Below are 144,179 nucleotides of genomic sequence, written 5' to 3' on the forward strand. Positions count from 1 at the left end.
ACTGATGCATGAAAAATAATTGCTTTAAAAAATGGTAGAGATGTGAGGAAAAAAACAACAAAAGAAAAGAGGAAAAAAAAAAGGATCTGAATGAAAAGTTAAACAATTGTTTCCACTGGTGTTCAATAGTTTTTCAGCTTCCCTTCTCAGTAGTTAGGTGGGGTTAGCAGCTGTTCTGACAATAAATCAATGTACCTGTGAGGGGGGCCACAAGCTGTGTGCTGGACCAGGCAAGTCAGTCTGCTAAGCAGGTGTGGTGCAAGTTGGGGGCCCTGGCCATGTGGGGGGTCCAGCTGCTCTATGAAGGGCAGATCAAGGCCTAGTGACAGACCTTGTGGTTGGATGCCAGGACCTGCAGAGGTCCTGGGACCTGCGATCCCTGGCAAAGCTGTGCACTCCACTTGGTGGAGTGCAGCTAAGCAGCCATGGGGCAATTTGGGGCCCAGCCACCCCCAGAACCCATCTGTTTCACATGACAGATCAAGGCCAGGCCCTGTGACCTGTGGGCTGGCCCAGAAGCTGTGAGTCATGGGCCAGGTCAGGGGCCAGGAAGGAATTGTGAGACTGAGGACTGGGGAGCCAGAGGGCCGTACTGGATGCCAGACTGATACTGGACCTGGTGGGACCAGTAAAAGCCCTAATTGGGCTCGGGGAGGCAGTCAGGGCCCAGGCTGGTGCAGGGACCCAGTGAGTGCTGCCTGGATGCCCTGGGATGGGGGACAGTGGACCCACTGGCTGGGCGAGGACAAAATTCCTTCATACCCTCTTCTAAACTTCTGCCCACTGTAACCAGTCCTGTCAGTCCCTACCAAGCCTCTGGACTTATGGAGCTGGGGAGAGCCTGTCTCTCTCCTACCTCTCTACCTGTGTTCCCCTTGCAAAATGTGATCTCAGGAATCTGGATTTCAAATTTCCTTAGGCTCCATCATGCTGCAGTCCCAAGATGGCTCCTCTCCTGTGATATTTTAATAAATGTATGTATTATGTAATGCTCTAATCAAGTTAAACATACTTATTTCCTCAAATATTTATCATTTCTTTATGAGGAAAACGTTCAGAATCTTTTGTTCTGGTTTTTGAAATATGCAGTATATAATTGTTTCTGTAATCCTTGTATTGTACAATAGCACTCCTGAACTTCTTATTCCTAATTGTATGTTAGTACCCATTGATGTTTTTGCTACTGAGATTGAACCTAAGTGTGCTTGACCACTAAGTACATCCCCAGGACTTTTCATATTTTTATTTTGAGACAGTGTCTCCCTAAGTTGCTTGGGCTGGTCTCTAATTTGTGATCCTCTTGCCTAGGCCTCCTGAGTGATAATAGCCACTTTTAATGAGTGAGGTGACATTTTATTGTTTTGCATTTCCCTGAGTATTAGTGCTGCTGAGTGTTTTTTCATATACGTGTTGGCCATTTGTATATCTTTTGAAAAGTGTATATTTAGGTTCATTGCCCATTTTTTAAAACAATTTTTTAAGTTGTAGGTGGACACAATCCCTTTGTTTATTTTTATGTGCTGCTGGGATCAAACCCAGTGTCTCACTCATGCTTGGCAAGTGCTCTACCACTGAGCCACAACTCCAGCCCTCATTGCCCATTTTTAAATTAAATTAAATTAATTTTTTTGCTATGGAGTTTTTGATCTTTCTAATACATTCTGTATATTAACCCCTTGTTAGATATGTAGTTTGAAAATATATCTCATTCTGCAGGCTGTCTTCACTCTAATCATTATTTTCTTTGCTGTGCAGAACTTGTTAGTTTGATGTACTTCCATTTCTCTATTTTTGCTCTTGTTATCTGCTTTTGGGGTCTTCTCCAAAAAATTCTTGCCCAAGTTTAATGTCCTCAAATCTTTCTCCTGTGTTTTGTTTTCTCTTCCCTTCTTTCTTTCTTTCTTTCTTTTTTTTTTTTTTTTTTGTGGTACTGGGGATTGAACCCAGGGCTTTGTGCACGTGAGGCAAGCACTCTACCAACTGAGCTATATCCCCAGCCCTCTCCTTATTTCTTTTAAAACAACTTTATTTGGTTTTTAACTAGAATTTTTATTTATTTATTTTTGGTACTGGGGATTGAACCCAGAGACACTTTATCACTGAACAACATCTTCAGTCCGTTTTAGAGTTGCCATTTCTGGCCTTCAGCTTGTGATCCTCCTGCCTCAGTCTCCCAAATTGCTGGAATTATAGGTGTGTGTAATTGGGCCTGGCTCCCCTGTTTTTCTCTAATAGTTTTATATATTCATGTCTTACATTTAAACCTTCATTCATTTTTAATTGATTTTTGTAACTGTTGAGAGACATCTAGTTTTATTCCTCTGCATGTGGATCCCAATTTTTCCAGCACTATTTATTGAAAAGACTATTCTTTCTCTAATGTGTTCTTAGCATTTTGGTTGAAAATCAGTTGACTGTATATAGGTGTGTGGTTTATTTCTTTGCTTTTTATTCTGTTCCACTGGTCTCTGTGTATTTTTTTTTTAAATATTTTTTAGTTGCAGGTGAACCTAATATCATTATTTTTGTTTATTTATTTATTTTTATGTGGTGCTCAGGATCGAATCCATGGCCTCACATGTGTGAGGCAGGCACTCTACAACCCCAGCCCTCTGTGTATCTTTTAATGCCAATACCATGGAAGCTGGGCATGGTGGTACATGCTTGTAATCCCAGTGGCTCAGGAGGCTGAGGCAGGCGATTATAAATTTGAGGCCAGCCTCAGCAACTTTGTGAGGCCCTAAGCAACTCAGTGAGACCTGTCTCAAAATAAAAAATAAGAAGAGCTGGGTGGGGATGTGGCTCAATGGTTAACAAACCCTGGTTCAATTCCCAGTTATAAAAACAAAAAACAAAACAAAAATGAAAACATACACACCCAAAACAAACAAAAACAAAACAAAACAAGAAAAAGAATTGGTGCCAGGTTTCTCTGAGAGTTGTAAATTTGGAAAGAGATACTGCTTGAATAAACCCTTTTAGTGTTTGATCAAATCGTAAGATTGGTGTGAACTCATGATTTGCATGTGGCTGTGTGCATGTAGGTTTATATATACTATTTTGCATTTGTGTGTATAAAACTGCGTATATTCCTGTATATATTATAGTTCTATGAAGAGGGCCTGTGAATACTGATACCCAGTAGCGATGAGCTAGCACTCAGATCTTCTGTGACCACTGAGTCATATCCCTAGCCCTTTTTATTTTTTGAGACATGGCTTTGCTAAGTTGCTAAGGCTGGCTTTGAACTTGTGATTGATCCTCCTTTCTCAGCCTCACAAGCCACTGGGATTACAGGTGTGTGCCACATACTGAGGCTCCTTCCTTCTTTTGAGGTAATTGTTTTAAAACTAATACATAAAAGATAAAATTGTACATATTATTGGAGTGCCATGTAATGTTCTATGTATGTATACATTATGTAGATTTGGGTTTTCAAGCATCATTTTCCATCAAAGGAATCGAGTTTTTTGGACAAAATGGCTGATCCAAGAACCAAAGCAGATGACACATAAGATGGCACTGAAAGTAATGGAGGTGTCCAAAGAATAATGGTGACTTGCCAAGGACAGAGCAGCTAGCTCTCAGAAGCTCCTGCTAGTCAAATCTGTTACAAATTGAGTAAATTCATGACATGCAATGAATAAATAGAAGAGAAAGTTCTTCTTAATGGCAAAATGGCAACTAATACCATATAAGGAACAGAGAAAATAATGCCATTTGGCAACCATCTGAGTAATAAGAGCCAGGAGCTAGCAATGGATCAGAAATAGGCTATTTATGTAATACATAATATTTAGGTGAGTATTAATTATAAAGAGAAACAGTAACTCCACAGTGGCAGTATCTATCATCGGTGAACCCTGAACCTTGTATGCCTCCTGCTGTGGTGAGCTGAGAAGAGCACAGCGTCTCCTCTGATGGTAGAGCCAAGCCTGCATGCTCTGAGTCTCATTATGAGGTAGCACCAAAGTCAAATTGAGGGGCTTCTAAAACCAATAACCTATAATTACTAAAAAATACTAGGTCCATGAAGGTCAGGGAAGAACAAATGACCAGTTCTATGTTTCTAAAACCGAAGAAATATGACAGTAAGAGCAACAGGTAATCCTGGTTTGGATCCTCTGGCTATAAAGGACATAATTGGGCAGCTAGAGTGCCGCAGTCTGGCTGGGCACAAAATCACGAGCCACTCACAGCCTTGTAGATTCAAACAGCAATTCTTTATTCCCAAACTCTCACGGGCACTCTACAAACACGTTCTGGGCAAAATCCACCGGCACTTTACACGCACCTTCTGGGGAAATTCACCAGCACTCTACACGCACATTCTGGGAAAATCCACCAGCACTCTACACGCACGTTCTGGGGAAATCCACGCTCTCCACCGGGCTCTGAATCCCAAAATCTCTCTGAATCCCACGAGAACACTACCGGGAACTCAAGGCGCCTGAGGCAGCAGGATACGCCCTATTCCCAGCAGGAATCACCTTAAACCTGGAACCGCCCTAAATCCAGAAGCCCTAAACCCCGATCCACCCTAAACCCTGATCCATCCTAAACCCGAATCCGCCCTGGTCCTTGAGCAAGGTCACCTTTCATGCAAAGTCACTGCAAATGACCTGGGTCCACCATGGAGAGTCTTTCCTCTAAGCAACATGGGGTAGGCTGACAAAGAAATTGCCATGTGTCATTCCTACTTGGCAATGGCTCTCAGCACTAGAGAAATATGACTAGGGTCTTTGGGTGAAGGGTATATAGCAACTGTTTGTGTTGTTCTTGCAGTTTTTATGAGTATGAAATTATTTTTAAAAAAACTCAAAAGTAACAAATTAACTTTTGTTCAAAAATTTTTATTTACTATAAAGACAAAACACCAAAATAGGTACAAATACTATAAAATTGGTTCAATGGGGTAAAAATTTTAATTAAAATATCTTGATATATTTAAAATAACAAAGGATACATTTAAGCCAAATTTTCTTAACCCAGAGATTTTTTTTTTTTTTTTTTTGTAACATTTGTTTACATAGTAAGGTGCTAATAGAAGTTAGCCCTTAAGCCCTGGAAGTCTTAGGAATCATAGTCACACAGCAAATATAATTTCGTTGTGAAAGTGAACTTTGGTAGAAGAAAAATCTATAGGACACCTGAGGTAGTAGAAACTGGAATAAACAGCAGTAGACGTTATTTACAATTTGTGTACCAAATAACATTAAGAACACAAAAATAATTACACAATACAATTTTCAGTCCAGCTTTGATCCAAAGAAAATAGAATATTACATCACATTTGCATTGAAAACAAAACAAAAAACAAAACACCACAATTACCAGCAAGCTGAGGGAACTGCAAACAAACTCAAACACAGTGGATTGACATCTAGAAACAGTTTGAGTTTGAAATGTGGTGGGCATGGTGATCTACAAAGTAATACTGATTAGCTGAGGTTCCTCAGTTTATACAGTTTACATTTCTGTCAGACACAGTATTAATCTGACCGATGATCTTCCAGTACATAAAATGGCAAGAGTGCGTCCTTTAAAGCTTGCACATGAGAGACTTGGAAACAATCTTATTAGAATTGTGAAAATTCTAAGTAGTCAAAAAAACCAAAAACAAAAACAAAATAAAAAAGAAAGTACAACACATTTAGAGCTACCAAACTTCACATTTCTGTACTATTTTTAACTCTTCAAATATTGCCAATCTTCCAAAACAAAGGAATGTAAAATTTCACTAAGAAACACAATCACATTTAAAAAAAAAAAAAAAAAACTGCCTTTTAAAAATTATAGCAATATATCCCTGTAAACTTATCTTGTAACTTCTTTTACTTCCAATTTGTGTTGTACATTCTAAATGTACTCTATATAGCTTATTTAGTTTATCCTGAGTCTTTGAGATTAACCAATTCTATTTCACACTGGCTTCTGAAGAGTTAAAACTTAACATCTCAAAGTTGTGTTTAATAGTTAATCAGTACATGATTTAAAAGACTCACATACATTTAAGGATAAGAGAGCTACCATTTTCCTTCAGAATTCCATGCATCTGAATTCAACTCCAGATTAAAACCATTAAATAACTGCACAAAATTCAAGGAATTATTATGTAAATGAAATTCAATTTCACTTTTCTGAACACTTTTTCTAAGTTCAAAGCAAATTTATTTTTTAAAAAATTACTGATTAATAGTTGAGTAATTAGGTTACTTTTTCTTTATCAGCTATGCCTAGTTTAAAGAGACGATGCATGGTGGAAGGAATATAGCAGTTACATTTTATAATCAATGGTAATGATGAACGATGGATTGTTATATAAAGAGTAAGTCTTAAATGGTGTGAAGTTTCCTACCATTTAGCAAAAGAAACCGAAACACTAAAAAAATTCAAATAAATTTCAAGGTAATCCTGTTCTTGATTGTAAGCTGAACAGCTGATTTTGTTAATTTATATTTAACCTGCACAGTAAAAGTAGTGACTGACTCAATATAGGCAGTACTTTATTATATTCCAATTAAAAAATTTTCAATCTGTAGTTAAAAACTCTTGCAATAGCAAGATATTTAATAAATTCTAATTCACACCTAGTTCTATTTTTTTCCTGTTTTTTTTTTTTTTCTGGTTTGAAAAGATCACCTTTCCCTGAATATTAAAGAAAAATGAAGGTGAAATGAAAATACAGAACCATAATTTCCAAAAACGAAATGAATGGGCCAACAGTAAAATGCACATGAACCACAATTGCCCAGGCATTAAAAAAAAAAAAAAAAAAAAGTCAATTGTGGGTCAAGAAGATATCAACTTTAAAAAATTATGTATTTACGGCTACTCATACCATACTCTGACCTAAAAGAGGCAGATACTGATTTTTATAGCCAGTGACCAAAAAAAAAGAAAAAAAAGGAACGGAATTGTAGAACCCCCTGCTTGTGATCACTATATGAAATGGAAGAATAACTGAAACATTAAAATAGATCCTGAGCCCCTCAGCTGCTAATATTGCTGAAAAAGTGCTCCAAAAAAAATAAAATTATGCTTCTGTTTAGTCATGCAAACGTCATTGCTTTCCTGTTCACCTAGGGCCAGTTCGTTGAAAGGCACGGTTTACAGTTTCTGCACAATTTGTGGACTTTTGCATATTGAGCTTAGGTACAGATCATGATTTGTCAATCACATACTTAGGTAAGGGTTCCCCACTGGCTTCATTCATAGCTGTACAGTGGCATGAAGGCCAGTAGAATATCGACGTGGTTCCCCACGAAAGTTTTTTTTCTTGTTGAGCATCCTGTCTCATTTACAGTTTTTATTTGTATAAATTGGCTACCATGTTGTACGGAAGACTGGATGCTTCAGTAGCTCTCTTGATGGAGGTCTGTCCTGAGGTTGAAGTTCTAAACAACGAAGAGCCACATCACGTAAGCCAGGAGACAGATGTGAAGGGATTGATGGGGCAGTAGTTGCACTAGCAATCTGTAAGAAAAAAATAGTGTTGAAATTTTCCACAAGTGCACTTTGGATATAGAAAACATGTGCATGAATTTCAAAACCTCTATCTATACATGATTGTCCACTGCATTAATTTTTATCTTCGATTTGGACACACCTTAATTCTTAGTATCAAACACCATGAAGAAATAACTTTTTGATAAATAAGTTAAGAATGAATCTAAATAATTTAAACCTACCTACTTCTAGTCATAAGAAAACTTTCCCTTTTCCCACCCTAGTAAGTGAATGCTTTGGATTAAAAAATAGAGATATAAAAAAAAAATTCTAAAAAGTCTATGATCTTATACCAAGATATACTTGACTGATATGTATACACCTTAAACACAAGAAAACAAAAAATATAAAACAAAAAATGACATCCATTCTCCCTATTTCCAAATGTAACCATTCACCTATTTCTCGTATTTCCTTCATGAAGTAAAAAAGTCAATATTTTCATACCTTAGATTTTCTTTATAAAATTCCTACAAAAGGGAACACTTTATACCTTCTGCTCTTTTCACTTATTACTATATCTCATAGCACTTTGTAAATCAACACCACCAACTTGATCTTACTCTCAAAATTTGTACAGTTTTACATTGTGTGTATAATTTCTTAGTGTCGGGCACTTCCATTAGTTCAGGTTTTAGATTCTACAATTAATTGTGCAATGGATAATCCTGAACTTGGCAATTTCCTATGGATAAATTTAAGAATGGATTCCTAACAATGGGCAGAGCTGAATCAAAGAATAAGGGCATCTAAAATTTAGGCAGCTATTGCCAAATCACTCTCTAAAAAAAAAAAGGTGCTATAGCAACTTAAACTAGCACAAAGAGGGTATAAAAGTATTTGAAAAAAGCTGTTTTTCTACCTATTTGTGGCTTTCATAGATCTCAAAGTATTTACTGGGAGTTATGGAAACTGAAAATGTCACAGTAAAATTCTCTTTAAACTCTACCTGTGAGGAAGAATGCAATGAAATCTGTTATAATACTGAACTGTACCAATCTGAAACTCATTTCCATTTGTTTCTGGGATTTTAACAAAGCTCTAAAAAAAATAACAGCAAACTTCACACTGATCCTAGCCATGAGTATTTTATTGAGTAACTTCTGTATAAGACTCTGGAAGGGAAAAACTGAATCAGACATGAACGGACTCAAGGAGCGTCAGTTTGAAAAAGATAAGATGGGAACATAAATAACCACAATAATCAACAAAGGAAGGATCAGAAACAGACATATACAAAAATGCTCTGGGAGTCTGGAGAAGGAGCAGATGTGAGCAGAGGTGTAAAGAAACACCCAGGCAGGGGGTGCAGCACTGGCTGTGGGCCTTAATGAGATTCAGCATCTGAACCACAACAGAGAGGGGACAAGGGAAGCATAAAAGAACAGAGGGAAAGGGAGAGAGAACTCCAGAAAAAGACTGTTAGAGAGGTGACTGGGGTGGGGAGAACTGAAGGAAATTATGGCAGATGAGGGGGTGACTATGGGCCAAGTAGTTGACTAAGTCCCAGAGGTACTTCTGCTTATCTTCATAGTAGTCCCATAAAATAAGTCCTATTATTGTATCCATTTGACAAAGAAGAAAACAAATGGTAGACACAAAAAGTTATTTTCCTATGGTCACATTGGCAATGAAAGTCAGAGTTTGAAACCAGGTCTGTATGATTTCAAGGCCTATGACTTGTCTACTCAAAAGGTAAAAACCTCAACCAGTACACTAGTCTATGTTGGGAACTGAAAAAAAGGTAGATAGGATTTGATAATTGATGTAAAGTTTTTAAATAAAACAGTAAATTAGATTTTTTAAAAAAATTCTAATTGTGCAAAATACATGAAGAGCTTCAAGTTTTTAAAGTGACAGGTATATGTGCATATTTTGCCTGGGGACAGTGATTCAGTGTTTGTAGAGACTTTACAGACCGTAACAACCTGGAACACTGAAAATGGCTGTAAATGCCATATAAAAGTAGTTTAAAGTGACAACACTATCTAAATTTCTGGAGATATATACATATACATTTATTTCACGGAAGATATGTCTTTATATTAGGTTGACAGGGAGAACCCATGAGAATTTAAGTCACAAAGAAGTAATTTTTATCTCACAATTACCTTAAATATCAAAGCAAGGTGATTGGAGTGTTTTTCGGCATTCCAAGGTGGTTTTGCACAAGCCATTTCTATAATAGCACAGCCAACACTCCATACATCACAGCTTCTACCATACTGCTGACCTCTCAGGACCTAAAATAAAGCAGAGTTAATTTGGTAACATGATTCATTTAAAAAAGAGAAAATAATTTTGTAGTTCTGGATTCTAAATTCTAAGTTTACTTCAGAGCAAAAAATAAATAAATAACAATTTCCTGGCCTGCCTGATATGTCATTAATAAGCTTAATATCCTATGTAGCACAAAAATAAACATCACAGAATTCCAAAGCAGCCCCCCATGATCTTAGTAAATGATGGGGCAAATAGGCAACAAATAATCACTGCCTATGAACATGAAGAAACGAGCACACAGTTCTTGAGAGGCTGAGTTCAGTGGAGCAATGCTCTGTAGTAAACGTCTACTACTGACAAGGCCTGCCTCTGGGCTCATGTCCCTTGGGAATAGATACTTTTAAAATATTTCTATTATGGATACTTTGGGTTTACTACAAAACAACTACTATAAACTAACCCACAGTACTTTGCCTTTAAACAAATCTATTAAAAATGCTTTGTCATTTTTTTCAAGACGTAGAAGGAAAGGATTGAAATAAGGGTCTGAAATGTAGATATTGTTAAAATCTTTTTTTAAGGGTCCTGGAGTTCTAAGCATATACTGGATACCACTGTGAAGTAATGTGGTATAATGCTGTCACATAGACTTCCAAAATATTTTCTTTCATCACAAAGCTACTTCTCACCTCAGGTGCCATAAATGCAATTGTCCCCAATAACTGTCCCTGAAACTCTCCTGCACCAGTTCCTTTTGAAGCCAACCTGGCTGCAGCTCCAAAATCTGCAATTCTGAGCCTTTGACCTGTGCTGTCGATTAGCAAATTGGCACCTGTCAAGAGAAACAGGAAATGACTTGTATGTTAAAAACAAAAGTAAGGACTGATTTAAAAAACCCAGTACTAAGAAAAAAGAAAGGAATGGACTACATGTCAGAGGTTAAGAGAAAGATCCTCTCTTCTCCCTTCACTTTATTTACACACAGATCTCTTCAGTGTAAATAAAATCTAAAACCTCAGAAAGAAAATCTGGAAAAAAAACCAATTAAGGCATACAAAGATAAAGGGCAGAGACGTGGTGAACCTTTCAAAAACCTTCAGTATAATGATTTCCAACAAAATCTTTCTCCAAAATTCAAATTTTAGTATAATTTACATTGTAAGACAAAGTTTTGTGGAAACATACTGGTCTAGACCAATTTAAATTTATGCTCATTTCATAATTCTAGCTTAATAAAAAATTAATCTTTTTTTTTTTTTTAACTTTTTTTCCTTTAGTTTCAGCATATGAGAGAAAACACATGACACTTGTCTTTCCACGTTTGGTTTATTTCGCTTAACATAATGCTCCCCAGTTCCACCCATTTTCTTGCAAATGACCTAATTTCATTCTTCTTTCTGGCTGAGCAAAACTTCCTAGTGTACATATACACACACCACATTTTCTTTATCCATTCATCTGTTGATGACATGTAGGCTGATTCCACAACTTGGTTATTGTGAACTGTGTTGCCATAAACATGGGTATGCATATATCTCTGTACACTTTAATTCTTTTGGATAAATACTGATGAGTGGAATACCTGGGTCATATGGTGGTTCCACTTGTACTCTCTTGAGGAATCTCCATACTGATTTCCATAGTGGCTATATATTCCCACCAAGGTGTATGAATTCCTTTTTCATTGCATCCCCACCAGCATTTGTTATCTGTATTTTAATAGCTACCATTCTAACTGGAGTGAGATGAAATCTCAGTGTAGTTTTGATTTATATTTCCCTGATGGCTAAAAATGGCAAATATTTTTTTCAGGTAACTGTAAGCCATTTTTATTTCTTCTTTTGAGGAATTTTTGTTTGTTTGTTTGTTTTAATTCACTTTCCCATATAGTGAATGAGTTATTTGGAGGTTTTGGTGTTTTCTGAGGTCTTACTAGATATTAATCTATTGGAAGAGTAGCTGACAAGGATTTTTCCCCATGCTGTAGGTTCTCTCTTCAGAGTGTTGTTTCCTTTGCTGTACAAAAAGCTTTTAAATCTGATGCTATCCCATGTTCTAAGTCTCGTTATTATTTCCTGAGCTACATGAGTCTTACTGAGGAAGTACTATCTATGCCTACACATTAGAGTATTTCCCCTAGGTATTTTTTTAATCAGTTGCAAAGTTTCTGATCTTATTCCTAAAAATTAACCTTATAACACTCCTTCAGTAGATAGGCTATGTGAAGTACTAAAGAGCCTCATTATGAAATACCAAAGTTGTCCTTTATAAAAATGAACTAAACCACAAAAGATCTGAGTTTTTCTTAACAGAAGTTTATGATATACCAATTACTTTAAATAAAACAAATAAAACCAAGAAAAGAAACTTCCTGGGAGGCAGCACAATATGAAGCCAACAAGCCAAGTGATCAGGAGACAGCCTTTCTAGTACTGACATTTCTATAAAATGAGCGCTGCAGATTAAATGACCTTAAAGTTCCTTTAAGTTCTAGTATTCTAGAAATTTGAGTTATTCAGAGAAACAATTCCATAGTTAGAAACTTAGGTTAGAAACCATCAACAAATGTCCAAATCTTAAAATGACATTTATTTTCTTAGTGGAAAATAAAAGAATTCTTACCTTTGACATCTCTGTGAATGATCTGGTTTTCATGGAGGTAAGAAAGGCCACGAAGTAACTGTTCAGTGTAGTTAATGACTACTGATTCCTTGAAGGCTCCATATTTACTCAGCAGATGAGCCACAGATCCTCCTGTAACACAAACACAAAACAGTAATGATTATCAAAAACTTAGGCCAGAATTAAAATTGTCTATTACACTTTGGTTTCTTAAGTTTGCAAGGCAAGAACTGATATTCTCAACTGAAATGTTCAATTCATATCTTACTATCAGAAATGAAACTGACAAAACAAAAACAAACAACAAAACAAACCAAAACAAAAAACCAAGGTGAAACTGACTTCCTAGATCATCTTAAAAATCTCTTAGTTCAATTTTTATAGAATCCTCATGAAGCTAGTTTACTGGAAGCCCAAGATTTCAGAAAGCTTTAGAAGTTAATTTTGAATGGTACCACTTCTGAAACATACAGTTCACTCCTCTATCTTCTCAATCAAAACATACAAATGCCTTTATTACTAACTTAAGTAAGCAATGCTAACATGTTATTTAGCAGAAGGTAAAGAGACCAGAAGGAGAAGCCAAAGGCCCAGTCATATCCTACCATTTACTAACTCTGACCTGGGGCAAGTCACAAACTCAATGACTTCATTTGGAAGTATTTACAATACTATTGTTCTTCAAAATTAAAAAAAAATTCTAAGAATTCTTGTCTAAAATATTATAAATCTATCAAATATTATGTATTTCAATATGTTCAAAAATATTTATGTTGCCATAAACGCTGTGCACATATAAGTAGCCACTTAAGTACATAACTTGCAATGTAGAAACATTAGAATAAATTAAAATACATAACATAAAAATAATTAATTAAAATGAAAATGTAATGTCTTTATTCTGAGATAATAGTCTAAAATATCTACATATTATTTTTAATTCTGTTTACTCCGTATAAGAGAAAATAAAATTCAGTCTTTGTTCAAGATGACAAGGTTGAACGAGTTTACCTGTTATAATTTTTAAAAAATATAACTTGATTTCTATATTATGTGAAAATACTTCTTAAATCTGTTTAATGAATGATGGCCACCCAGAAAAATATGGATCATATACAAACCAAATTTAAAAAAAAAAGATGATTCTTATAAACCAATACTATATAATCACTTAAAAACACTGGTAAAAACTTAGAGGTAGAGGTAGTATTTTATTATATTTAAAAAAAAAAGGATAAAACAAAGTAGTTATAATTTATGTTAGTATGTTAGAATTGGTTTGGTTTTAGAAACTCAATCTATTTAAAAAAATAAGTGTTCATTACACTGTTTTCCCTAAAGAGCATAAATGTAAGTCTATGCATTATTACTCATAGTTTAATACATGAACACACCTGCCATCCATTCGATAAAGAGATTGTAATTGCTCTTCTCACATGTGGCTCCTAACATCCTAATGATGTTCGGATGATTCAGATGGCTCATCATTCTTATCTCTTCTCTTAATGCTTCAACAACTTCTTCTTGCTCAGAAGATGTGTTTCTGACATATGTCACCTGTTTCAAACATGTTCACAAAGATATGAATTCTGGTGTTTCTCTTTTATAGTTCCAACAACCTGATCTAAAATGAACAAATCCAAATTAGCTTTTACATTAATAGCAGATGGCATTTGTACTCATGAGTGCGCTATACTTTATTTAAAAAAAAAAAAAAACTAGCCAAGTCAAACTGTTTTAGAAAATAAGAATGTAGCATAAGCAGCAATGAAATATCAGAAAAATGAAACCAAAACCAAAAACAAAAACAAAAAAAAATACTCTTAAAACCAAACCAGGATACAGTCAAGATACTGATTGTTTGAAGACAACGTTAAGATGAGAAAAGCTTGATCAGGGAGAACAATCGATATGATTTTAAAATGAAAGCTTTATTATTTTCACATCTTGATAAGTATGCTCATTTGAAAAGCAACCCACAGAAAGCAAGGCAGTATTACACTAGTATACTGCTGAAGAATATTGAAACCATACTTCTAATAATCATAACAGGCAAAAACAAATTAAAAACCAAAACAAAACATCCATAAGGCCCATCTTACTATTATATTTTACAATAACCAGTTCAACTTCTAATAAAGAATTCATGAGTCTGTATTGCTTTGGTAACATCTATTTTAAAACTTAAGATTTCTCAAAGCTTAAATTGCTTAAGTATATAAATGCATGATTACATATGTCCTTTATTCTATTCACTTGTCCAGGGTTCATTTTATAATTTGAATAATTTCACTTATGTGCTCACTAGATATTTACCTGTTTAACAGCCATTAAAGTTCCAGTACCCACATCTTGTGCCTGATAACAAGAAGAAAATGCTCCAAGGCCTATCTGCTGACCTTTCAGCCATTCAGTGTCTTCTCTGTAAGGTTGTTTTGCTTTGGTATGTCCTGGTAGAGTCTCTGGTGTCTACATATTAAATGAAAGTAATCTTTTTACTGTTAAGTTAAAAGAGCAAGATTGTATAAAATTAACCTGGCAAAATATCATTCTTGTTTAGTCTGGTTTCCCAAATCACCTATAAAATTCATTTCTGAACAGACAATGCTAGCAACCAATGTTTATTGCAGAAGTGATTACCATTACAGAATCAACCAGAAATCTCTCTGAAATAGGCCAGAACTATTGCTCTTTAAATGATACGGACATTATTAATGTATACTTAATAACTGTATGTGAACAACCTGTTTGCAATGATAAAAACAGCATTTCTGAATTGTATTTTAGCATGCCCCAAGGAAACTCTAACCTCTTAAAGATGATACTTACATCCTGTTGAATAATGATAATATCTTCTCCATTTTCAACCTGTAGTTGAGGAACTATGGGGAGGGCATCCTGAGACGCTGACATTGCCATGGCAATTGCTAAAGCTTCTTCTTCTTCAGCTTCCATTTTTTCTTTGCACTTTTGATTATGATTCACATCATCTTTGTAGGTATCATCACTTTCAGACTTTTCAGGAGAGAGGACAGCAACTTCTGACTTAAAAGTGACTGTTGTGTCACTTGAAGGCATAGATGCCTCAAGAAGGTCTTCAATACTGGAATTGAGTTCTGTATTGACATCTAATCTGCATTTCTCCTCTACTGGTGTGAACACTGTCTCGTCACTGGGTATAACAGCATTACTACTATTGCTGCTACTGCCAAAGCTGTCATCACATTTGGAAGTACTGTTTAGATCAAGTGTCATGCTATTTTTTGAAACATCTCCCTGTTTACTTGTATTACCAGGGGTGGGTCGAGATGGCTTTGGCCTGTGTATGTTACTGGAGGGTAAGGGTCTTGACTGAGTAAAGATTGGAGAAAGTTTATCTGAGTCTTTGTTTTCAGAACAGTTTCTCTGGAATTGTAGAGAAAACTTGCGTTGTGTTTGAGGAGATGCAGAAGGTATTTTGCAGGGAATAAAACCCTGAGGTCTATGCTTAGAGGCATCTGTTACAGAGCCAGCTGGTACAGATGGGGCAGATGAAGAAGGGGTCGATGAGCCTGGGAACATTAATTGGGAATGATGAGACAAAGGAGAGGAGTTCAAACATTGACTGTGGGGTCTGCCTTTTGTTTGAACCATTGGCTTTGGTTGCTCCATTGTTGTAGTGGAACTGTGAAGTCCTACTGAAATGCTGGCCAGTCTGTCAGAAATGTCCTCTGAACTGGCACTCAATTTTGTAGCACATAATCCTTTTCCAGTTTTCTCTAAATGTACTGTGCGCTCAAGGGAACTGTTCTCTGTGGTTTCTGGATAGCTATTAGAGGCAGATGCTTGCAAAAAGCTGTCCTGTCGACCATCCAAGGTGTCTTCTATGCCCAGCTGGATGGCCTCAGCAATTTCCACCTCATCAGCAATAGCCATCAAACGACGACGCATCCTGGTGAAGTGAGTGGAACTGGAAACATTCAGCATTTCTAACAGTTTTGAAAACACATGGGGTACTGCAGTAACCATTCTTGCAGAACTCAAATATATCCTTCGAGAGAGTTTACCAACCATTGAGTGGGAATTATCAATGGACTGCAAGGCAAAGGTTAAGAGGGACAGCAGCTTCTTATACCTGAAAGGAAACAAAACAAAACACATTCAATTACTAGACAAGTTCAATGACTATAAAGGTATGGAACGTTAAAAAAGGTAATTTATAGATTGTAAACTTCAAAAATAATTTTGTATGAGAGATCTTTAACTTTTTAATTAAATAGCTTAGACTTTAGGATTCTATGCCAGGCAAATATTAGGGTACAAGTAACTTATCTATGCTTTTAAATTTCTGAGCTTTTCATAAATCTAAACTATACCATTCTTGGAGAGAATGTGGGGTAAGTATGAAGAAGAAAGTCATATATTTGCAGAGGAAAAAAAATCACCTGATTTCAACAGGCTCAACTTGTGAAACATCAGTACTGACAATATGAGGATAAAATTCAGCAGGAAATTCCAATAACAGTCTATCAATAAGACAAAGGCGGCCCAGGAGTTCCTGCCAGTTGTTGGATTCAGTTTGGTTTCCAAGAATACAATTTAAGACATAATCAACACCACCAATACCAATGGATCCTACAAAAGGAAAGTAAAAATAAAATGACTTAAAAAGAGTGATATGAAAGTCTACAACAAAATATGATTGAATGGTGTAAGACCAATGAGAATACCCTGGATTATATTAGTTTTAAGAATTTCTCCTTGATAAACTCATATTTCTAACCTTAGCTGGGTGAATCAATTTACATAATTACTTCAAAATCCTGTAATGGACCCAGCAGAGACTAACTAGGTTAAGGAAAATGATAAAACATGCTGCATTAATTTTAAGTAATAAAATTAAGTAATAAAGTTATTACCCGCTTTAAGTATTTCTCTACCAACTGCCAGCTCTCCTGCTTGGCCTTTACACAATTCCAACAGTGTTGATATGGACAGCTGACTTGTACGGCTAAAAATGAAAGGAAAACAATATAAATTCAAAATATATATCAATATCAGAGTAGTAATATAAAGCCTTGTGATAAAGCAGAAAAACAATGTTTTCTGGAGTGTTTACTTTTCCACCACTAAAATCACATTAACAATACTACTCTAAGTAATAATAATTATTAGTAGGTCTAATTCATAAATTTATCACATACATTAAGCATGGAATCTTCAGTACTGGCTCTCAGAAAGCAAGTACTTATTTAAAAATCAGATAAAAGGTTTACTTTCATATACTATCTTTTTAAAATAAAAATGAATGCAAATTATGACTTTTTTAAATCTTTGAACTTTCATTAAGAATTTTTAAAATTAAAAACAAAACCTTGCTATCCAAAACCCTTATGTTCTCCAGATTGAGAATATCATAAACCCCAAATATCATAAGATCCCTTTATAGTATTTCTTATGTTTTCAATTATTCCAATCCACCAAGTGAACAACCTGACTTTAGAATTTCAGAAAGTGAACAACAAATGCCAAAAAAATACACACATTCTCAGAAAATTAACTATTCTAATATTGAAGACTCACATGATTTTTCCTATGCATTTTCAAGTTATTTGTTAATGTGCCAATGTTTTCCAGGTATTTCCCCAAGCAAGTAGAAAACCTCTAATACTTTTAATCTGGTGGCTTATGTGAGAAAACAATAGAGACAAAACACAGACTTCGTGGGATAAGAATCTAGGCACAGCTAGGTACTTCTTTTGTGTGTGTGTGTGCGTGTGTAATGCTGGGGATTGAACCCAGGGCCTTGTGTATGAGAGACAAACACTCTACCACTGAATTATATCCCTAGCCCTAGGTACCTAGTTTTTGAGACCCTCTGTAAACTAACTCAGATAATTTGGGCAGGAAGACAAATATTGAATTGACAGAGATCTGGGTGCAACAAGAAAAGCAAAATAAGGGAGATTGAACACTTCTTGCAATTCAAGATCTGCGGGGATGTAAAGATGAGCAGTCCCAAACAGTCATGTACTATAGCTATATTTATTAAATGACAGTGATTTTTCCTACCATTTTATAAAAGGGGAAAACAAAGAAAACCATTGGTCTGAAAAAAGCATGGCTTATACCCATTTTTACTGTACCAAACTTCACAATTTTCTACTTCATATTTTTCTCTCCAGTTAGTATTATTCTCATTTCTTGTCAATTTTTAAAGATATTACAGGAGAACATAAAATCACAAAAACTAAACCATCATAAATAAAGTAAAATTCCATTACAATTAAAATAATGGAAGAGGTTCTTTTTTGATTTTGAAAAGAGGGCATTAGTAGGTATAATGATGTTACTGGTGCCTATCCTGTGTAACTCTTTCTCTAAAATGAGATTACACTTATATATATATGTGTCTGCTCTTGTTCTTATCACCGGACTTCAGATTATGAAGTTCTTTAAGAGAAGCAATCACAATACAATTTGTGCAGGTCATGCAGTTTTTTATGCTAGCTTTTACTTGTTATTAGATCCTTTTCCTAGACCTTAAGAGTCTTCTAAGTTTCTAAATTTTAATTTCAAATCTTACATTAGAAAACAATATTCAAAGACTCACTTAACAAATATGCACCAAATATTCTTTGAGGTGTGAGGCTTGTGCTAAATACTTTTTTGGTTTGCTTTTTGGTACCAGGGATTGAACCCAGGGATGCTTGATCTCTGAGCCACATCCCCGACCCTTTTTATTTTAGTTTCTTATTTCAGGTTCTCACTAAATTGCTTAGGGCCTTTCTAAGTTGCTGAGGTTAATCTTGAATTTGCTATCCTCCTGTCTCAGCTCACAAGCCACTGGGATTACAGGCATGTGCCACCCCGCCCAGTTTGAAGCTTTTAATACACAATGGTTTGAAGTGGTGTGAGAAACTTTTCATACAGTGGTTTGAAGTGGTTCATCAATAAGGTCTTACCTATTGGCATCTGCACACTTGACTAGGATGGTGTCTACAACTGGCCGGAGAAGTCTCTGAAGTTTGATTCTCTCTGCCAAACTGTGGCAAGGAGTATATACCAGCATGGCTCTCAAAGTTTTCTAGGGAAAAAAAACCTGAAGGTCAGTTTAACTACATTTAAAAAGCATCAGAGACAATGGCCTAATCTGAGACAATGTGAACTACCAAATAAATCATGATAGAAATGAATCATAACTCAAAGTGGTGTTAATTAAAATGGTGTTTAAGAAACAATGATAGGTATCATATATTCAACATTCTCACAGTGTGCTAGGCATCATGGTTAGGTTTCTTCTACATAACATCACTCCAAATCTAACAGTTAAGATTTTTTCATTATTTTATAGGTGAGCAAATTAAAGTTTAAGAGAGGTTAAGTTTAAAAGAAGTTAAATAATTTTACTAAAGTCATACTGCTAGCAAATGGGAAAATAGATTGTGAATCAGGCCTCTATATCTTACACTAGACCCAATTTAATCAATACGTTAGTATTCCAGTTAGTATGATAAATGATGAAGTCACTCAATTCTGACCCCAAACATCATACTGTATTACTTCTCAAGAAGATTTATTAGGCACAAATGGTAATGCAAGGAAGAAAAAAAGACTATGAGAGGTAGCTTAGAGGCTGAGTTTTAAAAACATACTAGTTAAGAACTATTCTACAACAATGATTCTGAACTGGAGGCAATTTTGAGCCCCACTGCACATTTGCCAATGCCCAGAGACAGTCTTGCTTGTCATCACTAGGGGTCTGAGGGGGTAGAGGGGTGAGGTGGGTTTGCTACTATATCTAGTGGGAACAGGCTATGGATGCTGCTGGACATCATAATAGTGCACAGGAAAGCAACCCTAGTGCTCTCCCATTCCTCACAAACAATCATGTGGCTAATGGCAATAGTGCTGAGGTTGAGAAACAATGGTCTAAGAAATATACACTTAAAGTTTTTGTCTGTAAAATTACCTCTTTATTGCTCTCATGAAAGACAACTGTTTAACAGGTTAAACCAGAAAAACAGCTTGGTGTCTATGTCATGGAACCCTCTTCTGTGAAAAGCTTCCTGAATTTCCATATAATATTTATAAAAAGTCAAGCAAAATGTTTATCATAAATAAATTCTCCTTGAAGAATTAATCTCCAAAAGATCAATTATAAAAATATATAATTTTTCTATAATGTTTTTTCTTTAGTGATAGCTATAAGTTTGATAACTTAAACCTTAACCATTCAAATATTATTTATTTGTGTTGAAAATATAAAACAATTATAACAACATAAGATTAAAAAAATGAATGAATTTGCTCATTATATTTGCAGTGTTGGGGCTCAAATCCAAGGGCTTGCTCATTAAACGCATTTGCAAAATACTTGAAATATATTATTGTACAATAATATAAATAGAATTTTCAGTGCCTTAATGGAAGAAATGCCACTTGACAAACATATTACTTGACAAAGATTAATATGCAAAATTAAGTAAAACATGAAGAATCCCTAGTAAATGCAAAGGAAAGATATTTTTCTTAATGTGTATTGATTGACAACATAAAAAAAATCAAAGTAACTTTGATCACTTTTCAATCCCACAAAACATTTTTAATTGGTCATGGGTGAGGCAACCACTGAGGAAAACACGAGCAGCAAAACATCGTTATTTGGGGAGAGTAAGCAGCATATAAAGGAAACTTTAACAGATTAAAACCAATAAAATTCAAATGACAGTTAAATGAAAAATTATAAATTCCTGGGATTATGAAGTAAGAGTAGAATTTGGATTTTCCAAAATTAAATCAGGTAAAATACTTTTACTGTACCTGCCTCCCAATCCCCCTGCCTTTTCCTTCCAGAGACACAGACAGATTGACTTAGAAAAGCAGATACACAATCAAAAATGAGGACCAGCTATAGACAAAAAGACAGTCATTTTATTATATCTTTAAAAGAGTATCTATGAAAGAAAGAAAAACCATAATGATATGTTGTGGAATAAAACTACTTACTAAAGCAGCAACATACACTTTGTAGACAGGGTCAGCACAGACCATTGATAAGACGCTGCAGCAGGCCTCCACCACATCTCCTGAGATGCTGGCCTGGGAAGACCCGCTAGTGGCTCCAGCATTTGGGCTGCTTCCACCACTGCCCCCAGAATTTCCAGTGCTCTCCCCATTGGCCAACAGCAGGGCCCCACTAACATCATGGGAAAGACGCCTGAGGGCCATCTCTCTTACATTCCAGTTTCTAGAAAATAAGCAGCCAACGAGTTCCATTCCAAACACCTATATCAAACAAACACAATGTGAAGAAAAACTAATAAATCCAATGTGTTGAGTTAAACATAATTTTTTGATTATTAAAGAAAAAATATTCATTTTTTTATTCTTCATTATACTACTCAATTTCAATATGCCTAGTCACTTAGAAATCCTAAGGAGGAATTTTACACTTGAGTCAAGGTAATTATTAAGTCATTAACACCTATTAGTTCAAGGAAAATGATGAGTAAACTCCATGAATTAGATGGATATACTTGTATTTTTAGGCCTGTACCCTTCATGCTTAACAAAAACAAAAATCCCACACTAAAAAAATTGTGAAGAATTCCAACTTTATATTCATATTAAGGTAGTTTACAAAGAAACAACTGGAGCAAGATTTTTAAAAAAGCCAAGTCAAGAAAGGCACTAGAGTGGAGGTTTCAAAACAGAGTACTTCTTTTATAGATGACTGTAGTAAGTCAAAATAATTTATTTGAATTTGTCTTATACAAAATGGTTGAAAAAATATGTGGGTCTAGGCAAAACAGGAACTATGATGAATGGAGAGGAAAAACCAAACAACTAAAGAAAGAATGCTTGTGTTTAAATCAGTAATGATGCACTCAGAATTATGAATGTTGCTACAGTCCTCACTACCATGCCTCCAAAGCTGCAGAATAAAGAATCCCTAAAAAAGGAAAAAGGTAAATGACATTGACATTATTAACCAATTGGCTAAAAATAAGCTTAACAACTAAGATAATTTATTGTGTGAAAAATTTCTACATATTAGAGATGAAAACACAATTTTGGGAAAAGCAGACCATGACATACTTATTTGTATGTGTCCTTTTAAAAAGGGACCTAAATGAAAATAAATCAAAAAGAATATAAACTTCTGGCACTCTTAAGTAGAATACCACTGTCTAAGTTTTAACTCAGCCTATAACATTCTTAAAACAAAACAACTAGAATATATAACCTAGACCAAACCAAATCTTAAGCAAAATAAACTAGACTATGGCCTTGAAAGAACAGCATCTAAAAGCTTAGAATCAACATGAGATTTCTTTATGGGATCCTGAAGGAGCAGGTCAAGATCTGTATTAAATATCATTAGTGAACTAGATAAAAGAATTGAGATGTCTTATTAATTTTGTGGATTTTATTAGATAATAGGTTGCTAACATGCTTAGAAAAGAGAATTGCAAAGCTGCAGAACTATAATGGTCATAAAAAGAAAAGGGAAACAAGTCCTAATGATGTAAAAGCTTAATGAGTTAATACATCTGTTCACAAACTTAACAGTATTCAACAGAATTTAACAAATTATAATAATTATATATTTACTTCATTATTGTTTACTGAAAACACTGGTTTTGGGCCCCACATTTTTTTCCAAAATAGCAGACTAAGCACTCAACAATCAAGAAAATCATGAAAGACCAAGCAACCAAAAACCTTATTTACTGAGGATGAAGAAGAAATCATAAGAGAAGGTAAAAGAATGAAAACTGTCCTTATAAATAAAATGCTTATTACAAAGTAATTACCACAAATTTTTCTTATTCATCCACTAAGCAAGCACCCATTTTTATATGCTGGTAGGATCTAAGGAGAAATTGAGTTTCAATGGTAGCAAACAAGAAAACTTTGGCAGGAATAAGGATTAAACACTGAAAAAAGCTAGCACTGAAGAGTCTCAGTTTCTACTCTTGGGTAGACTTTTTATCTGTTAGTTCAGGATGAGAGGTTTCCAGATACAAAATCTGAACCTAGAAAGAAAATTTTAAGTCGAGCTGTATTAATACCAAAGTAAAATTAAAATTCTCAATGGACTGAGTCATAATGAAGGCAAGCAAAATATTTGATAAGTTATAAAAGGGTAAAGAAAGGGGACAAACATATTAATTGATCTGCAAATCTTCTTTGGGAAATGAAGAATGAAGAACTATTTACCTGAATCCATGGCTCAGCTAAATCCTTATAAGCAGGAGGGATCTGCTGAGTTCCATAATGAGTAAGATTAAAATTGCTCTCTTGATTCCTTCTTTGTGATCCAGCTAAAGGTTGCTGCTGTGTGGTCTGCTGTTGTGCAGCACGCAGGGAAGAAGGGGAATCCACGGGACTTGACAACTCATGGCTAAAATGAAAAATACAAAGTTTGCTAAAAAATATTAACAGATTAATAGATCATTTTGATAATATTTTTACTTTTATTTATCATATGCAAATCATTAATTCAAAATTACTACCTGTAGAAATCGTGGGATCTCCACTTAGACCTACAAAGGGGACATATTAAAGGTTCTCTATTTCTTCTACATTCTTCTGCCCCTAAAAAAATAAATAAATACAGAATACTTACAAAAATGTAAATGTATTGAGTATTTATATGTATTTATATGTCATAACTGTTCATAACAGTACAGGATTTCTATGGAAGGAATCACCGACAATTATTGGAGTATCTGAAAGCAGGCAAGCATAGCAGTTTAATTATTCTGATGCCTTTGCAAATGCTATTTTATTAGTCAAGACAACATGTACTTTTCTCACTATTGTTCAAAATGTTCTGCCCCACTTGATTACAAGGTTGGGTAATTCCAGGCCTTGCTTTGATGTTCCCCCTTTCTGTAAAGCTTCCCCAGACCTTCTTTCATGTACACCTTCCAGGTGGGAACTCTGCACTCCTTCTACTTCCACATGTATCACACCATATTGGATGTCATTGCTCAGACAGATCAATTCTAACAGATTCTAAACTCTAATTTGTTGAAAACTTTACGTATGGCCTAGAAACACTTTTTCCCCCCATTCCCACTAATTTCCCCACAACTCATCATACAATTCCAAATAAAATGGTTAGCTGGAGAGCAACTGTGTTGAGTAAGCACAGGGATAAAGGAGTCACCTACAGATGGACATGCAGTGGTGGTGCAGCTTGTTCCGGCAGCCATCTTCACACACTGTAAGACTTTCTTCGTCAAGCATGCCCAACAAGCAAATAGGACACATTTGCTCTTCTTCATCCTTTATGCTATAAGGAAGGAGGAGCAAAAGTACTAAGTACAAAAGAATATAAGACACAATTAATGCAATATGCTAATTAGAATTATGCTTCTTTAAAATACAAACACATTATTAGAAATAATTAAGAGCATCTTCTATTAACTATTTCAGGGATAATTATTTCTCCTATTAGCTTAGACAAATTTCAAATCAGATTCCATATATGTGTATTTACAGATTGTAAGTGTGAGTTAATTTGTCCTTGCCACAAATACAACTCAACACATGAACTGCGATCTGAAAAACAGCACTTGTGGGCTGGGGTTGTGGTTCAGCAGTAGAGTGCTTGCCTAGCAGGTGTGAGGCCCTGGGTTTGATTCTCAGCACCACAAAAATAAATAAATAAAATAAAATAAACTACAACTAAAAAATAAATATTAAAAAAATAGCAATGTATCCCTAAAATGTGGCTACTGTGCCTTTTGAATAAACAAACTGCTATAAGGTTTGACAAAATAATATTTAAAATAAAATAAAAGTAAAAGCAATTTGCAGAGCAAAATATATGGCATGACTTTGTATTTGTTAAAAAAAAGAGAGGGAAATAGTGTGTGTGCACACATGCACCTGTTCTCTCACACTGAATAAAAGGAAGAATTTATTTCTTTGTGTTATATAATTTTAAAAAGTTGTACAAAGCTTAACAATAGTTACGTTGTGTGCAGTTGGTCTGGAGAGAAAGATTTTGTTTAATATTACAAATAAAACTTCATGGTATCAGCTTCCTTAGAACTAGACCTAGAGACATGTTGCATTTTAAATGTACATAACCTTTCATCTAGACTTCTAAGAAACGATGAAACAAAAATAGAGATATGTGTGAGAATATTCACTGTAATATTATTTAACATAATGAAAAAATGAAAACAATCAAATGGACATCAAAAAGAAGTTAAAAAAAATTACGTTCAACCAGACACTAAATCTTTCAAAAGGATAGGAAAGATGTAGAATGAGATGGACATCATTACCCTAAGTACACAAATGAAGACACGAATGATGTGACTCTATGAATAACCAGAGACAGGAAAAATTGTGCTCTACATGTGTACTGTGAATTGAATTGCATTCTGCTGTCATGTATACAAATTATAATAAATAAATTTTTAAAAATAATGCACAATATATTATAGGGTGAAGAAAAAGGTAACATGACAAAATTCTAGCATGTACAAAATGTTTATGGCCAAATATGTCAAAACTGCAACATAAAATGGGCAATTATATTGTATTTATTTGAATATTCCTAATATATGAAGTGCTTTTAGGAAATCAGTAAGAAAGCATGAAAAGAGAAGTACAAAATGCACGTTAACGAAACCATACATTATTTTATTATTATTTTTTGGATTGGTAAAAATTAAATAGATTGGTAACATTTGGCCCCTGACAATGGCATAGGTAAACAGGTTGTCATATACACTGGTAGTAGGAATAAAAAATAAAATTTCTGAAAGGTAATTTTGTTATTAATCCTTAATATATTCAAATGTATACATTCATGACTTAATATATTCAAATGTGTATTTACAGATTGTAAGTGTGAGTTGATTTGTCCTTGCCACAAATACAACTCAACACATGAACTGCAATCTGAAAAACAGCACTTGTGGGCTGGGGTTGTGGTTCAGCAGTAGAGTGGTTCAGCAGTATTCATGATCTAAAAGTACTATTTTCTAGGATGCTGTCTTACAGAAATATTTTAAGCATATGAGCAGAAAAATAGAAAAATTTGTTGCACTTAATAACAAATAATTACTGGTATACTTAATATCAATCAATTAAGGTAATGATAAATTAAATTATGGTGTATCAACAACATAAAAAAAGGAGTGTGTACTATTTTTTTTTTGGAGGGGGGTGGGGCTAGGAAAAACCTGGGACCTTATACATGCTAGACAAGTGCTCTGCTACTGAGGAACATCCCAGGAGTTACCTGGGAAAATGATATTTAAAATAAAATGAAAATACAAGCAAGATGCAGAGCAAAATATATGGCATGACTTTGCATTTGTTTAAAAAAAAAAAAAGAGAGGGAAATAGTGTGTGTGCACATGCACCTGTTTCTCTCACACTGAATAAAAGGAAGAATTTATTTCCTTGTACAAAGCTTAACAATAGTTACGTTGTGTGCAGTTGGTCTGGAGAGAAAGATTTTGTTTTCTTATTTTTATAAAGGTTTCACTGCCGCAGTCTGGCTGGGCACAAAATAACGGAGCCGCCAGGAGGCACTTGTAGGTTCAAAACAGGAACTCCTATTATCTGCACTTCCGCCAACGCCACCCACGCGGGCCTTCCAGGAATACTACCCACTGGAAATCCCTCCTCCAGCGCTTCCCCAACCAACACGAGCTTTCCAGGAATCCCTGCGAGAACTCCAAAGTAGAGGGCGCCAGTGGCAGAAGAGCCACCCTATTGCCCGACAGTAAAGGTCAAATATACAATACAACCAATCCAGCATTACAGCAGTTATATATAGCTTAACTCAAATCATCATGTCAATGGTTCGCTGGCGTCACCTTTCAAACATTCCCTCTGGCAAATGCCAGGCTCATTCGGACTGGGCCATGGCTCTCAACATTTCACTATGAACCTTTGTGAAGTGATAAACAGCTTTTAAAATCAACAATACTTCATTATTACATAAATATAAGAATCTGGGATGTTAAATTAGTTATAAAACCAATCTGTGGCAGACCTATCATTAAATTTTTACTTTAGAAGAATGTGTCATAATCTACCTACCTCTAAAAACTAGGTTCTGTGCTAAGCTCAGGTTTTCATTTTCCCCTGGGCCCAATAGTGTACTTCTAATGTCTAAGGCTAGGAGGCTACGATTCCTAAAAAGTAGGTCTTAGTGACCAACAGCAAAATAATCAGTTACAAAAAATTTCCCAATAAGCTGAACAAACAGGCCAGAAAAGTCACAATGCGAAATTCCTGAGGTGAAGTCACAATGACTAGCCTTTCTCCCTCCTGATTTATCTGAAGGTGGAAAAGCTATCAAAATATGCAATGTATTAAAGATAAACAATAAGTAGCATTGTTTTAAGAATAATTTATGTAACAATGTATAATAAAATATTAGGGGCAAAAATGATGCAAGGTCAACCAACTTTTCAAATAATTACACCAAAATGGGCTTATTCAAGAGCAAAAATAAAGTTGCATAATTTAAATCAAATTGCAAGTGCAATTTGTAATTTAAATGCTTTTTTGACCACATATGTATCATTTCAGAGTATTTTCTACCCATCATTTTTCAAAGTTTCCAATGTACATATCTGTATACATATACTATTTCATATTTACAAAAATTTTATTATAACATTTTACTTGTTATTAAATATTAAGTTCTTTATAACATTCTTCTTTGCTTTATTGTTGTGGTAAAAACATATATTATCTAAAATTTGCCATATTAAACATTTTATTTTCATCTAAACCATTTTTAAGAGTACAATTCAGGGGGCTGGGGATGTGGCTCAAGCGGTAATGTGCTCGCCTGCCATGCGTGGGGCACTGGGTTCAATCCTCAGCACCAGGTAAAAATAAAATAAAAGATGTTGTGTCCACTGAAAACTAAAAAAAATAAATAAATATTAAAAAAAATTCTCTCTCTCTTAAAAAAAGAGTACGATTCAGGCCAGGGATTGTAGCTCAGTGGAAAAGTGTTTGCCTTAGCATCACATTAAAATAAGTAAAATACGACTATTGTGTCCATCTACAACTAAAAATATTTTTAAAAAGTACATTCAGTGTACATTCATGCTGGGCATTCATCACCACTATCCAGGACTCTTTTCATCTTGTAAAACTGAAACTACATCCCATTAAACAATAACTCCCAAGTCCCACCTCTGCCCAGCCTCTAGCAACCCCTATTCTACTTTTTATTTTTATTATTTTAACTAAGCACCTCATATAACTGGAATAATATGGTATTTGTTTTTTTGTGTGTCTGGCTTATGTCACTTAGCATAATGTCCTCAAGGTTCATTCATATTGTAGCATATATCAGAATTTACTTCCTTTTTAAGGTTGGATAATATTTCATTGTATAAATGTTTTGAATTTCATTTTTCATGGATCACTCAATGAATATTTGGGTTGCTTCCACTGTATGTGTGTTATAATTTTTAAGGTGTTATAATTTTCCACTGACTAGATAACTGTTTATCCATTTGTTGTTGACATCTGGGTTGTTATAAGAAATCCTTAGGAACATCTTTGTGCCCACTGTTTTGACATTTCAGATTATTTTCATTTTGGTAGTTTTTTCAGAAGATCACATGAGTATAGAGCAGTGAGCAGCCAACTGCAAGACAACAAATCAGGTGGTGGTCTGCTCTGGTAAATGAAGTTTACTTGAATGTATCACACTCATTCATTTACAGATTATCTATGGCTATTTCCAGGCTACAAGGGCAGAGCTGAGTAGCTACAACAACAAACCCAATGGCCCACAAAGTAAACATTTAAAGTAAAAAAAAAAAAAAAAAAAAAAAAGTTAACACCTCCTGTAATAACCATTACAATTTTTATGTACTTGTAATACTTTGATATATTAAAAACTGGGTTTGTGCATAATATAGTGTTATAACCTGAACGTGATTTCAGTTATAAACATGTTTCCATGCCATTCAATATTCTTTAAAAGTACAATTTTAATGGTTGCATGACATATTCATTTTTTTAAAAAAAATATTTTTTAGTTATCAATGGACCTTTATTTATTTATATGTGGTGCTGAGAATAGAATCCAGTGCCTCACAGATGCTAGGCAAACACTCTACTACTAAGCCACAACCCCACTCCCTTAACATATTCATAATGTGGACATACTTTAATTTAACCATTAAACCATTTATCTGAATTAATGAATCAAAACGTTTTAAAAAGACACATTACCTTTTCCCAGAAAGGGTACAAAACCATTTTACATACATGAAGCACATCCTTCTAAGAACAGACTTGTTTCATTATAAAAGTCTTCACTAATTCTGTAAATAAAAACTATTACCTTTTTTTTTTAAATGATGTTTTGTTTGTTTAATTATTAGGTTGACCAAATATGTTTGTTATCCCCTTCAAATTATTTTGTGAACATCCTTTTCATTCCCTTTGTCCATTTATGTATGCACTGAGATTCTAGATTCCTCTTTGCAGTTTTATTTATTTATTTATTTATGGATAAGATTTTGTTAGATTTTGCAAATATTTTCAATTTGTTCTAATTCTGATTTTTATTATTTCTGAAATATAATTAAAATTTTTAATGTAATTAGATCTGCAGATAAATTTCCTTTTATTTGTTTAGTTTTTATATATAAAAACATGATTGTGTGGGGGAAAAAACTAAGTATATCATGACTATATGTTTGTAGTTTCTCCTCACAAATAAACAAATTTAAAATAAATCAACAGAATCCCCAAATTATGGTCAATCCATATTTTCAAGGCATATTTTTTTCCATGTTACAGAGAAACTTTCTCTTTTAATTTTGGCTCGCTTGTTTTAAGTATTTGTTACTTTTCTTCAAAGTTAAAAGTTATGGAAATGCCAATTCAAAGGAGAAAGAAAAATTAGAATAAGTTTGGGTCAGAAAGCTACAGAAATAAAGCTCTCTCTCTCTCTTTCCATTCTATTTAGAAGAGATAAGATGTGAGAGAAAGAGCTCTGAACTAAGAGCCAAGAAACCCTGGTTATGCTCTTAATCAAGTGAGCTTCATGACCTCTTCAGGATTTAGTCATTATTAGGCCTAGAAAATTTTAATGCCCTAAACAACTTGGAAAAATCTAGGATTCTACAATCAATTCATTTAAAATTAAGCAAATTCAAATATTTATATTTTCCACAGATAAAAAATATTTCTTGCATCTTCACTGAGCCCTTGTCATGTTGTCATCACTTTCCCCTTCTTCATAAATTCTGAGATAGTTACAATACTTAAAAGGATGACGGGATGAATATGGGACTTGATCACTTAGACCAGTGCCTTGGGAACAAAGAGGAGGTTTCTGCAATAATTTAAATATCTCATTTTCCCCATTAACACCGGTAAAGAAATATTACAGAATAGAAAAAAATTCACTTGAATTATGATGATACTAGAGACTTAAAAAAAGAAGTTTACATTTGTCATTTTGGGCTACCTCTCTGGTCCTTCAAGGCTTATAAATTCATCTTATCAGCAACTAGGTCATGGAAAGTTGGAAAAGCACTGTAGATGTCAAGTAAAAACTCTGATTAACAGCTGAACTTCTTTATTACAACTGATAAGTCTATTTAACTGGAATATGTTTACATTCTCAAAGGTAAAAGAGTTTGAGAGAATTATCTGGAAATAGCTATGAATTAATTAAATAACTATTAATTAAATAACAATGTTATATAATTTAAAATCCTAAAGCTGGGTGCAGTGGCACCTTCCTGTAATCTCAGCAACCTGGGGCACTGAGGCAGGAGAATCTCAAGTTTGAGATCAGTCTCACCAACTACTGAGTTCCTGTCTCAAAAAATAACAAGGATAGTAGGTGTATCTCAGAGTTAAAGCACCCCTGGATTCAATACCTAGTACCATACCAAAAAAAGTAAAATAAATAAATAAACTTAAAAAAACACTAAAAAATCCTCTAGTTGAAAGTGATTTTGGAAATGTAAATAAACTATTTATCAAAAAACTACAGACATTTCCTTCTAATTACACAGTACTCAGCTTCATTATCTATAAAACAGTGGTAACACGTGGCTACCTAATGACGTGGTTGTTAGAATGAGACAATATATCAGGTGCTCTGGCACAGAGTATGATTGACAGACAGTAGCCACTTAGTATTTTACATCTGCCACATAATTTTTCTCATGAAATGAACATTTCTTATATGAATGTACCATTTCCAGCACTCTAGATTTTAGAATAAAATATCCTCAAATGACTTAATATTTGTTTACCCTTGATTTTAACATGGAAACCAAGATTTAAAAATTAAATCATTTTTGAGCAATTTAACAAATAGATATAAAAAATTACCTCTAATTAAAAAATTAAATTAATGCTTTATTCCTTAAAATATACTAACCTGTTTTCTGAACTAGATGTAGAAGTACTAGATGATGACAATGTATGAGAATTTGACATGCGTGAAACAAACTTCTGGATGGTGTTACGAGATGGAGCTTTGATTCTTGAGCTACGCCTACTGTGATATTTCTGGAACAAACTCTCAACCTAACATTGGAAAGAGACAGTAATAAAGATATTTGTGCCATAATTATACATATGAAGAGTTCTAGTGGTTGAAATATTATTCATCTTTTATTTACATGTTTTTCATAAAGCCGGTTTAAGAGCTTCAAAATCAAGAACACAGTTTACTTAGAAAAATATTCAGTGTTCACTGTTTTATTCATTTTAGAAGAAAAAATTTATCACTCAAGAGATCTCAAGAAAACTATCGGTACTAAATACTTCTTACATACCTTTGCACCTTCAAAATGATCACTGTTTATTTAAATTTGGAGCTCATAGAAAACTTTCAGAAATATACAAATTTGTTCACAATTTTAAAAATTCCAAAGCATTTATAAAAAAAATTACCTCAAAATTTTTTAAAGTTTTTCTCCATAACATTGGATCTGAGGGTTCTAGTTGAAACACCCGGAGCATAACAAATAATAGATGAATACAAAATGTTCCACGCCCACAGCTGCAGTTCTGAAGAATTAAAAGAATTAAAACTGATGGGTTAATAAATCTGTGGTTTATTACTTTCTTAATATTTTTGAAATGTTTATAGTAAAATATATATTAATGTTTTTCATTATCTTTACATGTAAGATAAGTCTACAAATATTTCTACAAATTAATCTCTTATTTCAGTGAACTTATTAATAGCCCCCAAATACATTTTAAACTCACTTTACTCAAGAGGATTAACTGATCTCAATTTAAGGTAGTATGTAAATGTGAATTAGTACCAGATGCTAATACAATATAAGATGGTGACAAATACTACCTGTGGCCCAATAAACACTCGGTACTTGTTGTCAGGGCTGTCTCCTCCGATCAGGAAAGAGTTGGGTCCTATTTGCTGCAGTAAGTACAGCCTGGCCCGCATCACTTTGTTCACACGGCGGTTTGTTTCCTCAGGGCTGTACGGTGAGAAGCCATCCGGGGAAGGGGCTCTTCGAGGTGGTGTGATTCTGCCGCTCTGAAACTTTATGACAGTGTTTTTGTTTTCTAGGTTTCTTACTTCTCAACAAGAAGTTAATAGTCAAAAAAAGTCTACTAGACACCCATATGGTAGATTATATTCTAAAAAAAAGAGAAAAAATGCCTCAATGTGTCATGAAGCAAAGTCAGGCAAAATGCTGTCCTGACATACTCATCTCAGGTGAACTTTGGTAATCTCAGTCATCTTTACAACTGGTGATAATTCTGGCTGAGTGAGAACCACAGGTCAACTTCACAAATTACTCTGTAAACATTTGAAAAGTATGCTTGAAAGTATTATATAAACCAAAATAAAAGCATAAAAAATAAAACTCCAGAAGCAGGCAAAATGACTATGTCTAGGAGTAAAAATTAAACATCCAACTTCCTGCCTTCTACTTAAGGCTTTATTAAATGCTCTTCGGTGATTTGGAATTTACAAACACTGTCCTGGAACTCCTCCTACTATACATTCTATAGATACTCTTCCTTGATTAAAACATCTCACTGGAATCCCAGCGACTGGAGAGGCTGAGGCAGGGGCATCACAAGTTTGAGGCTAGTCACAGCAACTTGGCAAGACTTTGTCTCAGTGCTTCTAGGTTCAATCCCCAATACCAAGAAAAATTAAAATAAGTAAATAAGTAAGTAAATAAACCTCGGTGGAGGCTGACAAAAACTTTCCTGTGGAGTAACATACTGCTCTTATTATACTTCACTGATTTTCCTACAACTTGTTCTTTTCATCACTACCCAGTAAAAATACTGGTTGTTTTGGATGCACAGCTGAACAGTTAAAAATAATAAATGTTGGCAAGAGCACAAAGCAACCGGAATACTGTGTGTAGTTGCTTTGGGAAACTATAAGCAGTTCCTCAAAATGTTAAACATGTTACTCAGCAATTTCACTGCTAGGAATAACCCAAGAGAAATGAAAACATATGCCCCCACAAAAACTTGTTAATGAATGTTCACAGCAGCATTTTTCATAATAGCCAAAAGGTGAAAATAGCTCAATTGATGAATGGGTCACCAAAACATACTATATATGCATAAAAAAGAATATTATTCTGCAATTGAAAATTAATGTAATATTGATACACGTAATAGAACATGGATAAACTTGACTGTGACTAACTTCTTTCATAGAAGACCACATATTGTATGGTTCCATTATATGAAGTGTTCAGAAGAGGGAAATATATAGACAGAAAACAGATTAGCAACTGCCTAAGGCTGGGCAGAGTCTGCTGTTCAAAGGAAAACTTTAGACTAAATAAATCTAACAGTTTATTTGGGCAAAGAATGATTCATGAATCAGGCAGTACTCAAAACTAGAAGAGAGTCAGAGAGCTTTACCTTAGCAGCATGAAGTAAAAAATCAGCTTCTATAGGCTGAGCACAAAGTAATTGCTGGATGGCCACAGGGAGGCTTTTGCCTTATCTGGTGGTCCCTAGTTATATAACCAGTTGGCTGGCTGGCTGTTTGTGATTGGCCAATGGTCAGTTTGGTTTCCAGGTACAAAAACAGCTCCAGACCAACAGCCTCCTGCTTAATTTGCTTTAAGAGTGGGATTGTTTTGAGGGTTGGGGGACATGTGGGATGCAATTCTGTTTATATTTCTATATAGTTTTACCACCATGACCCCCACGAACCACATCTCCCACTATTTACAGCCTGTGTAAACCCTAACACATGGATACTGGGTTTGGGCAGGTAGCTAGCTTTGGGCAATCAGGCAGTCCAACATGATAGAGTGGAGGCTAAGAAGAGCTTGCATGTTACAGTTTGCCCTCCTAAAACACTGTTGCAATCCAGCCACCCTGCTATGACAAAGGGATGCCAATAGTCCCCAACTACTCTAGCATTCCAGCAGAAGCCATGCATGTGAATGGAGAAGCACCCTTAGCTAGTCCAGCTTCAGCAGATGCCATGGGGAGCAGAAAGTCACCTCTGCTGAGCTGTGCCCAATATGCAAAATTTGGGAATTACTAAAAGACAGTTATTGTGTTAATAATGAAAATGTACTTTTTTAGAAGGATCTATGTTCTTTCACAACTTGAGATCTGAGGAAAACCAAAGCTCCTCCTTTTGGACACTCTCTAACCATTTTTCCATTCACTCATTGGCTTCAAAGTTTTAGAAAGTTTAACATCCATCCATCCCATCACTGGAAGTCTCTGTCATGAAGGGCCCACCTGCATTTTTTTTTTTATGCAAATCTCTTTGATGACTGGCTTAACATAAAAAACAGCTGGATTCTCAGTTACTTCTGCATTCAATCTGCTGACATATAACGCGTTGGCCAGGGTAAGTGTAGGAAAGAAAACCAACCTCACACAGTTATGTAGACATAAAAGAAAGGAATATTTTTCTGATAGACTTTTCAAATAATTATGCATAGTACACCAAGGCTCAAAAGTGGTTTCTTAAAAGTAGCTGTAATGTGAAATATGAAACCACACCAACAATGTTTCCCTACTGGTTAAAATCCAGATGACCTATTTTATACTTTATATGGATCCTATGAAATCATCGTTTTATACCATATAATACTCATCTGGAGTTCACTGAGTCATGCAGATCTTCCAAACACTCACATTTCATTACAATATTTTTAAAAAAAATCACATCTGGTGTCACCTATCTCATTAGAGAAATCTTAAGTACTGGGAAACTGTTAAGTTCACAGTGGTGAATATGACTTTTCTAAAATTCTAATTTTTGCTTTAAAATCTCAAATTTTGTCATTGGTGAAGAGTTTGTCTCAATTTGTTTGGCAGAAAAATATCTGCCAAATACCCAAGTCTGAATAATCATAGTTTGTTGGCCAGTCATTTTTTCAAATAATAATATTTCATAAAAATACAACTTCTAGTTCACTTTGTGACTCTAACAATCACATGAATGTTTTTCCTTGAGACAACCACTATATTTTGGCATGGAGGAGAAGTGCTTTATGAAAGCTTCTCATTTCATCACAGAATATTTAAAAGGTGTGTATTTAATAAGAGTTGGGACCTAATAAAATTAATTTCTATTTCTCTGTCAAAGGCATTCCTAAGTAAAAAGTGGCTTTTGTTTCTTTTAATGGTCAACATATAGCAATAAAGAAGAAAAATTCTGTTGTCATAGCCTTAATTCAGGTGAAGTAACCAGAAGTTTTACCCACCACAATTACCAGTGCAGTGAAAGATGCAAAAAACATATTTTATTAAAAAATTAGTTTGACCTAATGGATCAGAAGAGGTCTCAGGATACCACCCCCACTCCCAACATGAGTATCTAGATCATACTTTAAAATTCTAACAGAATGCTGGGCAATATTTTCTGTATTATAAATGAGTCTAGAAATGATAGAAACTAATATATTTGTCAAAACGTTAACTTACAGGCACTGGGGAAACTCTTTTTCTCCTTACTCCTGGAGATTCTGATTTCACTGTGCGACCAGATGGGGAGCTACCAGGAGATGGGCTCCGACGGCCTTTGGGAGCTGGTGAAGCAGCACTTGCCAGGACCTCTCCTTGAGATTCAGCTGCCACGTTATTTATTTCAGATCCGTCTCCTTTAATAGGGATTGGTTTTACCACCTAAATAAAAAGTATTCAATATTTTGGTTACTCAAAAACATAAATGATAAATGAACTTGAATATCACAGACTAGGAAGTTCATCAGATTATATAAATATACCAGAAAGTACACCAAACTTTATTTGGTATTACTTTATTTTTTAAAAATTTAAACCATAAATGTTAAAGACATTTTTACTTATATAAAAGTCAGTCATTTAGGTTTCTTATTAGTTAAAATGTTTTTGTACAACATTTTAGAAATGGTACTGTTATTATATGCCCAAACTCATTTAATATTTGAAATCAATAATCAAAAGTTAACCAACAAATGTGAAAAATAAGCACTTATAACTTCTATAGTTAATTTACTAAATAAATGAAGATATTTTCATTTATTTTGAAAAAATGTAGGGTCTGAAAAACTCAGCATGATTTTAAGTAATCAAATAATCTGACTGATGAATATAAACCACCTTGCCTTCCATTTTTTTAAAAAAATTTTTATTTGTTTTACTTAGCCATGCAGTAGAATGCATTTCTGCACTTTGATATACCATACATATATGGAGTAAAATTTCTCATTTTTCTGATTGTACATGTTATAGAATCACTCTGGTCATGCAGTCATATAGATATACATAAAGTAATAATGTCCGTTTCATTCTACCATCCCTCCTAACCCCATATCTCCCCCCACCCCCACCTTCACTTTCCTCTATCTAATCTAACTCTGTTTTTCTTTAGTGCCTTCCAACCCTGCCACTCTTATTGTGAATTAGCATCTGCATATTAGAGAAAACATTAGGCCTTTGGTTTTTTGGGATTGTCTCATTTTGCTTAGCATGATATTCTCCAACTCCATCCATTCACTGGCAAATGCCATAATTTCATTCTTCTTTAAAGCTGAAACTCATCCATTTTAAAGGCATGGTTAAAATTCTACCTTTTGTGGAATGTCCTTTAACTCTACAGCTTGACATTCTCTTTCCTAAGTCCTTACTGCTCTTTGCACACCCCACTCATTAGCACCTAGTCACAAAGTACTTTGTGATATTTCATGCATGTGATATTTTAGTTATTGTGTATAAGCCTTGGTTTCCCATTTGGAAATATTTATGCCTTACTTAGGTTTCAAGAAGAATATAAAGTAACTTACATAAAACAATAAAAATAAACAAAACCAAGTAGACAGTTAACTTTTTAAGGATAATTTGAAATCTATAAACCATAAAATGCAGGATGGGGTAATTAAGCTTAGGGACAATATGTTAGGTGTCTTATTCTAAACACCTCTGCCCTCTTTACTCCTGTTCTACATACGTAGACAAGGTAATTAAGTATTTGCTGGAAAGTGGACAGTGAGAAAAAAATTTTTGGTTTTGAAAAACTAGAAAATGTTAATTCATCCATAACAAAAGATAGATGGTTGGCTCCTCTTTAAAAAGTTGTAATTTCTGCTCTGTGGGTTTCTCAGAAGCGTTAGACTCTGAATATCTCTAGCTCAAAGAGCTCAGAAAACACATTCTAACTTCACATGGCTTTAATTATCCAAAAGTTCTTTATACTGAGTAGAAATCTCCCCCTCTAACTGCCACTTTCTATAAGATGTTTCAATAGAACATTCTACTAAGACAAGGCCTTGATTTTTTTTTATCCTCTGACAAGAATAATAAAATGGTGAGGGGTTTCCATCCATATCTCGAGTGAGGAAGAAATGCAAGAAATGTACTAGGTTTAGCTGGAAAGGAAAGAACTCATGAATACCAAGGTAGCCAAAAGTTTGCGGGTAAAGGACAAACAGATTTATTCTGTATAAGTCCATGAGACAGAATTAGAACCAGTGGGTAGAATACATGTTAACAGCTGACACTCAGTGATAAGGGGTGTCCAAAGCCTTCGGGGCTACTGAGATATCTAACTCTGATTAGCGCTAGACCTCCAGCAGCATTGAGATGATAGAAATGCTCTGTAACTACACTGCTCCAATGGCAGCTGCCAGGCACATGTCAGGCACATGCCAGGCACACTGAGCATTTGAAATGTGGCTAGTGAGACTGAAGGACTACATTTTTACTTTTATGTTTAATTTAAACAGGTATGTGGAATGAAAGTAAGGCTAGATATTTGATAGAGGTGTAGTTTAGATGAATCTTATGCTGCAGTCTTTGTTTATAAAGAAAAAACATAAAAACTTGTTGGTATAGATTGGTGCTAGGACACTGTATTTCATAATGCTGTCTTCATACTTTGAATAGAGTATCTCTAACTTTCCCAATCTATGAATCTAGGTTATCTTTTATCAAACCCCATAAAGTTTTCATTCATCTTTAATCTTAAACTCCTTGTATTTATTTAGTTTTTCTGCTTTCTTAGAAGACTTCTGGAATTAAGATCCTTGTATCCTATTTTAGAGATTAAGCATCCAAAATATATAGGAAAAACTGCTCCAATAAAAGATTTTTAGATACTGACATTAGAGGGCAGTGTTGCTTTAATCATTTAGCCCTCCACCAAACAGTTAAGTTCCTACAACAGTTTCTCAATTAGCATAGCTTTAATTATGGTTTGTTTCAAGTGGCCAGAATAGCAAGCAAACAAAATTACTGCATTTAAAATAAAGAAGATGAAAACTTACAAGGGGATCTGTTTAAGCTTAATTTTCCATTTCCTCCTATGCTTTAGAGCAGGTAATCCCCAGTCACTCACCACAGGACCTCTCCTGTTTCTCCTTTCCAACCATTCATGTTTCCAAGCTGGCATACAGGTGGCCTTCAGTTTCTCCCTGATCATTCGTTCCTCTGGGCGATCTTCCATCTTGTGCAAGCCTTTGAGAGTTTCCTTACTCTCCATCTCACGACTAAAATGGAGGGAGAAATGAAAAGGAGACTCTTTATACTGGAAAAATAATTTCTAAGACAGTACAGTTCTGTTTCAATGTTCCAATGAACATGTAACCAAAAGACAACTACTACAAGCCCCAAATGATTTAAGCAAGGAATGAAAATATTACAAATTATATTACAAATATTACTGTGTGGAGAGTGTTGAATGTTGTCTGATAACATGAATTTAATGATGCTCCAGGTAGTTACCCAAATGGATCCTAAGCATTAAACATTAACAAACACATTCATGAAGACTGCACTGCTTCTAATTCTACCACACTAACACAGTCATGTATAAGGCAGAAAAGCATTTAGAAGGGTATATTTTTTATTTTCTATTTTTATTATTTATTTATTGTTTCTTTTTAAGGAAGGGTATCTTAACTACCATTTTCTCATGGATTTAGTTCTGAAATGAACTAAATAAATATTTAACAAGGAACTTAACTAGATCTTCTATGATCCTAATATAATGTTTCAAAGGCTATATTATTAAATTTGTATTTTCCTAACCAAAAAACCAAACAAACAAACAAACAAAAAAAACACTTGGGTACTCCATACCCAAAGAGTAAAAATTACCTACTACAAATATTTTGATCTTTACTTCATAAAATAATATGGACGTACCAGAAAAACTTTTATGCTAAGAACTTTTGAGAACTGATTCCACAAAACATCAGAGGTAAAGTATCATTCTCAGCAAAAAAAAGATATTCATATCTACATGTGCATGCACATTCATACAGACACAAACACAACATGCAAAGATTTAACAACCTGGTTCATAAGGAAACAGTTAAAGTAACTGTATTCTGGGAGAAGTAACAATTTTTAAAATATGACGCTACCTTCAATAACTTTTGTAAAGTCTATAAAGCTAGAAAATACTGATTTTTTTTTTTTTTGCTACCAACAGGAAAAGGAAAATATGGAAATACCAAAGATGATAACCTTAAGCTTACTAAAAAGTCAAATTCAAACTCCTTTAGGAATTTTTCAGTTAATCACAACTTTGAAGTAATATCTTCAAAGAACCAGCAAAAACATCTAAAACAAAATAAATAGGCACTAAAAAGGAAATGCTTAACTGGTTTTAATGAAGCATTGACATTGTGGGGGAGTGGGAACCAACATGTTTTTAACTGTCAAGAGATGGTCTAGATATTTTTATGAAAACAAAGTGGATATAACATTTGAGTTGAATCTTGCAAAAAGACATTAAGACCATATAGTAAAATATTTCTGTCACACAGAAAAACTGTCATATAGCATAAATGAACGAGATGGGGAAAAAAGGTCATTTTTGTCTTTTGTAAAGAAAGATTATCTCATTTACTTAGAATTATCTGATTCTTTTCATATTATCTGGTTCTGGTTATGTCATATTAATGTTACAGGTATATGTAGGAGAAAGCTAAGAGGAAGGAATAAGGAAAGAGAGAAATGGGAGGGAAGGGAAGAAGATGGGAGAGGAAAGAGGAAGAATGAGGAAGGGAGAAAGGGGAGAAAGAACACAGGGGATACATGGGGAGATGGGGTAGAAACATTTTGCCCAAAATTCATCCCAATCAATACTTGCATTGAGGGAAGCTCAGGTTTTGTAATCTGACTGCCTACCCAAATTTACTTGCAAATCCCCAGTATAAAAAACAAAAATTTTCCCTTTTCAGTAACAATGTATTGAGGTACCCTTAGGTTCCCAGCCTAGTTCTCAAAAAAAACAAAAACAAAAAACTCAGTCCCAGGGTAGAACTGCTGTGCATTTTTATGCCAGAAATTCTTATGCTTCCAGACAAAGGTGCTTATCTTCTTCCTCTAAGACTACATGTTTCCCCTCTTCCAAATTTGTTTCAAGAGGGTCTCTTCTCATTAATTCTATTTTTCCCCTCAGCTGGGGAGAGGAAGGTTCTGCATTTTTAGTGCCTCTCTTCCTGGCACCCATCCAGATGCACAGAGGACTGGACAGTGTGGTCTCCTTAAGAGTCTGCAATGATTTATTTTTTCCCCCCACTTGTTTAAAAATACTAAACAATAGGGATGTGCATTCTAGCAGCTAATTTTTTGCACAAGAGATTTTTTTCTTTACAATAAATGCCTGGAAATGGAATTGCTGGGTCAAAATGTGTACAAATGACAACTTTTGATAATACTGGCAAATTATCTTCAAGAATATGTATCTTCCACTTTTACTCCCCCAGGTGGAGTTGCTATATCTGGTCTGAACTAGCAACCTATTTCTAAGGGGACTTCTCGTGAATTCTTACTCCTGTTCAATCCACAGAGACTCTAAGCTCACTTACCCATTAAAATCCTCTGGCAGATTTCCCCCTGCGGTTAGACTAAAATCCAAAAGGTATGGAATGCCCTCTGAGGCTCAGCACCATGGCCTTACCTCAACTCCTGTGTCCCAGGCATATACCCCACTCTCCTGCTTCTTTCACTGTCTCAAGAACCCTAGGATCCTTCCTGTTCAGGGCTTCTGCAGAGTTTTTTCTCACTCTACCTACTTCTCACCTAGTTAATTTTTACCCATTCCATTTAGATTTTTTTCCTCAACGTCTTCAGAGACCTTCCTAGTCTCAATTAGGAATTCCCAGTTCTATTCATTCACAGCCCATGTACTTTTCCTTTAAAGTGCTCAGTGCAATTTGCAAAGCATCCCCCGACCCCTCACCAAGTATAAGCTCCATGAGGGCAGGGTCCAGATGTTTTATTTATTTATATAGCCAATATCTAAGCATGTTGGCATTAACATATAGGCACTAACATAAACACTGATTATTTTTTAATATCTTTAGCAGTCCTAAGGAAACCTTTAAAACCTAATGACTATTCATGTTACTTCATCTTTTTATGGTTATTTATGACTAAATTTGCAAATTAGATTTTATTCAGATGAGGATTTTTTGTCGTTTATAAGTTACTCTGCAAATATACACCAACGTGTTCTTTCTAGTCTTTTCATAATGATTATATAGCATTAATTCTAAAATATGTATCTTTTCATATTTTAACATCTAAATTCGGAATGTCTCTTAACATTCAGAGCAAATGTTGCAATTAACAGATATTTTTTTTCCCCTTATAATTTACAACCATTGGGATTCTCAGAATCAAACATGCCAGAAAGGAATCATTCCTACTTAGTTTGTCTCTGAAAAAAATGAAAATCAAAATGTGGAAAGAAAAACCAAGTTTTTCTACATGCTTGTATTGTTTTCTCATAATCCTAACATAACCTTCACAGATCACACAGACTTGGTTTTATTTTTATCAGGTGTTAGTGTGTTTGTATATATGTACATGGCAATGAATTGCCATTCAATTATTATCACAACTACAGCAGAAAATAAACACGTTTTTAAACCAAACTAATAGATAACTGCAAAGTCACTGAGAGATGAGAGCCACCTCTAACTTGTGGTAGGGAAACATATGTTTTAGGGAGTTGTTTCTGCCATAGTTATTATCTAGAAACACATCTGTTATTTCAACTAAAACAGCTTATATATTTCTTACTTTTAAATAATAGATAGTATTTGCAAAGCAAGAATGTGTTTTGAGAAACTGCCTTTAAAGATTTAAAAGTATAGAAACAAAGTTTTAGCCAGATAAATACGAGAAACTTTCAAGATCAGGCTTGATCTTCAGAATTCTTGTTCACTTAGGAAACATGATGTTTCTTGCTTTTTGTTTGTTTCTGAACATTCCTCAGAATGAATTTATGACTGACCTAGATTTTCGAGGACCTTTCCATCTTGAGGTTGGGTGTGTAATCAATTCTAGACCCTTTCCAGACCTACAGAATTAACCTGCTAAAAATGGGGTGCTTCCATTGCCCCTTCTCAGTAGAGCCAGTTGGTCCTCCTTTTATCTGACCAGTGTGGTACCACCATTGTCGACTGTACTGTTTCACCTGTAGGTCTCCCCTCTCTTCTATAAAGATCGTTTTCTTCTAGGTCTGAGTCTAATCATCTTACTAATCTCATAGTACCATCAATGAGACCCTTTTCCTGGAGTGCCTTAAATAGCAACCACTGCCCTGTTCTTGTAGCACTACAATTCTTCTTAAGTTCACCAAGGCATTTCACACCTGTCTTCGCAGGTAAAAATTTCCCCCCTTGTCAGTAATACCCTTTGCTACCTCATATGCCTTCAGTAAAGAACTTCCTGTCACTGTTCTATGGTGACTAGCTACTCCTTCCCAGCATGCTAAAGATTAACTGTAATAGAGTATTAAAATAAAGTATATGTTTTAAGTATCTGTCTTCCTCATCACATTGGGAGATCTTACAAGACAGGCTGTATCTTATTCTTTTTTTATCATCAGTGCCAAATGTTCCTGTACAGACCAAAAAAGGTATTCCCTTTCTGGGAAGCCAGAGGTCCTACCCAGCACAGCCACCTCCCTTCTAATACTGAGGGCATCTTGCTTTGTACATACGAACCCATCCCACAGTCTGCAGTTGGCTGGTCCAAGACTGTGCGTCAGTGGAAAGACCCTCTATATTAAATCGTATTGTATATTTTAGATCTTCTCTCTTTGAGAATTTAAAAGTAAGATACATGGTAAGAGTTACTGCAGGAAGAATGACATTAAAGAGGAAAAGAGCCAGATAGTAAGTAAAAGAATGAGACAGAAATAGGGTGAAGAGAAATCTTTGTCGGAAGATGTAGTTAGCAATTGAAAGGCAATAAAAGTAAACCTAAGAGTTGTTCCTGGGTACCTTCGCATGCAAACAGACAACTAGTGCTACATGTAACCATCCTGGGCCATGAATGCCTAGGTTCCAGGGGCCATTCACACATGCTGCAAGGAGGAAATGCCTCTGTGGATTCTTTACTTTGGAAAGAAATACACCCTAATATATATCTGTTCTGTGCTACCCCAAAGAGCCTAAAATACTAGTTCTATACAATGCCTGGCACAAAGAAGACACTAACCCTTGAAAATGGAATCCTATCAAGTGCCCTATAATTTTTTTTAAGAAAGTTATTTCTTAAATGGTTCACCTTTAGCAAGGAAACACCTAGTGAAAGGGAGAAATAACTGCCAGATTGTATCATAGCAGAAAGGATTAAAAGTTACATGCCAGACAAGGTACGAGGTACTTTACATGTATGAACTTTCTTCATCTTCTCAACAATCCTATGAGGTCATTACCATCTGTGGCTTGGAAAAGCTAGGTCAGACAGCTGGTAAGTGGGTAGCAGGACCAGGATTCAAATCCCTATAGGTATGACCCTAAAGCATGTGCTCATCATTGCTATGACTGGTCACTGTCAAGTCTGATTTGTTATTAAAACATTAGCAGAAAATTAAGCCCCTATATCTCACCATGCACAAAACTCAATTCAAAGTGGATCAAGGACCTAGGATTAAATCAGAGATACTTGCATCTAATAGAAGAAAAAGTCAGCCCAAATCTCCATTATGTCAGATTAGGTCCCAACTTAATAAGACTCCTATAGCACAAGAATAAAGATCAAGAATCAATAAATGAGATGGATCCAAACTAAAAAGCTTCTTCTCAGCAAAAGAAACAATCAGTGAGGTGAACAGAGAGTCTACAAATTGGGAACAGATTCTTACCACACACACATCAGATACAGCACTAAGCTCCAGAATATATAAAGAACTCAAAAATCTTAACACCAAAAAACAAAAACAAAAAAAAAAAACAAATAACCCCATCAATAAATGGGCCAAGGAATTGAACAGACACTTCTCAGATGATGATATACAATCAATCAACAAATATATGAAAAAATGTTCAACATCTCTAGCAATACAAATCAAAACTACTCTAAGATTTCATCTCACTCCAGTTAGAATGGCAGCTATCAAGAATATAAACAACAATAAGTGTTGGTGAGGATGAGGGGGAAAAGGCACACTCATACTTTGCTGGTGGGACTGCCACCTCCCTTCTAATACTGAGGGCATCTTGCTTTGTACATGTGAACCAATCCCACAGTCTGCAGTTGGCTGGTCCAAGAATGTATGTCAATGGAAAATCCTTGGAGAATCCTTGGAAAACAGGGAATGGAACCACCTTTTGATCCAGCTATCCCACTCCTTGGTCTGTACCCAAAGGACTTAAAAACAGCATACTATAGGGACACAGCCACATCAATGTTTATTACAGCACAATTCACAATAGCTAAACTGTGGAACCAACCTATGTGTCCTTCAGTAGATGACTGGATAAAGAAAATGTGGTGTATATATACACACAATGGAATATTATTCAGCATTAAAAGAGAATAAAATCATGGGATTTGCAGGTAAATGGATGGAGTTGGAGAATATATGCTAAGTGAAATTAGCCAATCCCAAAAAACCAAATGCTAAAATATTTCTCTGATTTAAGGATGCTGATTCATATGCTGTGGTGGGGGAAAGGGGAAGGAGAAGATTAGATGAACTCTAGATAGGGCAAAGGGAAAGGAGGGGAAGGGAGGGGGTATAGGGGTAGGAAAGACGTGGAATTTGATGGTTATCATTATTCTAAGTACATGTATGAAGACACAAAGGATGTGACTCTACTTTGTGTACAACCAGAGATATGAAAAATTGTGCTCTATATGTGTAATATGAATTGTAATGTATTCTGTTGTTATATATAACAAATTAAAAAAATTTTAAAGGTTTTTAAAAATGGGAAAAAATTAGACATCTATGCTGATCTCTATTGATAATCAAACAAACAAGCTTTAAAAGGTTTTACAATGTGACAGTTTTACTACCCAAATTAAAGAAGCACATTAATTATGTTCATTATTAGAAAAATTCTCTGTTATAATAGGAGCAACTAAGACTATAGTGATCAAATAAAACCATTCTGGACATTAATAGAATTTAACCTCAGCATAAATAAAGATTTCCCTTACAGTCTTGAATCTGGGTAACTCTACACAGAGAAAATTTTTGATTCTTGGGATTGCCAAAGAATCTCAAGGATTTACTGGATTACTTGGGGCAGGCACAACTGAGAGCCACCTGGGAAGTCCTCCTACCAGCAGGAACTCATATACTATCAAACTTCCAAGCTTTGTTACCCAGGAGAGAGGACAGCAAGGGAGGAACTAAGTTCCAGATCAATACCAGCCCACCATAACACGCTTCATATAAGTTTCCAGGTAAAAAGTAAAAAAGGTAAAAAAGGAGGAACAACTCAGGTAAGGATGGGAACAGCATGACAAGGACAAAGGGCCGGCAACCAACTACCACACACAGGGTTAGCTCAGTCATTTCTCACTAGACAAGACTCTTACTATCCCATTGCACAGATGAGAAAAGACAAGGGAAATTAAGTTACATGCTCCAGGTGATAAAGCGTTTATGTAAAAAATACAGAATTTAAACTCAGATCTGAGTGCCTTTGCCGTCTCTTTCACCTACAGGACAAAAAGAAAATGAGTATTTACAAGTGTTTGAAATCTGTTGACCTAGGCAAACAGGAAAACAAAAGTAAAACTCTGTATTTCAATACACTGAGACAATTCTGTTTTCCGGTAAGACAGTTTCTGCAGAGATGAGCTATCATTGGTTGTTGGCTTTTTCCTCCTTCTGAGCAAGAAGGATAAAAGCACTGCCATCTTTAAAATATGCAACACTTACAACACTGATAAGTTTGCATAATAAATAACGGTATATAAAAACTGGCTCACATTATGACATTAGTTCCCAAAATATTTTATTCCAGGTTACTCAGTGATGCTTGACCTTAAGAGCTAAAGATGGCACAACTCCTATTTATTTATGAGAAACAGACCTACTTTCCCCTGTATAGAATAAACATTCTCTCAGCACAACAAAGAACTATTAATTTCTTAATGTGGATATAGCACAATATAATCAGTTTTATAACGTCTTTACACCAGAAATCTTTATGAGGGACACCATTTCTTAGCATTGCTTACAAACCTCTCTGTTTAGTCCTTTGAGGGGTACAGAGTACTCTCTCAAAATTCTCCTGTTCTAATTAACGATAAAATGTCAAAAATATGGAAGAGAAATAACAAAGAACATAATTATAAACAACAAACATAATCAGTTTCATATCATATATATATATATATATATGTATGTATGTCACTGAGGTGATATGAAAAGAAAAAAAGAAAAGGAAAAAAATACATACATATATATATATATATATATATATATATATATGTATGTGTGTATGTATGTATTTTTTTCCTTTTCTTTTTTCTTTTTTTTGATGGTGCTGGGGATTGAACCAAGGACCTTGTGTATGCAAGGCAAGCACTCTATCAACTGAGCTATATCCCCAGCCCCACATCTCAATGATTTTGATTGATTTACATTTATAAAACATTCTAAATTGCCATATATGTACTATAAATTCATTTATCTGAAGTCATAGATTAGTTTCTATTAAAATATCACCCCATTTGAGTTTTAAAGTAATCCACACCAAGAATTACAGGATTTCTGAAAGTAAAACATGGTATCGGAATGTAAAGACTATGTATGAAATTAACTAAAACCAAAATAATGGACAATCACACTGCAAAAACCCATTCACTAGGCAACCTAGATGAGGAAAGGATAGTGCTTTGAGAGCATGGCCTTTTCCTGTCCTGTCCTGCAGCTATCAACCCAGCACTCAGAGGAACAGGTGCCAGTAGCTGCTATCACTCCTAATCAACAAAGATCAAGGCACTAACATACATAATGGACACACATAGCCCTTAACAACCTGTAACTTCTACCACCAATAGTGCCTTTGGGATCATGTAAACAAATTCAAAGAGAATGAGGAGGATATTCAAAAGGTTTTCCAACTTCTAAATTAGTAATGCATGTAAGTCTGCCCAAGTCTCCCTTTAGAAGCAAGTAAATCTGTATTTTAACTTTACAGTTCTTCTATACCATGTGTTCTTGAGTTAGAAATGTATGAATATATTTAAAGCAACTAACATTCTACAGAGTACTGAATAAACTCCAAGGGATTGCTAAGTACATTATTACTGGTAAAAACTCTGATACAAACTTCACACACTATTAAAACTACAAAATAATATGCACATAAAATATTGCCAACTACAGACCAGGGAACTATTATGATGAGTAGAGGGCATGTTATTTAGAAAAAGACTTTAGTTTGTCTAAGGGATTGCATTTTGAAAGCTACTCAAGAATATTTTATGATTAAAACCTATCTTTCTTAGAGCTGAGGTTGTGGCTCAGTGATAGAGCAGTTGCTTAGCACACGTGAGGCACTGGGTTTTATCCTCAGCACTACATAAAAATAAATAAATAAAATAAAGGTATGTATCTATACCTTTTAAATATTAAAAAAGTATCTTTCTTGATCACAAATATTCATAGGAATATTTAAAAAGGATTTTGAAAATTCCCTTGCAGCAAAAGTAAATCTGTAAAATTACCAGACAAACATTTTGGTCTATTTCAATACCCTCCAAGGTTACAGATATATCTATTATAACACCAAGGCTAGACTTCAGTGTAGACATAGTTATATACAAGTAAATGTTATCACACTAAAAGGGCTGTACTCCCTGAGCTCAAAACCAGATGAATAAAAAATGATACAATTCAAAAATATTTTCTAAATCATCTCTTTACACCTGCCTAGTCCCAGAAAGAAAATAAGCAGGAATGCAAAAGTTTGGCTAAAGTGTTTCCTTGGTATACCCATGTCCCTCGGAAATGTAACTGAAGATTCTATAAAAACTATCATTCAAGTTATTAATATGTCACAACAAATCTAATGTGTACAACTGACAACATCACTGTACAAGGGAACTGGAATGTTTTATCCAAATCTAGAAAAAGAATAATTCTTCCCTCTAAATGTATTAATAGATGAATATAAAAACCAACAAATTCAGACAACTATGTATACTGTCAAGTCTTGAGAACAATCATATGTACTCACAGGTTGAACAAATGTCAAAATGAAACAGAAGTTAAGACTTGCCAGGAGGAAAAGATAACAGTGAAAAGCCAAATATATATCTGAATTTAGGGTGGGGTGTGTGTGGTATAGCTACCCAGACAGTTAAGAATAGAAGATGACTGGTAAAATTAGTAAGAATTTCAAGGAAAATTAAGAAAGAATAATCAAGTTTACTAACTTGAATAATTAAGTTAGTTTGGTAATGAAATGAAGATCCTGGAAGACTAGAAATTTGAGATCAGCTAAGATTATTATTATTATTTTTTAAATCAGCTGAGTAGAAAAAGCAAGAGGTGAGGGCAGATATCTTTTCAGGTTAACACCCCTTCTGTATGGGCATAAAAGAAAAAAAAACAGTTAAAGTGGAATTTTCTCAATTCTCTAGGAGCCTATGGATGCAAGTTCAATCAAAATTGATGACTTGTCAGAAACTATGAACTAATAAAATTTCTGTTGGTAATATTATATAGACAAGTAGGAACTATAAAAATGGTCAGAATTGTATAGAAATGAGTGGCAATTTTTTAAGATTTGTCATCTCATGAAATATATGAAAATCTTAGAGACAGAAAAACATGTTGTTCCACTATCTGTGATAGACAAAAGAAATGAACTGTAAAGTTACTGTCTGTCTCTGGAATATTTACTTCTTAAACTAAATAAATATTTTTTCAAAAATATTTTTCTCACTCATCAAAGTAATCACTTCTACACTACATCTTCTATTCACATCTTCTCACCCAGGAACTCAGAAAATCTGTTGGGTTTAATACAATCAACTGTCTGAGAGCCAATGTCTTCTGAGAGCATTTGAGACCAATATGGTCTAATTTCCCATTTGTTCTTTTTCAACAAAAGCCCATAGAAGCCTGTACTTTTTTGATACTCATTGCTAAAAATTTCACTGTTTACTTCTTCCTTTGCTGTGTACTTGATAGCTGACAAAGAATCTTTAGAAATCTTTGGGAGAAAAAAATGGATGTTGTGAGCATCCCCTTCCTTAATTGTTGAACAAACATCAGTAAGTAAGGAAAAGGATGCTCATTTTTTTTCCACAGTATTTGGCTAAATGTGTACTTCCTTTCAAGAATTCCCCTTTTGTGCTACTTGACAAATATAGGGCTTGGAATGTCTACATGACAATGATGAACACACCTAATGAGAGCTCACACTCCACTAGAGAAGTAGACTGGAACTCCCAACACTGCTACTACTACTGCAGGGCAGTTCTTAGCCAGGAGACCTGTCACGTTCCACGTTCTGCTCTTTATCCTGGAAACCCTGGCACAGGCACGTGGCACAGTGTAGGCAGCTGACAGAAAAGATGGCTGCTCTTTTAACATTTTGGTTTGCATCAAAAAAGATACCAAGTCAGTGCTCTGGTGTATGTTTTTTTCTTGGAATTTCCTCCAAATGTGTGTGAAAACCTTTTTACCGTATCAATTTTCTTTGAAGAAATGTGAAGTCTAGTTTGAGCATTCTTCTAAGAGGTCAAATAAAAAGGCTACTAACAGGGGAAAGCTGTTTATTACTGCACACACTTTTCTCCCAGCTATTAAGCAAAGTGGTTTAAATATGTAACAGTTGAGGGAGTATTTTCTGTTAATAAAATCCTTTACTTGGTTTAACTGGCCTCCAAATAATAATTAATGAGAAAGAGGGGATATCACTGAATTAGAAATCAAGTTCTCTTACAGCTTTTGCTAGCAGAATGACTTCTTTCAAAACTCTGTGGAACAGTCAGTACTATACTACTTCCTCCTGGCTGGTGGAAAGGTATGTTAGCTGGGCTGCTCGGAATGAGAAAAAATAACTTCCTGACAAATGCAGTTTTTCTTCTCTATGTTTTCAATGCTAGTAAACTACTCCATCCAATGAATGCTGGCACACCAAGCATGTATAAGCCTTGCACTGGGCAAGAAAATAAACAAAAAGATAAATAAGACAGGGCTCCTAACCCTCCAGATGGCTTATTCTAACAGAAGTAAGAAAAGATAAGCCATGGTTTCTATGACAGTATTTAAAATACCACAGATAACCACAATAGGAACACACCATTGCTAATTTTCTCTAGGGGAGGTATGGAAAGATCCACAAGGGAGGTAAGTCCTGAATATGTGTAAAAAACAGGGCTGGCAGGCATGGTACTGGTGATGGCTAAAAGAAGATATTCTAGGTGGAAGATAAGTTTGGCAAATATAATATTCTATACTATGAAATCTCTTAAAAATCTGCATATTAAAAAACACTAGCTAAAATGCAGCTGGGTTTATTTATTGTGGGACATCTCAGAGTCTCTAATAAAGATCTATATGCATCATAAGTCACACTTGTGTGGCATGGAAGTCCTTTTTCAGCAGGATACCTTTGCTATGTTAGAAACACACTGCAAACAAATCTGTAGTGGATCTTCTCTGCAGACTCTCTGACTCCAATAAGTTAATATTTCTAAAAAGAAAAGTCCAAAGAAACTAACACCAGCAGTCTTGATTTAAGACTTCTTAAGTATCACAAAATTCAGTATGCCATCGTTGCAATTAAGACTCAAAAAAGGAAATATTGGGAGAAAAGATTATCTGAGAGTCAGTCAGCAAGACAGGTAGTCTCCTGGTATGAATCTACCTAAATGAAGTAGGTGCCAGACACTGGAATTTGGTTGAGGCCAGAATTTGTCACAAAGATTTACCCCTGGCCCAGTCTACTTCCTCTCTGCCAAGACTCAGGTCTTGCACAAAGACAAAGAAGCTGTGAGCAAAAAAACTTGATGAGGGCTGGGGTTGTGGCTCAGTGGTCAGCATTTGCCTAGCATGTGTGAGGCACTGGGTTCAATTCTAAACACTGCATATAAATAGATAAATAAATAAATGGTCTACAGACAAATAAAAACCAAAACCAAAAAACAAAACAAAACAAAACAAAACAAAAAAAAAAAAAACAACAACCTTGATGAATGATTTTCTGCAAAAATCTCTAGATGGCTACAAGAAAGCCCCAGACCATAAAATTTTAAAAGGGAGTGGAGAATGACTCTCATTTCATTGCAAATGACCCTAAGACCCTAGGTCTCTGGTACAGCAGGACATTCACACATCTTCAGCACTGATAGAGTCACGGGCAGTGACTGAGCTGACAAAATCAGCATCAGTACCTGGCAGAGGCAGCAAGACCAGTGCAATCAGAAGGAGCGATGGCTATGGCTGAGGACACAGTGCTGCTCAAGAGAAGGCGACAGGCAACTGAACACAGCTGTTCACCAGCAGAGTAAGACCCGACACTGGGGACTTGAGGAAGCAGTTTGTGTGTGGACAGGGGTGGGGAGATTGGTGGGGGAATGGGGAGACTGCTTGCAACAGGTGCTGATGGGGCACAACCACCCAGACCAGGAAAATCTGGGTAGCTTCCATCAAAATGACCTCATTTTAAGGCTAGAGTCCATAAGGAAGTTTAGGTTGTACACACAACAAAACCAAAAGAGCTTCTTAGTCAACAGAGATCATATACCTTTTGAAAGACATGTTCCTAGGATGGGGCAGCAAAGGTAATAAGTCATACCACATATATAACCAAAAAATGTGGCCTAGTGATCAGGGACATGAGCTCTGGAGCTAGACTGCCTGAATTTAAATTCAAGGTCTAATATTTACTTGCTGTGTTGACTTAGGATAAGTTATTTAACTTCTCTGTGCCTCAACTTCCTGACTGTTAAATGGGGATAACAGTACCTATCATATAAAGTGGCTATTACACGTAAATGAGTTTATGTGCAAAGTACTTAGAAGAAAGTTAACTTTCATATTTGCTCCCATTAACTTATTCTGTAAAATGGGCTAATAATAGTTAATACCTTGTGACTCACTCACAAGGGGCTACGACCTGTTATAAGCCCTTTGGATGTAGTTCTCACCCAAGTTTTAAAATGAATGAACTTGGATGAACGTTACAGCGGTGTCAAGTAAATGGAAAGGACACCACAAATGTAATGACAACTCTTATTATGGTTAAAGATGCCCTTTGTGGAGTACCTCCTATGCTAGGTGCTGTCCTACAGTGGCTCTAGGTCTCACCAAGGACACAAAGTGACACTCTTCATCTTCACTGCAAGGATAAACTCTTACAGAAAGATTAAGTAGCTTAATTAAATAGCCACACTAAGTCCTGGGTTTCAAAACCAGGTGTCTCCAGCTTCAAGGTCCTGTCCTTGTACCATATACTGTGCTGTTTCATTTTTTCTAATGCTATTTGTTATTTGAAAAACAGATGAAAGCAATAAAACACAACAATTTTTTTCTGGTTTTGGAAAGTAACTATCAACTAGAGATGTATGGAATGTGAAGATTGTTGTACAGACTGCCTCTTGGCCACCACGGGAGGAAACAGGTTGGTTAGTCTGAACATTATGGTTCATACATTACCACCAATATACAGATGCTGTATCCTTGCTCTAAAGATAGAGTATAAAAAATATAAAGCTTAATAGGAACCACAAACTCCCTTTAACTCTTAAATCTGGAGAGTACTTTACTTTTTTATTTTTATGTTTTTGTATAAAACATTCTTTGCCACTCCTCTATTCCAGTGGCTCACAACGTTTTCAAATGTGAAAATGCTTTATTCACATTATTGCTACCATCTACACGGTAGCTATGTAATCTACAGACCCTTTGTGATAACTCAGGCTAAGAAATACTGCTATATAAACTTTTAGATTCAGTACTAATATTCACTATTGTGAAAGCAATCCAAACTTAATTACTATATGGGATGAGAAATATTCATATAAAAGACTATCAGAAAGACCAAATAACTAAGGGAACATTTAAGAAAGTAGAACTTAAAGGTTGTCTTACACTGAAAACATTAACTCTTTTAGCCTGTCTGTCTCTCTCTCTTAATAAATGTGCTACAGCTGGGCTCGGTGGTGTATGTCTGAAATCCCAGGTACTCAGGAGGCCGCAGTGGGAGGACGGCAAGTTTGAGACCAGCCTCAGTAACTTAGTCATACCCTGTCTAAAGATAAAAATAAAAAGAGTTGGAGACATAGCTCAGTGGTAGAACCCCCCTGGGTTCAATCCCCAGTACTACAAAACTACAACATGCCACAAATTTATTTTCCTTAAGATACACAACCGTTTTCCATATTGAAGTGACAAGTCAGAAAAAACAAAGTAGTGGCCTGAAATGAGAAAGGAAGCATGTCCAACCTCTGACAGATTCTTGGTTCAGTTGTGCTGATGTCTGAAAATAACTCCTGGGGCCAGGGCTTACTATAGCCACACAGCCTACTTTGCTTATGATCTGGAATAACAATAAGAAATGCTTAATCTGTATCAAGTCACAGAAATTATGGTTTGCATTTTTTTTTAAAAGGAAAAAAAGCTGGGATACAATGTTAGTAAGAGTAATAGTAGCCTTCTGAGTGCTAATCCAAAAACACAATTATGGCAAAATATTTTTGCTTCTGTATTATTAAAACCTATAAAAGCTTACAGAAAACATTTTCTATTTAGTCACTTAACATTCATTACTTAATTAACATAAGTAGATGTCACTGCAAGTTGTCTTTTAAACTGAGGGGGGGAAAGGAGACTAACCTTTAGTTAATAAGATCTAGTGTTCAGGACATAAGCTTGTCATATTTGTCTTAAAAACATAAACATCTTATGTGGAATGAATTCTAATATATTATACTTTGTTTTTAAAAATCAGGCTATAGAATATATCCCATGAATAATAATCTGAATATATCAGCAAGTATAAATCAATTTAGCGTACAGGATATCTTCCTTAAAAAATCATTTTATACTTGCATAGTTCAAAAAACAAGTAAACAAGCAGGAGATGACTGATAAGTTAATAAATTGCAATAAATTAAGCCACATCACCAAAAATGTGCCAATATACTGCAAACAATGGCAATGTAAAATTCTAAAATAATATACTTTAATCCTGATACTGATGTGTTTGCTAGTGTTTGTTTTCAACTTTTCACTGATGAGATAATATATTATTGCTAAAAGCTTCCTAAAAAGCATCATATAGATCATTCTGAAGTATTTGGATTTGCAATTGGATCCAACAATATCTGAACTAATATTATCCCCCAGGAAACTGAGGTCTCCCCAGTAGATCCTGGCCAATGTCATATGTTCCTCAATCCTCTTCAAGTACTCCTTGGACTAGTTCATTTCCTCCTGGCTATTTGCTAACCTACTTCCACTTACTGTGTTCATATGGCCAGCTTAAGATACAACAAACAAAAAAATGTTTGAGCCAGGGAGTACATTAAAATGATAGAAAGGTTTTGAAACTTGCCAAGTACTAAATCAGGCTAACATTTAGGTTTTGTTTCTACACCTGTTTTTGGAAGCATGAACTCCCTCGAGAGTCCTACCCACCCTATTTAATTCACTGGAAGATGGTCTCACTGTTGGCATAAGCAACCTACTGGAGTTAATTTTAGTACCCAGTTAGAGAAACTAAGAATTCAAAGTGGAAACAGGAATCAAAAATGAGGGAAGAAAAAAATATTCAGTAGGTGGCACTCTTACTTTAGAAATGTCCCTTAGGCAATTACTAATAGCAGAGATGTCTGCCCACTATTCACTTGAAAGAGAAGGCACATTAACCCCTACCTCCTGTCCTAAATAAAGTATGAATCAGTCTTCTCAAATAATGTCTTCCTCTTTGCAGTGGGCCCCTGAAGTTGCTCATAAATATGCCAATCTCTTTTCATTACAGTAAAAACAACAATTTAGTAGAACCAAATTGCATCTACTTTACAATGGCAGGTTTTGACTTATAACATCTGGTATATGCTTCAAAAGCCTGTCATCATAACCATTTTGTACTTTAAATGATTTCAGATACCAAAGAACAATCTGAATGGAAATGGAACAAAGAACTACATTTGTAATATAGAACTTGTATTACTCCTGTTTAAAACATGAGAACAACTTGTTTTCGTAAGCATGTACATGAATATTCCTTTTACTGAGAAAAACGGATTCATTCACTACCATTCTGGCTGACAGTGAATCAAAGTTACAAACCTTAAAACATTAAAAATGAAACACAAAAACAAACTGACAGTTAATAAAATGTGAGTTTACCTAGCACACACAAGAAGCGAAAAATACAACTCCACAATTTGCTTGATTTTCTTTGGGCACTACCCTTGGTCTTAATAGCCCTTATTACACAAGCTGAAGGGTCAGTGTTAATTGGGAGAACCTGTCCCTGGTGCCTCCTCCACAGGCCTCCCCCACAACCCCCTAACATAGTGAAGGGAATTTTCCTCAGTTCTCATTCAGCAAATAGCAGCCAGCACCATCTTGACTATGAGATCTTGAGGATGTAAAGAGGTCTCAACCTTATGTCCCTTGCCTTAGCAGAAAGCTTGGCATAAGGAAGGTATCAATAAAGAGATGTTGAATAAATGAGCGGAATGAGCTTTCCCTTTGGGCTACGTTTTTACTTGAAGGCAAGGTTGTCTTACTCATCTTTCACTCCAGCAGAACTGATTCTCATATGCTCGGTATTTGTTCATGGAAGGCTGTAAAGAAGTCATGCATTTCCAACAGAAGCCTCCAAAAACCAGAAAGGTCTCCAAGTCATAAACAAGTTTCACTGAGGCCTCTGTATAAAAGAGCATGTGCCATTAATCCTGCGGGCACCGTAAGAAGAGAGAAGAGCTTTGACACCAGTCTTAGGGAAAATGAGATTCCTTTCCCAGGAAAACACTAAGACATGGTTAGTAAAAGAAGCTAAGAACCATGAGTCTAGATCATTTATATTTCAGTGAAAAACTTTCCCATAGCTTTGGAACATACCCATGTCTGTAATTTTGTTAATGACTGTTGATTTTCTTGTGGTTAAGTGGGAATACAAAGCCTTGAAGAAAACCCCCAAAGACTGCCTGGAAAGGGAGAGGCAAAAGCCATGAGATTACATCCAACTAGGGAAGCAACCTGGGAGAAAGAAAGGGAACTAACTCGGAGGGCCAGTGCTTCATGTATCAGGGAAAGGGGGACTGTCAGAATCCAGAATTCAGATTCCTCATACCTGGATTCTCCTATTTTGGAGGACACAGCTGGCAGGATGCATTTGAAACCACAGTGTAAGCATGAAAGATAGAGCTTCTATCTCTAGAGTGTTGATTTTCACTCCAAGATTTGCAAAGGGGTACACAGGGAAGGTTTTATGTTAAAAAATACAAATAAGTTAAGATAAATCATGAGACCTGAATCAATTTTGTTCACTATTCCAAGTAAGCATTATAAGATAAACTGCACACATGCACATTAGCCATGCCTCTATGGCTATCCTTCCAAGGAAGCCTATCAGTATGCAAGAGAATAGTTATCTACAGGGTTATTTCTAAATAGATCCTAAATTATTTTTCTAAAAGGCAATTATTTTAAAACTTTGATATTATTATTGCTAAGGAAGTACTCTTGGATCAACCCCATCCCCAGGTATGTTGCCACACCTATGTTTCAACACCAAAGTCTACACTGACCAAGGTAAAAGGTGGAGAGCAGCAGTATCTCTATGAGGTAACTAAAAGGGACAATTAAATGACTAAACAAACTGGGTTAGAGATGGTCACTTTAAGGGAAGTAGTCACTTCAAATACCCAAGCCAAGTTCATAGAACAGGGGGAAAAAATCATGCAAACAGAAACTATGCAATACTTACAATCATTTTTTGTTAGAACACAATCTCTAGTAGAGATTTTTGCATTTCATCACTGCTATATTCCTAGAGCCTGGCGCATAACCAATTCTTAATAAATTTGTTGAGTTATACCATAAACTATAACAGTTAATTTAAACAGTGAGAAAACTTCTCTGTACATACTTCAGGTCTCAGAATCATGGCAATCTTTTCATCAGACTGGCTTCCTATTAACCATCTATCAACCCCCCTCTGATCCTCCCTCTCAAGAAATGTGTTTCAGAAAAGAATGCTGACTACTTTAACAACATATAAAACTTCCTGTTCTCTTTGCTCCATCTCTTTAGCTCTTCCTGTTTTAAGAATAAACAACCATTAAATAACCCCCTAAATACTTTGTCTTTGCAAACTATTGGGCTTCCAATTCTTTCTCCCTCTTCTTCCAGGCTTCTCTGGAGGACCCTGTGCTTCTGCACCTACCTTTCATCCCACCCACTCTGGTTACTCCACTCAACTACTCTGTCTTGAGACAGTCAGCACACCCTTTGTACCCCTCATCCAGTGGCACTGCTACTGCTGACAGCTGGCTCCTTGGGAAAAAACTGTTGGCCCACCTTGTCTATGCCTCCTGCTTGGCAATTGTCTCAGGCCTCTCTGTGGGATCCTCTCCCCTATCTTCCAGGAAATACTGGCTCTTTCGGAGGAACCTGAGCTAACATTTCCGTGCTGCCCTTTCAACAGTATGGAACAAGTCTGGGCCAACCTATCAAGGAATTATGACTGCCAACAGGAACCATCCATGTGCTTCTCGACCCTCAGCACTTGTGCTAGATTCTGAGCAATCCACAGTTCAACTAAGCAAAGGTTCATTAGAGATAAATACATTAGAAGCCATGAAACAATCCTGAAGGTGAAATTACTATTGATGTAAAATTAAGCATATTTTACTTTAAACTAATTATTTTCATTCATCAAGATATCTTCATATGCAGCACCCACAAGAATACTATCCAATCCAGGTAGAGCCTACACTATACCTGAGTTTTCCCCAAGGGTTTCTCATTAAACTAGCTGTAAGTAATCAATAACTAGGTAGACATCACAAGAACTAAACTCTCGTGTGACCTCCCCAACTCCAGCTTTTACTTGGGACCAACTCAGTTCCCAGCACAGTACAAACATATAATAAAAGTATGTCGATTAACACACATTGAATTGAAGTGATAGTGTTTTTTATATATATATATTTAGGTGTAGTTGGACACAATGCCTTTATTTCATTTATTTATTTTTATGTGGTGCTGAGGATCAAATCCAGAGCCTCGCATGTGCTAGGTGAGTGCTCGACCACCGAGCTACAACCCCAGCCCCATAGTGTGAGTTTCTATAAGCAGTTCATTTATAAGATTTATGGGATGGCAAACACATTACTATTATCATTGAAGAAAACAATATGATGCAATGTCAGAGACAGAGTTCTGGGCAAAAATATTTATCTTGCCTTGAAGGACACTTCAGTTTTACCTGAGTGCCCTTTTTATACTTAAACTCAAAGGTAATCTCCTTTGTGTCTTGGGAAGGCAGATTATTGAATTCTCCAGAGTCACTAAGCTCTTTTAATTATCAAAGAAGATGCCTGCTGAACACAAAATAAAGGTCTCATGCTTGATAAGCAGGCAGTCCTAGTAGAGAACAAACCTCAATACAAGAATAAATGAATTTAAGCCCATTTAGGCATAACATTATATAGTAGATACTGGTGTTAGATACCACTGTCTCTACTACTCAAATTAGTAAACAGTCTTTACCAATTATTAAAATACTACTTCAGTGCTGCTTAAGTCAGAAATGAACTTAAATTTAAAATCACTGGAAATGAAAATCAGCTAGTCTCCCTGGCCTCCATGACACTTTAATAAAGAGCTCTACTAGCTACAGCTAAATGGAAAGAAAGAAATTTCAAAATGCCCAAGGAAACAAAGGAAGCTTCCAGAGAATATGTACAGGACACTCAGGTGGGAGCTAAGAGATGGCAGGAAAGGAACTATATATGGCATACAGTAGCAGGTCAGCAGTTGTCACACTTTCCCTTACCACCTAACCTTCTGAACTATTCCCAACAACCATGAAACAGGAAGGATGCTAGGTGAGACAAAGCCTGGACAAGCACTTGGTAAAGGGTAAAGTGTTCCATAAGTGTTAACAGTTACTCTTTTAATGCATGTATACACCCTTCTCCCATTCAGCTGGCAAAAATATGTGGTTAATGAAATTTAACCATATTTGTAGTCTGGATCCTGGTCTTCAGCCTGGCACAGTAAACATGCTGAAATCTAAATTTATTTGTGTTTACAACTTGCCTTATTTTAAAAAAATTTTATATAACAACAAAAAATGTTAAAATGTTTTGCTGATGCTTCCTATGTTTTTGGAAGATATAAACAGGTACCTTAAAAAGTCATCACTAGATATGTTTTTGATTTCATCATATACTGTATGAGGAAGAATGGATAAAAGTTAAGTAAAGGAAATTAATAATTTTCAAGACAAGATCATGAATCTTGTGTTCTAATGCAACTCAAACTTATTTCATTATTTAAAAAAAAGGGCTGGGCTTGTGGCTCAGAGGTAGAGTGCTGGCCTACCATCTGTGAGGCATGGGGTTCGATCCTCAGCACCAAATAAAAATAAAATAAAGATATTGTGTCCACCTATAACTAAAGAATAAATATTTTAAAAAGTAGCTGAGTCTGGTGACATTGCCTATAATTCCAGCTACTCAGGAGTCTGAGGCAGGAAGATCACAAGTTCAAGACCAGCCGGGGCATCTTAGTGAGACTCTGTCTCAAAAAATAAAAAAGGGTGGGGATATAGGTCAGTGATAGAGCACTTTGGGGTTCAATCCCCAGAATCAAGGGAAAAAAAAGTAAAAGTAAAATAATGCATTAAAAATGTTTCTAAAGGTTTAGAGTGCAGAGTGGGAGTCTAACTGCAGGAGTTACCACACAGGCTTCACTGACCACCAGTTGCTTTGATGTCTTGCCAAGTTATCTCACCTCTCAGATTCTCTGCTTTCTGACCTGTAAATTGGGAACACATATCACATTTACTTCACAAAGATGATGTAAAGCTTAAATGAGATAATCCGTAAAATGCATCCAGTGTACCAAGCACAGAGAAAGTCAACTTCACTGTTATTTCACATAAGACAAGTACAGCAGGAGAAGAAGGAAGAAGTAGGATGTACTAGGCATGATTAGTCTGTGACTCACCTCTTCACTGAAGTAGGAATCCCCCTGAAGATAGCTGCCACTCTTTAATGCCACCTGCATTACATAGTCAGGAGGCTGTCCTTTTTGATTTTAAAATGCTCATCCATCATCTCATTTCACATACCGAAGTTCTAAATTACAAAAGGTGTAATTATTTCCCGTTTACAGAGGAGGCTAGTCAAATTCAAAATAGATTTGGGTAACTTCACTCAATATTCTGCAAAGGTGGTAAAACAGTAATGGAGTCAGGCCTCACAAGCCTGAGCCAATGCTAATGCTTAAGCAACAAGAGAGCAGTATCTTTCAACTAAAGATATCTGACCATTCCTTTCTGTAAAAGGGGTAACAGAAAATCAAATATGTCCAAAAGGAATGTCTAGTCTCTTGAATTTGAATTGCAATTTGATTAGGCTTTTTAAAAAACAAAAGCAGTAAAAGAAACTGGGATTTATTATCAGAATAATTTTGGTTTTCAAAATACCATTTACATCATCTCACCTTCATATAAAGTAAAGCTTCTTTGAGCTCCATAGGAGGTCAAAGAAGTCTCACAGAATTCATGTTTTTGGTTTCTGCATTAGTATTACACAAGAAATAGCAGATACTGTGAAATAAGCCAGAATGTTCAAAGGGTTTTTTTTTTTTTTAACATTTAAAGTTCTAAAAGAAACAGTGTATCTAAGTGTCATTTATTAAAGGAGATGTTAACATGCTACCAATCTTTGAAAACGTAAACTAAATGCCTACCTGGTAGCTGGTGTGACTAAACCTGAATTACAAAATGAACCAACAGGAAAATATTGTTAAAGTCAAAGGGTAAAAAAATTTAGAGCTAGATCTTTTATGGTTCTTCATGTTCTCTCAGAGTCTACCCATCCCTGGAAGAGGTCTGACTGGATTTTGTAGTTTACTGGCTCCAGAGTGAGTCAACTACAAAACCTTCCCTACTTGCCTGCCCTTCCCTACTTTCTGTTCTCTGTCTTGTTCCTGCTCAGGTCTCCTAAAAAAGTTGGCTGCTTCTCTGCTCCCGTGAGGAGAATAGCTCAATATCCTTTTGAGCAAGTCTTGTTCAGGAAGAACAATCATTGGAGGCATCTCAATTATCCACGCCTGGGAGTCCACCTGGCCTTGGCTGCAATACATTACAGTAAGTAGCACTTCCCTCTGTTGCTGAGGACCCCAGTGTGAAAACTAGTGAGGCTTTCACTTCCTAGAGTTAAAAGACTCCAAAATGTTACTGGGCTGTGGGAGAGAACATGAAAACCACAGTAGCTAAGAGCACAGACAGTACTGTCACCCTTACTGACCCAGACGGGAATCATGCGACAGTGCAGGAACCAATGATGCCTGTCAGGCCTCTGCAGTGACTATAGTCAAATGTACACACCTGATCCTAAAAAAATATGTAATTTTCATAGGAACAAACCTGGAAGACAGAGCTGCAATGCCAAAATAACTAAATTTCCAACACATTATAATATTTTAAAGAAAAAAACATTATTTTAAAAGATTTGACACGTGACTGCCTAAGCCTAGAGGAAAGAATGAATCAACATTTTAAGTCTACTACATTCATTAATCAGAAACTTTTTACAAAGCATATAAGTGCTGTTATCAATGCTTTTTATCAATGCCTTTTTAATGTACTCTCCCCTAGAACATTAAAAAAATCAATCCCAGATTAGACATTAAAATATCAATAAATGACAGCTTCAAATTACCTACCTTTTATGGCTATTTTTTATTTTTTTGTATGACTGGTTTCAAAACTCTCTGGCTAATAAAAAATGTAGCTCATGTGCTCTAAATATATACGAAATGAAATAGTTGGAGTAGAAATGACCCAACAGCCTAAGAACTGCTTAGGAGTAAAAGTATAGTATAGGTAATTCCAAACAGATAGGTAACATTTGATTACAAATGCAGACCCTATCAGTGCTCCATAAGTGACTTATAAAACAAGGTTTATTTTTAACAATGCACTGAGGAAACACAGGCAGATTGGGTGCACTGGCACTCCAAAACTCTTATTGTAGGAAAGAATTCAGTGAGAACAGCTCACAGATCCTGCAATAGCATCACTCAGAACAGCATGGCAGGAAGGAATGAAAAGGAAATTCTTTAGCAAAACTTGTGCATGTATAGTGTGTATGTTGAGGGGGGGGCAAATGTGATATGTGTATGTGCTGAAAGAAGGAGAAACAGGAAACAGAAAATCTGCCAAAATAAACAACAACAACAAAAAAATCACAAAACTTCGTTTTGGGGTCAAGTGTGGACAAACATAATCTCTACTTAGATAAGAATTTTCTATTAACTTGTTTTTAGAAATTAAAATCTCTGACATTCTTTATTCTGGAGACCCTTGTACAAGAATACAGATTATATTGCACAAAGAAATTCTGAACATACCTCTTAGCAAGTGGCTGGATTCAGAGATAAGCTGACTTCAGACACTAATGGTTTTATATCTTATCAAAAAAAACTTGGCCCAGGAAGTAAGAAGGAGAAGAGAAAGCAAGTTCTTAAGCATAACCTTTTCTCTTTGATGCCCAAACTGCCTTTCTGGACCTGAGCCCAAAAAGGGAAGGCTTTGTTCTCATGTGTCTTGAGCACTATTTAAAACTCTCCTAGCAAATCCTCTTGCAGTGGAGGGAATGTTCTACTATCCATTTAAAAACTGCAGAATAATCTCAGTTTGCACTGTGCAGATGACAGTCTTTAACTATTGGTGACAACACCTATAGCCAATTAACAGGACCAGTAACAACAGAATTGAGAATGTTGCTAAAGCAACTGACATCAAAGACTGCTCTATTCCTTATCCCAGCCTTATCTGGAATCCATGAGCTGGTATAGTAAGTGGTAAGTGCTCCAAATAAATATCTGAATAACAGTTTCAAACACTAAAAACTAAGGAACTGCTGCCATGGGTTGTGACAGAAGCAGGAAGGGTTAAGTATTCTTCTCTACCAGGAATCTAAGACAAAAAGTAATTAGTGCTGATGTCCCTGCGTTTAGCAATGAATTATGAGCAGCTTCAGTTCTGTGTATGAAGAAGAGCACTGGGCAAGAAGATGTGTGAGGAAATGTTTCAAGCTGGTACAATCACAATGATTAAACCAGTCAAAGGGTCTTATTCTACTCAATCTACTTGAAAGTCATAATTTTCTAGAACTCGAAACTAAAGTTATTAGATTAAAAAGAAAATTAAAGTAGGGTTTGGTGGTGCATGCCTATAATCTCAGCTACTCAGTAGCCTCAGGCAGGAGGATCATAAGTTCGAGGCCAGTTTGGGTAATTTAGTGAGACTCTGTCTCAAAATTTTTAAAAAAGGGCGGGGAGTATACCTCAGTAAGAGAGTGTCCCTGGATTCAATCCTCAGTACCACAAAAAATAAAATGATCCATAGTGAAATTTGTAATTTCCAGTAACTGCCAACTCTGTCCAAATTTGTGAAAAGGGCCCCCAAAATATAATTAAATCTAAAATAATATTCTTCTAGCATATTTTTAACTTAATGTCATTTAAAATATATATTTTCTATTTTTTTGAGCCTTCACAATGAGGAAACAATGAAACAAAGTATCACTGAATAATGCATTTTAAAGGTTTAAAAAAGTGTGTGTGTGTGTGTGTATATAGAGAGAGAGAGCGAGAGAGAGACACACACACATTTATGAAGAGACCTTTATAAACACAGGAAACAAAGGATTGTTTTGCTTGTTAGAGAGTATACCTGATGAATATCCTTTCTTTCTGTAATTAAAACTGAGATAAAAAATAGCTTGTAACAGTAAATTTACCAAAAAGTAGATTTTCAAAACTGCCCCCCCAACTTGGTAATTAATATCTTCTAAACACAAACATGCTACTGCTTTGCACTAATTTATTTTCTCACTTTGCAAAATAATATTCTTCCAGCATAGTTATTTTGTTTTATTTAATGTCATTTAATATATATGTTTTCTATTTTTCTGAGTCTTCAATGCTTTTCATTTGTATTTCTTTTCATGGTTGCTGGTACCCAGGTTTAAAATCCCAAGAGTTGATAAGTTCAAAGAACTATCTGTTGTTTCAATAATTACAGATAAATTTAGTCATAAGAAATAATTTTAAATTAAATTTTTGGAAAGTTACAAGAACTTGAAGGGAACTAAGATTATGTAAGCCAATCTATTTATTTTCAGAGATAAGAAAACAAAACCCAGGAGACCTGCCTTAGGTCACAAAGTGATGAGAACCCTGATCTATCCACTACTGGTGAGATGCTTTACCCCTATCACAGAATTTTAAATGTTTCAGTTTTCCATTTTTTTCTTAGTAAATTCTTTCAAAATGATAGGGAAAAAATAATTGCTTTAAAGAAGATGCACAACCTATACAACCTGCCTTTGCTACACTAATAGTGACTAGCAAGGTAACCTTGAGCACCCTCATCCTCTCTGGTATAGTCAAAGTACTATAGGCGTGTCTTCACAGTCACTACGTGTATATATATGAAAAGAAATACTGAATCCCATTAACATGTACAATGAATACACATTAATAAAAAAATTAGAAAAAGAACCATGTTTCATTATATCAGCTAATTACCACCACTAACCCCATTTTAGAGATGAGAAATTTCAGATTCAAAGAAATGAAGTGACTTTCCCAGAATCCAGTGTCAGTAAATACCTTTATTAGGTAATAGTCTGACTTATTGTCAGACTCCTCAGGCTGACCTTCTGAATCTCTACATAGTACTATATGAAAATGCACAGTTCTAAAACCACATTCAGAAGAGTAGATGAAATTCATTGTGCACGAGAACATTTCCTAATCTGCAAATCTTGGAAATCATGGGGAACAGCTTGGAGTAGAAGAGCCACAGCTCCCAGAAGTATGACTTTAGACTGTTCTTGTCTAGGTCTGGTGCAACTCCTCTTTTGGGCCTCCTGACCCACTTCCTAGTGCACTGTGGTTACCTGTCCAGCTACAAAGGCTTTTTATTTTGTCTTAAGCATTGAGATCTAACGATTGCAAAACAGAACAATAATGAGGCAGAGAGCTCTGCCTGGTTCTATTTGGCTAAAGCCCTGACTCTTGTCCCCATCTTGGTCTTTGGGCCCTGTCTGCACCCAGTCTCCACCCAGATGGGGTTACCTGAACTATACTTGGCACCCTGAATATGGTCCTACAACTAATTTCTGGGCCTATGGGGTTTCCACCTATCCCCAAGCCAGGAGACCCCCTGTAAGCTCCTTTTGCCTATTTCACTCCTCTGCATTCTTTAGGACTAGGCACTCCACCTCAAATATCCCAGCATCTCCCCCATACTCAGCTGACTAAGGCCAGAACCACCCTTGTCATCAGGTAAACTCCCCTGTAGGCCAAGTGACAGCAGGTGGAGACTTCCTCCCCCCTGGGTCCCAGCATTGCACAGCATTCATTAAGTTTCCTTGGCATATGTGCCCCCTCATCAGGATTGGTGGCAGCACTGATGATGGGCACTCACTCTAGCATGCTTACTACTTTGCCCTTTTATTTTTCTAGAAACACCCAAGGACTAGACCAAAGGGGATTCTACGGGCCTCACATGACATGCTTGCTTACCTATAATCCATCAGCTTGCTGGGACCTTTGCCTACAGAGGTCCAGCAGCTGATATAAATCTTGTGATGGACATGCCCATGCCCTAGTAAAGCTCTCTGCTTCAAGCATTTGAGCTTATCTGTTGTTTGACCTGTAAAGGCCTTGGATTATTCTAGAGGACAATCTTTGCTAAGCATCAACATTTTTTTTTTCCTGAGACTTCTCCTTTGAAATTTTAATACAAATTAATAGGAAATTTTGATTCATTTTACAATACTATGTGCTTTATATACACCTCTTTGAAAATACTATTGCTCAGAAAGTCATGACTACATCTATGATGATAAAGGAAAAAGTAAATGTTTAACAGGTGCCAAATCTAACTCAAATATTGAGAAACGGTAGAGTTTGGCAGAATTCACTCACAGTATAGTGCTGATTTCTACCAAGAGCCACCTTTGCTTTTAGTAAGATGCCAATAATTTACTGCAAACGGGAAAAAACAAATAAACAAAAACCAATATCTCACAGAGGAGGCAGAATGAGTACACTGGATAAGGGAAGGAGCATTCGGCACCCTGTGAGGGAAGCAAGGCCAGCCGGGGGACACAAACACGAGCAGTATGGAATGACAGGAGAGGGTGACCTGGAAGGAGGTGTCGAGGAGTGGGAAAGGCCTACCCCCAGGGACTTCTAAGTGACATAATTAAGTCTCAAATTCATCCTGAGGATGAAGAAAAGGCTGACTGTCCAGACCCTGGGTAAGCAGGCATGGATGTAGAGAAAAGTGGGTTGACGTAAGGTTAGAGAGAAGTGAGACAGAACTGGTGACGTGCAGGGTGAGAGGAAGGAGTCAGGGGACTAACAGCAGACCAACCAGGGAGATGGTGGCAGTGTTCACCCACCAAAAGGACAAGAAGTTCTGACTACAAGGATGGAGAGGCTGGGAGGACTGGGGTTCAGTACGCATACACAATAGCCAAAGTGCCTGGCAGAGCTGTCCCTCCTGGGAGGAACTATGCAGGTGACAGTTGGTCATACAGTTCTATCATTGAAGGCAAAGATATTTTAGGGACCAAAATATTAATAAGGATGAGTCAGCAAAGATATAACTGATAATCTTCTGATAGACCCTTTCCTTTCTGGTAAATGACCCTTTCCTTTCCTTTCTGGTAAATGGCTTTCTTTTACTCTTTCTATAAAACTTGAAATTTTGTTATTTAAGAATATAGACTTTTAGAGCAAAAAAAGGTCTGAAATACATGTGTTTGAGAATTTCCAAGTATGCAAAAATTTTACTACATGATAAAGGGAATTTTTTTTTTAACTCAATAAACAGTGTTGGGACACCTGGCCAATCATTTGAAGAAAATAAAGTTAGATCCCTAAAATCAACCCTTAAGCTTCAGATGGATATGAGATTAAAGTATTTTAACTCATAAAAATACTATTAGAAATTTTACAATAGGGAAGAATAATAGCTAATAATTATATAGCTAATAGTCACAAGTTAATACTTGTATAAGAAACTGGTCAGTTACAATGCTTGATAGGAGTGAAACTCTGACTAGCATTCAGGTGCTTATACTCTTACTACACAGCACTGCCTCTCTGAAAGGCATTTGATGTGCTCTAAACACAGAAGTTATCAAAGAAAAACAATTGGAATTTGAAAAAAAATTAAAGCTTCTTAATGGATAAATAATAATAATCAAAGTCATAACATAAAAATAGAGGAAAACAGCTGCAACAAATGTCAGGGCTAATATTACAATACACAAAGAGTGCTTACAAATCAATAAGAAAAATATCGATTCTCTTCCATGTTTGAAAGAAAATAAATGCCAGGCACAGTGGTGCATACTTGCAATCCCAGTGACTTAGGAGGCTGAGGCAGGAGAACCACAAGTTTGAGGCCTTCCTCAGAAAGTAAGTGAGGTCCAGTCTCAAATACATACATACATACATACATACATACATAAATGGCTATAGATGTGGCTCGGTAGTAAAGAATCTCTGAGTTCAATCCTTAGTACCAACAACAACAAAAAAAAGAAAGAAAGAGAGAGAAAGAAAGAAAAGAAAAGAAAGAAAGAAAAGAAAAGAAAGAAAGAAAAGAAAAGGAAAAAAAAGAAAGAAAGAAAGAGGCTGAGGTTGTAACTCAGTGGCAGAGTGCTTGCCTAGTATGTGTGAGACACTGGGTTCAATCCTCAGTACCACATAAAAATAAGTAAATGAAATAAAGGTATTGTGTCCATCTACAACAACAAAAAATAAATATAAAAAAGAAAGAAAGAAGTACCCAAAAGAAGCACGAAATTATAAATAAGTACAAAATATACAGTGACACGAAAAGCTAAGAAATGTGAGAAGCCATCTTTCATTCACCAGATTGGCAAAAATAGAAGACCAATAATACACAATATTGGCAAGAATGTTGGGCAATGGGCATTCTCATGCACTATGAGGTATATGTAAACTAGCACAATGTTTTACAAGGCAAACTGATTATAGTATCAAAATTTTAAATATGTACACCCCTGTTTCAGAATTCCATTTCTGAATATTTATTGTCCAGAACAAAAGGCCCAACTATATAAAATATTACATATAAAAGAAGTCACTAAAGCTTAACATAAGAACCTAAAAGCAAATAATATAAATGTCTAAAAACAGGAAACTGGCTATGAGATATTGTTGATGAAATACTACACAGTCCTTAAATTGACAGCTCTCTGATCAGAAAGATAACTTACAACACACTGTTAAGAAAAAAAGCACACTGTACAGTAATACACATAGTATGCTTCTATTTATTAAATAATGAAGACATCATTTAAAAAAAATTGTTCCATTGCTTTCAAAAGAACTGTTCAATGATGTTATTGAAATTAAGTTCCATAAATTTTAAATACCATCAAGGCCTTGAGATGTCAGATATAACATCATAATCTTGTTATAATACAGTATAATGGTATGAAGATGCTTTGTACCAGAATGTGTAAAATATACTTACAAAATTCAAAATAAATTTAGATTAAAATTGTAAAAATGTTTTCAGGGGTACTGATATTTACATCAATCTGTTGCACCTTTTTCAAATCTAAGGTTCAATAAAAATAAATTAAGAGCACTAATGGAAGTTCAGGAAATTGATAATAGCTATAGCCAATTAAGATATTTTAGGGGGAGAAAAGCAAGAAACTATGAAGTTCTGTTTGATGATACAAATATCATTTTAGAACATGTAGACATTAAGAATGTTTGTGAAACCATCTCATTTCAATGAAAAAGCTTCCAGTAATTATATAATTTGGTCAATGCTACAGAGTTGGAACCTTACTCTTGAAATCTAACTAGGAAAAAGGTCAGAATACATTGGTGTGTCTTAATACTTATTAATTTCAAATAACTTGTAGGGTATAAAATGACATAGGCCAACAAATAAAGCAAAGAAGTTTTCCATACAGATAATCCACAAGACATTTCTAATAAGCAGCACCTAATTTTATGTAATTCTAAAGTATGCCTCTTAATTTAGTGTATCAGGGCTGCAGAACTACAACTCAGATAATTTAGAGGTTTACCACTTCAAGGATCGTTTTCTTGAATAGAAATTATAACTTTTCAACTTTAATTCACTGAATCTATAGAAACAAGATAACTTTTTAGTAATGAGCTACAGTAGCTCTGACAAATAAAAATAATCATGTAGTCTTGATCACACTTATTTTACAAGTTAGGAAAGTTATGTTCAAAAAGTAATGTTGAATAGTGAGTGCTATGATTTAATAATATATAATTTTAGAGGCTATCCAGGTAGACCTAGCTGTCCCAACACCAGGTGGCCCCCGAATGCACTGTTTTAAAATCCTCTTCTGCCTTCCTCCTCTGTGTCTCTGAGGTCTGCCAATCCTGCTGCCATAAGGGAACCTACCTGCCTCTGGCTGAGCTCACACTGCCATCCCTCCTGCTGTTAAAAGTTGTGTGTTAGGAACACCAAATGAACAAAACTGCAAGGACAACATCTTAGATAGTGTCAACAGCCAGCAAATGTCCTGGACACTCTTCTGAATGTAAAATCAAAGGACTTCAAAGCACAGATTTTGTTTCAGAACCTTTGGCTGCTCAGAGACATTTTTTTCCCCCTTAGTGCTAAACTGTGTTCTAGATAAGGGAGGCTGCTGGGTTTAGTTACCACTACTAAGTTTTCTGTTACATGGGTTCTTAGCTCCTGAAACACTGTATAGTAGTTGTCTAACAAATCTTTTCTTTAAGGCAATTGTGAACTTCTATTATCTGAGGCTGACTTATCAAATTGGTCAATTCTGGATGAGATTAAGAGTTTTCAAGTCAAGAATCCTAAAAGTGGTATTTAACTTTAGGTTACTTTCTGAGAACCTGGAAAACTAACAGTGGAAAACTAACAGTTATGTCAATGCATAACATTGTTATGCACAATGTTATTCCTGGAAAAACATTCTTGAATCCCTAGAAAGTATAGGAGAATTACATATGCATAGCACATGCTTCTAACTTATAAAATTATCATACATATAGCTATTTGCTGTGAACCTTATTTAGCTGTCCTTGAGGCTTGAGGTACCAGGCATATCTACAAGTCGGGGTATCTCCCAATGAGTCTATCACAAACCAATAATTTGGAAACACCAATAGTCTAAGATTTTGCCGTTTTAACCTCTTCTTAGCTAGGTCCTAAATTATGTCTGACCAAAAAGGAAGAACAGATGACCCCACTAGTTTGGGCATGCTATGGCATTATCTTTCTCCTTTTATTCAATAATTATTTACCAAATATTCATTTTGTGGCAGGCATTTTGCTAGGTGTTGAGTCCCTAACCAGTCAAAGGCCCTATACACTCAGGTCTTGCCATCTTCTGGGGAAGAAGGTTGTTCAGCCGGTTGAGAAAATAAAGTATAAATCTCAATATTGACAGCAGGGATGCTGTACCACAAAGCCAGACTAGGTAATCTGTGAATGGGCTAATGTCTTAACAAAGAAGAGCTGGCATGGGGAATGGGAAGAGAGTTGCTGGCAGAGGGAGCATGCAAAGGACCTGTGGCAGGAGGCAGTATGCTAAACTTAAGGAAATGAAAAAAGTCAGGTCTCGGGAGAACAAGGGCATGTGTGAGATGGATCCAGACCTGGAAAGGCAGACAAGAGTCCTGGTAAGGCGAGTTAAGGATTCATTTTGTCTTTATCCAAATGGAAAGCATTTGAAAAGTTTTAAAATTTAATTGAATTCATTTCACTTTTCTGGAGGGAGTAAATTCAGATCTGATTAATCTCTAGCCACATAATCCTGAGAGCAGACTGGGAGGGAAAAGGGCTATAATGTAGTAGTGTGTGAGGGGGGTTGTGACATCAGTCCAAACTGGATAATGGATGCTGAGACTGGGATGTGATGGCAGCTCAAATCACCAGCACCTAAGAAGGGAGCATGAGGGTCAAGGATGACTCCTAGATTCTGATTCTGCCATTTAATGAACAGAGAGCATGTTAGCAGAAGGTTTAGTGAAGACTGTGAATCTGGACTTGGACATACGAGTGTAGAAGTATCATGCAGATAGTTAGGTGTAGATCTTAAGTTTCAGAGAGATCGTAACTGGGAAAATAACCTCTGAAATCACTTGTGAATGGCCAATAACCTATCAAAGGGCATTAATGAATCTCAGTTGGTATGGAGGACACAGAATGAAAGAAGGCCTAGGAACACCCTAAGGGTCTTTTAACATTAATGTTCCAGGGGATGAAGACGGGCCACCAAGGAAGAACTGCCAAGGTTAAGAAGAAAATCAGGAGGGCTTACTCCTTAACATAAGTAACACTGTTTCAAACAGAGGAACTCAATTTTATCAATTATTTGACAGCTTGAAAGTGGCTCCAATTTTTTATAACTATACTTAAGTCATTGAAGCACACTAAGTACTTAAATTTTATATTATATTGAATTGGTCATAATGATGGATGACTGCTTATTAAATATCAATTACTGCAACTAAATACTAAGCAATGTATAAAACATAAAAACTCATGCTGGGAGATGATACAAAAAGGAAGATAGAATTCCTAGTCTGTTAACAACTGATATTTGGTATTCAGAATGCTGTAAGACCAGTTTGAAGATTATTTGATAACATATCAGTTAAATGATTATTTAGGCAACACAGAAAAGTAATGATAACATCTACTTGTCAAGAACAGCACATCCACACAAAGCCCAGGATCCACACTCTCCTCATTCCATATATACCCATCATCATCCTGCTTGCATGTGAGAAACTTAGTTAATACACTAATGATAGAAATGTGTGTGTTGTACCATATAACTCCAAGAACTTCCTCCAGTCTTTAAGAGGTTTAATGGCCACATTAATAAATCCCAGGTGACAGAAGTGTACTTTCAGAAATATATACTTAGTGGGTCTTAATGATTCTCCTTACCATTCTACATCTCAATCTATTACATCAAACTAACCAGCCTGGCATTGCAAAGGAGTCAGTCACTAATAATATAGAACTCCCTTCCATACCAAACATACCTAAATCAACAGTGACATGCCACAGGCAGATGAAAACAAGGATATCTTCTTGATCATCTTATGCCCTAGAGCATATTTTACATTTCCCTATGTAGTTTTCTTAACGAGCAGAGTTGCTGTTATTAATAATAAAGACTGAATTTTAAAACCAGTGTTGGCAGATACTGAATTTCTTGCTCCTCATGCCCTCATTTTAATTTTCTCTTGCAAAAGAAAAAAAAATATCATGTCTGGACTTGCAGCTCCATCTATATTACTCTTAAGAGTAGGTAGAAAAATAGTTTGAAACTAATCTGTATCTAGATTTCTTTTTCCATTTCTGTGACTAAAGCATGTCTGTCCTAAGAGGAGGGGGGAAGACACCAAAAGAAAACGGGCAAAAACTAGCTGGCTGAATGTATGAGCAAAAGATAAGACAAACTTACCCCTCACAACTACTAAGGCCAATTCATTCCTCAGAAAATTAAGAAGGCAACACTGTTTGGCCACAGGAATATGGTATGGAATGCTGTAGATGAGACTCAGAGCACAAATATTTAATCTGGGTGCCCCTCCATATCCTCATCTACTAAACAAAACAGAGGCTATATACTGCTGACCCTCTCCTCTACTACCAATTATCTGCAAAGGTTCATAAAGGTTGAATGAATGAAATCTCATACAGTAACAAAGAGGCAGGATCCAGCAATACTGGAAGTCTCTCACCCTGTGTGGTTATCAAGATGAATGAATGACAGTCCATATTCTTTATTTCCTTTCACATATAATTTAATATAGCAAAAATCAATAAATCTAAGAAACACTGAACACTAATCATTTATCCTCTTTTCCTAGCATGTTGGGGGATCCTGAATATTACTTACTTGTATTAGGTGTACGAGGCAGGTTTAAGAAAGATATGCATCATGTAAGTATTAGCAGATGAATGCAGCACTGAGTAGAGACCAAGGTAGTGGTCTATCAGAACTCCTGCAAAACAACTGTCTTCTTAAAACCTTCAGTTAATTTGAAAAAGCCGACGGAAGAAGCACATAGTAATGAAAAGCAATGGACTACAGAGTCAGACTGACTTGGGGTTGCATCCTAGCTCTGACTTCTAGTTGTATGATCATGGAGCTTTACCATCCCTAATGAGTTTCAACCTCCTGAAAAGAGAAATTACAATGCCTTAGAGGGCTGTAGTGATGATTGTATAAGATTAAATAAGATGATTAAATAAGAAAAAAAAAGTGTATGTGTGTGTATGTGTGTGTGTATCTTACCCAACATAAAAGGCAAGGAAAGTGATATATAAAAGCTATCTACACCTATCTATATGCTCAATTAACATGTTATAAGCCACAGGTACAATCCTGATATTTTTGTAATTTTAAGAGTACCTGACTAATCTCACTGCATTGCAATAAACCTTTTAATTCTGGTTCTGATTTCTTTCATGATTAAAATGTTCTTGTGCTTCAATTTAAAAAAATAAAAATGTTTTTAAATTATTTCTTAAAGACAACTTTGGCTTATTCCTAATACTGCACATTTCATCATATTAATATTCTGTGCAATTACTTAACTTTTGGGAAGGATACTGGAGATCCAACCCAGGTCCTTGCTAATGAGCCTCACTTCCAGCTCCCATTTACTTTTTAAAGTAGTTCTCATGTTAGACTTAAAATTAAAAGAGGAGGCCAGAACTAAGGAAATAACTAAGTCTAAGGAATACACATGGTATATCTTATACAAGCATTCCATGGCTAGAGGTATAACTCACATGATGGAGTTCTTAAGCAGACTCTGGAGACTACTGCTTTTCCAGGCCATATTTTTCACTGCATTCCATCAAAGAGATATCCCCCAACCCAAGAATATGAGTGGGATACAGAATGCAAAAGTAGTGCTTTCTAACTCAGAGCACTTCTGACTGCCCCGTATTATAACTAGGGGAAATCCATTCCCCACTACTTGCCACCCTATCACTTCTTCCTTTGGAATGCACATAGCCAGTGTCAAGGACTGATTAGCAGACTCAGCCTAGGCAAGCTGTAGCTAGTTTTTTTTTTTTTTTTTTTTTGCTCTTGGTGAAACCAAAAGAACACTCCTTTCTTCCCACATTTTGAAATCTTCAAGTTGACAAGTCAGTGACCATTTCTAAAACATGCAACATATTTTGCTTGAGGTGCTACAGAAGACTTGAAAGAATATCAATGAACAGGGTTACTTCCTGTTTTTCCTATCTAACAAAATGGAGTTATTATAGTGTATTGGAAATCATATATTAAGGAATGTTGGTTAACCAGTCACTCTTGCCAAGATCAGATATGAAAAGAAAACAAAAGTTGGCAACAATTCTAGCTCTGATATTTCTCTTCCAGAATTATATTTAATAAGGTTAATCTTTGAAGAATCCATTTTTTTACCTGATTTTAAATGGAATTTGGAGACAATTTATAACTACAACACAAAATCATATAAGATTATCTTATGTGATTACTTCTATTATTTTATTTAAAAAATCACCAACTTAATTTTTAAAAAGACTTATTTTTAGCTAACTCTTACATGTCCTCTCTAGTAACAGGTCACTAAATTGTATTTTCATTTCAACAACTTCTAAAAGGAAGTGAAACTGAGGGCTATATGAGGATATAACAGCAGCCTATGAAATATTCTTAGTTTTAAGCAAAAACTAACACTAACAAGTACAGCATATCTTGTTCTTTCATGGGCCAGCAAATTGATAGTTTGGTTTTTTAAGTTACAAAAATAGGATGGAGTAATTATATCTACCAAACTCACAATAGCCTGTTCAATGGAGAGTAACACTGTAATTTTTCTTCAAAGACAGTAAATAAGAAGAAAAAGCCCCTAATTCTATAATATAAGGAAAAATCCCAAACCCTTGGGCGCCACTTACAGGCACTAAACTTTCACTGATTTCAGTTATTACCCTGAAGAGGGATAGACATAAAATCTTTGATTTTAATGGGTATTTCTTATATAATTTATTATTTGTAAATGTATTTCCTATACTTCCAATTTCTACATCCAAAATTATAAACTGAAGGAAATTCTTAAGTAAAAATCACAAAGCTCTCTTTTTAAAAAATTCAGTAGTTCTGTAGGAGAAGTCTTCAGACCTCCACTACTGTTGAAACAAAAATATTTAAAAATTTCAGTTTTAGATTTTCCTCTTGAAAGTATGAATGTAACTACTGTTAAAAAGAGGAAAATACACAACTCAACTGAGATCTTATAGTACTGCTTACAATCAGCTTTTTCTAAGACTTTAAGTGGTAAATAATCTGACAATATAAATAAAACACATGGAAATATTATAATACAAGTATTTTTCTCCATAATCTAAGTTTTTACACCAATAGATTCAAATGAATTTCAACCCCACTGTCAAGAAAACTGAAAAAAAATAATCACTACATTTCAAAAGATAGGGATCAAAATTTTGTTACAAATGAAATCTTTGCATATGACATTTGGGATGAACCAAGAGCATTCTGGTTAATAAAATTACTTGTTTGAAAAAATACTATGCTTACTAATCCATTATTTAATATACCGTGCAATTAAAATCCCCCCTTAAAGAAAGGAAACAAAAATCAAGCATGGATTACTTAGTCTTTGAATCTCACAAGTTATTTATTATATCCACAAAATAAATAAAATTAATTTCTCAAATTTGGGGTCAATTTTTTAAAAAATCCGAAATGTAGTAACAATTGCCTTCTAAGAATTATTCTGATTGAGTTTTAATCTGATCTGCACAGAAACAAGACACCGTGGAACAACATTTCTTCTTGTAAGACTAAGTTATGTGTACCACTGCATACAGAAAACTGTACCAGTCACAAATCTCCTTTCATTGTAATATCGCCATGGTACAGTGCTAAGCATATTTTTTAGATTTTATTTATTTTTTGGTAGGGGAAGACTTCCAAGTAATAAACGGACCATGTTTTTAAACCAATATACAAGTGCACAAAAAAAGAATCAAAGCATTTTAAATAATTAACCAAAACCTACTGTCTGACGCATCTCACAGTAGACACACTTTACTCCCTTAATAAATGTCAGGGAATTCTATAGAGCAGCGAGTGACTATTACGAAAATATTTCCAGCCCATCAACACTTTGTGCTTTGCAATTACTATCAGTTGTTAAAAAAAAAAAAAAAAAAAAAAAAGATTATAGCTGTCACACATAAAAGAAAAATTAACAGAAAAATTTCCAATAGCCAAAACAGTGTGAGGCCGAGGAGCCAAATTACCTTACACATTTCCTAATTCACGTGCATCATAAGACCCATCTGAGCCGAAGCCCACAGCACCGTGACCCCTGGAATTCTGCGGCGGCCGGTGCAGCAGCACCAAGCAGGCAGCACCGCACCCGTGCTGCGGTTCCCAGCCACGCCGCAGGGGCTGCGGGGAGCAGTCACCACCGCTTTGAAACTGAATGGCTGACACATCCGGTCCTGGCTCCTATACCACTTCGCCAAATGCAAACTTCAAAGGCCAAATTCAAACTCCAAACAGGAGTCTTAGTGATGCAGTATGAATTCCCAAGAACACAAGGAGCTGTTGGGGGTCGCAGTTCGAAAAACCACACGTCCTAGAAGACCACAAGCCCCGCCGAGTCTGCAGCGGTCAGCCGGTGCCGCTTTGACAGGAGTTACCCGGCGAGACACCCGGAGCCCCCGCGGCCGGCACTCGAGGCGCGCCGCCTGCGCCCGGGTCCGGTCCCGGTTCCTGCCCGGGCACTCAAGCTCCTACACGCCCAAGGGCTCCGCCTGTCACAGCCGGGGACCTGCCGCCTTCTTGGCCCTCCGTGCCCCCCACCCGACCTTGGGCTTCCCAGTCCACCCCGCCCCTTTCCGACCTCCGCCCGCGCAGCTCGGGCCTCGCTCCCCAGTCCCTCGGGGACACCCGCCCGAGGCGCCGCTGCTGGGTTGGTACCCACCCTTGGTTCAGCCCCGGGACGCCCGTGCTCCTCGGGGAGCCCCGATCCCCGGAAACCCACAAAGCCAGCTGGGGCCCCACACCTTTCCCCAACGGGTCCCCGCAGCGCGGCTCGCACGCCTGTCACATGTCTGCAAACAATAACAAACTCTCCGGCACGTCCTCGTCCAGTCCCCCGGCTGGGACCCGGACACCGGCCGACCCTGGAGGGCTCCGAGGTGCCAGTGGGCGCAGGTCCCGGCGAGTGGTGCCGAGCCCCGCAACGCCGAGCCCCGGGACTCCGTGCGCTGTGCCCGGGATTCATTCATTGCCCTCCGCCCGCCCAGGACCCGCCGCACCCCGGCCGCGCTTGCTTACCCGGCGGGGGCCGCTGCAGGAGGCGGCTCGGCGGCAGGCGCCGGTTTCTCCCCGGGCTCGGCCCCCACGGGGTTCGGGGCGCCGCTGTCCGGCGCGGCCGCTGGTTCCAGAGGGTGGGCGCCGCCGCCGCGGCTCGTGGGTCCGTGGGGCTGCGGCACCGCCACAGGCTGGAAACTGCTTCCACCCGCAGCCGCGTCCGCGGGCTCCGGCGACGGGGAAGTGGAGGAGGACGGCGGAGAGGCGGTGAGGAAGAGTGGTGACTCGGGCAGCTGGTCCAGCTCCACACTCCGTACTTTGCGCAGCTGCCGCCGCCGCCAGTCAGCCCGCTCGCGGCCCCCGCTGCCGGTCTCCCGCAGCAGCCCTGCGGCTGCCACGGGAGCGCTGCTCGCCTTGAGAGCCCCTCCGCCGCCGCCTGACTCGGGGCTTGTCGCCCCGGCGCCCGGGAATCCAGACGACGAGGCGCGATTCCCCGCCGCCGCCGCCATTTTCTCTCGCGGGCTACATTCGCTCGGCCCCTGCGAGGGAGGGAGGGGGCGGGGAGAGCGCAGGGGGCGGGCGGACGGGCGGACGGGCGGACGGGCGGGCGCTGCGCCGCCGGCGTAGGACCGCCTGCGCTATCTGCGTGAGCGCGGCCCGCCAGCGCCGGCCTGGAGGACCCGCGGGCGGGCGCGCGGTTGCCGGCCAGCGACTAGGCGGAGGCGGAGGGTGCGCCCGGGGAGGCGGTGGCCGCAGGTGGAAGGGAGGGAGTGGTCAGTGCGCCCGATTCCACAAGGGCGAGCACGGTGGGCTCCGAGAGCCCGCGCTCGGCGCTCTGGGATGGGATGGGCGCACTGCAACCGCTGCGCCGCCAGGTAGTCCCGGCCACACGGGCGAGGGGCTGGGGCTTGGTGGTAGCTTTGCGCCTCTTCCCCTTTGCTGCAATCTCGGCCCACCTTGGGGGCGTGGGGGGGGGGTCGATGAAGCGCGCCCAACGGGAGTTGCAGGTTCTGAACGAAATAATTAGTTCGAACTTGGATTTATGGTGCTTGAAGGGGACGCAGGCCGGAGGGTTTGCAGTCTGTCATTCGCACTGCTCTTTGCAGTGGATGTCTGGGGTCCCGGCGCCGACCAGCCTTCCACCCCTAGCCCGCCCGCGCCCGACGCGCAGGTGGTGCCCAGGATTGTAGCTTGCTGCTGAGCAAAAGCCAGCGTTTACCAGACGTGCTGTTGCGAACCAAAAGTAAATTAAAAGTTGTGTTGTTTTGAAGAAAGCATTCCAGCTCTTTTGTCCCATCCCCACCCCCTCGTGCTACAAATCGCAAAACTTTAAGGTTTCTCATCCTTACTTCACATCTTGAAACTGTGATTTGGGACAGCACCCCCACCCCCACCTCCGCGCGCACCACCACCACCGCCACCGCACAAACACCCACCGGCTAGAGAGACAGGGAGGAGCGGGGGTCCCTGCAGATCTTTATTTTTGTCTTCGGCAGGCATATACAGAACCACAGAGCGCGCGTTTGGGGTAAGAACCAACGCTGTGCCAGGAAGAGCTTTCATGTCATCTTCGGTCAGGTCTTGGCCCTCCCCGAATCCGATGCTTCTGGCTGCACGTCCTTATTTCCGGCAGTCAGGTGACGGGCTGGGTTCCCCAGTCCCCACCCCTGCAATGCCCGGGTTGTCGAACGTGGCGTTGGAAACCCTTGCAGACCAGGAGAGACTCTGCGAGAAGGTGCTTTGGGAAGTGAAAGCAACATTTACATGTTAATGATTTTTTGACTTTTTTTCAACCGTGTAGACCTTCTGTGTCGCGTTTATTTTTTCCGTCTCTTCTTTTCCTCTACACGTTTGGTTCTAAGTTGGGAAATCTCCCAGAACCTGGGAGCAATGTCTCTAGATTTATTTTATGAAACATTAATTAAGACAGGGGGCAGGAGGGGTTTCTCACATAGAGAAAGGGGAGAGCTATCTTTGTCAATCATAATGTATCTAGACAAAAGCTTGAGCAATCTACAAAATAATTATTTTGATTTCTCGAAAATAGATTAAATGAAAGCCCCCTTCTCAGACATAACGTTAACTGAAAAGGAAGGTGACATAGAGGGATTCTTAAAAGGGTCCTGATTTCATATTAGTTAAATGTTTTGAATATTGCTCTGACATCTGCCATAAGATAGTTTTAGATCATTACATCCAAGGATACAAATTTTGAAAGTTTAGATAAATCTGTTAATTTTTTAGCTCTATGTTTAGATTATAATTATATGCTTTTTAAAGGTAGTCAAGCGTATTATCCATACCAAACAGAAGCTATTTCCCAGGTCTTCCCTGATTGCCCCACCCACCAAGTCCTGAACTGAAATGGATAAGCTTTCCTCATTTTTTATTTAGATCCAAAAATTATTTACATTTTTTTCTCACTTAGATAATTAAGTGAGAAAATTAAGATTTAACCTTTGAAAATGGTTCCAACTTCTGACCAATTTTGTTTAAGCAAAGGAGCAGAGTAAAAATGGGATTCCAGCAAGAGGTTGCCTCTATCTGTAGGATGATTGAAACTAGGGACCAAATGCAACATTATCAACTAGCAATGATAGTTTCCATCCACTACACAGCATCACTGAGAAACCTAAATGTTGGTCATTCGCATAGATTCTGTTGCTTTGATTGATTTTTCCTGTAATCTTTTATGGAAACATTCTGGGTGTTGATATGCATCTGCACATGGACACACTGAATTCTTTAGAGAGACAATTCACCTAAGGATCTACTTGACTAAAAAGGGTGTCCTTCCTTTGCATGTTAATAGAAAGTCTTCTTAATTGTTTTATTTGTTCTAATTAGTTATACATGACAGCAGAATACATTTCAACTCATTGTACACAAATGGAGCACAACTGTTCATTTCTCTGGCTGTACACGATGCAGAGTCACATTGTTCATGTAATCATACATGTACATAGGGTAATGAAGTCCATCTCCTTCCACCATTCTTAGAAAGTCTTTTTTTGAAGAGTATTTGCATGGATTCCTGCCCAACTTTCTGAGTCTTAAGCATGATTAAACCTCTTGCTATGGTTTTGGTGCTGCTTGAATCCTGCTTTATATCACTGCACAGACACATATGTCAAATACCAAGCTACTGTTGACTCTTAATTGCCTTAATTTGACTTTTTTAATGACATAAAGGACACATCTTTCTTACAAGGTTGCCTCTAGACCAAAAACTCCAATTACCATTTCCAAGCTCTTTATTCTCACCCAGATATAAACTTTGCAGTGATTTCCCATCCACCATGACAATTTCAGTAAATTTACACCCGTGCTTTACAGATGACTGCTCCTTCACCGTGCTTCTGGGAATCACCTAAGTCACACTTCAGTTCCTAAGTCAAGTTCATTTGGAGTATCCAGTTAAACATTTGACACTTTTTTGTCTGTACATAAATATCACAGGCATTAAAATGAAAAAAAATGTATGAACTGGCAGAATTCAGCTTGTACCTCATTCATTATATATTTATCAAGCACCTACTATGTATGTGCAAGAAATTTTTTCCCTCCTGGGAGATATGTTTTTGTTTTTCTTCATTTATTCAAAACATTCTCATCTACAATTTTATTAGTGGTTATTTATTGGGCTGACTCACAGAATTTCAGATCCATCAGTATGTGAATATGTTCATATCATAGCTATGTTTGTGAGATCTGCCTTAGGTGGACATAGAAACTTAAGAGTATAATCTTGAGGGCTGGGGATATGGCTCAAGCGGTAGCATGCACGCCTGGCATGTGTGCGGCCCGGGTTCGGTCCTCAGCACCACAAACAAAGATGTTGTGTCCACTAAAAAATAAATATTAAAATTCTCTCTCTCTCAAAAAGAGTATAACCTTGAGAATAGGCCAAAGCTGTCCTCTCGGACTTGTAGATATTTATTGTGCAACATATGCAGGAGAGATGGGGACTAGAACTTGATTTCTCTATCCTTTTCCTAGACACTACACTTCCCAGCGTTCCCAGATGTTTTAAATCAGGAAATCTTGTCATCTGTGTGGTAATTGGCCTCCTATAAGGGCACTGTAGGTGATATTATAGTAGCAAGTCTCTCAACTAGCCTCCACTTCACCATGCTTCAAAGGCCTCTGTGAAGATAATTGTTGGAGGAAGGCAAGAGGTGGAAACTTGAGAAGTGGATTTGGGTTGAGGTGGTGTTAAGGTTTATAAAACCAAATGGCATTGAACATTTGGAATAGAAACCCATAGAAAAAAAGAAAAAAAATGTCTTTAGGTGTATACCACATGCAGCATATAAAACAAATCTGAAAGGTTGTAAGAAGAGAATCCTCGAAGTCTCTAGACTGAATAGGCTGCTAAAAATTACTATTAAAATAATTATAAAACTGTATTGAATCTTGATTATGTGCCAGGACAGTGATAACCACTTCATGAATATTGAATTATTTGATCTACATAATAACCCTATGCAGTAGGCACTATCATCATCTCCATTTTACAGACAAAGAAACTGAAGCCCAGGGAGGTTAAATAACTGAACCAAGAGTATGCAGCTGGGAAGCAGCAGAGACAAGATTTCAACTTAGAATGGGCTCTATATTCTGTTCTTATAACTTCAAAGCTGCAATATATGTTTATTATTACTAACAAATTTAGAATGTCTTTGTTATTTTTCTATAGTTAGTTCTTACTTTCTTAGTGAACATAAAAATATTCACCAAATCTTTCAGAGTTCTTGTCTCAATGCAGCTTTTATTCCCTAATGCCTTAAACATCTGAAGTGAAAATTATACCATGAGGGTCTTCACCAATATACCCCCTTGAATGGAGAAAGAGAGAGGAATACTACACTTTGCTTTTTTTTTTTTTTTTTTTTTGAAATAAAAGTTCTAAGTTGCACCAACTTTTCTATTTGAAAAAAAATTTTTTTTTGGTAGACCAGGCAGAAAAATTTACCTTTGAATTACTATAGGTCTTAAGATTAATTATACAAAAAAATAGTAGAAAAATGTAGAGACAGCTGCCCATAAAATTCCCTCCTCTCTCCATCTATTACCATGCAAGTGTACTGGGGAGCCTCTGCCTAGCTAGGAACTATGTGTTCCAGCATGCCTTGCAGCTAGGTATGAGAGCTGCCAATTTAAAAGAAATGGCACAGCTGGATACAAGTGACTACAATGGCCCAGGGGATTGCAGAGCAAGGGAATAAAAGGGTCCCTGGAAGGTCTGGATGGAGGACAGCCCCCCACCCCAACCCCCAGCCCTCCAGACAACATCAGTTTCTTCCCAGGAGTAAAATTCTATTGTCTTGAGCCATTGCATGTTTAGATCTATTTGGTATAGCAGTTTAATCTACTCTAAATAATACAATATAATTTTCTTTGTTCTCTAATGCATTGTGAAACTTAAAGCTTTCTATAGGAAAAGCAGTATGACATAAAGACAGGAGGGTTTTGGCCTAGTGTTTGAATCTCAGTTCTTCCGTGATTAGTGATGTGACTTTTGGCTGTATATACTTTAGTTGTCATTAACATATGGATGTGGTAGTCACCTTTGAAGCCTTACCCTTTCCCTTGTCCTCACCACTAGTTTGGTATACACATACCGGATATGGAAGCACCCATATCTTTCTAGCTATTGATGCTTACTTTGTTTACTAAATGACAGGGTGAAACTGGGTGCTCCCACCATCGGATCCTGTGCAGCCTGAGGCCAGTGATGGAGTGACTTGACAGGAACAGCAACTAGACATGATTTGCATGGAAGTATGGGAACCAGAGTTCATGCTTCTTCCTAACTCCAACTTCAGTGATGTCACACTAGTAGCTTGAAATTGGCAACCCGGGATGCACTTATATACTTCGATGCATCATACATAGATGGGATATAATTTCTCATTTTTCTGAGTATACATATTGTAGAATCACATTGGTCATACAGTCACATACATATATACAGTAATAATGTCTGTTTCATTCTACTATTTTTCTTATCCCCATCCCCTGCCTTCCTCTCCTTTCACTTCCCTCTACTTAATCAAAGGTAATATTATTATTATTATTATTATTATTATTATTTGCATTACAATTCTTAATACACATCCATAATGGGGATGGGGTGGGGAGCATGGGAGGATTGGAGAAATTTTAGATAGGACAAAGGGGAGGGAGGAAAATGGAGGGGGCTTGGGGATAGGAAAGATGGTGGAATGAGATGTACATCATTACCCTAAGTACATGTATGAAGACATGAATGGTGTGACTCTACTTTGTGAATAATCAGACATGAAAAATTGTGCTCTATATGTGTACTATGAATTGAAATGTATTCTTCTGTTATGTATAACAAATTAGAGTAAATAAATAAATTCAAAAAAATAAATTAAAAAAAAAAGAAATTGGCAACAAGGAGAGTTTTTACACCATAGAAACTAACAAATGCTACAAATCAGAGTTCTACCCTCTACCAGAGCTGGTTGTTAAACATTGATGAACATACCAGCTCTCTTGCCCTTTGGGTGAGATAATTCCGGAGTGTGTTCTAGAATGGTTTCTAGATTTTTTTTTTTTTCCAACAGGATTAAACTTTTTTCCCATAGTGAAAGCCAGTTTGAAAACACAACTTTATTGGCTAGTTTCCCTGTCTTACTTCCTTATTCCCTTGTCAGTATTTCTATCACCTCCCAAATCAACTAGAATCCTGTTCCAAGCTCTACATTTGGGGGAACTGAAAGAAAGACAGGGGATGACAATAAAGAAAGTTGAAATTATTGAAGGTACAGAACAGTTAGTAGGCACTTTAAAATACTATCTCCTCCCTATGCTTAAGGAATACTTACAGGTTAATGAACTATAGTAGGAGTTAAAATTATGCATTTAAAACTCACTTGCTTCAAATACATGAATCACCTCCAATGACGTTTAATTTTCACTAGGTAGGATTTTGTCATCAATAAAAAGTATACATGTGAAAATGTAAGGGACTCCCTAATATTTCCAAACAGACACATTTAATCCTGGAATGTAGTCTTGTAAGCGACAGATTTTCAGGCCCCCTTTTCCTTGTAAATATAGGCTTCTCAAAATCTTAAGATATCTGACACTCTTTGTTTATTGGTTTTGATTTTGCGTTAGCAACCGTTCATTCTGTTTTGTTAAATATTTAGACACATGTGTTGATCTCATGTTATATGTCCCCATGGAAGAGCCATATATGCTAGGATCCCAGTCTTCTAGTAACAAAACTGCACAAAACTCTCAGGAGCTCACCATTACAAGTCGCTTAAAAAGATGTAACTTCTCTGTTTATTTTTTCTTTAAAAATAGTCCTTTGTGATGCTTTTATGGTGAAATTAAAACATTTATTTATTTAGATGATGTTCTTGCTGTGTTTCTCACGTTGGCCTAAAACTCACGATCCTCTTGCCTCAGCCTCCCAACTAGTTAGGTTTTAGATGTGTGCCATCATGCCCAGCTAAATTATAACTTTTTTAAAAAAACTTATTTCAATGGTAAATGGAGTTTGCAATTATTTGGATCTTGAATGTCTCCTAAAGTCCTATGTGTTGGGGCTTTGTCACTAGTCTGTGGCACTACTGGGAGGTGATGGAAGCTTTAGGAAATGTGGCATTCTGGAAGGAAGTTAGATCATTGGGAGGGTGCCTGTGAAAGGAATATTGGGTCCCTGGACCTTTCCTCTTCCTGTCTCTTTGCATCCTTGCCGCCATTAGGTAAACTGGCCTTCTCTCCACATGCTCCTGCCATGATGCACTGGGTCTCCACAGGGCGAAGTGACCAAGGACTAAAACCTCTGAAGCTGTGAGCCAACAAAAGTTTTCTTTATTAAACTTATTATCTCAGTTATTTTGTCACAGCAACAGAAAGGTGACTGATAACACCAGGCACTGTGAATGAGGATGCTTTAGAAAAACAAAATAATCATTTATAAAGAAAGGGCAAAAGTATTTAGTAGGAAAAGCACCAAAAAGTTGAGAGTCCCCCTTTGGGGCCACCACTATTGGAGTCATGTTGAGTGAATCATCAGTTACTTCCCTTTACTGGCTCCTGTGTTTCATTTTCAAAGTGAGGAAAGTGAACTAGATGGCATTTAACACTCGTTCCAGCTCTCTAGTTTTATGAAAGCCTATAACATATAGACAAAAGCAAAAATTCACATGATATAGCCATTATTTGTTTGTCTTGCTTTAACATTTTGAGGGCTATCAGACAGAAGGAAAGACTTCTGGTCAGGCTATATCCTTGCTAGGTACCAATAAAAAAATAATGCTTTATCTGGGGAGGCAAAAGAAGCAACAAAGTGTTTTTCTATTATTTTGATTTTAGGAGAAATTACTGATGCTTGATTGTGTTTTTTAAAAGTGGATTGAATGTTTTACTTATACGCATGTACCTTAAAACAGTGAGATTTATTTATTTATTATCAGATTGACAACAGTTAAAAAGGCAGAGAATGTTGGAGGTTGCTGAGGTCAAGAAGAAACAGCCACCATTGGTAGGAGTTTACTCTATACCTGTAAAAAACAGAGCCTGAGACAGAAGAATAGGACTAAGGAGGGGGAAGCCAGTCCAGGGGAGTCCTCTCTCACTGGTTTCCTCTGTTGAGGGTGGATGGGGCTTGATCCCTTGGGAACCTTCTGAAGGGCTGTGTTGATTGTGCCTGGCAATTGTTTACCTGAGGAATGGGCAAGGTAGAATAACACTCCCACCAGCAACAACCCTCATTGGACAAATACTGTGCCAGGAGATGTTAATCTTCCACATTTCGAGGTTTGCACCTGTGCAAAAGCTGATCAGGTGACCACAGGCATCCTTTTCCTGGGGCAGAAGTGAGAGATAAAGATACAGGACTGGACTGAAGCAGTCTCAGGCCACAGATAGCATGAGGCCATAGCCAGAGGGGAAGTACAGATAGGTTGAGAAGATGGGAGGTACTAAGTCCAAAAACCATACTGGGGAGGGGGGAAACCAACTTATGAGATGAGAAAATGATCTTGATTTTTAGACTGAGTTTTTAGTACCAGTTTGCATTTCCTGAGGAGATGCCTATCATTGACTTCCATCCCTAATTAAATTACAAAAAAAATAATAATAATAAGATGCAAAACTAAATACAACATTGCTGCAATGACTAACACATAGGTGCACTTGGCAGAGAGCCCACCCCCTCGAATAGAGTTCTTGGCAATTGTGGGATGTACTTGTGGCTTCAGGTGTTTTAGTGGACAGAATCTGCTGGGACACACTGCAGCACCACATGGCAATGTGTGGAAGTGTACACGGAAGTATTTGTTTTTCTCAATTTTGTGAACTATAATTCAAGTCCTAACCTATCCCAGTCTGAGAGGGGGAAAAGTAAATTAAGGATAACTTTTCTGTGAGAAGGACTCAAAATCCTTGGAAAATTACCACTATCTTCTTTATTACCAAATACAGTGACATAAAATCCTCAAGTGATGCCATTCTTCATTAACATGTGAAAAGATTGCAATGCCAACTCACCTCAAGGTAAAATGGACATTGGTTGGTACAGAGTAAGATCATGGAAATTATTGTTTCATATTGTTTTAAATCACTTTTGGTATCTCAGAGCTTCTGAAATTTTTGTTTTAAAGATTCACTTCCTTCTTTAGAAATAGGGTATTGCCAAAAATAAGCTGAAACTAATTTGAGGAAGTTTAAAAATTTTATTTTCAAATATTAAAATGTTCAGGGACAAAAATTTCATTTGAATATCTTTAGAAATCTAAACCTCCTGAAATAATTTTTACATTGCCATCTTTTCCTAAGGGTAATTCCTGATCTTCCTGAAACAGTCAATTATCTCCTGGTTCTTAGGTCCCAAATGGACAACTGAGAAGTTCCAGGACATTTGCATTTTTCTATTCTCCAACTGCTCTGCAGGCTTTTTGGCTGGAACAAGAGCTCATCGCTGCAGTTCCAGGTACAGGCCCAACTCTTCTATTCATGTGTCAGTTGCTGATCATCATCTGCTTTGGCAGGAGGGAAGAGGCAGCTCCCAGACTGTCTGGCCTGTCACATTCTGGAGCTGTCAGTCTCTTGAGTGGCTGAGCATCTGTTTAGAGTGGCCCCTTTAATTCAGCAGATTCCTGGCCCCTTCCCTAGTGTCTCTTCCTTTTTCCTTAGATGCTATTTTCATTTTATTTGAAGGGAAGTAACTCAGCATCTGTCATAACTTTTCATATTAATGTAATCGACAATGATAATACGGTTAGGATAGGTGACTAAATGTCAAGAGGCCATTCTTGTAAGAGGATGGCATAAAATCAGTTGTGTTCTCTGTTAAAAGCTGCAGTCGCACTTCTCCAAGGAAGTCGCTTTTGATTCAATGCCTCCCTGACAGAGCTTGGATTGCTCTGTGAGTGTATTAACTTTTCCAAGAAGATTTTAATCATTTTTGTTGTCACTGAAATATTTAATGTTCCTTTTATTTTTGTTTGCTTTTGTATTTTGCTAAACAAGTTGATTGTTTTTAAGGGAGAAGGACAACTAGATAATCCAGAGAACAAAAATAAATGTATATCACAATTATTCGTGGAAAGATGAGTATTAGGGACAAACTCTTTCCTGAAAATGAATAATTAAGGATTTTGGAGGGGAGGGTACTAGGGATTGAACTCAGGGGCGCTCAACCACTGAGCCACATCCCAGCCCTATTTTGTTATTTTATTTAATTTCTTAGTGCCTCGCTTTTGCTGAGGCTGGCTTTGAATTTGGGATCCTCCTACATCAGCCTCCCAAGCCACTGAGATTACAGAAGTGCCTCACCCCGCCGGGCTAAGCATTTGATTCAACTAACATTTGCTAAAGGTCTTTCATGTGTTGGGCCTTTTCCATTGAATTCCCCTACAGCTCCTCTTTGGGGTAGACAAAGTTCTTTCCATTTTACAAACTTGGAAATGGAGTCATAAAGAGTATTGTATTATATCTTGTCTCAAAACACTTAGGGGGCCAGGAGCAGTGGCTCACACCTGTAATCCCAGCAGCTTGGGAAGCTGAGACAGGAGGATCGTGATTTCAAAGCCAGTCTCAGCAAAAGCAAGGCACTAAGGAACTTAGTGAGACCCTGTCTCTAAATAAAATACCAAATAGGGCTGGGGATGTGGCTCAGTGGCCAAATGCCCCTGAGTCCAAAAAAAAAAAAAAGCTTCTAACTCAAATTCTTGCCACTGTACATTGCTGCTTTCAGGAAAAATAAATGTATCCTTTACATAATAATCAGGCACCTCTTAATTAGTCAGCAAATGTTTATCAAATGTTTATTGGGTACCATGCAGTTAAAGTTCTTTTTTTTTTTTTTTTTTGAGTAGTGATAATGTAGTAATCATTCATATTTTCTCAGTCGGACTTCTGGTGAGCAGCAGCACACAATTTCCCAGCATTTTACTGGGGCTAGAAGTTTAATAGGTGCCCAAAGTTACAAGATTTCTTTGAATGATGCTGAGTTACTCAAATGGGGACCTTACCTGCCATATCCTCATTAGCATCATGCCTAATGTGGGGCTGGACTTTCAATATAGGTTTGTACCCATTTCACCAGGATTAACGAATATGTGTGGCAAGTATTCAGGACACATAAACACTGATGTAATATTTTCACTTTTACATTTTCCCAGCTTTGCAAGTGGAGTACTTCACATTCACCTTTTTATTTAGTCAGTTCCAAAGTTCTGCCCTTTATTCCTTCTTTAAAGACACTTGTATGCCTTCAGAAGGAAAAAAAAAATACCAACAAAGATGCCAAGAAAGCACTTTGCTTTATAAAGTCCTTGTAACCTAAGGAATGTTAATCAAACTTTCTTTTTAAATTAAGTGTTGGGCTGACTCCAATGTGGAAATCTCTGGCTGCAAAGGATGGAATGTCAGAAGAATACCTGAAAACAGGTGGGGCTTTACTAAGTCTTCATCTTTGATGCTAATTTTTGCTACTTGCATCCAGTGGGGCCAGTACAATACAAGTCCATTGGAGAGGGACACATGAAGAGGATCAAAACTGACAAATAAGGGGGAAAAAGATCATAAAAAAAAAAAGCAGTGTCTTAGCGGGGTGTAGTGGCGCACACTCATAAAACCAGTGGCTCTGGATGCTGAAGCTGGAGGATTGTGAGTTCAAAAACTAGCCTCAGCAAGTTATCGAGACCCTCAGCAACTTAGTGAGAACCTGTTTCTAAATAAAATACCAAAAAGGGCTGGGGATGTGGCTCAATAGTTGAGTGCCCTTGGGTTCAATCCCTGGTATTAAGAGGGGAAGAAAAAACAGCGTCTTGTCATTGGAGAACAAGTGCAGACTAAAATCTCTTTGTTTCTCAGCTCTTAACTTTAAAGAAGTCCGTGATGAAAGTCATTGCTCCTCCTGGTGTGCTTCCTTTTACCAGGTAATTATAAATTTAACTGAACTCACAAGGGCAGAATAGGCCTGCAATGTTTTGTACTTGAAGTATCATCTGTATCCAATTTGTTTAAATGCATGGTAAAATGGGGAGACTTTCTACAGTAGCACTTGGCATGGATTTTTATCATTTCTCCTTTGATACTTCATGTCACTGAATTAGAAATAACATAAAATAGTAGCTTTAGCCAGATGATCTGAAAGTCCTGTCAGTATACCCCAAGTCTGTTTTTTCTTGAAACAGTGATGAATCAACTTTACTGCATTTGAAACACTACCATAGAATCTGAGTGCAATTCTGTCTTTCCCTCCAGCCTCACGGGGAAAGAAGGAATTAGGCAAATATAGCAGTAAGTTTTTACCCTGTTTTACCACCTTCCCGTCAGTATGACATCCCCTTGAGGGGCCTTGAAGGATTAGTGACTCAATTCTAGAAGAGCATAGGCAATGGAAAGCTTAAGATGGCATTAGGTGGGCTGGAGTTGTGGCTCAGTGGTAGAGAACTTTCCTGGCATGTGTGAAGTACTGGGTTTGATTCTCAGCACCACATATAAATAAATAAGCAAAATAAAGGTCCATCAACAAATATATATATATAAAATATATATGGCATTAGGTTTATTAGTGGAACAAGGAAAAGAGCAATTCCTAGGAGGCAGATAGCAAGGCCTACCATGGAAAGTGAGACAGGCAGGTTCAGCAGAAGAAAGGGAAGGGGACAGTTAGGGGGCTGTCTAGTGATGAAGGCACATTCCTCTAGCTCCTTAGCTGCATCCTCAGCACCTCACCAGGCCACAGTGGTTGCCCCAGATTTGGAGCTGGACAATTTCCCCGTGGCTGGATCTGGGACAGCACTGGTTCACTGCAGTGGAGAACTGCATCCCTGAATGTCATGGTAGAATTGCAACCAGTATTTTCATCCAAATGGCATTTACTGTATTTGTTCAGTTCAGTTCAGAAATGTTAACCTTCTACTATATAATCAAGCTTGAACATGTTTTGTTATAAGGTTTAGTTTTTTAAAATATATTTTTATAATTTTTAATTGGTACATAATTGTACTTATCTATGGGGGTACAGTGTGATATTTTAGTACATGTATATAATATGTAATGATCAGATCAGGGGAACTGGCATATTCATTTGTTACAAGGTTTTCCAAATTGAAGGTCAGAACCAATGAATGATTAGGAAATGGTGTTGGACTGGGGATGTGGCTTAGTGGCAGAGCACTTGCCTGGCATTTATAAGGCTCTGGATTCAATATTCAGTGCTGAGGAAAAAAGAAAAAGAAAGAAAACAAAACAAAAGAAATGGTGTTAGTGGGTTGTAACCATTATTTAAAAATAAGGGGAAAAGAAATAAAGTAGGAAATATCAGAATGAAATGCCTGAAGTAGGGACAATGTGAATTGTGTGTGTGTATTATGTGATAAAGTATATTCCTTACTGAATATTAAGGTGAAAAAAGACTCAAGATCTGTGGGTTGAGGACTGTATGACTAAACCAAATGTTTGTACGTTCCAGTTCTAGATATTGAAGCAGGGCCACACAACAAGTGTCAATTCATTGATGGTGAATTTGCCACAAACCATTTTATCAAAAATCAATCTCATAAATAATCCACTTGCAGAATCATTTATGGATACTTTCACCACATTTAAGCTTTACTGTATAGTCCTATAGCTAGAGATGTGTTAGGCTTGTCAAGCGTCAATAAATTTTGGCTACCAATCTCACAGTTTAGATAGCTCTGCTCCTTTCTGCTCCTAGCCATGTGAATATCTCTTACAGTGACAGGACTGCAGATAAATTTTCTAGCAAATTTCAGTAAATATTTCATTTGGTAAATTGATCATTTGATAAATTGAGTCACAACAAACTGATCTCTGGGATACTCATATCCCCTCCTCTTAAGAAATTCTTTCCCAGCCATTTCATTCATAATCACCTCTCTCTTCTCTAATCCTTTCATATTGTCTCCGTGAATCACACTGTATTTTATGACATGCTCTGCCAATTCTTTAATTCCCGATCTACATAATGGTATCAACCCATGTTTGTATTAGCATACAATGTATATGTGAGTACAAACTTTGGAGTCAAACTGCTGGATTTGAATCATGACTCTGTAACTTACTGGCTGTGCCACCTTGAAAACCTCATTTATCCTCTCTGTGCACTGGTTTCCTCAGTATCTACTTTATGGATTCAGTGTGAAGAATGATGACTTAAAATATGTAAAACAAATCTGGAATACAGAAAGTATTACAAAAGCGTTAGTTATAATACTTCTCTATAAAATGTCATGGTTTGGATGTGAGGTGTCCCCTGAAAGCTCACATGAGACAATGCAAGAAGATTTGGAGGAGAAATGATTGGGTTATATAGCCTTAGCCTAATCGGTGAGTTAATCTCTGATGGGATTAATTGAAGTCACAGGGTGTGGCTGGAGGAGGTGGGAATTAGGGCATGGCTTTGGGTATATATTTGTATCAGAGAGTGGAGCTTCTCTCTCTGCTTTCTGATCATTGTGATGTGAGTTGTTGCTTCCCTCTGCCACCCTCTCCCACCATGATGTTCAGCCTCACCTGGGGCCCTGAGGAATGGAGCCGGCCTTCTATGGAACAAGACCTCCAGAACCATGAGCCCTCAAATAAACTTTTCCTCCTCTACAGTTGTTCTGTTCAGATCCTTTAGTCACAGCAGTAAGAGAGCTGACTAAAACATAAAGTAACACACGTAAAGTACTTATAAGGTAACTTTAGAAATTATAGGTTTGAATTTATTTATTTTTTAATTTTACTTACTATTTATTTTTGATTCAATGTTAGAAAGTTTATTAATGTAATTTAGAATATCAAAAGTCTGAATAATAACATATTATCAGTAAGTGCAAAAAGCAGAATTCCATGAAACCCAACACATATTGATACAGATGATAGAAGCTCTCAGAAATTAAGCTCTTTAGGAATTAAGGGGAATTGCCTCAACTTGATAAACAACATCTACAGAAAAACTAAAGCCAACTATAAACTTAATGGTGAAAAACTGGATATTTTACCCCTAAAATTGGGAGAAAAAAAGGATGTCACCCTCTCCTCACTGTTACTTACAATTCTATTTTCTAATTTCCCACCCAGTGCAATAAGAAAAGAAGATGAAGTAAAACATATATGGAAAAGAAAGGAAGAAATAAATTTATCTTGGTTAAGAAGTGAATCAAATTCCTCTTTACTTTCTAGCTATCAACATTCACACCTGTCTTTTCTACGAAGTTATTGATTAAGCATAGACTGTCTATAGAGAATCTACTGTATACCTAGCTGCATAAAACCAAGAGGATGTTCAAAAGTGGCCTCAAACAAAGGCATTTATGGTATAGGTAAATGAGTAAGGTAGGCATGAAGCATTTAATGAAAATGACAGTCCTGTACATGCAGAGTGCTAAATTCTACAGTTGTGCAATTAGAAAAACAACATGGTTTATGAAATATGCTAATTGTATGAGGTGGACAGTATGAATGACATAGTTTATTCTTCTCTGATGACATCTTCTTCTCCCAGGAAACTGGTTTGAATTTCAGCTCTCTGTCTCCCTCCAACTCACACACTGAGTCTTTTCCATATTTCTTAAGAAATTGTTTCCTCCTATTTCTCTCCCTTCCCTTTTTTCAGGCCCAGTTCAGTTGCTCTTGGGTTATTGTGATAGCTTACTAGTTCATGTTTCAGGTCTATATTCTCCTCCGCTTCCTTTTCTTTTTAAAAAAAAGTTTCATCAATTAAAAATAGTTTGAGGACTGGACCTTTCCTCAAGTGCTGTCATGGAAAACAGTGGTTCTCTGCTTCCCTTCTCACATTTCCCAGACCTTGGAGGCAACCGGGTCACCTCTTGTATCTGCTTATTTTTATGCTTATCTGTATGTATCTTTTAACATGCTGTGTTGTTACTTCCTGATTATGTCCTTCTAGGCATTCTCTACTGTCTTTCTGGTAGAGCAGGAGAGGATTTAGGCCTCTTTCTTCCCTCCATCCTCACCATCCCCATCCACTCCCAGAGTTAAGGGGTAGTTTGGATAATCCAAAAACACAGTGTTTCCTTGATTGTGACTGCCACTTATAGTTAATCCATGAAAATCAATTGTTGTTTTCCCTTAAGTTATGGTTAGCTGTTGTTATTGATGTTTCTGTTTTAGGTTGCTATGTCTTAAGATAGTTGTGCTCCTTGGAGTGGTGACTAAGTCACCATTTAGAAGCTCAGTGTTTATTCTAGCCCCTATATATAGCAGCATCTTTGTTCCCAGAAGTATATATTCATCAAGATTATCTTTGTATTATAACATTTCCTTTTAGATATTAATGTCGTCTGTCTTGTGCTCTTCCAAAGACTCAAGCAAGGAAGCAACTTTGTCTGTGCATGTGCACACTCACAATTCCCAGGTGGGCTATGTCTGCACCTGCCCTTCATTGTCCATATGTGAAGATCAGGGGGTGCTTTGTAATTCAAGTTCCACAATTAACCTGCTGTCAGAGACCACATGGAATGTACTTGTGTTGGTCTGTTCTATAAATTGCTTCTCTGCTAGTAACAACTTTGGATGGTCAGTTTCTCATTATTATAACAAAATAACTGAGGTGGTTAAATTATAAAGAGAAAAGGTTTATTTTGCCAGATTCATTGCTTTTAGACCTCCGATGGGGTTGCCAGATGGCAATGGTGGAAAGTGCATGGTGGAACAAACTGCTCACCTCATGGCCAGGAAGCAAAAGAAGAAGAGGAAAGAGTGAGGGTCCCACCATTCCCTTTGACTGAAGAACCCTTAATGACCTAAGGGCTTCCCACTAGATTGTGCCATCTCCCAATAGCATCCACCATGAAGCCCCAAGCTTTCAACACATGGGCCTACTGGGGACACTCAACTTGCAAACTATAGCAAATTGCTATTCCATGAAGTGCTAGTTTCTTCGGACAGTCTCTGCTCCTGTTCTCCCCAGCTCTCCATCAAACCTATCTTTAGACTCTTTGCCAATTTCTCTGGTAGGAAATGAAAAATTTGTTTTGCTGAATGTTGCGTTGGGCTGAGATCTGGAGTTTCCCTTGGTAGGCTAGTAATGAGCACCTTTCCAATACATGGTATCTAAATATCTGGTCAGTGTTTATATTGTGTGCATATAGAAAAAGCAATGTGGTACAAGTAAAAACTGAGTACCTTGATTTATTTTCAAAACACTAAGAGGGTATTCAAAAATGATAGAAAGCAGAGTATTTATTATGTACATAAATAGCATATTATCTTATTTGGACACATCGTGATTTTTATTTTTATGACTTTTTTCAGCCTCTTGTTGGTGTTTTGGAAAGTCTTTTTCCCTCCTATTTTTTCAAAACAGTTTCTTGAGATATATATTAGACAATTTAAACATTTGGAAAATATTTCAGCCTCTTATGCCAGGGAAAATCCCTCACCATGCATGACTTGCTTTCAGAATTTTTACTGACAGTCATAGATGGTGTCAGGTGACAGCTGGCCACTAGTCTCGGGGTTGTTGGCACAGAGTGGTAGCACTAGGGAAGCTGTGTTCTTCAGAACACTAAAATAGTTGACAGAGAGAACATAATGACTGAGGAGGGATGTTGTTTTGTTTGTTTGAATTCAAATTTACATTCTATGCGGGACTGAGATCAAGTTTTCTTTTTGCCAGCTAGGAAAGGAGTCACGTGTAGAAATGTGGAGAAAAGTAAAAATGTGCGCACACACACACACACACACACACACATACACATGCATACATTTATATATCTCTCACAATATCATTTGCTATATACATATGTACATAGCTGCACCATTATGATTTGTGCTTCTCTCTATGTACATATTTTTATACACATAATTTAAAAATATTTCCCCAAAATATTTTTTAAAAGCCTATTATTAATCATTCACTCCGTTTCAGTTTAAATAATTCAACTGGAATAATCAGAGATAGAGCAATTGTTCTAAAAGTAAAGGGCGAATGTTTTCTCTGATACATGAAAGCTAACCAAAAATGGGAGATGGGAAAGCATTAAAAAAAATAGAAGAAAGATCAGTGGAGAAGACAAAGGGAAGGGAGAAAGGATGGGATAGGGAAAGACAGTAGAATGAGTCTGACCTAACTTTCCTATGAACATATATGAATATACCACAGTGAATCTCACTAGCGTGTATATTCGTAAGACAGTAAAAAAAAAATTCCTATAACAAAAACAGAAAGATCAGTAGAGTAGAGGGAAGAGAACAGGGGGAGGGTGCAGGGGAGGGTAAGGAGAAGTAGTGGGAACTGAATGAGGACAAATTAGATTTCATGCTTCTATATTCTGATGTATAACTAAAAAGAACCAATAAAAATAGTAAAACTCACAAAAAGAAAGAAAAATAATTAAAAAAAACAAAACAAGGCAAAAACAAGAGACCTGGTCTAAGAGTAGCCTTTGAAGAAGAAGGAAGAATGTCCCCTGTCACAGTCAGGCCTTTGTTCATGGGAGTTGCCTCAATCAGCTCCAAGAAGGAGGTCTTGGTGATGATGTCAACCAGAGAAGAAAACACTTGGGATCTGTAAAAAATAAAATATGTTACAAATAAAAAAATAAATGCACCAAACAACCTTGAGAAAGAGCAAAGCTGAAAGCCTTGTACGTCCTAGTTTAAAATCTCACGACAAAGCAACAGTAATCAAGACAGTGTGGTGAGGCACAAGGACAGACCTATAGATCAATGGGATGAATCTAGAATCCAGAAATAAACTTTCATGTTTAGAATCAATTGACTTTTGACAAGGGTGCTAAAGTGCAATGCAGGAGGATAGCATTTTTTTTCCACAAATGGTTCTAGGATGACTAGTTAGCTCCATGTAAAAGAATGAAGTGGGAGCCCTCCTTCATAACACACAAAAATTAACTCCAAATGGATCAAAGACCAAAGTGTAGGAGCTAAAACTGCAAAACTCAGAAGAAAACACAGAGGAAAAATGGTATGATGTTGGATTTGGCAATGATTTTCTGGATATGACACCAGAAGAACGGGGAACAAAAGAAAAAATGCTTAATTAGACTACATTAAAATTAAAAACTCTTGGGTTTCAAAGGTACTATTAGGGAATTGGAAACACAACCCTGAAAAAGGAAGAGTATCTAGAATATATAAAGAATTCTTATAACTCAAGAATGAAAAGACAAATACCCAATTTTAAAATGGGCAGGGTATTAAAGTAGACATTTCTCCAAAGAACACGCACAAGAAGTGGCCAGTGAGCTCATGAGAAGATGCCCAACATCATTCACCACCAAGGAAATGCAGATGAAGGAACAAGGACACAGCACTGCATACCCACTGTTCTATCGACTTTTCCCCCTTCAGTGATCAAAAGACCTGACAAGAACAACTTCAGAGGAGGAAAAGTTTATTTGTGCTCACAGTTTTCAAAGGTTCATAAATGGCCGACTCTTTAACTCTTGTGCCTGAGTTGAGGCAGAACATCAGGGCAAAAGGGCATGGTGCAGGAAAGCTGCTCAGGACATGGGGGAAAGAGAGAGAGAGAGAGAGAGAGAGAGAGAGAGAGAGAGAGAGAGAGAGAGAGAGAGAGAGAGAGAGAGACTGCAGACCAGGAGGAAATATACCCCAAAGACATGCCCCCAGTGATTCACCTCCTCCAGCCACACTCTACCTGCCTAGAGTTACCACAAAGTTAATCCCTATTCATGAATTAACACACTGATTAGGTCAAGGTTCTCATAACCCAATCAATTCACCTCTAAACTTTCTTGCATTGTGTCACCCAAGAGCTTTGGGGGGACATCTCATTTCTAAACTATAATACCCACTATGATGGTTATAATAGTTTACAAGAGATAATAATGTTAGAAATAATAATAGTGTTGGAAAGATTATGGAGAATCTACCGGTGAGAAATATGAATCATGCAGTCACTTTGAAAAATGGTTTGGTAATTCCTTAAAATGTTTAAAGACCCAGGAATTCTACTTCTAGGTATGGATCCAAAAGAACTGAAAGCACATGTCTGCACAAAAACTTGTACATGAGTGCTCATAGCAGCATTGCTCATAACAGATTAAAGGCAAAATGTATACCAACTAATGAATGGATAAAGCAAAATATGGCAAATCCATACAATGAAGTATCATTCAGCCATAAAAAGGAGTGAGTACTGATTGATAACATAACATGGATGAACCTTGAGCACATTAAGCTAAGTGAAAGAAACAAGACACTAAAGACTATGTATTGTATGACTTCATTTATATGAACTGTTCAGGAAAGGCAAATCTATAGACATAGAAAGCTGATTAGTGGTTACCAGAGTTTAAAGAGAAGGAAACCAGCAGTGACTCATTAATGGGTACAGTTTCTTTTTGGCGTGATTCAAATCAAGAAGATGCAGAAAATACACTCAACCAAAGCAATGATGTGCATTTGGAAACATCACCACACACTTTGACCATGGCCGGCGTAATGGCTATCTGTGAAGGAAGGGTGCCAAAACAAAACAAGAGAGGCAAGGCATGGTCTAACGATAATGTGTCCTCAAAGCTGGTTTTTTCGTTTGAAATATCTAAGTAAGTCAAACAAGTCCTCTTAAAAAAGTACCAAAACACTGAACAGGCTCATTTGTTTTTATTCAGGTGGTTTATTATACTTGAAAACAGATGGGAATTAAGGTCTTTTTTGTTGTTATACTTTTTCCTTAGGGTCTTTAAGACTATTTTTTATTCCAGAAAAAGATACACAAAATTTTTCATGTTCACCCTACTCTGTAATCAACTAAAATTCTGTTTGTACATTTTTTTTTGTCTATTTAACAGCATCTTCATTATTTCATAGACATTCTGTATCATAATGAAAGTTGAGAAAGTTTTCTATTTTTATTAGTTTTTAAAGAATACTCTTCTTGTATGTATATAAGGAAACGTAAATTAACTGATGATTTTACTTGGATCAAAAATTGTAGAAACACAGAAATAAATGAAACTTATTTTGCTTTTTAGATTATTAAATCATATAAAATTACAAAAAAGTGGTGGTAGTGGTAGATAGTTAGATACCAACCACTTTTAATACGTGATAATATTTTGCACGCTTAACTTCAAATATTTTTTTGAAGACATAAAATGTAACTGATAGAAAGACCTCTCTCTCCTGATCTCCAAAGATCATTATCATCCTGAGGCTGGTGTATATCCTTCTTGTCCCCATTGTTTGCTCTGACTACATATATTGATATCCATAAACAAAATGTAATTTAAAAATTTTTAAAAATTCTTACTTGTTATGTAAGACAGCGGGATGCATTACAATTCATATTACACATATATAGCACAATTTTTCATATCTCTGGTTGTACACAATGTAGAGTCACACCATTCGTGTCTTCATACATGTACTTAGGGTAATGATGTTCATACAATTTCACCATCATTTTTACCCCCATGCCTCCTCCCTTCCTTCCCTTCTCTTTGCCCTATCTAGAGTTCATCTATTCATCCCATGCTCCTCCTCCTAACCCCACTATGAATCAGTCTCCTTAAATCAGAGAAAACATTTGGCATTTGGCTTTTGGGGATTGGATAACTGCACTTTAGCATGATATTTTCCAATTCCATCCATTTACCTGCAAATGCCATGATTTCATTCTCTTTTATTGCTGAGTAATATTTCATTGTGTATATATACCACATTTTCGTTATCCATTCATCTATTGAAAGGCATCTAGGTTGGCTCCACAGTTTAGCTATTGTGAATTGTGTTGCTATAAACATTTATGTGACTTTGCCCCTGTAGTATGCTGTTTTAAAGTCCTTTGGCTATAGATTGAGGAATGGGATAGCTGGGTTAAAAGGTGGTTCCATTCCCAGTTTTCCAAGGATTCTCCATACTGTTTTCTAGATTGGCTGTACCAATTGGCAGCAAAGTATGAATGTGCCTTTCTCCTCACATCCTTGCCAACACTTATTGTTGTTTGTTTTCTTAATAGCTGCCATTCTGACTGGAGTGAGATGAAATCTTAGAGTAGTTTTTGATTTTCATTTCTCTAATTGCTAGTGATGATGAACATTTTTTCATATATTTGTTGATTGATTGCATATCATCTTCTGAGAAGTATCTGTTCAGGTCCTTGGCCCATTTGTTGATTGGGTTATTTGGTTTTTTTTTGGTGCTTAGCTTTTTGAGTTCTTTATATACCCTAGATATTAGTGTTTCATCTGATATGTGAGGGGTAAATATTTTCTCCTAAGATGCAGGCTCTCTATTCACCTCACAGATTATTTCTTTTGCTGAGAAGAAACTTTTTAGTTTCAGTCTATCTCATTTATTGATTCTTGATTTTAATGCACCACAGGAGTCTTATTAAGGAAGTTGGGGCCTAATCCCACATGATGGAGATTAGGGCCTAGTTTTTCTTCTATTAGACGCAGGGTGTCTGATTTTATTGTGAAGTATTTGATCCATTTTGAGTTGAGTTTTCTGCATGGTGAGAGATAGGGTTTAATTTCATTTTGTTGCATATGGATTTCCAGTTTTTCCAGCACCATTTGTTATAGAGGCTATCTTTTCTCCAATGTATGTTTTTGGCAGCTTTGTCTAATATATGATAATTGTGATTTTGTGGGTTAGTCTCTGTGTCCTCTATTCTGTACCATTGGTCTACCAATCTGTTTTGGTGCCAATACCATTCTGTTTTTGTTACTATTGCTCTGTAGTATAGTTTAAGATCTAGTATAGTGATGCCACCTGCTTCACTCTTCCTGCTAAGGATTGCTTTAACTATTTTGGGTCTCTTATTTTTCCAGATGAATTTCATGACTGCTTTTTCTATTTCTGTGAGGAATGCCATTGGGATTAACAAAATTAAATATTGTTTTGTGGTTTGCATAAATCTATTTTAAAACACTGATTTTGAGATGTAATCATATTGATGTAAGCAGAACTACCTCATATGCTTTAAGCTCTATAGCATTTCACTGTGTGAATATACATCAATTTATATATTCATTGACTTATGAATAAACATTGAGATTACCTCCTGTTTTTCCCAAAGATACAGGATGCTGTTGAAAGATTCTCTTATATCTTTCCTATAAAGTTGAGGAGGGGGCTTAGGTCATTGCCTAGAAGAGGAATGGCTGGTTTGTAGGGCATGAAGATTTTCAGTTTTACTGGATATTGCCAAATTTGACAACTTACACTAAGAATGTTGACTTCAGCAATACTCCTCAATTGTTTATATTTTTAGACTTTTACTTTTTGACTGTCTTGTAAAAATGAAATGGTCTTTCATGTTGTTTTCATTTGCAATTCCCTAATTACTGATGAGAATCTTTTCACATGTTTATTGTGTGAATTACCTGTTCTTTAGTCTTTGCCTGTCTGAAAATATATATAGATGATTTCAAGTTGTGGAGTCTAAGAAACCTACCCTAGGGATTCAGATCCTAAGAACTTTCCACAGCATGCGTCTTCTCTTAGTAAGTGATTTACCTTTTAATTTTGTGTGTGCTGTCTCTCATTGCCTAGACATTTCATTTTAATGCAGCCAAATTTTTAGATTTTTATTTGTTATACTTTAATGTATACTCAGCATAGCTTTAAATATGTTATGTTGTGAGGTGAGGCCTAATTTATTGTTCCTAATTTAATAAGGCTTATTTACTGTTCCCTATGGATAGCTAATTTGAATAGTACACGCTTTCTTCCACTGATTTGTCTAACACACCAAGTTCACATAGATCCTAGTTCTATTTTTAGATTTGTTAATCTCTCCAGTGGGTCTATATATCTGTCACACTGATTGATCTTAATAAGTTTAATATCTAATAGGACAAGACACTGTGTCTTCATTTTTCTTATCAATAGCTTGCTTTTTCCTCTTGTTTCTCCATGTATCAATATGTATAATTTGGAGTTTGTGTTGAATTTATAGATTAATTTACCTCCTTATTTTATTGGGTCTTTCCATTAATGACATGGGGGACATTTTTATTTACTTAGCATGCCTCGTCTTCTCATGCACAATGAAGACTAAAAATAATACAGTTTTTTTTTTGAGGGGGAATGAAGAATGTTAACTCACAAAGTGAATTTAGAATTCTGCATAGCACATAGTAATCATTCAAGATTATTTATTTTGTAGTGTTGGGTCTTTAAGGGAACATAAAATAATCTCCCTTTTCCCTCCTAAATTACTATATAGGAGATGGATAAATGATGATTAAACTATCACTTTTATTATTAATAAAATTGGTTAGGGGATGTTGATTTAGCTCTACAAAACCATGATTTGTTGATTTTACTCGTTCCTATTCAGTTTGGAGGACATTGAGATTTAGAGAGAGTTTGGGCTGGCAAAACAGACATGCCATTCAGCCTTGCTACTTCATGTCAGCTAGAGCAATTGGATAGGTTACCTCCACCCTGCAGAGAACAGGAGACCCATGGAGTTCAGATATCTATCCTCTCTACCAAGAAACCCCACTTTTAAGGAGCAGGAAGGGAGACTTTCAGGGTTACCACAGGGAAAGTTACTACAGGAAAATATACAGAGAGATTTTCTCCAAATATTTAAATATTAATTTTTGTCTTATATGAATATGCTTAATTTCCTCCATAAAGGAAATATTATTTCTTGTGAAATTACTATGTGGTTAGGAGTTTAAATTTATTATCTTTTTAATTAATTTTTTATTTATATGACAGCAGAATTCATTATAATTCTTATTATACATATAGAGCACAATTTTTCATATCTCTGGTTGTATACAAAGTATATTTACACCAATTCATGCCTTCATACATGTACTTTGGATAATAATGTCCATCACATTCCACCATCATTAATAACTCCCTTCCCCCTCCCTCCCTTTCCTCCCACCCCCCTTCCCTATCTAGAATTCATCTACCCCTCCCATGCTCCCCCTCCCTACCTCACTAAGAATCAAACTCCTTTTATCAGAGAAAACATTTGGTATTTGGTTTTTGGGGATTGGCTAACTTCACTTAGCATGATATTCTCCAACTCCATCCATTTACCTGCAAATGCCATGATTTTATTCTCTTTTTTTTTGCTGAATAATATTCCATTGTGTATATATGCCACATTTTAAAAATCCATTCATCTATTGAAGGGCATCTAGGTTGGTTCCACAGTTTATCTATTGTGAATTATGCTTAAATTTATTATCTTAAAGGAAACCATACACTTCTCTTAAAATTTAAAACATCTCTATGATATTTGTAGCTAATGTTCTTTTTTTCACATTCCCATTTTTTTAATTTGGGCCTTTTTTCAGTTGATCACAACAGATTTGTCTATTTTATTAGTCTTTTCGAAGAACTTTCAAAGACTTAGAATTTGGTTTTATTGATAAGCTCTTTTTGTTTCTGTTGTTAATTTTGTTCTTCCTAAATTATTTCCTTCCTTCAACCTTGAGTTTATTCTGCCACCCTTTTTCTAGTTTCTTGAGTTGAAAACAAATTCATTCAATTTCAAATATATACATTTTAATTTATGCATTTCCCTCTAAGCTCTACTTATCTGTATTCTCTATTTTTCTTGTTTTATTTTATCACAACTTTTTAAAGATATAATTCATATATTATAAACTTCTCTCTTACTCTCTCTCTCTCTCACTCTCTCTTTCTCTAATGGTGGGAATTCAACATGGCTTCATGCATGCTAAGTATGTGCTCTATCACTGAGCTACACCACAACCCAAATTCACCATTTAAGATTCAAATTCAATGCTTTTTAGTATGTTCACAGAGTTGTACAGCCAATATCACTGTCTGCTTTTAAGTTATTTTTATTATCCCATATAAAATCCTATACATGTTAACAGTCCTGTTTTCTACTACATGCAGTGACCTTCTTTGTCTCTGTATGGATTTATTTTTTTCTGGACATTTCAAATAAGTATGACCATATAATATGTGATTCTAGTGACTTGTGTCTTTCACTGAGCATGTTTTTAAAGTTCATCCATGTTATAGCATGAATCAGTAATTCATTTTATGGCCAAATAATATTTCATTGTATGGATTTATCATATTTTGTCTTATCCATTCATCAGTTGGACAATTGAGTTGTTACCACCTTGGACTATTATGCTCTTATGAATATTTGTGAAAAGTTATTTTGTGAATGTGTTTTCAACTCTTATAAACATATATTTAGGAGAAGAACTGCCGGGTCACGTGGTAACTCTATGCTTACCATTTTGAGGAATTGCCAAAGTATTTTCCAAAACAGCTGCATCATTTTACATTCCAAAGGCAATGCGTGACTGTTCCAATTTCTTCACATCCTCACCAACACTTATTGCTATCAGTCTTTTTGATTATAGCTGCCAGTGGATGTTTTGGTTTTGGTTTATATTTCTCTAATGACTAATGATGTTAATTTAAGCATTTTATGTGGTTTTTGGCCATTGGTTTGTCTTCCTTGGGGAAAAGTCTATTCCAATCTTTTGTTCGTTTTTAAATCAGGTTATTTTAATTTTACTCATTTTATTTCTTATATTTTTAGTTGTAGATGGACACAAGACCTTTATTTTATTTAATTATTTTTATGTGGTGCTGAGCATCGAACCCAGTGCCTCACATGTGGTAGGCGAGCACTCTACCACCGAACTACAGTGCAGTTATTGATTTGTAAGAAATTCTTTCTAGATTCAATTTATTTTGTTTCTTTTGCACTGAGGAATGACTTTTTTGGGGGGAGCGGGGTACTGGGGATTGAACCCAGGAGCACTTAAAAACTGAGACACATTCCCAGCTCTTTTTATTTATTTTTTGTTTTAGTAGCAGGGTCTCACTAAATTGCTTAGGACTTCATTAAGTTGCTGAGACTGGCTTTGAACCTGTGATTCTCCAGCCTCAGCCTCCTGAGTCACTGGGATTACAGGTGTGAGCTACCACACCAAGTTCTGAGGAACACTCTTAATCATTTCATTAGACAAGGTCTTTTGCTGCAGTCTGGCTGGGCACAAATCATGAGCCACTGAAGCAGGAACAAACTTTATTTTTGAACTCCACCAGCAACTCCTCCCTAACACCACATGGCTAGTCCAGGAACCAGCCACCGGAAATATCTCCTCCAGAAATCCCTCCTCCTGCACTTCCCCAACCAAAGGGAACTCTCCGGGGAATCCCTGGGAATCCCCACGAGAACCCCAAAGTAGCGCTAGAACTCAAAAGTAGCTGCGGAGGCGGATAGTGATGCTTTGCCTGTCAACCAATACTGTTGGCAAAATGCCAGGGGCCTTACCAACTCGGCTGTGGCTCTCAGCAGTCTTTTGAAGACTTTTCTTTGTTTGAAAAACATTTTTTTTTCACATTTCTTTTTTTTTCTGTTTTCCCAGTGCAGTCTTCTACACATTGGGTTGGAAATATCCCTGCAGAGAGGTTTCACATTTGCTTTTGCTGGTTCCAGGAGGTTTCAGGATGTCACTTTGGGATATCTGCATTCTGAAATGTGTTAAATTAGATTCTGCATTCATGCACGATCCAATCAGGGATTGAAATCTGCCAGAGAATCCTTTCTTTCTACTCAGAATTTGAGGAAAAGACCACCTTTCTTGGGCAGAGGGCAGAATTTATCTAATGCTCTTTTTACTGAGGGGGACCCAGGTTTATAAAATAGTAGTTTTAGTTCCCCACCTTATGTGAGCCCAGGCTACATCTCTTATCCAATATGAGCATTAGAACCCAACTCCTGGAGCAAGCATCTATTCTTGCTTACGTTTTGCCTGTGATTTCCCATATCATTTCTTGCATCTTGAGATTTCCTATTATTTCTTTGGAGTTTAGTTTTGTCTTAAGCATGTCTATGTATTGTAATATGAGATTCCTCAGTATCTCAGTCCTTTATATTCTAGGAATTAGTTTACGCTGCTTTTATACTATTAGAAAATTCTTTGTGTTGGGTGTGGTAGTGCACATCTGTAATCCCAGTGGCTCAGGAGATTTGAGGCAGGAGGAGTACAAGTTCAAATGTAGGCTCAGCAACTTAGTGAGGCTGTAAGCAATCTAGTAAGACCATGTCTCAAAAAATACAAGAAAAAGAAAAATTGTTTGTGCCACACAACTTTATGGAACTAATGTAACAGAATAGAAAAATCCTTAAAAATTTGGGGCAATAAGACTGAGAATTGTCATAATTTCACTTTGTAGAAAGAGCTGTTTTTTTCACATTTTAGTTTGTATCAGAATCACCTGAGGGCTTCTTGAAAACAGATTTCTGGAACCTACCCTGAGTTTTTGATTCTGTATGTCTTGAGTGGGGTCTGAGAATTTGTTTCTCCAACAAGTTCCCAGGGGATGCTGTTATCCTGGGGGACTATACTCTAAGAACCATTTATACAGAGGAAGCAATATATTTTTTAGCACCTTTTGGCATCCATGCTTTGAACAAACTCGGTTTTAAGCTTAATTTATAGATCAGGTGATTTTCCAAAATTTGCACTAACAAAATTGGAGATGACTGAGATATACTTCATTTTGTGAAACATTAAACTAATATTAAAACATTGTAAAATTTAAAACATTTTAACAGACAAGTCTGCTTTTTATATTATTTTTTAAGTTGTATTTGGACACAATACCTTTATTTTATTTATTTATTTTATTTTTGATGTGGTGCTGAGGATCAAACCCAGGGCCTTGTACCTGATAGGCGTGCGCTCTACCGCTGTGCCACAACCCCAGTCCCCAGCTGTTTGTTTTTTACTTGTGAATTACATCTGTTTTTGATTTTCTCTCTCTCCTAAAAATAACTATTTCAAATAAGAGTTATCTGGTCTTAATAATATTAACCAATAGAATGCACAAATCATTGCAAGGGTCAAATGTAAACATTAGAAAATAAATTGAAGCACTACCTTCACTTAGCAGTGATACTAAGCAGAAATGCCAAGGTCTAGTCACAGATGATATGCTAGGCAAACCCTTCTGCATCAACTACTGACTTTCCCCCAGTAAATCTCAGTTGTAGACAGAAGAGACCTTGCAGATGCATCATCACATGGGCTCTTTTCCTTGTCCTTGATGTTCAGAGTGGTCTCAGGACTATTTGAATAGGTGTAACTTGGGAGCTCCCTGAACTGCAGAATCTTCAGTCCCACCCAGACCTACTGAAACAGAATCTTCATTCATGGTTGGTTCAAATGTACATTTAAGTCCTAGAGTTTCCAGATTCTGCATTTCTGAGATGCTCTCAGGTGATGTTGATGCTGCATAGAGGATCTGCTAAACCATAGTTTAAGAATCAGAGCTCTGCTCCCTTCTCTCTTTATCAAAATGAATAATATCCTGAAAAATGCTAACTTTGCCAAGTAGTTCAATTGTACTTCAATTCAGTAATGATTTATGGACCCCATGGTGGCAATGATCCTGAAGAGAGGAAAATAAAGACAAGACAGGCACAACTCTCAGATGAAATAAATTTGGAAAGCAATGTTATAGAACAATGGGAACTGATTGCTAAAAGAAAGCCCTTACTAACAATACTAATCATTCTAATTAAAAACAGCTAGATATAATTATACCAAAGGAAGTCAAGAGTTCAATAAAGCTATCTTAATTTGAAAGAATATAAAGCAATGAAAACATACAAAATTATATAGTATTTAGATGGAACTCATCACATTACATTAAGTACATAATTTGATGAATTAAAGCAATTCCACAGTCACTGTTTTGATTCAGAGGCTTTGGTATCTTAAGCTATATACAGAAGTTGTTAGTGTGAAGGATATACATATTTCATTTAAACTGTGTGTTCCAAAGTGCCTTGAAGATTTTCCACCTTCACATAGAAAACTTTTCAAAATTGGCTATCATATCTCAGTGCTGACTTGTGCCACTCAAAAGGAAGGAAACAGACTGACTTCCCTGGTGTGAGCATGAATGTCAAAACAGTCTTGTAGTTTGGTGGTTTGTACTGTGACAAAGCATATTGCTAATGAAAATGTAACCACATATGCTGGATTAAGACTGGATTAAAACTGATTCCACTTCACAAAGGCAAGCTCATCATTCATTCATTCACACGTGCACACATACATATATGTATATTTTAACCTGCAGGTACCCAGGCTAAGTTTGTAATGATAAATTTCCTATTGACTCTATAGAGCACAAGGGCAGATTCTTTTCTTGTTTTGTTCTTTTCATGAAAGAAAACATGAATGAAACTCCTGAGAAACATTATTTCCATAAACAACATTCTTATCGTCTTTCACCTTTCTTGGTTTTTCTAAGGCTAGGTAATAGAAGGTTTACAAATAGGATGGTATTCTTACCTGAAGAAAGAGGAAAGTCTGTGAATATTTTTATTGGTGGAAAATCTTTCCATCCCTATATCAAGTACATTTAAATTTCAGTGGATATCTAGTAATTTGGATAAATCCATCCATCTATCTTTAAAAAAGAAATCTCTTTTTCTTTCATCCAGCCATCCATTCAACAAATGCCTATAGTAACAATTACAATACAAATGCCTAAATAACAATTTAGGCAACAGGCAGTATACTCAATGCTACAATGTAAATAAAAAAATACTCCAGTCCTTGCACTCAAGGACTTTTTAGATTAGGAGGGGAGATAAATATTCAAAGCAATAATTATAAGGTGGTAAGACACAGGCCATCATGTTGTGTTATGGAAGGTGATGTGTATGAGGCCTTCTCTCTATGTTACCAGTTAGTGTAATAACTTGCCAGGCCTTCAAGTTTCAGATTAGCTGGAGTCTAGCCACAGGCTACCTAGGCTTAAATCCTTTACTCACTGCTTGGTAATTGTGTGGCCATGAATAAATTAAGTGACCAGTCTGTGCCTCGATTTCATCATCTGTGAAATGGATATAATAATTAGACCTCTTGCATAAGGCTGATACCAAGACTAAACAACTTAATATATGTAAAGCACTGGAATTAGTATTATTTAGCAGTGTTTACACATGCTATGTAAATGTTAATTATAACTATCACCCTTTATTTTCATAATGAACTTAATATTACAGTAGAACAATAGTCTTCAAAGATAATCCATTAGAAACTGGAAGAAAATACTAGAAATACAAGAAACTATTTATTTTTTTTATTATTTTTCAATTTCTATTTTTGTAAATCTTATAATGTATCTAATATTATTAGAGAAGTATACATACATAGTTTGTTAGTTAATGAGCAGCTAAGTTTTTTATTGGCAAGGCACTCAAAAAAAAAAAAAAAAGCTTAAAGATGCCTATATTACAGAAGGACATCACACCCCTGTCCACAGAAAGGACTCTAATTTATAATTTACCTTTGTAAATCACCCTTACATATATTATCCCAAGTGTCAGGAAGACACTGAACACATTAATAATGATATATTTTCATCTGCTTCTGATTCTTACCACATCCAATGGACAGAATTGAATGGTGCGAATACAGGTATTCTGGAGTCAATGAATCAAGAAGTCACTCCTACCTTTCCCTCTTGAGGAATGTGATAGGCTTCATGGAATTGGCTATTTTACTAGTATATTCTCTTCACACACACTCACCTATAGCATGGCAGTGACACATGAGATATAAAATCCATTAGAATATAAATTATATAAGTTGACCATATCATTAGCCAAAATTTTCCCCAGTAATCTTTTTCCAGAATTATTTGTGTGTGTGTGTGTGTGTGTGTGTGTGTGTGTGTGTGTGTTTACTTTTCTGAAACTTGCAAAGCCCTTTGAGAGAAGTATATAGAAATATTTACTATTGAAAGCAATCTGGACTTTCCTGTCTGCATGATTCATTTTAAGATTTTTTTGTGTGTGTGTTAAAGAAGCTGAAGACGATAACAACAGCTGCTTAGCTATAAATTAGTAAAACAAGCTCCTCATGCCAGATTATTATTGAAGGGTTTTATTTAAAGCAATTTACAAACTGGTGAAGGATTTTACTTAACACATTCATACTTGGTACAGCTTTTGAAGCAATTTAGAGAAGGCTGGGGGATCAGATGGAAGCTGCTTCTTTTCCCTTTGCTGAGAATATGAAGATTAATTTATGTAAACAATGAGGAAAGGCATGTTTGCTAGAAATTGCATAAGCTATGACTCTGTGACCACCACTCTTGTGACTTGTGCTTGTTCTAAGTCTCATGTGTTGTGTTGTATATAGGCACATTAAAGAGCATTATAAAATAAAAAAAAAAGAAATTGCATAAGCTGACTACGTATTTAATTGGGGTTCCATAAGAACCTGCTCATCAAAAAGAAAAGAATATAAGCTCAAAAGAGAGAGTCATCATCGACTTCTCAATCACAAGAAAAATAATACAGAGGAGTTGGTGGTAATTAGCAGGGTGCCTATAAATTATTAACTTTCAAAATTCTGTCCTTAGCTTTAAAAAGTACCCTTTCTTTTACCAAAGATAATTTCTCTTAATTGAGTTATTTTCACCTTTGGTTTGGTTTGGCATATTCTGATTTTTAAGAGACAAAAATCCAAGGATATTTTCTCAACAGTCTACTCCACATTGGGAACTGACTGAGTTCTGTCTGGAACTCATTAACTTCTTCCTCAGTTTCTCCAACCACAAAAGAAGCATAATTATGCCTACCTCATGAGCTTGCTGTGTAAGTTTATTAGCTCATGTTGATGAAGCATTTCGAAGATGGAATGTACTGATTATTATTTCTTGTGATAAACTTATTTACATAATTTGGGACACATGCACTGAATTTTTAATTGAAAATAAATGAACCTCAAATATCTCTTCTTTGATTGTGTGTGTGACAATGTGATTTGGTCTTTTAAGAAAAGCAAATATTGCCGGGTGTGGTGGTTCACCCTGTAATCCCAGGGACTCAGGAGGCTGAGGCAGGAGGATTGCAAGTTCAAAGCCAGCCTCAGCAACTTGGTGACACTTTAAGCAACTTAGCAAGACCCTATCTCAAAATAAAATCTGGAAAAAAGCAGGCTGTGGATATGGATCAATGGTTAAGTGCTCCTGGATTCAATCCCCAGTACCAAAAAAAAAAAAAAAAAAAAAGCAAATACTGTTAAATAAAGTCTAATTTGTTAATGAAGTATGCCTTATAGCATCTGTTTAATTGATATCATACCTTCATTGTGCACATATAAGTAATATACTCATAAAAACTTGTAAGTGTTGTAACATGTGAAGAGAATTCTCATGTCTTTGTCATTTTTAATTTTTTGAAGATTTGTGTATTTACTCTCCTTAAATGAAACCAAAGAATGCTGGGAGCATGAATTCTGAATGCTACTTTCCTTATGAGTACTTGTGTTGATATTTCCAAACTTTCATTATTTTAATGGGAATGATTTTTTAAAAAAAAATTCTAGAGCTGCAAAGCACACCAGGAACAGCTCATTTCTTATTAATGAAACCACATATACTTACTGAGCATTTTCCATATCCTGGTCATGATATAAATAATGGGACCAGTGGTTCTCAAAGTGTGATCTCAGAACCAGCATCAATGGCAGCAGCATCTGGGAACTTGCTAGATAGGTGAATTCTCAGACCCCACTGACTCAACAAAGTTCTGGCAACAGGGCCCAGCAATCTCTGTTTTAACGAACACTCTAGATGATTCTAATGTTGGCTAAGATTGCTACTCTGGAGGATACAAAATTGGGTTAGAGTGTTTGTAACTTAAACGTCCATACCTGTCTTTGTTGCCAGCATTTGGACTGACATATTCTGTTAGTGCACATCTTCTACATAAATGTATCTGTCTACTAATTATGTCTTTGTGCTTACAAGTTTAATTAGAGAAACCCTCTACATTATCACTGCTTGCACCTTCACACTGTAAGCCCAGTAGGTAATGAAGTTGTTTCAGGAGTGTCAAATTCTCTCACCTGAGTTAAATGGGTGCATAATCAGTCCTAGGCTGCAGGGATTAGTATAGGGCCCACACGTGGGCAGTTGGTTATTTAAAGACAATGAAGCAGGCAGACCAGCATCTGAGAGTGGCGCCATGGAGGGTGGTAGCAGCAGGAGGGGTAGCTCGTGGCTTGTTACTGGGCTTTTGACTCTGGGTCTTTGGTGCATGCATTTTAGCTGGGTGGAATCATTGAATTGTCACAGTAGGATTCTGCCTTCCCATGTGAAAGAGATTTTTTCTGCCAGGCAACGTGGCTTTACCCTTACATCTAAAAGTAAGTAGAAGAAGCTAATGGCAAGAGATTGTTCCAGGAGCTGCCTGCCAGCATTTTGTAGGGCAAATAGGAATAGGAGTGTAAATTATCAGATATTTGGGCCTCCTGGGGGGTAGAGCAAGGGGCAGGAATACTCAACTGGTCTAGCAGGGGAGGAATCTGTTTCAGTCTCATCTTGGCAGTTTTCATAGGTAGGTCTGTCCTTGAGTTTAATGTTCTAAGTAGAAGGATGTTCTAAAGCATGGAATGCACAACTGGTAACCAGGGCAACTACAGTGGACTAGGAGGCACGAGAGGGCAGGTAGCTTGTCTTGAGTCATAGTGACTGGGATGGTCGTCAGCCCTAGGGCTGTCATTCTCAGACTTCATTCCAGTGGTGGGGTGATGCATGTAGAGGAAACTAACTCCTAGTTGCTGTGGAATCAAGAGCTGGCTTTATAGATGGGTGGACACGGCTGAATCTGCTAAGTAACTTCCCTGTCCTGCAAGGTTGGTAGATAGGGAGCAAGAAATGGGTAGGGAGGCTTTTAGTAAGCTTTCTCTGTGGGAATCTGGTAGCAGCCTCCTGAAGCTTCCCCGTTTCTTTCCCCACAGGCATCCAGTTCCTGCACAGTTACTGGCTTCTCCATTTTGAGGCAGCTCACTTCTTGGGGATTTCCTCAATACAGCTATGGGCCTGGGTGCCAATTGCTCCCCATGGCACTGACCTTATTCTAGAGTTCAAGGACCTTCAAAGGGGTCCCCAGAGAGTCCTTCTGGGCTCTTTCCCCATTATCTTACCATCCTATCAGTCAGAGAGAGGATCTTTATTGGAGATCTACTGTTTACTAACATATTGGATGGAGGTGGTGCCTGCTCTCATGGCAGAGGGAAAGACCTCATCCACTGATATTGCAGACGCCAGCCTGAATGAGTGTTCCAGAACCCAAGAAAAGCGAGATGTGGTGTTGCTGTTCATATCCTTATTCCATGCACAACCACCTCTGTTTCACCTGCCTCATATCCAGGAGCCCTTTATCCCTAATGTGGAACAGCCGATTCTGGGCCAGAATCATGGGCAGGTAGACCATGGCCAGGCTCAGTTCCCAGCAGAAAAGCTCTGTCACCTGCAGGATCACAAAGTGAACCTTCACAGAGCTCTCTGGGGTGAGTGCATTGTTGCACCCAAGACTTTCAGCTTCCCTCGCTGTCAGGGGACCTGCCTGGCTCTGACCAGTGAGCCCCATCACTCCAGCTCTGAGTGCTACAAGGTAAAATGTGAAATTTTGTTCTCTTCTGGGGATATTTTGGGAAAGGACAAATGCTCAACTCTCTAGGTCTGTTTCCTTTTGTGTCAAAGAAGTCAATTAAAGTGGCTCTAACGTAATCTAGTACTCATGTAATTTTGTCATATCTTCTCCCATGGTGACCGCATGCCCTATCCTCATTGTCCATAAGAAACAACATCAATTTCCTAACAACTGTTTTTAAGTAGCCCTAACCTAGACTTCCCATGCCCTCCTTCTCCTTTCCCATTTACCCCTGTCAAATCTACTGATGTTCCTAAGGATGAGGCTCTGGCTATAATAATGCTCATCGCCTGTTCTTTTTTTTTTTTTTGCCTCTACAGAAGGAGGCACCTACCTGTTCCTGGCTCTTCCAAGTCTGTGGTCCCATCAAGACGAGGCTTTTCTCCTTGATGGTCCAGGATGATGAATACAAGATGAGCGTGCACTTCCTGAACACATCCCTGATAGAAAAGTGTGGCTGCTCCTGAGATACCCTGGAGGCTCTTGTGGGTCCCATACCCACTCAAATCTCAGGACTCTAGTGAGGGACTGGGGTTGACACTGGAAGTAACTAGAGTTCTTCGGAGGGTGAGGGGATTCGACTTATTTATTTTTCAAAGCCCAGGATGAAGGATGGCATTATGGTAGTCACCCTGCCTTGGCCACTTTTCTTTGACATGGGCAGAAACCTTGTACTGCTATTCTGACATTCCTATTCCTAGGGCTGGGCCCATTAGTTGTCCAGACGTCTGAATATTACTCTGTCCTGGATTATGTCAGTGAGCCATGCTTCATGGAGGCCACTTAAGGGGGAAAAGAGGAACCAAAATAGGTGGGTGGTGTTCTTGGGTTGGAACTAAAATGGTATTGGTTAAATGGGGCTGTTTCAGATCCTTCTGGGCTATTCTGCCATTGTCCTGCTCTGTACCACAGGCCTGGAGCTGGTCCAAAGCTGGCCTAGGCCTTCCTCCCCGCCTAGGCCTTCCTCCCCACCTAGCTTGCCTGGCTTCTTCAGTGAGTGAAGGCTGTGTCCAAGGGAGTGTCCTGTCACAGGCTATGCATGGATTCAGGGCACCAGGCCTTCACAACTACCTGGTGAGAGTCGGATCAGAGCCTGGATGTTGCTGGGGGTGGAGAATGTCACTTGAGACTGATCTTTGGTGGAGGGGGTCTTTGGACTCATGGAAGGATTAAATTCTTCATTACTTAAGGCACTTCCTGCCTGATGACTTCAATGATATTAGCTTTATTTACTCTCTTCAATAAAACTCCACTAACATCATTGTTGGTCTTTTTAATTTTTATTTGTTCTACTTGGTTGTACATGACAGCAGAATGCATTTCAATTCATCATACAGAGTGCAACATTTCAATTCTCTGGTTGTACACGGTGTAGAGATGCATATTCGACATTCTACATTCATCCATGTACCTAGGGTAATGATGTCCATCTCGTACCATCTTTCCTACCCGCCCCCCATAACCCTTCTTCACCCTCCTCTTTTCCCAGTCCAAAGTTTCTCCATTTTTCCCATGCCCCCCCCAAAATCATAGATCAGCACCCACTAATCAGAGAAAACATTTGGCCTTTAGTTTTTTGGGATTGGCTTATTTCGCTTAGCATGACATTCTCTAACTCCATCCATTTACCTGCAAATACCAAAATTTTATTCTCTTAATGCTGAGTAATATTCCATTGTGTATATATACCATGGTTTCTTTATCCATTCATCTATTGATGGGCATCTAGGTTGGTTCCACAGTGTAGCTATTGTAAATTCAGCGGCTATAAACATTGGTGTGACTATGTCACTATAGTATGCTGATTTTTAAGTCCTCTGGGTATAGACTGAGGAGTGGGATCGATGGGTGAAATGGTGGTACCTATCCAAGAGCATGGGAGATCTTTCTATCTTCTAAGGTCTTTTTCAATTTCCTTTTTTAGTGTTCTGTAGTTTTTATTGTAGAAGTTTTTCACCTCTTGTTAGATTGATTCCCAAGTATTTTTTTTTTAAGCTATTTTGAATGGGGAAGTTTTCCTAATTTCTCTTTCAGAGGATTCATCACTTATGTATAGAAATGATTTATGGGTATTGATTTTATATCCTGCTATTTTGCTGATTCATTTATTCTAGAAGTTTTCTGGTGGAATTTCTTGGATCTTCTAAATATAGAATCACGTCCTCGACAAATAGTGATGGTTTGAGTTCTTTTCCTATGCATATCCCTTTAATTTCTTTTGTCTGATTGCTCTGGCTAGAATTTCAAGGACTATATTAAATAGAAGTGAAGAGGGCATCCCTGTCTTCTTCCAGTTTTTAGAGGAAATGCTTCCAATTTTTCTCCATTTAGAATGATGTTGTCCTTGGGCGTAACATAGATAGCTTTTACAATGTTGAGGTATGATCCTACTATTCCTAGTTTTTTTTTGTTTTTTTTATTAGTTTAAAACATTACAAAGCTCTTGACATATCATATTTCATACATTTGATTCAAGCAGATTATTAACTCCCATTTTTACCCCATATACATATTGCAGATTCACATTGGTTACATATCCACTTTTTTACATACTGCCATACTAGTGTCTGTTGTATTCTGCTACCCTTCCTATCCTCTACTATCCCCCCTCCCCTCCCCTCCCCTCCCATCTTCTCTCTCTACCCCATCTACTGTAATTCATTTCTCTCTTGTTTTTTTCCTCTTTTCCCTCACTTCCTCTTATATGTAATTTTGTATAACAATGAGGGTCTCCTTCCTTTACCATGCAATTTCCCTTCTCTCTCTTTCCTTCCCCTCTCTCGTTCCTGTTTAATGGTGATCTTCTCATGCTCTTCCCCCCTATTCTGTTCTTAGTTTTTTTAGTTTTTGAACATGAAGAGGTACTGTATTTTATCAAATGCTTTTTCAGCATCTATAATAAGTCTATTGATGTGATGTATTACATTTATTCATTTCCATATGTTGAAACAAAACCTTGCAGTTCTGGGATGAACCCCACTTGATCATGGTGCAATGTCTTTTTAATGTTTTTGTATGAGATTGGCCAGGATTTTATTGAATTTTTGCATCTATGTTCATTAGGGATATTGGTCTAAAGTTTTCTTTCCTTGATCTGTCTGTCTGGTTTTGGTATCAGGGTGATGATAGCCTCATAGAATGAGTTTGGAATGGTACCCTTCTTTTTTATTTCAATGAATAATTTGAGGAAGATTGGTATTCTTTTTTGAAGGTCTTGTAGAACTTGGCTGAGAATCCATCTGGTCTTAGTCTTTTCTTGGTTGGTAGGTTTATGATGGAGTCTTCTATTTCCTTGCTTGAAATTGATCTGTTTAAATTATATCTGTCCTCCTGATATGTTTCTAGAAATTTGTCAGTGTCATTGAGATTTTCGATTTTATTGGAGTATAAATTTTCAAAATAGTTTCTAATTATCTTCCGTAATTCTATAGTGTCTGTCATAATTTTTCCTTTTTCATCACAAATTTTATTTATTTGAATTTTCTCTTCGTTAGCATGGCTAAGGGTTTACCAATTTTATTTATTTTTTCAAAGAACCAACTTTTTTGTCAATTTTTTGAACTGTTTCAATTTCATTGATTTCTGCTCTGATTTTAATTATTTCCTGTCTTCTACTACTATTGGTGTTGATTTATTCTTTTTCTAGGGCTTTGAGATGTAATGTTAGGTCATTTATTTGTTGACTTTTTATTCTTTTAATGAATCAGCTCAATGCAAAGAACTTTCCTATTAGTATTGCCTTCATGGTGTCCCAGAATTTTTGATATGTTGTATTGGTGTTCTCATTTACCTCTAAGAATTTTTTTTGTCTACTTCCTGATGTCTTCTGCTGCCTATTGCTTCAAGATCATATTATTTAGTCTCCAGGTGTTGGAGGAGCTTCTATTTTTTATTCTATCATTGATTTTTAGTTTTATTCCATTATGATCTGATAGAATACAGGAATACAGGGTGGTATCTCTATTTTTTTTTTTTTTTTGTATTTGCTAAAAGTTGCTTTGTGGCATATTATATGGTCTGTTTTAGAGAAGGATACATGTGATGCTGAGAAGGTGGTATATTTGCTTGATGATAGATGAAATACTCTTTATATGTCAAGTCTAAATCATTGATTGTATTATTGAATTCTATAGTTTCTTTTAGTTTTTGTTTGGAAGATCTACCCTGTTGTGAGAGGGGTGTGTTAAAGTGACCCAAAATTATTGTGTTGTGATCAATTTGCTTCTTGAAATTGAGAAGGGTATGTTTGATATACATAGATGCTCCATTGTTTGGGGCATAGATAATTACGATTGTTATGTCTTGTTGATGTATGGTTCCCTTAAGCAGTATGAAATGTCCTTCTTTATCTCTTCTGACTAACTTTGGTTTGAAGTCCATTTTAACTGATATTAGGATGGAAACCCCTGTTTATGTGACCCATGTGAGTGATATGTTTTCCCCCCATCCTTTCACTCTGTGAATGTCTTTTCCTATGAGATGAGTCTCTTGAAGGCAACATATTGTTGGGTCTTTTTTTAAAAATCCAATCTGCCAGTCTGTCTTTTAATTGATGAGTTTAAGACATTTACATTCAGGGTTATTATTGAGACATGGTTTGTATTCCTGGTCATTTTGCTTTATTTTTGTTTTTTAACTTGACTTGGTTTCTACTTTGATTGGATTTTTCTTTAGCGTAGCTCCTCCCTTTGCTGATTTTCATTTCCTCCTCATGGAATATTTTGCTGAGAATATTTTGTAGTGCAGGCTTTCTCATTGTAAATTCTCTGAAGTTTTGTTTTTCCATGGAATGTTTTTTATTTCGTCATCAAATCTGAAGCTTAATTTTACTGGATATAAAATTCTTGATTGGGCATCCATTTTCTCTCAGAGCTTGGCATATGTTGTTTCATGATCTCCTGACTTTGAAGGTCTTAGTTGAAAAATCTGAGATACAAATTGTTCTCCTCCTATGTGACCTGATTCCTCTCTCTTGTGGGCTTTAAGAGTCTATCCTTTTTCTGTATGCTAGCCATTTTCATTATGATGTGCCTTGGTGAAGATCAGTTGTAATTTTGTACATTTGTGTCCTGTAAGCCTCTTGTATTTGATTTTCTAATTCATTCTTTATGTTCGGGAAATTTTCTGATATTATTTCACTGAGGAGATTGTGCATTCCTTTGATTTGTATCTCTGTGCCTTCCTCTATCCTGATAATTCTTAGATTTGGTCTTTACATGTTATCCCATAATCTTGAAGGTTCTGTTCATGGTTTCTCACCTTCTTCACTATGTGGTCAACTTTATTTTCAAGATCATATATTTTGTCTTCATTGCCTGAGGTTCTGTCTTCCAAGTGATCTAGTCTGTTGTTGATGCTTTCTATTGAATTTTTTATTTGGTTTATTGTTTCCTTTATTTTAAGGATTTCTTTCCCCCAGAGTCTCTCTTTCTTAAAATAATCTTTTATTACCTGTATTTTCTCTTGTATCTTTGTTGAATCAGTCAATTGTATTTACTCTTGATTCGTTCTTTGCTTTGCAGATCATTTTAATTATGTGCATTCTGAACTCCTTTTCTGATGTTTCATTTACTGTGCTGTCAATGGAATCTATTATTGTATCAGCTTGGTTTGTTTTGGGTACTTTCTTCCCTTGTTTCTTCATGTTGTCTGTGTGTCTTCCTCTCGGACAGTGTAGATTCGAGGTACATCTTGTAGTGTCCCTGTAGGTTACCAATACCTTGCCTGCAGGAACCTGGATGATGGTCTTGTAGGTCCTGGCTGTTGTCACTAGATGGAAGCCAACGGGGAAAGCCACCCCACACATTGGTGGATGGGGCCACAGCATAGTCGCTCTCTTCCTACCCTGCAGCAGCCGGGGTTGCCTTTTATTTTTGATCTCCATCAATGTCTTAGCACCTCTGAAGGAGAATGGGTGAATGTACGTTGAGTTTCAAGCCTTCTTGTCAAGGATCATGGAAAAGAGAAGCAATTTGAAAGCTCTTTAAAAGAAATGCTTGTCCATTTTAACATGTACTCACATGACTTCTGGTTTTTGGTTCTAAAACCTAGCTACAAAATGAGACACAGGGAAATACTCCAATGTGGATGTTAATGCCAAAATTACTCGCTAGCTATTGGTGCAGAAGAGAAACTGAAAGTTCATGATGACACTTTGCATCTTAGTCACATGACTTGTTCTATCTTCACTCCTTAGGAACGAAGGAGAAGCACATCAGTGAAACTTATAAATGGCCTTACACTAAGACACTCAGACACAGAATTGTATGTTTCTTGTTAGCTTGTCTTACTACTCATCCATGTAAATTGGTGTTTAGGCAGAGGTCTGGAACTAGAGAAGGCGTGGTCTTTTCTGTCCATTCTGAGCTTTATCTCAGTTGGGTGGTGGATTTTCTGAAGTAAGGATCCACTAACTTTTGTTGATTACTAATTTTCTTAGTACATCGCAGCTGAAGTTCTGACAAATTTATGGAAGTAGTTTAATTTTTTTTTTAACATCAGAAATTGAACCCCATGGTACTTAACTACTGAGCCACATCCTCATACCTTTTGAGACAGGATCTAACTAAGTTGCTGAGGTTGGCTTTGAACTTGTGATGCTTCTGCTTAAGCCTCTTGAGCTGCTGGGATTACAGGTGGAAATCACTGCACCTTGCAAACTTGGTTTAAATAAAAAAAAAATAGTAAAGTATACAAGAAATGTCTTCTGTATACATTCAGTCCTACCCTGGGATAGTGACTGTGAGGTCTGACATATGCCCTTCAAAACTACTTGCTTTGCATTTAAACACAACTTTTAAACAATACTGTAGCTACTTAGCAAGGATTTGGTACATCTCAGAATTAAATATTCAGAGACACCAGTATTATATAGAGTTTAAATAGTTCAGTAACTGATTACCTAATAGTAGACACTCAAGGGGTGAAGTCACATTCTACTATGGTGCTGTAATTATCTCTGAATATATATCTTCATGTACAAGGATAATTTCTAAAGGGGAAACTGGTAGACAGAGATGCGACTTGGTCCTGATACACTTCTGAACTTCTAAGGACTGTCAATTTATATTTCCCTCAACTTTCAGTCTTCATTTTCCCTACCCAGAGAAAAGAATTCTGATTGGAATACATCATTTCATTGTTTTTAATTTGAATCTTCAAAATAAGAATTTGAATATTTTTTATTGGCCATCTGAATTCCTTGAGTTTTTTTATTAAATATTTTTTCTGGTTTTATAAAAATTCTTAATATACTAAATTACCTTTGCCACATTTTGTCTTAAAGTTTATCTCTTCTACATGAAGGTTTGATGTATATAAGTTAGCTAATCATTGCTTTTGTTGATTATGGGTTTCTAATTCACTTAATCTTTCCTATAAAAAAGATCAAACATATTCTGTATCTTCTAGCTTTTGTGTCCATGGTCTTATTCACACATTTCTTCTTTTGGAGGTTCATTTCTGGGTGTCGTGAGATGGGGTCTTGCATCTGGGCATGGCCTTGTGAGTGAGTGGACTTCTGCCTAGGCTCCAGGAAGGTTTGGAGCTGGGGGCTTCTCTTGTAGAAATAATTTTTTATATTGCTATGTCAATGTAATTAAGATATCAAAGAGGAGATCTGGAAAGACTTTGGATACCTTAGGGCAGAAGTTGGCAAGCTTTTCTGTAAAGGGTCAGAGAATAAGTGTTAGACTCTAGCCTATACGATCTCCATCACTGCTACCCAACTCTAGCATCATAGCAAAAAACCCCAGCTTTTGAGGAAGTGTAAACAAATGAACATGGCTACATCCCAAAAAACTTTATTCATGGGCACTGACATTTGAATTTAATATAATTTTCACTTGTCCCAAAATATTATTTGCTCTTTTCCAACCATTTGAAATAAAGACTAGTTTGCAAGTTGTGCAAAATTGTGATTGGCCCATGGACCATGGTTTGACAACCTATGTCTGAGGGTTCCATTAAGCAAGCTAGCCACAGCTAGCTACTGCTTTTTATGATTACATAAGCAATTGTATCCCAATTTATTTATGCCACTATTAGTTTTTTTATTACTTGCTGTCAAATAACATTCTTATCTGATAAAGGTATAGTTTTTCCTAAATATCCAGCTATTCTGATCTTTTATTGACTAATGCATACTTTCTCCATTGATTTGAATACTACTTTTATTACATGTTGAACCCCTTTATAAGTGAATATTTTCTGGCATTCTATTTGAATCCACTGTCTTTGTTAATTTCCATATCAAGGTTATTCTGTTGTTTTAATGTATACTAGGATTCTGAGAGGATGTGCTCTGTACACTAAATTGTCTTTCCCCTGGGTTCTTATGTCTACCTTTTCCATGGCTGATTCTAGAATAAGGCTGAGTTTTATAAACATGGATTTGGGTTTATATAAGGTTTAGAGAGTAATTTGTAGAGAAAAGACAATATGATAATATCACCCTTGAATATGATATAAATTTACATTTAATGAAAGAGAGAAAATATGAAAAGTTTCCTCTTTTTTTCCCCTTTAGGTCAAGGTGATATCTGTTTGAGGGGAGTTTTAATTGGGATCACTTTTATGCATTAGTCCATATTACTCTCCCCATGTAGATTCAGAGCATTGTTTCTTTTTGTTCAACACTAAAGACTAACCCAGAGTCTAGTGACTTCTGTGCTTGCACTTAGTCTTTTGAAAGATCCTCTGAGTAGTTTTTCCTTCTGTGTTAGATGTTACTTAATGCTAGTGAGTCTTCAGACTTGAGATTTTAGAATGGTAAGCTGGTGTTATGTACAACTACAGGGAAGTGGATTTAATTTCATTGCTGATTTGGATTTGTGTACATTCTTAGCATCATGTCTTAACAATGGAGAGTCCAGGATGGATGCTCAAGATATGCTTAATTTGCATGAACACTCCTAAAAATAAGGAAGCAGAGTGCTTAGCACTAAGTGCTAAGATGTGGGAAAGAGGAGAATATCAGAGCCTCATCCTCAGACTTAAACTCCTTAGGAAAATAGACTCCTACTACCATGACATGCATTCTGGGGAGGCATGCTTTTGTGATTTGGGACCACTTCTCTAAGGACATGAGTATGAGTGGCAAGTAGCCATCCAGGGAAGTAGGAAGTGGGTACAGGCTGAATGCAGCAGTTCTCACAAGGTTCTGGAGAAAGAGTGGGAGAATGGGGTTTAGGTAAGTGCAGGAAGCAGAATAGAACCAGACTGTGGAGTTTGAGGGAGGGGAGTTGGAAAGAATCCAGATAAATACCGGGAAGAGAAGAATTGTTCTGGGCAGAACCACAAGAATGAGATCCTAATTAGAATAAGTCATACTTCATATATAACATGTCAAAATATACTCTACTGTCATGAATATCAAAAATAGAACTCTTCCCAGCAGAGCCCATAGCATCATGTACAATCAAATGTTATTTGATTGCTTTTCTTCATGCGAGTGATTGTCTAAGCACATGACCAAGAGATTACTTCTCTATGGTGACTGAACTAAAGTAACAAGGATGTCCATTAAAGCTGAACACATGCATACCCTGTGACTTAGCAATTGGACTGCTAGATGTTTCTTTTACCAAGACATAGCAGCACTAGGTATAAAAATCCCAAATTGAAGACTACCCAAATACCTTAATGTCACTAAACTGTGTTTAAAACAGTTAAAGCAGTAAATTTTATGTGTATTTTATAGCAGTTACAAATACATAGTTTTAAAAGGGCAAAGCTAACATTTTAGGATAATGGATCCTGTTAGCTGGGGGCTGGGAGGCTGTCATGTCCAGAAGGGTGAGTGACAGGAGCTCCCAAGGTGTTGGAAACATTCTGGATTCTTAACTCGGGGGTCTCATGGGTATGTTCAACTTACGAAAATTCACCAAACTCTATACATTTGTTCACTTTGCTTGTATATAATACTTCAATAAAAAATTATCCTGGAAGACAAAGAAGAGAAAGCAATGGGAAATTTTTAAGCCAATGAATTTGTAACAGGTTACACTGTGGAGTGCTTGGTGCAAGACCCTCTTTAGACATTTCATTTAGTCCTTCTAAATGCCGTGGGGTAGGTACTGTTTCATAGAAGAGGAAATCTAGGAACAGGGGTTTACTGAGGTAAGGAGCAGTCATCTACATTTTCATTTAGGCAACTTTTCAAATACTTCTATATACATCTCTTGGGGAATGCTCCTTAACCTATTCAGTTTAAAGATTTTTCCATCTTTGAACTAGAAACACTTGTAATTGTTAAAACTAAGCCCAGGCATTAAATTGCATGTCTCTCAACCAGAAGGAAAAATATTAATTATAGCTCTAATTTTCTTACATTAATTAAAGGGTAAACTGAAATCACAGGATGACTGCTAACTCTGGATTCTCTGGGTCATTCTAAAGCAATCAATAGACTTTTTAAAAGTTTCAAGTGAATTAAAAAGTTTTTGGTAAAAGATTTTCCAAATTTTAAGGGGTGGGAATCAAACTAGGAAGGCATTTGAAAAACTTCTCAGTGTCTCAAAGCACCTTTCACAGTGATGTTTTGGAAAAGATACATTTTAAAATGCACATAATATATTACTTTGTAGTAAAATATTCGCTTTTTATTCGTTCCTCATCCCTATTTTACCTAGTAAAGAAACATTCTAAGCCTTTCCTCCTGAATTCTTTCCCTGTGTCTTCTGTGCTTCTGTGCTCTCTGCTTTTAACTATTTGTTTCTCTAAGGCTTTGTTTATTGAGCTTTGCAACACCTTGTCCACCTTTATCCCTACTGCTTCCAGTTATCCCTGGCTGGTTGGTCAGAACTCAGAGTAGCCGTGGGTGGGATATGATATACTACAGAGAGGCATGTGCCCATGGCTGGCTGCTCTGGGCCCTGTTCTCTGTCACACCTGATCAGATTTTTGAGACGACATCATGCCCCAGGGAGGGGTCTGGTTAAAATAAACCATTCAGAACCCTTTCTGGCATAGAGTGGCTATCAATTAGGTTGTGAAAGAAGGGGAGTCGTCCTGGAAAGGAGAAAGGAAAACAGAACAGGAAGTGGGGACAAGATGGGGCAAAGGGTTAGTTCTTATCACAGCCAAACTAGTGCATCTTGCTCTGTATCATCTCAAACATCTCTGTGACCAGCACTTTATCTGCTGGAAACTGCCATTTGTTTCACAATCCTGAATTTATGGGTGCCCCTGAGAAAAGAATACAGTAGCTGTTGGAAAAGACTCCCACATGAAGCCCATTGTGCTGTCTCCATAATTTTAGCCTGAATCCAGGCACACTGACATATTTTAAATGGGAGTTCTGTTTGCATCCTTATTTACTGCAGACAAGCCATTCTGCTATGTGGAAATCTCTCATTTCCCTTCCCTACTGTGTCTTTGGTCAATGGTTATACACTCCCTCTCAGACAGCTGGTTGTGTATTAAAATCTATTTATAACAGTCAATGGACAACTGATTGTTTATGGGGAATCGTGGCAATTTTTGCTTAGAGAGTACAATTGGGACATTTTTTTCTGTGGTAGAGTGGGTTCAGCCACTGGACTCCACAAACATTGCCTTGCTTGTCCTCCTGCATTCTGTGGATGGAGGTTATCCTCAATGCTGATCATGAGTTCAAACCCAGCACTGGTCACTGTTTCTTTAGTTCTTGGGGGCTGTAAAATGGAAAAAAAATGAAACAATAAAGCTTTGTGAAGAACTGGAGAAATACTAAAGTGCCCATAGCTATGAGGAACGGCATACTAAAAGTCTGCAGTAGAGCTCATGAAACTGTAGTTCTACTTAAAATATAACATATACTAATTAGTTAGTATTCAGAATTGAAATAATTATTATTAAAATAATGGTTTGAGTTTTTAATATAGGAAAGAATATAAAGAAAAATTAAAATGGTCTATATCCTTTTTGCTCAGATAATACTTCCTATATTAAGAAAAATTGTCATTTGCATATGGTTAACAAGCTCAGTATGGCTGTAAACTGAACATAGGTGAAAATTTAATAAAGCCTTCATAATTATCAGTTCAGAAAAAAATCGCATGTGTATATACACGCAGATAGGTGTATCCATGTCTGTGCAAGAATTTTTAGGAAGTATATGCAACAGCTATAATAACATGGTTCATCTCTTGCTGATTTTGATTTCAATTCTATTTTATCTCTAAAGCATATAATATCACATTTGTTTTATTGTCTTCTCCAGGAGATGTTAATGATTATAGTACATATGATTTTATAGTGACTTTTAAATATTTTATTGTTAGGTAGAAACAATCTTTATTTTTATGTGGTGCTTAGGATAGAACCCAGTGCCTCACACATGCTAGGCGAGCTCTCTACCGCTGAGTCACAACCCTAGCCCTTGATTTTATAGTGATTTTTAAGATGTAATTAGAAGGAATATATTTATATATTAGGAGTTCAGAATTCTCAGAGTCACTTCATTTTTTGAATCAAATTTTTTAATGTTTTTTCTTAATGTAGTGACTTTTGAATTGTTTGATCCATATTTTTCTATTTTTTTTGGGGGGGGACAATCTAGGAAAGAAGCAGTCTTATATTGCTAGAGGAATTTGTTAATAATTCCATACTAGTCTGGACCTGCTTTCCAGAGACAGCAGGTTAAATCGTGCTTGCTTAGCAGGGCCTCTTGGAGGAGGTTTGGTCCTTGGGCATTTCTCCTTTGGTCTCTTTTGAAGCAAAAGATGAATTAATAATGAGGTGCAGATGAATTAAGCCAAAGCCCTTTCAAGAGGACCCTGTAGAGCAATGTCATGATTTCAGCTCTTACATTCTGCTTAAGGTCTTGGATTCTTCTGGGATGCAAAAACTACAAAAATGTTCTGTAGAGGGTGGGATCCACTTCAGGTTGCTCAGACAATATCATCATTCATACTCCTGGTTCCCACCAGAGGCAGAGCTGAAGGTTGAACTATTTAAAGCTTTCCTTGTAGCCACTTAGATGCTAAGCTGTCAGATGGGAAGAGAAAACCATTAATTCTTCTCAAATAAAGGCCCCTTTCTGTGGGTTTATCAGTGAAATGTAGCAGAAGTTCTACAGTGACTGATGTCTCAGCAGGCTGTTTGAGGTGGAAATAAACAACTAAAATGGGAAGATAAAGTTTTAAATAGGTCACAAGGAGTTAGTATTTTCAGAATTATATTCTGTATGTGAATATAGATACACAGAAGGGAGTAGTCAAGAGAAACAATGGTAGTATATAATTTAAGCAAAAAAACCCAGAAGCAGTAGTTTGGGGTTATATTTTACTAGTGGTAAACTATTCATCAATTCCTATCTTTTACAATATAGAATATTTGAAAAAAAATTTTTTTTATGGTACCAGGGATTGAACCCTTAGGGGATTAACCAGTGAGCCATGTCCCCAGCCCTTTTTTACTTTATTTAAAATTTTTAAGACAGGATCTCACTAAGTTGCTGAGGCCCTTGCTTTGTTGCTGAGGCTGGCTTTGAACTTGGGATCCTCCTGTCTCAGCCTCTTGAGTTGCTGAGATTATAGGCATGTGCCACCACCCCCAGTGATGCTTGGAAATTTTAAAAACAACCCTTTTTGATCAAAAAGATCCATGTAATACAATTTTCCACAGACTATGTGTAATGTAATATAACTTTTAGAAAACAAAAGCTATAGCTCCTCAGGGTCGGCCAAGCCCCAGGATACAGAGTGACACTCTCTCCAGATGAGCACACTAACATCCAAGACAGATGTCCACCAGATGACTTTGGGAGTGTGTTCTTTTTTTTCTAAATTCTCTGATAGGGTAGGTTCCTAGGAACAATGCTTGGTGATTTTGAAGATCCTTTTCTCTTTTTATTGTTTACCCACAGAAAGTGATTTCCCAAGCTCACTGAAACAAAGGATTGGAACCTGCTTTCACCAAAGCTTTCTAGGGAATTTTGATAGGAGGAGAAATGTGTGCTATTCAGGAGAGTGACTTAAAGTCATTGGAGAAAGAGACTGACTGACACAGGTGAAGGCAAACCTAAGATAAGAGCTGGTGGATAGAGAACTTCAGCTCCATAGAGCTGAAGGGATGGAGAAATCATTGTGTTCCTTCATAAGCAGTGTGTACCCTGAACCACAGGCCAGTGCTATTTATGCTGCCTCATTGGATCAACTGGGCCTGGGAGAACTTAGATTTAGGATATTGGGATCTTTGTGGAGAGGGTTGGTATATTAAAATATTTCTCCATGTTGATATATGTGGTGGTGCATGCCTGTAATCCCAGCGGCTTGGGAGGTGAGTTCAAAGCCAGCCTCAGCAAAAGCAAGGCTTTAAGCAACTCAGTGAAACCCTGTCTCTAAATAAAATACAAAAAGGCGCTGTGGATGTGACCCAGTGGTTACGCACCCTGGGTTCAATCTTGGGTAGCAAAAATAAAGAAATTAATAAATATTTCTCTAGGTAATTTAATGTGCAACCATGAAATCAGCTTATGAGTAGGGAAATAATATATGTGAGGAATGAGGACAATATTCCAAAATATCCTTTGGAACAGTGGTATGTGCCTACAGGGAGGGCAGCAGTGGTTGGCAGCCATTTTTGGAGTCCAGCCACTACAGATGGTGTTTGAAAAGTATTGAGGAATAGTTTGGTACAGTTTTAAGTCAACTTGTGAAGTAACTAAATGCTTACAAAACTCTACAGAAATAAATTTCTATCAAAAAGAAAACTTGCTGAAGCTCCCTGAGGAGGCAGGGTTGAAGGTAGGCATATTGAGGTTGGCCCTCTGCAGCAGGTCTAATGTCCCATGAGAAAGTCACTTCCAGGATGGAGCTAATAAGAGTTACTAACTGCCCAATGACTTGTCATGCCTCAGGACAACACTGAACCTTCCTGTTCCTGAAGTTTAGATCAGACTGTCCCTTTCCATTTCAGACCTCCAGGGCCAAACCACAGCCTGGGCAGAGGTGTCAGGAGGAAGGGTGTGGAGAATGCTGGGATAGTCCTGGAGGGAGAAGGGCTGGGAGAAGTCATTGCTGGGAAATGATCTGAGACAGGTTGTGAGGGGAAGGAAGAAGGAGGCACAGGATAAGGTGACCAGCTGGAGACAAGCAGCATGTCTACCTCTGCCCTAAAGACAGGAGGTACCTACTGTGCTTAGGAATGTCAGGGGCATCCAGTTATTCCTATTACTGTTCTTTCTGGAAGGGGAGCTGGAATAGAAATAAGTCATTCTGCCCCCATAGAAACTCTTATCGAAGGTGTTGCAAGGTTCTCTAGTATTTCAGGAATGGAAGAAAAGGAGGACTAGTGCTCATTCTTCTTTCACTTCCAATGCTCCTTCTAACATAGCTCTTGAGATTCTCACTTCCCACCAACACTTCTCCTCACCATCCTTATTGTTTGAAACTTCCAGAGGCAGAATATAAAATGATTAGAGTGTTTAGTGCTCACTCCTCAAGTTTAATTAAATTTAAAATTTAAATTCAATTAAATTTGAGCTTTATTGTGTACTAGCTGATGACTTTTAGAAGTTACTTAGCTTCTCTGTACCTCAGTTTCCTTATCTATAAAACAGGATTGAGAATCTCATCTCATTTGGTGCAGGGAAGCCTGCATGAGTTAATTCATGTAAAATTTCTTACAACTACGTGTGACCCACAATGAACACTCATAAAGCATGTGTTATTTTAACTTTCTATCACTTTTTGTTTTTTAGTTTGAATTAGAGCAATCTTAGGTTTATAACAAAACTGAGCAGAAAGTGTAGAGTTGCACACATCCCTTCCTCCCCCTATCAGCATCCTGCCCCAGAGTGGCACATTCACTACAGTCAATGAATCCATAGCTGACACTGAGGCTCATTTTTGATGTCTATCTTATGGGTTTACACAAATACATAATAGCATATCCACCATTCCAGTGTCACACAGAATAGTTTTGCTGTCCTCAAAGTCCTCTGTGCTTCACGTGTATCACTTGATTACAGCTTGCGTTGGATTATAGATAATGACATTTCTTAGGTAGTTCCATTTTCTCTTCTAGACTGAATAAAGCAGAGTTTGTTCATGTGACACAGTTACTTGTTCCACAGTGCCATACACAGCCCTTGGCAAATGGACACTGAGTTATAGAGGAGAAGTTATAGAGGAGATGAGCAAATGAATGAATGGGACCTGTGGATACAGGCAAAAGATTCAAACTTAGGTGAGATTTTTATTTTAGTACATTATTAGTGTTTTCCACATTATCTCCAATGAGAATATTATTTTAGTAGTCAGAAATAAATGGAAATTTTGTGTTTTATTTTAAAGGATTTGAACCTCCTCTCTGTTCCTTAACCCCTCCTTTGCTCACTGGTTCTTACTGCTGGTTCCTCTTTTGGCAGTAAGCACCATGTCATCCATGCCAGGAGGCACCAAGTTCTCCATCTCGCATTCATGTTGGGCAGTAGTGGACAGCATAGACCCTGGATTGCTCCCTTCCTAACTGTGTGAACTTGGGCAAGTAACTTACTTTTCTGAGTCTGCCTTCCCGCATCTGTAAAATGGGTATGCTGATGACAACACATGTCACAGAGATTTGTGAGGATTATTTCAGTTAATAACATGTGCTTAGTGACTGGCACATAATGAATACTCACAAGTGTTAGATCCTGTTTGTGTCACATAGGAGCTTGTTAGGACACCAGAATCGGCTCACAGATGTTTCTGTGCCAATAAAGGACTGCTGGGGGTCTGTTTGTGCCCTTTCTTATTGCTACACCATGATACTGACTTAAAGAGGAATTCTGGCAAAATGAGTTACACAAAAAATTGAAAAAGCAGATCTAACTTTTAGACTTGTACTACTTCTTGAACTCAAGCTCTCTTATAATGAATCCATCAAGAAAATACTTAAAGATTTAATTATAAGATAAATTGTAAAGAGGGAATCTACTTTTTCCTTTGCTCCTCCTTTTACCCTTTGAAGGCAATAGAAAAAAAATGTGCTGATTAAGACTGGAGGGAGAGGGGAGCCACTGCGGAGAGTATCTGGTTGTTCACCTTCCATACCAGCTTTCCCTGGCAGGAGGTCTGCAATTGCCTGGGGCTGGGGGATATCACTTTCCCAGCCACAGCATCCATCACCTGACTCTTCATCATTTGAGAAAGATTCAATACTGTGACTTTTTTCCAGTCAAAGTCAAACCTGAAACTAGGCCCGGATCAATTCTCTTTGGTTATTATTATGCTCCTGTTAGCCTCATGTCTCCTTGGAGTTCCTATACTGGACAAGGTTTGATTTGATTGGTATATATAAAAAAAAAAAAACTCAGGACAACTCTGTCTTAAGAAATGGCTGATGTGTTTCTACACAGAGAAGATTTCATTTACCCAACAGATATTTTTGAGCAGGTACAGGGCTGTAAGCACTGAGGTAAATGCAGGGGATACAGTGGTGAGTAGGCCAGTGAAGGTTTTATCCTCACGGAAACTTCTGTCTGGGCAAGAGTCAAAGACTGATTGACATTACTCAGTTAGTAATATCCAATGCCTCAACATCAAGAGAGAAAACAAGAGCCATACACTCTTTGTCTTTTCTATAAAGCTCCAGGATTGGGGCTGGGGATGTGGCTCAAGTGGTAGCGCGCTCGCCTGGCATGCGTGCGGCCCAGGTTCGATTCTCAGCACCACATACCAACAAAGATGTTGTGTCCGCTGAGAACTAAAAAAAAAAATAAATATTAAAAAAAAAAGCTCCAGGATTATTTCCTATAATTCAAGATCAAATATCAACTAGGAATATCTAATCCACTCGTTCCCTCCCCTCTTTGCCAAACTCTGAGTCCTTTGCCACATTTGTTTCCTGTAAAAAATCTTAGAATGGTACTTCTGAATAGAATGGTGAGTAATGGGCTGGGGATGTGGCTCAAGTGGTAGTGTGCTCGCCTGGCGTGCATGCGGCCTGGGTTTGATCCTCAGCACCACATACAAAACAAAGATGTTGTGTCTGCCGAGAACTAAAATAAATAAATATTAAAATTCTCTGTCTGTCTGTCTCTCTCTCTCTCTCTCTCTCTCTCATCTCTCTTTAAAAAAAAAAAAAGAATGGTGAATAAATTGGGGCTCTCCGGAGAAACAGAATCAATAGGTTATGGATATACACATACCAATAAAGTTGGCTCACATGGTTTTATGGAGGCCGAGAAGTATCAGGATCTATCATTGGGAAACTGGAGACTCAGGAGACTCAAGAGAGCCTATGGTTTAGTTCCAATCTGGATCTGAAGGTCTGAAAACCAGGAGAGCTCATGGGGTACATTATAGTCTCAGTTGAAAGAAGACTAATGTGCCAGCTCAGAGACAGGCAGAGAGAGTGCATTTTCTTATCCAATCTTTTTGTTCTATTTAAATCTTCAGTGGATTGGATAAGGCCCACCCACTTTTAGAAAGACAATCTGCTTTACTCAGTCTGCTGATTCAAATGCTCACCTCATTCAGAAACTCTTCCACACACATACCCCAGAATAATGTAAACCAAATATCTGGGACCCCTGTGGCCCAGTCAAATTGATGCTTAGAATTATCCATTATATTGAAATTTAGGCCAAATACCCAAATTCTAGCTGCAAGAGAGGCTGGGAAAAGTACTTACCCTTGTAAGTTTATATAATAAGGTGGATTTGACATCTTAAGGTGAAGGATTCATCAAACCTGCAAAGAAAGAAAGAAGAGGAAGGAAGAAAGAATAGATCAGATACTAAAAAGAATAGCTACTATTTCCTACAGAATAGAATTCAGTTTTTCTGATTCCAAATGTAGTGCATTCTTTACTGCATCATGTTTGCCACATTATTGAAATTTTTTTCTTTTTTTAATTTTCAGAAAACAGGCTGATGGGGTGAGAGAGCACGGAGAATTCCATTCTTCAGTGTGTATTTAATTATTTCTACACTGGAGCAAATGCCATGGATTGATGTTCTTTCATGGGAATTCAAGCCCCACTCTCTTTGGCAGTGAGTCCTAACTATTTTTGGACGTTGGAAAAAAAAAATGCAGAGAATCTGGTTCACTTTTGGTCATGTACAGTAATGTTATTTTTGTGTATCTAGGACAGTGATATGGTCCATGCTTATTTTTAATTGGCTTTCTGGGTGGACTAAGAGGTCAGGAGCAAGGCAGAAGATTCACTCACAGTTGGCCAGGATCCTGTTGTCTTTGTCTGTACTCACTAGCAGGCTCCCTCTTCTCTTTGAGTGCCTGAGATGGCTTCTCTTCAGGTCTTACCAGGCCCGTCTCTGCTCTTACTTTCTTTTGATTGCAGCTAGTATGTTGTCTAAGGGTTGGTGGGAAGTGATTTATTCCAAGAATCAGGACATCAGCAGCTGAATTGTAAGTCTGTCACCTAATCACTCTGAGTGTTGAGCAAGTTACTCTGCATCTCAGTTTCTTTATCTGGGAGACAAAGATATTGGATTAGGTAATCCCTAATTAGGGTGCTTTGGACTGAAAATTAGAATACCAAGAAAAAGTGACATTAAAAATAAGGGATGTGTTATATGTAAAGCCAAACTTCGACTCAGGGATCAGTTCAACAGTTCAATGATATACTGAGGGACTTGGATTCTTGTCTTACTGTGCTCTTATCTTTAGCATGTTTATGACGCCTTTCCCTATGGTTGCAGATGACTACCACAGTTGGAGGCATCAAGGATATAAAAGATGACATCAGGAAGGTTACAGAACTGAAGGAGGGATTACTTCCTTGTGAGTGTTTTTATTAAGGAGGAAACTTTTTGGGAAAGTCTGACTTCTTAGGTTCATGCCATTCAAAGGAAGGCAGAAACATGATGATCAGACATTCAATGTCTCCACAGTGTGACTCAGACTCTGTAAGTGAGAATAAAAACCTAAAACTTCCTTTCTGTATCCAATGTTCTGTGATTCTATGGGTCCTTGAGGGTCTTTATCAGTGCATCCAAGAATCAGACTTTGGCACTGGTGTTTGAATGGTAAATTTTGCATGATTTTGGAAAGATAAAGAACAGTAGCCTTCTTCTATGACAGGTAGTACATGAGTTGATATTGGCAACACCCTTCAGAACATTTTTCAGGGGGGAGATAAAGAATAACCTTTTGTGGGGTAATTGGTCTTTTCTTTTTGAGGATCCCAATTTCTTCTTCTTTTTTTTTTTTGCTTTTTATTTTTTTATTTTTATTTTTTATTTTTTTTATTTGTTGCTCAAGACAATACAATGATCTTGGCATATCATACATTTGATTCAAATGGGGTATGAATTCTTATTTTTCCATGTGTACAGATTGCAGGATCACATTGGTTATACTTTTTTTATTCTTTTGAGTTATACATGACAGTAGATTGTATTTTGACATACATACATGGATATAGCTTCCTATTTTTGTGGTTGTGCATGACATGGAGTTGCACTGGTGTAGCTGCCCTTCTTAAAATACAGAAACATCATATAGATATACCAGATATGTATTTTATGTAAAGTTTGTATTTTTGCCTGTTCTCTCTCTCTCTCTTTACATTGCATTGTCATCATGTGACACTGTTAGAAGAATTCCATGTGCCCTGATTTCAGGAAGATTCTCAGGAAGCAGATACTGAGACAGAGGGATTAATATTCTAGTGCTCTGTAGGGTAATTCTTCTACAAAGATTTGTCATAAATTCCCTGAGGCATCTTTCTTTTTACTGATTACTGTGGTTTGAATGTGTTTGAGCATTTTGGATTTTTGGATTAGGAGTGAGTGCTCAACTAGAGTTTATATCAATATTCCAAAATAAAAAAGCTCAGAAATTTGAAACACTTTTGGTACCAAGCATATTGGATAAAGGATACTCAGCCTGTAATGTACATAATCTGCTTACAACAGCAACTTCAATATAACAAGGGTCAGCACTGATGTACACAGTATAATTACTATGATCTTTCACCTCTACTTTAGGGTCCCGTAAAGTAGGGATCAGATGTTATTCATTTTCATATCCCCCTCAGTGACTATCAAATGTCATGAACATCAGCACTGAGTAAATGTTGGCTAAGGTAATTTCAGTAGAATGTTGACTTTCTTAGTGGAAATTCCCTGGTCAAATTTAAGACAGTAAGAATTACATACCCTTTTTATATCATGATTTTGGTTTCCTACCAGTAATAAGTGTTTTGAAAGTTGTTTGATAGAGCAGTTTTAGAATTTCACCAAGTCTATTCTGAATGCTTTCCAAGTACCCTTTGTGTATCTGCTAAAGGTTTGATGCAGGTGACAAACAGAGAGCTAATGGTATAAACCCAATGACATTTGCAGACATATGTCTAAAACCTGAGTAAGAAATGGAGAGTTTAATGACAAAGATAGAATTAAGGCATAGAAGAACTCATCACTGTTCCAATAAAATGTTTTGCCCAAAGTAAATGTTCTCTGTACTGCAAGAAGTTTCTTAATGTCATTTCTATCTTTAATTGAATTAAACCTTAAGAACATTGGCCTTGGACTATGATTCTTTCAGTATATTTAGTAATCAAAATCCAACAGAAGTTTTTCTTCAAAATAAACAAAAATTGGGAAAACAGGGCAATTGGGGTCACAGACCAAAGTAGCGTTTTTTAAAAATGTGAGTATTAAATTATAGAACACTTTCCACAATACAAATATGACTCAATTAACAAATTTAAAGAATTTAAGAGGTCTGCTTCCATGTATTCACTTCCATGTATTCATTCAGGTGGGATCTGCTGAATACCTGGAGAGTAGATCTAGTCAAACAATGCTCAATATTTACTTCAACCAAACAAAATACAGTGCATATTAAAACTTTTAAAAAATAAAGCCAAATGGAAAAATGTTCTTGGTAAACTTTAACTTATTGCCTTTTTTCTTATATCTGGCTGATATTTACTCACCATTCATTACCATTATCACTCTCCTAAAGAACATTCTAGATCTTATTAACAGTATGGATAAAACATTGGGGTGGACTGTTGTTCTGTGGGGCCTGTGCTGGGAGGTCATGGTGGAATATGAGCATGGATCTTGATGTCTCCCAGGGCCACTAGCTTAAGAAAAAACAGTGGGCTGAGAATATTTGAATTATATATTTGTCTTTGATTGGAGCTAAGTCACTAACCTGGGTACCTCTATTTCTCCATCTATAAAATAGAATTAGTTACAGATACTACTATCGTAATTACACATATTACTACCATTATAAGAATTGCTTACAGATAAAATCATGTAGAATATTTGAGAGCCTTTTCAATGTGTCTCTTAAATATTTTCTGTATACAACATGAAAGACTTCATATATTCTCAGTCTAATTGTTCCTTCTTGTTACCAAAATAGCAGCAACAAGATCTCACCAGAATTAATGGAGAGATCAATAATAGAGTTTAAAAAATACAACATCACAAAAGACAGAGGTGATTTATACCAACAATAAAAATTCCAAGGTTATACTATAAACAAGAATTCTTGGAGCTGCAGCACAAGATGTTTGTTCAGGATCTGGAAGCTCACTTTGGGGGTATGATAAGATAGGAAGCTACTTAACACCTCTCTTCAAACTTCATAATAAGTATCGGACCAGAGCATGGAGGTATGTGCTGAAAAGAATCTGGGGAAGGAGGATGCTGATAGAAGTCCTGCCAACTAAGTCATAAGGATAGGGAAGTGGCCCCAGGTAGCCTATGGCCTTACCATGTCTTCACTGGCAATGTCCACTCACAGATGCCAATAGCTTCTGTCTGTGCTCTTGCTACCTAAATTGCTAGATACCAGCCCCTCTTCCCTACCAATAGCTCCTGACATTGCTCATGCCCAATAGGTATTAGGATTGGGCTCTGGCTTTGAACCCACTAGATTAGGTTGGCCTTCCAATCTGCTTGATCTCCTGGTGCAGCTCTGTTTTCCCCATACTCAAAGTGAGCATCATCTACTAACCATGTAGATGACATAAAAGAAGAACAATAACAATTTTTTCCAATGAAAATAGCATTTCTTTATGTAACATTAATCCTCAGTCTAGTCTTTCTCCTGGTGGGCCGTCTATTCAGCTACCACACATTCAGAATTACAGAGTTGTCAAAAGAACTCATTTTAGATGTTTTATGTGAACCACAGCATATTCTAGTGGTTCTAAAAGTATGACTCACAAACTCCTGGAAGTCTCTGAGACCCTTTCAGGGGGTCTGCAACATAAAAACCATATTAATATTAAGACCTTACCTTGTAAACTGTATAGTCAGTTCATTGATAGTGGATTGACTATATGGTGGGTAAAGTTGCCAATGTCTTAATGAACAGTTTTTAAATATTCTGTGATAAGGGAAGCCTGTTTCAAGAAGCACTTCCTCTGTCAATCAAAGTAAGTTGTCTTGAAAAAAGAACTTCAGCAGTCTTTTGAATTAGTACTTTATTTTAGGAATGCCATTTTTACTTGAAAGAATGACTGACAAACCAGGGATATTCCAACTAGAGTTTCTGGCAGACATTTTCCCCACAATGAACAAAGAAAGGCCATCATCTTAAGAAAAACAACTGGCACTGTTTCTCCAGGTTTTTTTTTTTTTTTTTTTTTAATGTTGCAGACTCCCTGAAGGGGTCATAGAGACTTCCAAGGGTTTCAAGAAAAAATTAGAATTCTAAAAAACTTGTATTCATCACTGTGAGATGATAGCTTACCAATATTTAAAGATTTTTCCTGAGATCAATGATATATGCTAGCCTCATTAATATATATTCATAAATACAACTTTCTCTTATTTTATAAATCAATGTCAACATTTTGAAATTTTTCACAACTACTGAATTAGCATTTTCCAAATGCCATTGTACAGCATTACACAGGGGCAAAACATCCATTTTAAAGTGCATAAGAACAAAGGATATTAATGTAACAATATGAAAAACTCATAGACGTGGTTTCAGATTCCACATTAATCATAAAAAAACTACTATTTGTTGAGTTTTGGTGTAGAATAAAAAAATATTTCCACAATTATTTGAGAAGGTTATCAAGATGTTCCTTCCACTCTATTACAGAAGTAGCAAGTTCTAGTGTTCTACAGGATAGTGAAGGGACTTTATATTTCAGAATAATCTATTATACATTTTAAAAATAACTAGAGGAATGGAGCTCAAAGGCTCCAAACAGAAAGTAATAAAAGAGGAAAACACTAATTATTTTGATTTGATCGGTACATAGTATATTGATGCACTGAAGTATTTATTACATTGTACCTCATAAATATGTACAATAGTTATGGGTTAACCAAAACTTTAAAAGTACCCTGATGTAACCATCACATATTATATACATATGTCAGATTATTTTATCATACCCCATAAATATGCACAATTAGAATAAATTATTTTTTAAAAAGATATGTTCTGAACTGCATTTTCCTAGAAAATTGAATGCTTTACCAAACTGGAAACTTTATAATAAAGTGTTTTCCATGGTGTTTAAAAATAAAATAATTCTTTTTTTCCAATTATATTTGTGTGTGAGGATGAATCTTATGAAACATCACAATTGATTTAATACAAAAGCAGGAGGGCTCAGTGTCTGTTAAACTAGAGACATTAAAGAGATTGATAAAAATATTAACAATACTACTTTTATCACTAATTTTTTGGTTTTGAGAAATATAATTACTCTTATTAAATGTTATTATATTGACATAGAATAGGTTTCTGATTTTATATTAACAAAAATAATTTTAAATTTTTTCAGTTTTAACTTCCAACAAGTAAATATTGATCAATATATTGTTTTATAACAGCAAACTCTTTGGGTGGGGGTCCTCAATAATTTCTAAGTATGTGAAAATGTCCAAGACCAAAATGTTTTATAAGCATTAGTTTAATAGAATAATTAATTATTAACTAGAATAATTATGCTAATCATAAAATCATGAAATATTGGCAAGCATACATAATAAATGATTTTTATTATGTTATGGTATATGATGTGTTCTTTGTGATGTCCCTCATTAATGATGCATAGTTCAATTCTTTTTGCAAAATTGCAATGATCATGGTGCATTATATGTCCATTAATCTCATACATACATCTTGAAGAGTAGCCTCAGATGATCTTTAATTCCTATTTTTACTAAATAAATTTATGTCTTCAGCATAACCCAAAAGAAGTGACCAATGGGGTTCAATCTAAACAAGAAAATTTGTATTTATGTTTCTTATTTAATGGCTACCTTGTAGTTCTGACCCCAAACATGAGACAAACTTTAGCTTTGCCATTTTCTCCATTTACCATTTTTCTGCCATTTTTTTGTGAGGGTAAAAACAAAATAAAACAAAACAAAATATAATTAAAAAGAAATGTACTTAAGGTTTGTATAGTTAATCCCTTTGATTAATGGCATAATTGCTTTTCTTGTATATGATAATTTGGCAGTGTTTGATAGGTAATCGCTCATTTTAGAAGAAACATTTCTCATTTTCTGTATCTTTAGGAACCCTCTTGGTCTCTTGGTTCCTTTTTTCAAGTTAAATATGTCTTCAGTTTCTTCAGGTCTTTATGAAAATGTGTTATGCAAGTCAACAGGAACACGACAGACATTTCGCCTCTGGTAAACAAATTATTTCAGAATTACATTTTATTGAGAAATGTCTTTTAGAATAGAGACATCATCAGTAAAGATTTTCATTTAGACTGCAAATGGCATTGAAATACATGGGGCTTTCTGTTCTCTGACTCAATTCTGACAATATCCTTCAGCCCACCCAACCTTTGAACCACCTGAGTATGAGCTCGCCTAGTCCTGGCCCAGCACATGAATAGATGATTCTCAAGTCAGTTTGAAAACAGCTCCTTTTGGGTTATAAATATTTTGCACACACATAGAGACCTTCTACTCAATGAGGAAGTATCAGGACTGGAAGAAAGAAGCTAATTTTTGTTAAGTAAGTGATTTTGAAAGGAATTCACCTTCCTTAGAAATGAAAGTGTGCTGATGTTAGTCAAGCATTATATTCAGATATGCTTTGTCAATAGCCATTCTTCAAAAAAAAAAAAAAAAAAAAGCCTCAGCAGATGTCTAGATTTTAGTCCTCCTGATACAACCCTTGCCAAGTGACTAAAATGAACTATTTGATAGAGACATTAAGTAAGTGGTCTTCCATTTAAATACTGCAGCTTTTCTGCTGAATATAAAGATTTTTCCCCATTACAGTAATTAGTTAGCAGACCCATAGGTGTCTAAATAACTACTCCAATGGAGAGCAAATAAAGACATATTTGAGGAGGATGTTTGTAAGAAAGGAATATACTTCCCAATTTGCATAGCTTTAGTTCTGTGAAGCAGTTTAGAGCAGCCCTGTTTGATCACATTCATGTCTTGAATTAGCAATTACACTTAAAATTTTAGTAATTTAGCATCCTGGTGAAGGGCAGGGCTTGTGACTTGGGACATCCTATTTAATTTTCTGAGACTGTTTTTGTAATTGAGTTGAAGAAAATAATACTGCATACTCACAGGGCTATTGCAAGACCTTGATGAGATAATCCATATAAAACATGTAGAATGGGCTTGGCATAGAGTTAGGGCGCCATAAAGTTTAGCTTTGTGTACTGTTATTATAACTAGTGTTCTGTTTGGAAAAGCAATGTACAGATTCCAAAGAACAATTGACCTGGGACATGTGTCAAAATTTTCAGTTTGAATTAAAGACAGTTCATGCCTCTGAAATCACAGGCTGATGAAAGATTAATGAAAGTTGCAAATAGCCTTATGTTATTTAAAACTTGATTGGATGCAATATAACACACTCAGCAGTAGGATAATTATGATTGAAATTTGCTTACTGTTCATCAACTATTGTCATTTAGGGAACACTACCATTTGAATCTGAAGAGAGATTGGGGGCCTGGTGGTTAACTGAGGGATACAGAGGATTTTTCCCTTTTTGGCAATTGGGAGGGTTACATTTAGGCTAATTCTGGAATCCTTACACCTGAAAGGTTGAATTCAGAGAACTAGAGTGGCACCTTGGGGCCTACCAGACAGAACAGATTCTAAACAATCTGGCAGGAAATCTTCTCCTAGGGGCTTTTTCAATTTTAGGCAATTAATCAGTCATTTTATAGTAGGTGAAATTATTAGGCCCAACCTAGGATTGTCTTGGAATAAAAAAAAAAAAAAAACCAAAAATGTGAGAGAAGCTATTTAAGAACTATATAATTAAGTGAAGTGACTGATCACCAATGGAAATTTGTGCTACAGCAGTATTTCAAAATTCAGTTGGGGAAGAGGAATTAATTTAGCTCAAACTGTACATTTCTTGTAGATTTTGACAGCTGAGTCCAAAGTTCCAAATTAAGGTTTTTAAAGGAGATGCAATCTTTGTGAAATATTTTCAACAGTGATTAGTGTTCAATTCTAATTTTGCCTTATAAGTCATTATCAAACAAATTAGAAAATGATAGATTTTTTTCATGTGAGAGTATCAAGGCTGGTTTCAGCTTTTCACTATCTAATGGTATATAGATATGAAGAATTTTAAGATGAAGGCTAACATATGTATAAAGCTATCATCCTTTCGATCCTTGTTACTGAAAATGTGTCTTTAGATAAGCAGCATCTACGTTACCGGGTTCCTTCCCAGACTAACCAAATCAGATTCTACATTTTAATAAGAGCTCTAGGCAATCTGTATGAACGTTAAATGTAAGAAGCCCTATTTCAGACTATAGGAAATTAATCATATAATCAGAACACCTTCAGCCCTTAGCCCCTTGTTCCATATTACTTCCATTCTACATGACAGGGTCAGCATGACTTTTAGAAAAAAAAATGTTCTTAAAAATGTATTAAAAATCAACAAAAGTAAGACGACATTTCAAATGCATAGAAAAGTACAGAAACTAATAAGAATACCATCTTAAACCTATTGTTGTGTTTAAAAAGATTTTAACATATTGCCATATTTGACTCTTCTATCTCCAGGTTTAAAAAAACATTTTTATTGTGATTGATAAAATATACATTAAATAAAAATTATCATTTAACCCTTTTTGAGTATACAGTTCAGTGGCATTAAATATATTCACACTGTTGTGCAATATCACCACTATCCATCTCTAGAACTTTTCAATTATCCTAAACTGAGGTTCTGCACCCATGAAACAATAGCTTCTCAGCCCTCCTTCCTCCAGCCCGTGGTAATTACTATTATACTTTTTTTAAAAAAAATTAATTGTAGTATGTCATATAAGAGGAATCTTATAATATTTGTCTTTTGGGGTATGGCTTATTTCACATCCATGTTGTAGCCTGCAGCAGAAAACTTTCTTTTTAAGGCAAAATAATATATACCACATTTTGTTTATCCATCTAGTGATGGATACTTCTACCTTTTGGCCATTGTGAGTAATGTGGCTATAAATATTGGTGTACCATTATCTGTACAAGTTCTTGCTTTCAGTTTGTTTGGATATATACCTGGGTCATCTAGCAATTCTATTCTGAGGACTTTGAGGAGCCATGGTACATTCTTCCCTAGTGGCTGCACTATTTTATATTTCTACCAGCAGAGCACAAGGGTTGCAATTTCTCCACACCATCACTGACATTTCTTTCTATTCCTTCCTTCCTTCCTTTTCTTTCTTGCATCTTTCCTCTCTCTTTTCTCTCTTTTCTTCCTATGTCTTCTCCTCTTTCCTTTTTTCCTATCCTAATGAATACAAACTGGTATTTCACTGATTTGCATTTTCTAAATAATTAGTGATGTTGAACATATTTTCATTTGCTTGTTGCCCATTTGTTTATCTTCTTTAGGGAATGACTATTCATATCCATTGTCCATTTTTAAATAGTGTTATCTCTTTTGCTATTGAGGAATAAAAGTTTTTAAAAATATATTCTAGACATTACTCCTTTATCAGATATACGATTTGCAAATTTTCCAGTTCTGTGGGTTGCCCTTTCATACTGTTGACTATATCCTTTGATGAGTTAAAGTTTTTAATTTGAGATACAATTTATCTATTTTTTTCTTTTATCTTGCATTTTTGGTGTTCTTGCCTAGAAATCATTGCCAAAACCAATGTCATGAAGCTTTCCTCCAATATTTTTTTTTAGGAGTTTTATAGTTTTAGCTTTTATGTTTAGGTCTTTGATCCACTTTGTTAGTTTTTATATATGGTATAAGGTTTGTGTCTAACTTCTCTTTTACATGTAGATATTCAGTTTTCCCAGCACTATTTGTTGAAAAGATTGTTCTTTTCCCAATTGAGTAGCCTTGGCACCTTTGTTGAAAATCATCTGGCCATATATGTTTAGTTTTGGGCTCCCTATTCTATTCTATTAGTATATATATCTCTCTTTATGCTAATTCCATGATGTTTTGAATACTGTGTAAAACTTTAAATCTATATGAATATTTTTAAAACTTATGGATAGAACAAGACTCTCTTATCTCTTTTCTTTCTCTTCTTCTCCAGAGGTAAACATTTGTAGAATGGATGTGTACAATTTCCATGAATATTTTTATAGATCTATCGTGTTTGTACGTACCATAATTTTGTTTTCAGT

At 36.7% G+C, this 144,179-nt stretch overlaps 1 protein-coding gene across 2 annotated transcripts; it reads right to left on the reverse strand.

The window, feature by feature from the left end:
* Window positions 1-4,916: 4,916 nt before the first annotated feature.
* Map3k1 (mitogen-activated protein kinase kinase kinase 1) lies at window positions 4,917-80,232 on the reverse strand. 2 transcript variants are annotated; one of them, XM_076857276.2, is made up of 20 exons: window positions 78,715-79,199; window positions 39,173-39,323; window positions 36,283-36,483; window positions 32,693-32,893; window positions 32,275-32,391; window positions 31,757-31,905; window positions 24,519-24,640; window positions 23,856-23,937; window positions 23,560-23,743; window positions 21,343-21,621; window positions 19,299-19,420; window positions 17,253-17,344; window positions 16,779-16,968; window positions 15,184-16,468; window positions 14,671-14,823; window positions 13,749-13,911; window positions 12,355-12,486; window positions 10,422-10,564; window positions 9,621-9,752; window positions 4,917-7,476 (listed from the first exon to the last, which is right to left on the reverse strand). In XM_076857276.2, exons 1-20 carry the CDS (start codon window positions 79,197-79,199, stop codon window positions 7,327-7,329), a joined length of 4,533 nt encoding a protein of 1,510 aa, XP_076713391.2. In that variant the 3' UTR covers window positions 4,917-7,326. The 2 variants fall into 2 exon arrangements, with proteins under 2 accessions (XP_076713391.2, XP_076713392.2); XM_076857277.2 differs by lacking the exon at window positions 78,715-79,199 and adding an exon at window positions 80,127-80,232 and having other exon boundaries at window positions 4,918-7,476.
* Between the last annotated feature and the right edge of the window lie 63,947 nt (window positions 80,233-144,179).

Source organism: Callospermophilus lateralis, chromosome 5, assembly GCF_048772815.1.
Source record: "Callospermophilus lateralis isolate mCalLat2 chromosome 5, mCalLat2.hap1, whole genome shotgun sequence".
Lineage (NCBI taxonomy): Eukaryota > Metazoa > Chordata > Mammalia > Rodentia > Sciuridae > Callospermophilus > Callospermophilus lateralis.

What these genes read in the sequence shown, in the direction of transcription:
- Map3k1 (XM_076857276.2), bottom strand. Translation starts at nt 79,199, where the DNA reads ATGGCGGCGGCGGCGGGGAATCGCGCCTCGTCGTCTGGATTCCCGGGC. An exon ending in TAGCTGAGCCATGGATTCAG is followed by an intron (nt 21,622 to 23,559) that starts GTAAATAGTTCT and finishes TGTTTGATATAG; the next exon opens with GTGTTTGGAATGGAACTCGT. An exon ending in AAGTGTGCAGATGCCAATAG is followed by an intron (nt 17,345 to 19,298) that starts GTAAGACCTTAT and finishes TTTCATTTTTAG; the next exon opens with CCGTACAAGTCAGCTGTCCA.